At 44.9% G+C, this 134,573-nt stretch overlaps 3 protein-coding genes and 1 long non-coding RNA gene across 4 annotated transcripts; 2 read left to right on the top strand and 2 right to left on the bottom strand.

Moving 5' to 3' along the window:
• The first annotated feature begins 18,832 nt into the window (after window positions 1–18,832).
• On the top strand, window positions 18,833–19,693 carry LOC123361936 (late histone H2A.2.2-like). Its single transcript, XM_045002163.1, has one exon. The coding sequence runs from the start codon at window positions 19,136–19,138 to the stop codon at window positions 19,586–19,588; it is 453 nt and encodes a 150-aa protein (XP_044858098.1). The 5' UTR covers window positions 18,833–19,135; the 3' UTR covers window positions 19,589–19,693.
• Window positions 19,694–24,359: 4,666 nt separating this feature from the next.
• LOC123361967 (late histone H2A.2.2-like) lies at window positions 24,360–25,310 on the top strand. Its single transcript, XM_045002191.1, has one exon. The coding sequence runs from the start codon at window positions 24,759–24,761 to the stop codon at window positions 25,203–25,205; it is 447 nt and encodes a 148-aa protein (XP_044858126.1). The 5' UTR covers window positions 24,360–24,758; the 3' UTR covers window positions 25,206–25,310.
• A 22,990-nt stretch (window positions 25,311–48,300) lies between these two features.
• LOC123378672 (ovostatin-like) lies at window positions 48,301–103,991 on the bottom strand. The gene is made up of 36 exons (XM_045032752.1): window positions 103,904–103,991; window positions 103,071–103,254; window positions 102,542–102,698; window positions 101,512–101,564; window positions 100,529–100,549; window positions 97,966–98,134; window positions 96,308–96,392; window positions 93,754–93,865; window positions 92,427–92,541; window positions 91,940–92,049; window positions 87,959–88,117; window positions 87,059–87,286; window positions 86,627–86,684; window positions 85,749–85,897; window positions 83,869–84,018; window positions 80,549–80,719; window positions 79,132–79,273; window positions 72,258–72,354; window positions 71,567–71,795; window positions 69,929–70,055; window positions 68,761–68,882; window positions 67,633–67,684; window positions 66,236–66,319; window positions 64,207–64,383; window positions 63,628–63,709; window positions 63,059–63,215; window positions 62,363–62,437; window positions 60,873–61,038; window positions 57,742–57,962; window positions 56,668–56,883; window positions 51,405–51,529; window positions 50,927–51,017; window positions 50,293–50,361; window positions 49,306–49,408; window positions 48,865–48,930; window positions 48,301–48,474 (listed from the first exon to the last, which is right to left on the bottom strand). The coding sequence occupies exons 1-35, from the start codon at window positions 103,966–103,968 to the stop codon at window positions 48,875–48,877; spliced, it is 4,377 nt and encodes a 1,458-aa protein (XP_044888687.1). The 5' UTR covers window positions 103,969–103,991; the 3' UTR covers window positions 48,301–48,474; window positions 48,865–48,874.
• A 13,020-nt stretch (window positions 103,992–117,011) lies between these two features.
• On the bottom strand, window positions 117,012–122,911 carry LOC123351706. The gene is made up of 5 exons (XR_006574048.1): window positions 122,830–122,911; window positions 122,087–122,151; window positions 119,447–119,597; window positions 118,888–119,206; window positions 117,012–118,135 (listed from the first exon to the last, which is right to left on the bottom strand). It is a non-coding gene; the product is annotated as an uncharacterized LOC123351706 (long non-coding RNA).
• Window positions 122,912–134,573: the final 11,662 nt, after the last annotated feature.

Genomic DNA, 134,573 nt, shown 5'->3' with positions numbered 1-134,573 from the left:
GATGAGGGGTACATGATGCAGGAGGGGGCTCAGGGCTAAGGAAGAGGGTTGGGCTGTGGGGTGAGGGCTGTGGATGAGGGGTTCATGATGCGAGGGGGCTCAGGGCTAGGGAAGAGGGTTGGGCTGTGGGGTGAGGGCTGTGGATGAGGGGTTCATGATGCGAGGGGGCTCAGGGCTAGGGAAGAGGGTTGGGCTGTGGGGTGAGGGCTGTGGATGAGGGGTTCATGATGCGAGGGGGCTCAGGGCTAGGGAAGAGGGTTGGGCTGTGGGTGAGGGCTGTGGATGAGGGGTTCATGATGCAGGAGGGGGCTCAGGGCTAGGGCAGAGGTTTGGAGTGTGGGGTGAGGGCTGTGGATGAGGGGTTCATGATGTGGGGGCGCTCAGGGCTGGGGCAGAGGATTAGGGTGCGGGGGGATGAGGGGTTCATGATGTGGGGGCGCTCAGGGCTGGGGCAGAGGATTAGGGTGCGGGGGGATGAGGGCTCTGGCTGGGGCTGAGGATTAGGGTGCAGGGGGATGAGGGCTCTGGCTGGGGCTGAGGATTAGGGTGCAGGGGGATGAGGGGTTCATGATGTGGGGGTGCTCAGGGCTGGGGCTGAGGATTAGGGTGCGGGGGGAATGAGGGCTCTGGCTGGGGCTGAGGGTTTGGGGTTGGAGAGGCTCAGTACTGGCGGGGGGCAGGCACTAGGACCCTGCGGCAGCAGACAGCAAATCTGCTGGGAGCCCTCCGGCAGCAGGCAGGGGAGAGGCGCGCTGCGTTCTGTCAGGCAGGGACGCAACACAACGCGGCGGAGGGGGGGGAACACGCGGAGGGGGGGTGGCAGGCGGGGGCTGGGACCTGCTCCAGGCAGGGTCGCGGCGGCGGGGGGAGACCTGCGGTGGCCGGGGCCGATCCAGGCAGGACCGGGGGGGCGGGAAGAGACCCAGCTCCAACTATTGCTGGAGCAGGGCGCCCAGCCCTGAATATTGCTGGGGTCCGGGCCCCACACAAATATATAACCTGCCGCCCATGGTTGGAAGAGAATTCAAGAGTTCATCTAGTCCAACCCCCTGCTCAAAGCAGGACCAACCCCAGTGGAATTATCCCAGCCAGGGCTTTGTCAAGACAGGCCTTAAAAACCTCTAAGGATGGAGATTCCACCAGCTCCCAAGGTAACCCATTCCAGTGCTTCACCACCCTCCTAGTGAAATAATTTTTCCTAATATACAACCGTGACTTCCCCCACTGCAACTTTAGACCATTACTCCTTGTTCTGTCATCTGCCACCACTGAGAACAGCTGAGCTCCATCCTCATTGGAACCTCCCTTCAGGTAGTTGAAGGCTGCTATGAAATCCCCCCTCATTCTTATCTTCTTCAGATTAAATAAAACCAGTTTCCTCAGCCTCTCCTAATAAGTTGTGTGCCCCAGCCCCCAATCATTTTTGTTGCATTCCGTTGGACTCTCTCCAATTTCTCCACATCCTTTCTGTAGTGGGGAAGCCCAAAACTGGATGCAATACTCCAGATGTGGCCTCACCAGTGCCAAATAGAGGGGGGAAATCACTTTCCTCGATCTGCTGGCAATGTTCCTATTAATGCCCCCCAATATGCCATTAGCCTTCTTGGGAACAAGGGCACACTGTTGACTCATATCCCACTTCTCGTCCATTGTAATCCCCAGGTCCTTTTCTGCAGAACTGCCACTTAGCCAGTCGGTCCCCAGCCTGTGGCAGTGCATAGGATTCTTCCATCCTAAGTATGGGACTCTGCTCTTGTCCTTGTTGAACCTCATCAGATTTATTTTGGCCCAATCCTCTAATTTGTCTAGGTCACCAAGTGGTGTTCTCGTCTATCCTCCCTGTGGCAGGAAAAGGCCTGGGTAGAGACCGTCGAATCGTGGAAATCAACGAATGGCTACGCAGATGGTGTCGGAGAGAAGGGTTTGGATTCTTTGACCATGGGATGGTCTTCCAAGAAGAAGGATTGCTAGGCAGAGACGGGCTCCACCTCACGAAGAGAGGGAAGAGCATCTTTGCAAGCAGGCTGGCTAACCTAGTGAGGAGGGCTTTAAACTAGGTTCACCGGGGGAAGGAGACCAAAGCCCCGAGGTAAGTGGGGAAGTGGGATAACGGGAGAAAGCACAAGTAGGTGAGTGCAAGAGGGGAGGGCTCTGGCCCCATACTGGGACACAAGGACGATCAGTGAGTTATCTTACATGTCTATACACAAATGCAAGAAGCCTGGGGAACAAGCAGGGAGAACTAGAAGTCCTGGCACAGTCAAGGAATTATGATGTAAATGGAATAACAGAGACTTGGTGGGATAACTCACATGATTGGAGTACTGTCATGGATGGATATAAACTGTTCAGGAAGGATAGGCAGGGCAGAAAAGGTGGGGGAGTTGCGTTGTATGTAAGGGAGCAGTATGACTGCTCAGAACTCCAGTATGAAACTGCAGAAAAACCTGAGAGTCTCTGGATTAAATTTAGAAGTATGAACAACAAGGGTAATGTCGTGGTGGGAGTCTGCTACAGACCACCAGACCAGGGGGATGAGGTGGACGAGGCTTTCTTCCAGCAACTAACAGAAGTTGCTAGATCACAGGCCCTGGTTCTCATGGGTGACTTTAATCACCCTGATATCTGCTGGGAGGGCAATACAGCAGTGCACAGACAATCCAGGAAGTTTCTGGAAAGTGTAGGGGACAATTTCCTGGTGCAAGTGCTGGAGGAACCAACTAGGGGAAAAGCTCTTCTTGACCTGCTGCTCACAAACAGGGAAGAAATAGTAGAGGAAGCAATAGTGGATGGGAACCTGGGAGGCAGTGACCATGAGATGGTCGAGTTCAGGATCCTGACACAAGGAAGAAAGGAGAGCAGTAGAACAGAGACCCTGGACTTCAGAAAAGCAGACTTCGACTCCCTCAGGGAACTGATGGGCAAAGTCCCCTGGGAGAATAACATGACAGGGAAAGGAGTCGAGGAAAGCTGGCTGTATTTTAAAGAATCCTTATTGAGGTTGCAGGAACAAACCATCCCGATGTGTAGGAAGAAAAGTAAATATGGCAGGCGACTAGCTTGGCTTAACAGTGAAATCCTTGCTCGTCTTAAACACAAAAAAACAGCTTACAAGAAGTGGAAGATTGGACAAATAACCAGGGAAGAGTATAAAAGTATTGCTCAGGCATGCAGGAGTGAAATTAGGAAGGCCAAATCACACTTGGAGTTGCAGCTAGCCGGAGATGTTAGGAGTAACAAGAAGGGTTTCTTCAGGTATTTTAGCAACAAGAAGAAAGTCAAGGAAAGTGTGGGCCCCTTGCTGAATGAGGGAGGGAACCTAGTGACAGAGGATGTGGAGAAAGCTAGTGTACTCAATGCTTTTTTTGCCTCTGTCTTCACAGACAAGGTCAGCTCCCAGACAGCTGCACTCTGCAGCACGGTATGGGGAGGAGGTGACCAGCTCTCTGTGGAGAAAGAAGTAGTTCAGGACTATTTAGAAAAGCTGGATGAGCACACGTCCATGGGGCCGGATGCGCTGCATCCGAGGGTGCTAAAAGAGTTGGCCGATGAAATTGCAGAGCCATTGGCCATTATCTTTGAAAAATCATGGTGATCGGGGGAGGTCCCAGATGACTGGAAAAAAGCTAATGTAGTGCCCATCTTTAAAAAAGGGAAGAAGGAAGATCCAGGGAACCACAGGCCAGTCAGTCTCACCTCAGTCCCTGGAAAAATCATGGAACAGGTCCTCAAGGAATCAATCCTGAACCACTTAAAGGAGGGGAAAGTGATCAGGAACAGCCAGCATGGATTCACCAAGGGCAAGTCATGCCTGACTAACCTAATTGCCTTCTATGATGAGATAACCAGCTCTGTGGATGAGGGGAAAGCAGTGGATGTGCTATTTCTGGACTTTAGCAAAGCTTTTGATAAAGTCTCCCACAGTATTCTTGCCAGCAAGTTAAAGAAGTCTGGGGTGGATGAATGGACGGTAAGGTGGATAGAAAACTGGCTAGATGGTCGGGCTCAACGGGTAGTGATCAATGGTTCCATGTCTAGTTGGCAGCCGGTATCAAGTGGAGTGCCCCAAGGATCGGTGCTGGGGCCGGTTTTGTTCAATATCTTCATTAACGATCTGGAGGATGGTGTGGACTGCACCCTTAGCAAGTTTGCAGATGACACTAAACTGGGAGGAGTGGTTGATACGCTGGAGGGTAGGGATAGGATACAGAAGGACCTAGACAAATTAGAGGATTGGGCCAAAAGAAATATGATGAGGTTCAACAAGGACAAGTGCAGAGTCCTGCACTTAGGACGGAAGAATCCCATGCACTGTTACAGACTAGGGACCGAATGGCTGGGCAGCAGTTCTGCAGAAAAGGACCTAGGGGTTACGGTGGACGAAAAGCTGAATATGAGTCAACAGTGTGCCCTTGTTGCCAGGAAGGCTAATGGCATTTTGGGTTGTATAAGTAGGGGCATTTCCGGCAGATCGAGGGATGTGAGGCCTCATTTGGAGTACTGTGTCCAGTTTTGGGCCCCACACTACAAGAAGGATGTGGATAAGTTGGAGAGAGTCCAGCGGAGGGCAACAAGAATGATTAGGGGGCTGGAGCACATGACTTATGAGGAGAGGCTGAGGGAACTGGGATTGTTTAGTCTGCGGAAGAGAAGAATGAGGGGGGATTTGATAGCTGCTTTCAACTACCTGAAAGGGGGTTCCAAAGAGGATGGAGCTAGACTGTTCTCAGTGGTAGAAAATGACAGAACAAGGAATAATGGTCTCAAGTTGCAGAGGGGGAGGTTTAGGTTGGACATTAGGAAAAACTTTTTCACTAGTAGGGTGGTGAAGAACAGGAATGGGTTATCTAGGGAGGTGGTGGAATCTCCTTCCTTAGAGGTTTTTAAGGTCAGGCTTGACAAAGCCCTGGCTGGGATGATTTAGTTGGGGATTGGTCCTGCTTTAAGCAGGGGGTTGGACTAGATGACCTCCTGAGGTCCCTTCCAACCCTGAGATTCTATGATTCTATGATCTGTCACTAGGTTGCCTCCCATGTTCAGTAAGGGTCCCACACTTTCCCTGACCTTGTTGCTAACATACCTGTAGAAACCCTTCTTGTTACCCTCCACATCCCTTACTAGCTGCAACTCCAATTGTGCTTTGGCCTTCCTGATTACACCCCTGCATGCTCGAGCAATATTTTTATACTCCTCCCTAGTCATCTGTCCAAGTTTCCACTTATTGTAAGCTTCCTTTTTGTGTTTAAGTTCACCGAAGATTGCTGATAAGTCAAACTTGTGGGAGAGGGATAGCTCAGTGGTTTGAGCATTGGCTTGTTAAACCCAGGCTTGTGAGTTCAATCTCTGAGGGGGCCATTTGGGGATTGGTCCTGCTTTGAGCAGGGGGTTGGACTAGATGATCTTCTGAGGTCCCTTCCAACCCTGATAAGCTGGTTGCCAGCCATATTTACTATTCTTTCTGCACATTGGGATGGTCTCTTTCTGCACCTTCAATAAGGTTTCTTCAAAATACTGCCAGCTCTCCTGGACTCCTTTCTCCCTCATATTAGCTTCCCAGGAGAGCCTGTCCATCCATTCCCTGCAGGAGTCAAAATCTGCTTTTCTGAAGTCCAAGGTCCATATTCTGCTGCTCTCCTTTTTTCCTTTTGTGTGGATCCTGAACTCAGCCATGTCATGGTCACTGTTGCCCAGGTTGTCACCCACTTCTATTTCTCCTACTAATTCTTCCCTGTTTGTGAGCAACAGGTCAATAGGAGCTCGGCTCCTAGTTGGTTTCTCCAGCACTTGTACCAGGAAATTCTCCCCAATACTGCCCAAAAAAATTCCTGGACTGTGCATTGCTGTATTGCTCTCTGAGCAGATTTCAGGGTGATTGAAGTCCCTCATGAGTACCACAGCCTGTGATCTGGAAACTTCAGTTAGTTGTCTGAAGAAAGCCTCATTTACCTCATCCTCCTGATGTGGTGGTCTATAGCAGATGCCCACCACAACATCACCCTTGTTGCTCTCGCCTCTAAACTTAACTCAAAGACTTTCAGCAGGCTTTTCTCCAGTTTCATACTGGAGCTCTGAGCAACTTACATACGGTGCAACTCCTCCACCTTTTCTCCTCCAACCTGTCCTTCCTGAACAGTTTATACCCATCCATGACAGTGCTCCGGTCATGTGAGTTACCCCACCAAGTTTCTGTTATTCCAATCACATCATAGTTCCTTGATTGTGGACTTCCAATTCTTCCTGCTTGTTTCCCAGGCTTCTTGCATTCCTGTATATGCACCTATGACAACTAGCTGACTGCCCTACTTTCTCAGTATGAATCAGGAGGCTTCCCGTCTTGTACTCTCCTCCTTGTGTATCCTTCCACTATCCCACTTCCCTACTTATCTCAGGGCTTAGGTCTCCATCCCATGGTAAACCTAATATAAAGCCCTCCTCACTAGATTGATAAGCCTGCCTGCGAAGATGCTCTTCCCTCTCTTTGTTAGGATGATCCCATCTCTTCCTAGCAATCCTTCTTCCTGGAACAACATGTCATGGTCAAAGAATCCAAAACCCTCTCTCTGAAGCCACTCATTTACTTCTACAATTCGATGGTCCCTACCTGGGCCTTTTTCTTCAACAGGGAAGATGAATGAGAACATGACTTGTGCCTCAAACTCCTTTATCCTTCTTCCCAGAGCCATGTAGTCTGCAGTGACCCACTCAAGGTCATTCTTGGCAGTATCACTGGTGCCCAGATGGAGAAGCAGGAAGGGGTAGCCGTCCAAGGGCTTGATCAATCTCAGCAGACATTCCGTCACATCCTGAATTCTAGCTCCAGGCATGTGAGACTTCAGCTTTTATACTATTCCTGGAATCTTGTTTGTATAGTCCTAGGAGGATAGTGTATGGCACAAAGACAAGTTCAGGGAAGGGGACAGGTTTTGTGGCTGCACAAGGTAAAGGGAGGATGCAACATGTGTGCTGGCTTTTGTGTGTCCTCCATAAGGGCAAGGAACCTTTATAGGCCCTGCACTCTTCTCAGTGTGGGGATTGCTCCTTTTTAGAACTCCTTGGGGTTCAAGGCTCTCCTAAATTAAGGGAGAAGGAAGGAAGGAGCTGGCTAGCCTTGGATGGGAGAGGGCATTCTGCCCACTCGAACCATCCAAGAAGAGAGAGCTCAGGTGTGTCACCCTGTTTCCCAGGGAGATCTAGCAGGCATTGTGTTTTTCTGGGCCACAGAGATTCCCACTGCTCCTGCTAGGGCAGTGCAGCTCTGAGCCATAGTTATTAATAGCTGCCATAGTCAGGTCTTACGATATTGAAGCAAAGTTTGTAACAGCCAAAGCAACGGAAATAGTGGAACAGACTCCCCTGGGGAGGTGGCTGAGTACTCAATGAGGGTGGGAGTTTCTAGAGAGTTTGGATTTGATGTGGGAATGCAGAAGGGCATAGTCCTGTGGGATTCCAGGTGACAGGAGGTCAGGCTGGATGACCCAGGAGTCACTTATTTGTTATGATTCTGTGTCACTCTCACACTCTGCTGAGACACAGACAACTTTTCTATGAAGCCCAAAACACACATTGTGAAGGCTGGATGTCTGACATTCAGGTTTCCTGTGTGACTTACACCATTGTGAAATGAAATAAGTGCTGCAACACGTGGATTGCACATGGGTTTTACAATCTGAATCACTAAAGTAATGGGACCAATTCTCATTTACACTGCCAGAGTGGTGTAAACAAGCCTTAGGGTGACTGAGAATCAAGTCTTAATGTATGGTTTGTTTTGTTTTTCTTCTCCAATAAACTGAAAAGCATTATAAACATTAACATTAGTATCAGTGCACAATAGAAACAAACAGCATTTATAGTGGAAACAAGTTAGATCATAAAATACTGAGTAACACAGAGAAGGAAAATTTTATTTAAAATATCCAAATTTTAGCCTCCATCATGTGCCAGCAATCCCCCTCTGCCATGTACATTGGCCAAACCAATGTGATATATGCCATCATGTGCCAGCAATACCCCTCTGCCATGTACATTGGCCAAACTGGACAGTCTCTACGCAAAAGAATAAATGGACACAAATCAGACATCAAGAATTGTAACATTCAAAAACCAGTAGGAGAACACTTCAATCTTCCTGGACACTCAATAACAGATGTAAAAATGGCAATTCTTCAACAAAAATCTTCAAAAACATACTCCAACGAGAAACTGCAGAACTGGAATTACTTTGCAAACTGTAGAAGCAGCAAAGAATCCTGTGGCACCTTATAGACTAACAGATGTTTTGCAGCATGAGCTTTCGTGGGTGAATACCCACTTCTTTGGATGCAAGTCTTACGAAAGCTCATGCTGCAAAACGTCTGTTAGTCTATAAGGTGCCACAGGATTCTTTGCTGCTTCTACAGAACCAGACTAACACGGCTACCCCTCTGATACTTTACAAACTGGATACCATCAAATTAGGCCTGAATAAAGACTGGGAGTGGATGGGTCACTACAAAAAATAATTTTCCCTCTGCTGATACTCACACCTTCTTGTCAACTGTTGGAAATGGGCCACTTTGATTGTATTGGCCTCATTAGCACTACAAAAGTAATTTTCTCTCCCTTCATATTCACCCCGTCTTGTCAACTGTTGAGAATAGCCACTTGCACCTTAATTGAATTGGCTCGTTAGCACTGACCCCCCCCACTTGGTAAGGCAACTCCCATCTTTTCATATGCTAGAATATATATTCAGTAGTTTTCACTCCATGCATCTGATGAAGGGGGTTCTAGCCCATGAAAGCTTATGCCCAAATACATTTGTTAGTCTCTAAGGTGCCACAATGACTCCTCCTTGTTTTTGATGTGCTTAGGTGTTTTCAGGTACAGGTAATTCAGTTGGACAGATCAAAGAAGAAAACACTATCTGGAATTATTATAGTTATTGACCAAAATTAAGAATGCCCCAACCTTTAATTCTTAGTTTAAATTAGCACTAAACGTTTTCTTTTCCAAAGGGAAAATATTTGAAAAACTTTTTTTCCCTGACTGTGCCTTTAAAAAAGTTGTTTCTTTTGGGAACTGTCTTGATAAAAACATTTAATTGTAGATGCCTAAACTTGTATGTCTAAAGATGGGATTTTAAAAAGTGCAAGTCACAGTTCAGGTCAACAGCACCTGTATCTTCCTTCCATAATCCTACTCAAGCTCCTGGCTCCCCAGCTGTCACCTCTCTTGGACAGAGACCCCTGTCTCTATCCCTGCTGACTGGGGTTTTTCCAGAGTGTACAGTTCCTTACCTACACTGTGTTATTCCCAGCTAGCCAGACAGCCTACATGACCAGCGTCTGCACTTTGCTTTTTCTTCAGAGGCCATAAACAGCATCATTTCCCACATTTATATGTTACCACCCAGCCCTTTCTAAGCAAGCACATTTATCCTTAAGATGAAAGCATGACAGAGAAAACATATTAAAAACACTGTGTCTTAATGAGCAGAGAAGCAGCAGTTCCTTTGCTGTTAGCACTACAATAGCCATAAGCTAGATCCTCACCTGGTATAAAATGGCATAGCTTCAACTTCTGTTTAAGCCAGCTTTCTCCCCTCTTTCCACTGCCAGAGAGGCACAAAGAAGCTGGTGAGGTGAAGTAGGGTTCTGGTCCTCAGGGTCTAGCTGTCCATTTGGCAAATTCTTCTTAAGCTTTATTGTCATGCTGTGTCCCAAAAATGGCAAGGTCTCTTGCTTTTTTTGAATGCTCGGAAGATATTCCTGTGTGACTCTGGAAAATCAAATTGTTCCCTTGTCATGTTATAGACATGTACGCTCTGATGCGTGAATCTACAGTTCCTTCTCCTGCAAAGTCTGGATTTATAACAACTTCAATGAATGACATTTAGGTAATTTTAAAATATAATTAAATATGCAATTTGGTGGTTGTGATAGTGAGGACTTAATTGCGCGCTCTAAATGGATTGAGGGGTTACACGTTTCCTCAGAACTGTTATTACATGTAATTGAAGTCTTCCTCATCCTGTTCTAACACTTGTAGGGCGTGAGTAAAATACATCAACAAACCTATGTAGAGTGGCAGGCCTAAACTAGTAGGGATACTGAGAACAGGACTCACAAGCAACATTGGTGGTGGTGGGGAACTTGCATGGACCCCCTCAGCAACTTAATCTGTCTCTATCCAGCACTACCAACAACAACATTCATCTGTTTTTGTCTAAGCCGATCCATCTTAGGAGAAAACTGGAACAACTATACAGTATCATGAGACTGTTTTCATATATTCAGGGCCAGATCCTTAGATAAAATTGGTGTGACTCTTTTGATTTCAATGAGCTATGCAGCTTTACACAAGGTGAAAATATGGCCCTCCTTCATCTCTAGGTCACTGGTTCTTCTATACCTCCAGGTTTTAATTTCCATCTGGAGGCCCCTCAGGGGCCTATCTGAAATAAGTGGATGTATCCCAGTCTTGCTCTGAGAAGGATGGTGTTTACATCACAAAAATCACTACCAGATAAGAATTAATTGACTCCACTCAATTTCTCAGCAGAGGGGTGAAAACTAGAATGAACCATAGCATGGGCCTCTGTCTCCCTTAGAGGTTCTTGAGGTCAAGGATGAGGTTAACATTAGCAGGGGGATGGAACCGCATGCATATGGGTGTTGGGCCTGGGAAGGTAGCTTGTGTTACTGCCCTCTGGGCTGTAGTTATTCTGGAAACAGAGAACATCAGCCTCCAGGGCTATTAGTCCTGCACTTTCCACAAGCACTTTAGAAAATAGCACAGACTCAGCTGCTTGTTATCAGTGGTCAGGAATCATTAGACACTCAGCCACAGATGGAAAACCACAACAGAAAATATGAGAAATATAGCAGACGCTCAGTGCTAGTGTCATTCACACTTGATTGTGAAACCTGCCCTGTCAACTGTATGCAAAGCAGCAGCGATGGTATCTGGGAAGTACATGAAGTGCAACAGCAGGACTGCCCTACCCCTCTAGCTTTTGTGGGTCTTTCCTGCATTACTCAACCCATAGCCAATGGTGTGGTTGCCACCATATCACAGCACCAAGCACTTTTACAGTGTCAATAAGGAGAACTACTTGAAACTGTTTGAAATCTTGATGCAAGAGGTCAAAAGCCTTGAGTGGAATATTTTGTACAAATGTGCTGACTTTTCACCCACGCTCTTGAAGATTTGAATACACACACAGCAAGGTATACCTGAAACTTAAGGAGTGAACTGGGTGTAAATTCTTGTATACTATTCTCTCTAGAATCCTCAGTAGGACTCTGGAACAGCCAGAGAAGAGGCTGTCCCTCTCAGGATTTGAACTGAGCTCAGCGCAGGCTAGGGCAGGTCTGTGGGAGTGAGGTAGCGATTGCACCCTGGATACCTGTACACTGCAGTCATGACTAACAGAACTCACAGTTCATGGATCTTGCTACTGAGTTTCAGTGCCTCGATTTAAGGAGCTTTCAATGATCTGTGACACATTTATTATCTTTCTTTTCTGTCTGTGGTGATGAGGGACAGGAGAGGGAAGCAAATATAACGCTTTTGTGAATATGCTTTATGAGTCCTGAGCTTGTAAATTCTCTTACTGTTCCCTTTTAGTTCACAGTGTGGTCAGGGCTACACAACAAGCTCACAGGTTCTCTGGAGTCACTTAAAAGCACAGTTAAGCACTTGAACAGGTTACCTAGGGAGGCTGTGGAATCTCTGCCATTGGAGGTTATTAAGAACAGGTTCAATAAACACCTGTCAAAAATGATCTAAGTAAACTATATCCTACCTCAGCACAGGGGGCTGGCCTAGTTGATCTGCATTTATATGATTGTATGAGGAACCCTTTTTTTGGCAAGAAAAGCCATGCAAGTCCATCTGTAAATATTACCAGCAATTAACACCAACCATTTTACCCTCTTATAAACATAAGGTGTTACTGTCATTTTCAGCTGCTTTTCAGATGTTATTTGTATATATTGTATAAACATGGTTCAGTTTGAAAGTTTTTGTAGTTTCGATCATTCTTTGTATAAAATTTAAGATTAGTCACTGGCCTGGATGGCTGGGATTGGGGGAATTGAGGGCAGGGGCGGCTCCAGGCCCCAGCATGCCAAGTGCGTGCTTGGGGCGGCATGCCGCAGGGGGTGCTCTGCCGGTCCCCGGGAGGGCGGCAGGTAGGGTGCCTTTGGCAGCATGACTGCAGAGGGTCTGCTGGTCCTGCGGCTCCACCAAAGTCGCGGGACCAGCGGACCCTCCGCAGGCACGCCTGCGGGAGGTCCACCGGAGTGGCAGAGCGCCTCCCGTGGCATGCCGCCGTGCTTGGGGCGGCGAAATATCTAGAGATGCCTCTGATTGAGGGAGTTTGCCTGGGAACCCTCCGAGAGGAGGTAAGGTGAGTGTTGCATTGGGGGGGCTGTGCTGTGAGCTGGTGGGGTGAATATTTGAGTGTCTGTCTGCTGTGACCATTTGCTTGACCATGGGCTTCTTTTTTTGAATAGTTTGTCTGCTCTACCATGTGGGTGTTTGATTGAAAAGTGTGACTTGGGAGTGTTTTGTTCCAGGTGGGCCTTGAGTAGTTGATTGGAGGGAAGGCTTTGAGCCAGGCCACCTGCTTCGAGCTAGCAGTCTTATAAAAAGGCAACCAGTTGCAAACCAAGTGAGCAGCAAGCACAGGACAGGCAAACAGAGGGAGTTTACCCGGGAGTACGCCTGCGGGGAGTTCACGCAGAGTGTGGTTGCCTTCCAGGCTCCTGTGAGCAGTTCATACAACATCTAAGGAGCCTCTTAGAAGGAAGACATGGATAGTGAGCGATTAGCTGTTTTAACCTGCTCAGAATGTGCCATGTTTGTCTTTCTCCAAGAGGAAATATGTGACTTCGTCTGTACGAAGTGCAAGTTGGTCTCCATATTTGAAGAGAAGGTTAGAGGACTAGAGAACCAAGTATCACCCCTGCGTTGCATCAGAGAAAATAAAGATTTTCTGTATAGAAGTCAGTGTTTGGTTGTGGAAGCAAAACGTGCTGAAGAATCAGAGAGTGCAGAGCAGAGCGGGGAAGACTATTGGCAGCATGTGACCTCCAGAGGAAGAAAAAGGAGACTCTATGTACCCCCAATGCAGATAGAGGTGCACAACCATTTTCAGGCTCCCTGCACAAGTTAATACCTGTGGAGAAGGATTTGGAAGAGCTGTCTGAGGGAAGGGATCAGAAGGAGACCCCATCGACCAGAAGGCATGGGATGCATTTTCCTAGGGATAGGGGTTCCACGACCACCACTCCCAAGAGGAGGAGATGGGTGGTGGTAGTCGGGGACTCTCTCCTAAGGGAGACGGAATCATCCATCTTCCGACCAGATCGGGAGACACAAGAAGTGTGCTGCTTGCCTGGAGCTAGAATCCAGGATATGATGGAGTGTTTGCCAAGATTGATCAAGACCTCAGACTATTACCCCTTCCTACTTCTCCACGTGGGCATCAATAATACTGACAAAAATGACCTTGAGTGGATCACTGCAGACTACATGGCTCTGGAAAGAAGGAAAAAGGAGTTTGAGGCACCAGTTTTGTTCTTGTCCATTCTCTCTGTTGAAGGAAAAGGCCCAGATAGGGACCGTTGAATTGTGGAGGTGAATGAGTGGTTATGCAAGTGGTGTCAGAGAGAGGGCTTTGGATTCTTCGACCATGGGATGTTGTTCTGGGAAAAAGGATTGCTAGGAAGAGATGGGTTCCACCTAATGAAGAGAGAGAAGAGCATCTTCTCAGGCAGGCTTGCTAACCTAGTGAGGAGGGCTTTAAACTAGGTTCACCTAAACCCAAAGGTAAGTGTGGGAGTGGGATAACAGGAGGAAACACAAGGAGGAGAGTACAAGATGGAAAGCCTCCTGGTTCATACTGAGAAAGTAGGACAATCAGCTAGATATCTTAGGAGCATATATACGAATGTAAGAAGCCTGGGAAACAAGCAGGAAGAATTGGAAGTCCTGGCACAATCAAGGAACTATGACATGATTGGAATAACAGAAACTTGTTGGAGCAGTTCACATGACTTGAGCACTGGGTATAAACTGTTCAAGAAGGACAGGTACAGGAGGAAAAGTGGAGGAGTTGCATTGTATGTAAGAGAGCGGTATGATTGCTCAGAGTTCCAGTTTGAAACTGGAGAAAAGTCTGTTGAGAGTCTTTGGGATAAGTTTAGAGGCGAGAGCAACAAGGGTGATGTTGATGGGAGTGTGCTATAGACCACCGAATCAGAAGGATGAGGTAGACGAAGCTCCAGATCACAGGCCCTTGTACTAATGGAAGATTTCAATCACCCTGACATCTGGGAGAGCAATACAACGATGCATAAACAATCCAAGAAGTTTTTGCAGAGTGTTGGGGACAACTTCCTGGTACAAGTGCTGGAGCAACCAAATACGGGCTGCACTCTTCTTGACCTGCTGCTTACAAACAGGGAAGAATTGGTAGGGGAAGTAGAAGTGGGTGGCAACCTAGGCAGCAGTGACCATGAGATGGTTGATTTCAGGATCCACACAAAAGAAGGAAAGGCGAGTCGCAAAATATGGAGTCTGGACTTCAGAAAAGCAGACTTTGACTCCCTTAGGGAACTGATGGGCAGGATCCCCTAGAAAGCTGATATGAGGGGGCAAGGAATCAGGGCCGGCTCCAGACCCCAGCGCGCCAAGCGCGCGCTTGGGGCGGCGTGCCGTGGGAGGGCGGCAGGCGGCTCCGGTGGACCTCCCGCAGGCATGCCTGCAGAGGGTCCGCTGGTCCTGCGGCTCCGGTGGACCTCCTGCAGACGTGCCTGCGGAGGGTCCCCTGGTCCCGCGGCTCCGGTGGACCTCCCGCAGACGTGCCTGCGGAGGGTCCCCTGGTCCCGCGGCTCCGGTGGACCTCCCGCAGGCATGCCTGCGCGAGGTCCACCGGAGCCGCGGGACCAGCGGACCCTCCGCAGGCACGTCTGCAGGAGGTCCACCGGAGCCGCGGGACCGGCGACCGCCAGAGCGCCCCCCGTGGCGTGCCACCCTGCTTGGGGCAGCGCAATTCCTAGAGCCGCCCCTGCAAGGAATACAGCAGAGCTGGCTGCATTTTAAAGAAGCCTTATTGAGGGAGCAGGAACAAACCATCCCGAACTGCAGAAAGAATAGCAAATATGGCAGGGGGCCAGTTTGGTTTAACAGTGAAATCTTTTGTGAGCTTAAACTCAAAAAGGAAGTTTACAAGAAGTGGAAATTTGGACAGATGACTAGGGATGGGTATAAAAACATTGCTAGAGCATGCAAGAGTGTAATCAGGAATGCCAAAGCACAATTGCAGTTGCAGCTAGCAAGAGATGTGAAGGGTAACAAGAAGGGTTTCTACAGGTATGTCAGCAAGAAAAAGAAGGTCAGGGAAAGTGTGGGACCCTTACTGAATGTGGGAGGCAATCTAGTGACAGATGATGTGGAAAAAAGCTCAAGTACTCAATGTTTTTTTCCTCAGTCTTCACAGACAAATCAGCTGCCAGACTGCTGCACTGAAAACCACAGTATGGGGAGGAGGTGAGCAGCCCTCAGTGGTTAAAGAACAGGTTAAGGACTATTTAGAAAAACTAGATGTGCACAAGTGCATGGGTCCAGATCTAATGCATTGAAGGATACTGAGGGAGTTGGCTAATGTGATTGCAGAGCCATTGCCCATTATTTCTGAAAATTTGTGGCAATTGGGGGGGGGGGTCCTGGATGATTGGAAAAAGATAAATATAGTGTCTATATTTAAAAAGGGGAAGAAAGAGAACAGCCTCATTTCAGTCCCTGGCAAAATCATGGAGCAGGTCCTCAAGGAATCCATTTTGAAGCACTTGGAGGAGAGGAAAGTGATCAGGAACAATCAGCATGGATTCACCAAGGACAAGTCATGCCTGACCAACCTGATTGCCTTCTATGATGAGATAACTGGCTCTGTGGACATGGGGAAAGTGGTGGATGTGATATATCTTGATTTTAGCAAAGCTTTTGATATGGTCTCCCACAGTATTCTTGACAGCAAGTTAAAAAATTATGGATTGAATGAATGGACTATAAGGTGGATAGAAAGCTGGCTAGTTTGTCAGGCTTAACGAGTAGTGATCAACAAATCAATGTCTAGTTGGCAGCCAGTTTCCAGGGGAGTGCCCCAAGGATTGGTCCTGGGGCCAGTTTTGTTCAACATCTTTATTAATGTACTGGATGATGGGATTAATTGCACCATCTGCAGGTTTGCAGACGACAGTAAACTGACACTAAATGTGCTCTTGTTGCCAAGAAGGCTAACGGCATTTTGGGCCTGTATAAGTTGGGGCATTGCCATCAGATCGAGGGACGTGATCATTCCCCTCTACTTGGCATTGGTGAGGCCTCATCTGGAGTACTGTGTCCAGTTTTGGGTCCCACACTACAGGAAGGAGGGGTTGCTTAGCATTTTGGAAGACAGGATTAGAATTCAAAATGACCTTGACAATTGGAGAATTGGTCTGAAATCAACAAGGTGAAATTCAATATTGACAAGTGTAAAGTAAAAAATTTAGGAAGGAAAAATCAAATGAGCAATTATAAAATGAGAATAACTTTCAAGCCAATAATGTAGATTAAAAGGATCTGCAAGTTATAGTGGATCAGTCAACATCTGACAAAACTTGTAAAGCCATCCAGTAAGAAAGAGAGAGATGGCAACCGGATAGTAAACAATGACTGTGGCTCACAGTGAAGGTTTGGGTGATGGCACGTCAAAGGATTCCTCCTGCCATTCACAAGGTGTTAGATCAGTGGTTCTCAACCTATTTACCCTATGCAGCCTGCAATGTGCTACCTGGCCTGCAGGTGGAGAACCACAGCACCCTCCCGACCCTTCCCCCCGACTCCTATGCCCAGTGCCTCCCACTCAGAGACCCCTCCACAGAGTGGGGCCAGGAGTGAAGTCCCGGGTGCAGGGTCAGACGGCAGGGACCCTGGACCCCACAGGGCAGCTGGGCAGCCAGGTGGTAGCCCTTACCCCGGACCCATCTGTGCAGGACTGGGTGGCAAGGCAGCTGGGCAGCAGCCTCAACCCCACTGTGTAGGGCCAGGTGGCAGCCCCAACCATGCCAGGCCAGACGGCAGGGCAGCCCCGACCCCAAACCCCACCACACCAAACGGCCAGGCAGGCGAGACCCTGGACCCCACCGTGCAGGCTGGGCGGCCCTTAGCACACAGCTGGGCCACAGCTGTGTGCTAATTGGGCCACATGTGGCCCACAGGCCACGGGTTGAAAACCACTGGGTTAGACAGTACGGATCTTCTCTTAGAGAAAGATCGCATCACCAAGTCCAAGGAATAAGAGAAACTGGCCAAAATTTTCAAACATGGGTGTCTGAAGCTAGGCATCTAAACCCATCTTTAGCTACCTAAATTAAAAAAAATGACCAAATTTGCAGAATTTGAGGGGATTTAGAATATCTGAGAAAAAAAGAAACACCTGCACTGCAGGAGACAGCAGACATGGAACCGGATCCTCAGCTGCAGTCATTTATGTGTTTCCGCTTAAGTCAAAGGAGCTAACCTATGTACTATTATTTTTAAAGCAGCAGTATGGAGTTGAAGTTCTGATTGTTTGTGGAGGGAGGTTTTAAGAGCAGAAATCCACACAGAATGCGAGGTCATTCAGAGGTCAGAAGAGCATGAGGCTGATGTCCAGTTCTGGTGCCCGCTATTCAGTAACAATGTTGATAAATTGAAGAGGTCTTAGAGAAGAGCTACAAGAACTATTAAAGATTAGAAAACCTGCCTTATGATGGTAGATTCAAGGAGCTCAATCTATTTAGCTTGATCTATTTAATTCTATTTAACACAGAGAAGGTTAAAGGGTGACTTGATTACAGCTTGTAAGGATCTATATGGGGAACAAATATTTAACGTTGGGCTCTTAAATCTAGCAGGGAAAGGTATAACACAGGGATCGGCAACCTTTGGCACACAGCCCACCAGGATAAGCACAGCTGGTTTGTTTACCTGCCGCGTCCGCAGGTTCTCCCGATCACGGCTCTGACTGGCTGCAGTTTGCCGCTCCAGGCCAATGGGGCTGCAGAAAGCTGTGGCCAGAACATCCCTCGGCCCACACCGCTTCCCACAGCCCCCATTGGCCTGGGACAGTGAACCACGGCCAGTGGGAGCCACGATCAGCCGAACCTGCAGACGCGGCATGTAAACAAACTGGCCCGGCTTGCCAGGGTGCTTACCCTGGTGGGCTGCATTCCAAAGGTTGCTGATCCCTGGTATAACACATTCCAATGGCTGGAAGATGAAAATAGACAAATTCAGACTGGAAATAAGGTGTACTTTTTAACAGTGAGAGTAATTGGAATAATTTGCCAAGTGTAGTGGTAGATTCTCCATCACTGACAATATTTAAATCAAGATTGGATCTTTTTTTCTAAAAGATCTGCTCTAAGAATTATTTTGGGGAAGTTCTATGGCCTGTGTTATACAGAAGGTCAGACTAACTGATCACAGTTGTCCCTTATGGCCTTAGAATCTATAAATCTACTAATCTTTGCTTTTGGGAAGTGAGTTGGTTGGCTGTGAAAAAGTGTTTCTCCCACTTTATTTATGGTCTGTTTAATAATATCAAAGTCTTAAATGACATTAGGAGTTTGGGAAATTAAAAAAGATTACAATTGAACTTGTCTAGGAGTGGATGTGATTGGTTAAAATTACAGTACAAAGGGAGAGTCAATGACAATGCCATCATAAAGGATGACATGTGTCCACTGGCTTGGATAATAAAGAATGCCGCTTCCCATTGGTTCACACCCAACCAATCAGAAAGTACATTTTCTCCCACTGCCAAGGTTATAAAAGGTCCCCAGCTCAGACAAGGTCAGTGGACAAGTCCGGCTGCTTTTCAAGAGGTGGCTTAGCCAACCTACACTTCACCAAGCCAGACCAGAAAGTGAGCAAAGAAGGCAAAACAAAGAGAGAAAGATCAGGTGAACACAGATAAGCAAATAAGGTTACAAAGCCAAGCAAGACAAGGAAGAAAAGATCCAGACAAACCAATTAAGAAAAGAAAGAAAACCAAACAGCCAAACCAAGGAAGGAAAAATTCAGAGAGCAGAAGTCTGGAACAGCAGAAGTCTGCAACATGTCTGAGACTGAGTCTGAGTCTGAGTCTGAGCACTCTGGTGAGACCTCAAACGCAAAGGAGGCTAAGGCCAAAATCACCCGCTCTTCCCGGGCTGGGCTGCTGTTCTCTGTCAGTCGCATAGACAGGCTGCTCCGCAAAGGACAGTTTGCAGACCGTGTTGGAGCTGGAGCCCCAGTATATATGGCCGCGGTGCTTCAATACCTGACTCACGAGATTGTGGATATTGCTGGGGAAGTCGCTGCACGCAGCAAGAAGCGTCGGATTTCCCCACGGCACTTGCAGCTGGCCATTCACAGCGACTCAGAGCTCAAGAAACTGCTGGGAAGTGTGACCATCTCTCAGGGCGGGGTCCTGCCCTTAAATCAGCCTGTGGTTTTACCTTCCAAAAAGAGGAATGGCAGGAGAGCCATCAAGAGAAGGATTGCCCTTGCTCCTGTCCCTGTTAAGTGAGAACAGAACAAAGGGGAGACTGCCACCCCAAATTTGGAAGAAATGACATTAATTTGATTGCAAGGCTCTTTTCAAATGCACCAGTATGGTCTAATAAAAGCAATTAAAATGCCAGGTCTTCTTTTGTCAATTTATTTCCTCTTTTACTATCCTACAATTTTAAGGGCTCATTCAGTTGGTCAAGTAGCTGCATTGATTATATGGTATAAAAGCCTAAAAAGATAGAATTCAATTATTTCATTAAGAAATTTACATCAGAAATTGTCTAAATGGTGTAGATTCTGGGGGGTGATTTCTGTGTTTGTTCAGGCATTTCCCCAATAGACTGAAGATTAGGAACATTTTACCCCTAGTGAAGTTGATGTGTATTGCATATTTTGTGAAAACACAAAAAAGAACAAACTCATGACAGAAAAATGTAATCCACTACACACGAAGGATAAAGCCTATGGGCCTGGTTTTTATTTTTGTTTTGTCCTTTTTTTGTTTGTTTGTTTGTTTGTTTGTTATTTTTTAGTTACCCCATTATAAAACCATTGACTTGTTTAGAGTAATATCAAATTTATACAGTATAAGTGATACTAGAATCAAGCTTTCTGAAATTATTAATTACCTGTGGGGGTTCACATAAACTTTGATCACCTTTTTCAAGGGAAAACTGAGACTGAGTTTCAATTATATATAATAATTATTTGAAATAGTGGAATTTTATCAGTGAAAATGTAGTTAAATTTTCATGGAAAATACATACATTATAAATGGCAATGGCATAAATGTAACAATATACAACTGAAAGGGTAACGTGGTTTTGTTATAAAGTGTAAAAATGATTGATCCCAAATCAATTACTCTTACAGCTCCTCTTCCTCTCCTCCCCCATTCCTCTGCAATATACATACACCAAAATGAATACAGAATATATAATGTGTAAGGGTTTGCGCTAGCCAGAATTTGGCCCTGATTACTTTCTCTGTTGTGCAGCATTAAATGTCTCAGGCCAGTTCCTTATTCATTTATGACCTTGTAAAGCCCAGTTCCTCCACCAGCTGTCTTACAAATTTCCCGATTGAGAGGTACTAAGTAACTCAGCCCACTGCATTGCTACACTGCATCTGGGAACAAGTCCCTGAGCCTAGGCCAACATATTTGTGCGAGCAGGGCTCATGCTAACACAGTAAAAATAGCTGTGTAGATGTTTCAGCTCCCACAGGCTTGAGAGCCTGAGCTCCAGTCCAAGCTGTAAGGTGCATAGTGACTCTTAGCACTCTATCATGACTCCCACCGCCATTCCAGTGTTTCTCAAATGTGGCCACCGTGGCTATATGTGACTACCAGGGGGTTTTCCTGCAGCCACAACAGCCTTCTGGGAAGAGATGGAGGAAGGGGCAAAACAGCAGCAGCCTCTCCCTGTAGTGCCTAGGAGCTCAGCAGGTGGGCTTAAGTTCCCCCCTCTCCCTGCTCCCACTTCAGCCATGGGACTCCTGGTTCAGCCCCACTCCCCTGGTTCAGCCAGAGGCTCAGGCGGCAGGCTTCACCCTCCCGCACCCCGGCTTCAGTCGGTGTCTCCAATGCCAAGCTTGAGCCCCTCCCCCACAGCTTCAGCCACAGGGCTCCAGGGGTGGGCTTAATCCCCCATTTCCCTAGGCTCCAGCTGTAGGGCTTCGGCTCAGGGCTTCAGCCCAGGGTGGTGGAGATTCAGCCGGGCCAGCCTTACCGGGCGCCATGGTCAAGAGGCAAGGAGTGGGGTGGAGCTCAGGGCAATGGGGGGAAGCTGCAGGGCCCAGGGGCTGATGGAGGGCAGTGCGGGCCAGAGGCAATGGCAGGAGGAGGCAGTGGGGGCAGGGGTATCAAAATACAACTGTACATTATTTTTATTATTGAGTCTGAAAAAACCTCTACATAAATAAATTACAATGATTTGGACATGTATATGTGCATATTTATTTGTTTTCCCTAAAGTTAATTAAGTATTGTAGGAAAAATTTGTCACAGCAGCCACCAGCTAGAGCTGGTGACTGCACTCTGAAGCTATCAAAACTTTTGTTGTGAGAACTTCTGCGCTAGTCTGTGGCCCTGGACTGGGCGGCTCACTATGGGATGCAGTGTAGACATACTTGCTCCTTTTCTGCTTAGATTTTACTTCTCAAATCTTCCGAGCAGGTGGCGCTGATAAGCTGCCAAATGATTCTGGGAAAGAAGCCAAATTACAGTGGGCTTGTTCTGGAAGCCTGGTGAAGTGACTCTCACTGGGAGAACCAGCTTCATGCAATGAAATTTATTGCCCGCCCAGTTGTTGTCTTGCCAGTCTCAGTACATGTTCTCCTATATGCCACTGAGGCTGCTCAGAGATCTGTGTAATATGTATATTGGTAAATTGTTTCCTCTGCGATTTTAGATATGTAGCGGAGAAAATGTTGTTTAAGCCCCAGTATGAACCTTGGAAATCATAAAGGGAACAGGAGAGACATCACTGCTTCAGTTACATTCCACTCACTTTTGGAAGGTTCTGTTAGCAACCTATCAAAACGACATCACTGCAGATTTGAGAGAAAAATGCCTGGTAGTTGATCCACTATAAAGCAGCCCAATTCAAACCCTGTGGCTGATGGGAGAACTCAACCCATTTAGACATACTCTGCCATAATGACCACCACAGGCCAGTGCATTCTTCTTCACTGATGTGACATCCTAGCTTACTAGGCACCCAGAGTCAGATTTGATGGTGCTAAATGCTACACAGTTTTGTTGTGTGTAAAACTCCTCCTTTGTTTATATGAGGTCAGTATGAATACCTTGGAGTGGTACATTTGTGGCATAAAGCTATACTGCCAATTGCTCCAACTGTGTAGTGAAATAAAAACCTTTTCTAGAGTGGAGGGAGGACCAATGGATTTGGCCTGATGTGAGGGGTTCTCTCCAGATGCTGTTTTTAAACCGGTCTCAGAAAACAGCTGAAGAACAAGAGAGGCAGCTAATCAAACCTGAGAGTGACAAATGGTGAATCCTTGAGTTTCTGGAATGGCAAAGAACCCTTACCATGGGCTTGGGTGCCATGAGGGTTCTCTGAGAGACAGGAAGCATCACCAAGTTAAGGGCGCCAGAGAAACTGGCCAATATTTTCAAATTTTAGAATGCCTGAATTTCAGCACATAAACCCATTTTTAAGCAGCTAACTAAAAGTAACCTGATTTCCATAGCTGCTGAGCACTCAAAACTCCTAGTGAAATCAACAGGAGCTGTGGGTGCTTACCTCCTCTTCAAATCAGGACACTTATAAGTTATTTAGGTGCCTAATTTAAGGCATCTAATTTTCAAAATGTAACCAAAGCCTATTTCATGCCATTACAGGGTCCGTTCCTAAAAGTCCTTACTCATGTATGTAGCCCTTATTCTCCCATATTGTCCCATGGGAGGCACAAGTGAACATTCTTTCCCTGAGTGATAACTGTAGTGCCAGGACCTCGTTCAGTACTTTCAGATTTTGTTTATACATTCAATCATGTTGAGGAGATAAAAGCAAATTCTAATTTCACTTTTTCGTGGCATTTAAATATATCAGCTCCCCCAAAGAATGGATAAAACTTCAGTGAAGTAAGGGTCTGAGGGCTTGATTCTGCCATCTCCTAACTTAAGCAGTATCTTACTATACAGCTAGTTCCACTGATGGCAACGGAACTCCTTGTGCAATAAAGGCATAACTCAGTGTCAGCAAGGGTGGCAGAACAGCACCCGTGGACTTACAGTTTAAAATCTGTTCCGGCCCATGGAGTTATTCCTAATTAGAGCTGAGTGAATAATTGATTTTTCAATGTGATGGCCAAAGGGAAAAAATAAAAAGTAAAAATGAAATGTTGTTTCTGGTTAAAGGAAAAGGTTGTTCTACCCACAATGAAATATTTTGTTTCATTTTGGGGAGTTTTTTACACTTTGGGGGTGTGGGTGTTTGTTTTTTAATGGGAAATACATTTCTAAACAAAACATCATTTTGAAAAAAGTCAGAAATGACTTTTTCAAGATTTTTTTCACTCTTTTTTTTCCCTGTCAAATTTTGTTCAATAAATTTGCCCTGAATTCATAAACAGCTTTGGTTGGCCCAAAACTGCATTTTTTTCAACAAATAAAACTATTTGCTGAAAAAAAAATTGCCTAGCCTTATTGTTGATTTACACCCATGCATCAAAGAGCAGAATATGATCATATATATATATAAAACAGTACATATATTATAAGATAGTATCTCCGCTACCACTTAACTATACGCCAGTATCTCTGCTACCATTTAACTTCAGAAGGCATTGCAAGGAATTTTTTAGATCTATATGATTTTGGGAGGTTGTATATGTTTGATGAGAGAGGAAACATATTATTTTTAGGGTAGTAGGAAGGATTTGAATTTGTGGCTGTTTGGAGGGAAGTTATGAGAGGAAAAACATAGACCAGACTGCTATGCTTTTGGAGTTCGTAATAAATTGGGCTGCTGTCCTTGGTGTTTCTGCTTAGGAAAGTGCTTTACTTTCTGATGGAAATTGGTAGCTTCCTCTTTGCTTGGGGGCTATTCGATAATTTCAAAGATTAAAAACAAGTTAATAATACAGGAAATTAAAACAGTTTTATACCCTGAGTTTTGCTAATAGCAGATATCACTGACTAAAAATCCAATACAAAGGGAGAATCAATGGGAATGATGTCATAAAAGGATGACCTATCCCCTCTGGCTTGGGTAACAAATGAAGTAGCTGCCCATTGGTTCTCAGACAGCCAATCAGAAAGTAAGTTTTCTCTGTCTGCACTGAGGTTATAAAAGGTTGTAGGCTCAGACAGGGTCAGTACATAACTGTGGTGATTTCAAGAGGTGGCTTAACCAAGCCACACTTTGTCAGGCCAGTCATAATCAGGCCAGGCAAGGAAGAAATCAAAGAAGGCAAAATAAGAGAGAGAAAACCAAGTGAACAGAGCCAGAAATAGAAGGAAAGAGAGTCAGGCGAGCCAAGCAAAGAAAGACACAGGCAAGTGGAGCCAAGCAAGGAAACATCCACTGAAGCCAAGCAAGTAAAGAGAAAAGCTAGGCAGGCCAACTCCTGAGTAAAGACTCAGGTAAACCAAGCAGAGCAAACAAAAGAAAACCAACAAAGTCAAGCCAAGTGTTGCTGGAACAGCAGAAGTCTGCAACATGTCTGAGACTGAGTCTGAGTCTGAGCACTCTGGTGAGACCTCAAACGCAAAGGAGGCTAAGGCCAAAATCACCCGCTCTTCCCGGGCTGGGCTACTGTTCTCTGTCAGTCGCATAGACAGACTGCTCCGCAAAGGACAGTTTGCAGACCGTGTTGGAGCTGGAGCCCCAGTATATATGGCCGCGGTGCTTCAATACCTGACTCACGAGATTGTGGATATTGCTGGGGAAGTCGCTGCACGCAGCAAGAAGCATCGGATTTCCCCACGGCACTTGCAGCTGCCCATCCACAGCGACTCAGAGCTCAAGAAACTGCTGGGAGGTGTCACCATCTCTCAGGGCGGGGTCCTGCCCTTAAATCAGCCTGTGATTTTACCTTCCAAGAAGAGGAATGGCAGGAGAGCCATCAAGAGAAGGATTGCCCCTGCTCCTGTCCCTGTTAAATGAGAACAGAGCAAAAGGAAGATTGCGACCCCAGATTTGGGAGAAATGACATTAACTTGATTGCAAGGCTCTTTTCAAATGCACCAGTATGGTCTAATAAAAGCAGTTAAAATGCCAGGTCTTCTTTTGTGAATTTATTTCCTTGGTTATATTGTTAACATTATAAGGGAAAATTCAATTAGTTAGGAAGTGACACAGAGGCTGTGATATAAAATCCAAAAAGTGTAGCACTCAGGCATTTCATTACAATATATAGACACAGAAGAAATTACATAATATGTCCCTGGGAAATGATTCCAATAGAAGTAGGTTTGTGTTGACAGTTGGGAAAGTTGGGCCTGTTCTTGCAGTCAGTGAAGCTGCTTTGGATCTACTGCAGGTTTTGTTGAAGATCTGGAAGAGAATAAACTTGTCTTGGGATCACTAAAGAAGTACCGAAATAGGGTAATAGGTTTGCCTCTGGTTCTTCTCTCTCTTATTCTGGTGTAAACTCATTGAATTCACTGGAGTTATTCTCTCAGTATGCCACTGTGAGATCAAAATCAGGCCCAATAAAGTTAGCATCTAGGATATTAAAATAAACTTTACTAATTTTATTGGAAATTTGAGACAAACCTTTGAAGGAGGAGAAAAACTAAGTGAAATATTTATTTTTAAAGATGGGACTTTAGAAAGACACTAGACATAATCTTAGAAGATTTTGGGAAGTGATACACAAAGATATATTTTGGGGTAAGCATTTGGGAATATTTAGGGCATTCTTCCAATTAAAGATGCTATTTTGGATCTATTGTGGTTCTTGATGAAAACCTTATAGACCCATACGTATTGTCTGCTGGGTTTGACAGATTGTAAAACCCATGGTGCAGTGCTAGGCACCTTCTGAAACTGGAATGAGCTTCCTGGTGGGGAGCCTGCTGCAGCAGCACAGACGATGTTGGGCTCCATTTTGGACTAGGAGCTAGAACTGAAACCTGCTGCTCCTGTTGGGGTCTGGGCCAAGGGAAAGCTGTGACGGAGCCCTGTTGTTGAGTTGGTTGAAGACACACAACCAGGGATAAGACTACAGTGCAGATGACGAGTTGTTAGTGCTGAGCTCTCGCTCATGGATTCCTTCTCCTCAGCTAGGCATCAAGAGTGGAAGCTGGAGACTGTCATTGGTGTAGCAGTTTTGAATTTGGCTCACAGGCGGTTGAGGAAAGAGTGATTTACCCCTGGGGCTTTGCTCTCTGGTTGAAGATGCAGTGTTAAGATTAAGTGTGGCTGCATGAAGTCTAAGAAAAAATGGGGATTCATTGTATTATAACAATCAGGGGCTATTGCTTTCTGACACAACAACTGTTATTAACAGCTAGTACTGTGCAAACTAAGGTGATCACAACACAAAATTGCCTCACTCCTTTTTGTTTCATCTGGACTGCCTTTGCCACACTTACAGAGTGCGGGCCTGAACTCCTGCTTGCCAGCATGCCAATGCAAGAGAGGACTCAGAACTATAAACTTAAGGAAGAGTGTACAGTCGGGGATGGGTTAGATCTGTGTATGTTGCTAAGAGTGTTGGTTAGATGTATGTTGCAGCTGAAAGCTTCAGCCATTAGTGGAACTATTGCAGTGCCACGTACTAACCTGGTACAGTTTTAACAACTTAATCTATATTAATCTGTTGCATTTTCCATTGTACGTTGCTAGGATAACTTTTAAGTAAAATTGTGTTGTTTCTATTTTAGGTGAATATTGCCCATATAAGATCCATTATTTATATTTTTGTTCCTGAAAGTAACCGAGGTACACCCACAGGCATATACAGTGCCAGTTCAGGTGGAGACACCTTCAACTATAAATATTCAAATGAGCAATAGCACTACTTGCACGGGAGTGTCTAGAGGATTCCAACCTAATTTGCCATCTTAGTTAGGGATCTTCATTATCCTTAATGACTTAAGGCACCCAGGCAACAGGTTCCCTGCTCTAGAGTATCCTCGGAAGGAAAAGGGGGTTACACCTGGATGACAGACAGATCATCATGGAAGCATTAAATCCATTACTGTCACAAGATAAAGCCTGACTATTGTTATATATGTAACCTATTGTTATGCTATGCTTTGCGGGGCAGCACCTAGCACAGATATATCTTCCTTACTCCTACACTACTAAATTCAGCCACAAGAGTACAGATTTCCTGCTCCCAAGGAGACACCAATGAGAAATCTAAGTGGTGAGAGAGGAATAGAGATGTAGCACAGAACAAAAGAAAAGAGATAAAATGAATGAAAATAAATATTTATTCTGTAATTTATTGACATTTTTTTCTCCCTTATGACAGCTTTAGCAAGAACCACATGAAAGTTCCTTAAAGTCCACATCATGTAAGATAATGGCCCAACTAAAAGATTAAAATAATTGTGTTTAACTGTTAAAGGCTAGTTGAAACTTTTTACAATGTGTGTGTGGCCATGTAACTGTGATGATTTTGTCTTCTCTGTACTGCAACCTTAAATTCCTTCAGAATTCTGCCTATAAGCGGAGGTATCAACCATTTCATTCTGAGAGTTGCTGCTGCCTGTTACAGAAAAGACACACACACTCTGCTTTCTCATGGAGACATTATGTTTGTTCTTTTTATTGTTTTCTTTCATTTAAAGTGAACATCACTTTGACCGAAAGTACATATTTCCATTTTCATATGGGACAAAAAAAAAACCTGTCACTGGACTGGATTATAACACAGGTTGCACAGCCAGTGTAGATGAGTCCAAACAGTTACGAATGGATTTAACAATATGTTTTCTGCTGTGTCTTGTGTCTGTCCTGATAGAAGAACATTTTAAACTCAGTTTCAACGTGGGGTTGGTCATTTTCACACAAGCTGACTAAAGTATGTTATAACACAATCAGCCAACCTGATTTAAATGTGAGCCAGATCCTCAGATGGGTTAAATCTGCATAGCTATGCTGGCCTCAGTGGAGCAATCCCAATTTAAACCGGCTGAGGATCAGGCATAGTATTTTCGATAATTTAAGTTAGGCCAAAGTCTAAATGTTGGGTCTCTTCATCTTCCATTTAAAGAATTACAGACAATTCACTCTCTCTTTATATCAAGGACAGATTCTTTCTGAACATAGTGACAATTACTTGTAACTAGACTGAATACCTATTCAGCTTTTATGTAAGTGGCTTAAATTTAGTAGAAGTGACATACTTTTCAGCATTCCATCTACGTCTGTCTGCCCTACTTTTTGACAGTGCTGTCTTATTTCTCCTACCTTGGCAAAGTTATATTTGCTGCTATATTTGTTATAAAGGCCGGGACCTTTCCCATCACAAATAGCTACAGATGACTAGTACATAAGATTTAGAATTTTACTTATTGGAGCCATTATTATTTTGGGGGTTTTGGGTATGTGTGTGTGGATTTATTGCATGTAATGTAACTTTGTTAAATTAGTTCAGTATTCACTGCAACAAGCCATGTTCCAAATCCTGACATATGCTGAGCATTTAGGGCCTGATATATCCAAGTGAGTAGTCCTATTGACTTCCAACATTTGTTTACAGAAGTCCCATTAAGGAAAGACTACTTTGAAGTCAATGGTAACTGCAGGTGCTCAGTACTTCATGACCTGTCCCTTTGCTTGAGTTTATAAATGTACAAATATGAGGAAATTAAAAAAACATGGGCCCCATGGCAACCAAAATAATTGTATAGTATTACAAGGCAGGGCTCTTAACACCTATAGTTAAGGATGCCCTGTTTTCAGGTTGCTTAGAAGTGTGCCAAATTTTAAAACATTCAGTATGAAAATTTCCATGCCAGTTGTCTTCCTGATAAAGCCTCAGCTGGAATATTGTGACCAAATCTGGGCACCACATTTCAGGAACAATGTGGACAAACTGGAGAAAGTTCAGAGAGCAAAAAACATGATTAAAGGTATAGCAAACATGACCAATGAGGAAACATTGAAAAAAAATTGGGTTTGTTTAGTCTGGAGAAGAGAAGACTGAGGGGGGAACATAACAGTTTTCAAGTACATAAAATGTTATTACAAGAAAGAGAGTGAAATCTTGTTCTCATTACTCTCTGAGAATAGGACAAGAAGCATTGGGAGCAAGAGAGGTTTAGGTTGATGTGACAATCTGTACCCCAAAGCAACATCTTGGTACCCCCATATTTACCATGGTGATATACTTATGATCTGTTTTGTAAAAAGTATGTCTGGTGAGGTATCATTTTAAAAGTCTTGATCTGTTGAATATTAATATCTTGTTAGATTGTATTTGCTATCATTGTATGTGAAGTAGTGAAGTTTTGCTATGTGTGTGTTATTGAATGTCCTGTAAGGTTGGGAACACTCACAACCAGCCTTTCAGGTGCAACAATGGAGGATCAAGATGTGTTGATGGTTCATTAAGGGGAATGCACACTCAAAGGACTGCCCCAGGAACTGTATATAATTGCGACTTCTCAGAGAGAGCACATAGACAATGGAGGTCACTTGAGCCACATTATAGCAAAAGATCTTTCCAGCAAGCTGGAAGAACCTATAAAGGCAGGGAAGTGGCATCATCATTTGTCCTCACTCCCCTCACATCTCAACACCTGGAATCACATCTGCAAAACAAAGACTTTGAACAGGGGATGTGGTCCCAGACTGCAAAGAGGAATCCCAGACTGTGTATGAAGGAACTATATCATCAGGGCGAGACACCGCTTGATTCAAATCTTGTCCATTTTATAGAACTCAGATTGTGATTTCACTTTTATTTCTTAAGTAACCAACTTTGACCTTATTACTTCTAATCACTTAAAAATCTATCTTTCTGTAGTTAATAAATCTGCACTGGTTATACTGGCTCCACACCACACATGGATTTCCATATGCAAGAAAAATCTCCCAGTGGTTGTTTGAGACAACTTTTCATCTGCGTTGTTCTACCTAAACAGTGTACAAGCATAGAGAGTTGCTGAGGTTCTGGCCCATAATGTCAATGATTATGAGGTTCCTAAGAGAATAAGACCAATATAATCATGGAAAAGTTACTGAGATACCGGTGCACATTTGCAAAACAAACACAATCCAATGCTCACCTGAGAGACTCAGAGTGACCCGAGCTAATATTAGATCAATACTCCCTAAAATCCCAAATGTGATTTTATAAAAGTGAAGGCATGGAAGAAAATCTGTAAAATTAATCAATCTGTTAATTATCTTAAATAGCTATTATGGGTATTAAAAACCTTTGGTGGCTATTTACTGATAACATTTGATTAAATATTTAATACTGCTCATCTCTATGTTTTAAAGCATCACCAGGGTGAAAAAACTCATTCAACTGTGGAGGAACCAGACATTTTGCTAGCGCATGCACTGTCTTATAAGAGGTCACCAAGATTTGTTTAACTGACTAATAAACCCTGAATGTTTTAGAGAAGAAATGATACGAATATGTTAAGCACCAGCCTTATCAAATAATTGCAGCTGACTTGCAGAAGACATAGAAATTCACAGAAAGGTAATAATTTTATTAATTTTGGTAATTTGAGAAAGCCAGAGAAGACCTATTTGTTTAAGAAAAAAATGCTGAAACAATATAAACACCCACGTATTATGCTATGCCTGCTATTTGTTTTAAAACTAGACATTTTTGCTGCAAGTATATTACAGTAATTAATGTGTGGGTCTGAGAGAAGTAGTCCTGCCATGTGAGGGGCTGACAGCCCAAGCCCCAGCTACCCAGCCTGACAGCCCAAGTGTAAGGATAAGGCCTTTTCCTGACAGGGCCGGAGCAAGGATGTTTCGTGCCCTATGCAAAACTTCCACCTAGTGCCCTCCCCTCCCCGCGCCTCTACCCTCAGGTGCCCCCCCATGGCAGCTCCCCCCCTCCGCCCTGAGGCGCCCCCCCCATGGCAGCTCCCCCCCGCCCTGATTTGCCCCCCCTTGCAGCAGCTCCTCACCCTCCGCCCTGAGGCCCCCCCCCCGCCCCAGCTCACCCCTGCTCCACGCACGAGCACCCTGAGCATGCCGTGGCTGCTTCACTTCTCCCACCTCCGAGGCTTGCGGCTCCTAAGCTGATTGGCACACACGCACCCTTTAGGCTCCACAAGCCTGGGAGGCGGGAGAAGTGAAGCAGCCATGGCGTGCTTGGGGAGGAGGCAGGGCAGGGGTGAGCTGGGGTGGGGAGTTCCCCTGCATGCCGCCCCCACACCTTACTTGCTGCAGGTGGCCCTCCCAGCACTCCCCTGCCCAGCTCCCTCCGCCTAAATGCCGGCGGCGACCGGCAGAAGATCCGGCCGCTGCGGTCGCTGCCAAAGAAAATGGCGCCCCACAAATGCCAGCGCCCTAGGTGATAGCCTAGGTCGCCTAAATGGTTGCACCGGCCCTGTTTCCTGTAACCATATTGTGAGGTCTAAGGCCTTTGTCTCCAGACATATTAGGAGAGCAGCAGCCATTAGCCAAGAAGCAGGAAGTCACATCCTCACATCTCTTCACATCAGCACAGAGGTACTGCTGGGACTGGTGGCTCTCCATTGACCCTGTGCAGGGCTCCATCATTGAAATAAAGTGAAATGATAAAAGCAGTGCTGGGCATTATCAGGGAGTCAGTGTGCTGAAGATAAGAAAACCTGAAGGGCTATAAGAAGTTATAATCAGTCTGAAACAGACAACAAAAATGGAGAACTTCAGACCAAATGGTTAAAGTTTGGCAAAGTTATGGACAACTGACAACAAGGTCTTATAATTGCAAGTATCAAACAACTTTAATAATAGGCTGTGCTACCAGCACCACCTATAATTTACAACATTTGGTCAATTTATATTCAAATACTGGGTCAGTTATAAGCCCAGTAGCCCTTTTTTCTGCTTTTTTGTATTTAGCTCCTCCATGCCCTCAGTTTCTTTTTGAATTTCCTTCCTTGTTTGTTTCTGTGTTTAGGAACAAAATTCCAGTATTTGGAGGGAGAGAGATTGATTATATAACTGAAACAGGGTTTGCAAGAAGAAGAAGAAGAAGAAGAAGAAGAAGAAGAAAAATCTGCTAATAAGTTTATGAAAGAAACTGTGGTGTTTACTGGGTGATACAAAGGGCTAGATCCACAAAAGGAGTTAGGTACCTAACTGTCACATTAGGCTTCTTAGGCCTTATCTAGACTACAAACTTGGGTCAACAGAAGCCACCTGCGTCGACCTAATAATGTATGTGTCTACACTTCCACTGACCTAACTTGCCTGGTACGTAGACTTAATTACTCCACCTCCATGAGAGGCTTAGTGCTTCATTTTATGTTGATGGGTCAACAAAGAGGCAGCGTAGATGAAGCATTGTGTAAGTTGACTGAATTGGCCCCAAAAGGTGTCCCGCAATGCTCCACTGTGACTGCTCTGGTGATAGTTTTCAACTCCACTGCCCAGCAGCCAGGTACACAGAGAACAGCCCCTCCCGCTGTTAAAGCACCAGGATCTTTTGAATTCCCATTTCCTGTTTGATCAGCGTGGAGAGCTCAACAGGCCAGCTGATCTTGGTGACTCAATGCCCCAAACACGCGCCAGTGTGTAGTACACAGGAGGTGGTGGGACTTATTGGTTTGTGGGGAGAAGTGTCTGTGCAGGCACAGCTCTGATCCAGCTGAAGAAACATGGACATCTACAAAAAGACCACGCAAGACATGAGGGACAAGGGCTACACCAGAGAAATGCAGCAGTGCCATGTGAAAATGAAAGAACTTTGACAGGCGAACTAGAAGAGAAGGGAAATGAACAGTCATTCTGGTTTTGCACCACAGACATGCTGCTTCTATAATTTCAGCAGCAACCCCACCACTATCCCCAAATGCAGTATAGATACCTCCCAGAAGTCTGAGTCCTTGGCTACCTCAGGCAACAAAGAGGAGGACACTGTGGAGGAAGAGGAGGAGAATGGGAGACAGGCAAGCAAAGGATCCATTCTCCCTGAGAGCCAGAAGCTATTTTTAACCCTGGAGCAGTCTAGCCAGTCACAAAACAGCATGGTGGCCAAGCACAATACCGGAGGGAAGTCAACTCTGGTAAGTATGCAATGCCAATCAAACTGTAGGGGTAACATGCTCTCATATTTTATGTTTTATCTGAAGAAAAATTGAGGTGCAGTGGGTATCTGCTTCCCAGGGGCTGCTCCAGCTATGCAGAGGGTGGACCTCTGGAAAAGACTGTTTATGTGAACAGGGATGGTGCAGGAATCCTCCATGGAGATCTCTAGGAAACTTTCATGAAGGAACTATGCAACTCTTTGCAGAAGGTCTTCCACCATGGTAGGACAATTTCTGGGTCCCTCAACCAGTTTCCCTAAGATGCCAGTGGATTCTGCAAGTCCAGGGTGACTACTACCAGCACCATTAAGGAAAGTGGTGGGTGGGCTTCCTGTGTTCTCTTGTGGCCCCAAACCCTCTTGCCCATCCTGTAGTTGCCTCGGACAAAGACAGCAATTTGGGAGACTTAATGCTGGTCCCTGGTCTCAAAGCAAGTTCCATGTTGTTAGGCAGAGGGGGTAGTGTCCACCTGCCCACCTGTGCTCCCAATGTGGATTTACTACAAGTTGCAGTACAAAGCCCATTGTCCATGCTGCAGGACCATACTCACCATGACAGGAACAGCAAGCAGGTTCATTGAATAGCTAGGGATTCTGATTATGTTCTGGCTTGCACTTGAGTATAATAAGGGAAGTGTTTTTTTTAAACAGCAACCTTGCACTAGACCCAGGGTATGTGCTGACAATGATTGCCTTGTGCTTTGCATACCTTACAGTGAAAAGCTTGGACTTAAGCACAGCTTCCACACTTTTACAGGTCAGAAGATGGAAAAAGAGGACACAGGATGACATGTTCAGTGACATAATGAACACCTCCTGGGCAGCTGAGATGGGCTAAGAGCCTGGAGGATTTCATTGTCTGAAAAACTGGACATGGACATGGAGAGCAGGAGAATGTTCCAGGAGCATGAGCGTGCCACACAGGATGAGATGCTGCAGATTATGAAGGACTAATCAGACATGTTGAGGCTTCTGGTTGAGCTTCAAGAAAAACAGCTTGAGGCTAGACTCCCTTTGTAGCCCCTGCGGAATGGCCTGCAAACATCACCCTATTCCCATTCCCCCTCTGCAAACCTTTCAGGAAGTGGGGAAGGGGTAAGGTGCAGTATCCATTCCACTCCACACCGGGAGAGGGTACTAAGAACAAAAGGCAGTCATTCGAAGACCTTCGATGGGCAAAACTTCTGTGCTTATCCAGACAAGCTGACTTGGTTTCTCCCCTCCCAATATTATAGCACCATTTGCCCAAGATTCAATTATTTTCCTGGTTTTTCAGTTTCTTTATGTTTGTGCAATAAAGGTCAATATTTTGATAATAAAATACTCTTTATTCCAAGCATGGGGGTTGGGTGCAGGGGCGGGGGTTAATACAGGGAAACTGATGCAATGGAGGGGATGTTATGGGAAGGCACAACACAGATACGTGGCACATATTACTGTGTCTTATTACTGAAATGGGTTTTCAAAGCCTCCCAGAGATGCAGCGCTCCTCACTGGGCTCTTCTTATTGCCATGGTATCTGGCTGCTCAGACTTAGCTGCCAACCTATCTGCCTCCACACCCCACCCCTGCAGAAACTTCTCTCCCTTTGCCTCACAAATATTATGGAGCACACATCAGGCAGTGATAACAATAAGGGTATTACTAGGTATTTGCTAACCAAGTAAGCAAACGATGCCAGTGACCCTTTAAATGTCTAAAGGCATTTTCCACCACCATTCTGCACTTGCTCAGCCTGTTGTGGATATGCTCCTTACTGCTGTTCAGGTGGCCGGTGTATGGCTTCATGAGCCATGGGGGAAAGGGATAGGCTGGGTCTCCCAGAATCACTATTGGCATTTCAACATCATCAATGGTTATTTTGAGATCCGGAAATAAATTCCCCAATTGCAAATTTCTGAACAGACCAGCGCTCTTAAAGATGTGTGGATCATGCACCTTTCCTGACCATCCCACATTGATGTTGGTGAAACGCCCCCTGTAATCCACCAGCACTTGCAACACCATTGAAAAGTGTCCCTTTTGGTTTATGTACTCTTTGGCAAGGTGGTCTGGTGCCAAGATAGGGATATGCATGCCATGGATAGCCCCACCACAGTAAGGGACCTCCATCTTGGCAAAACCATTTGCTATGTCCTGCACATTTCCCAGAATCACTGCACTGCTTATCAGAAGTTGATTAATGGCCCTGAAAACTTGGATAACAACAGCTCCCACAGTGGATTTATCAACTCTGAATTGATTTGCCACTGGCCAATAGCAGTCTGGCATTGCAAGCTTCCATAGAGCAATCACCACTCACTTCTCCAATATCAGAGTGGGTCTCATTTTAGTATTGCTGCACTTCAGGGCTGGGGAAAGCTCTGCACACAGTTTCTGGAAAGTGGCCTTCTGCATTCGAAAGTTCTGCAGCCACTGCTCATCATCCCATAGCCACATAATGATGTGATTCCACCAGTCAATGCTTGTTTCTCGGGACCAGAAACAGCACTCTACCATGTTCAGCTGCAGTGTGATTGCCAGCAGCAACCGGGAATTATTTTGTTCTATGGCTTGCAGAAGGGCTGCTTGAAGGACATTGCAATGTTGCACGCAGCGGCTCCTGTCTCAGCTCTGGAAATACTGCAAGATAAGGCACAAGATGTTTGAAATGCTCACAATAAAAGTGCACAGCTGATAGGGGTCCATGTTTTTCTGACTACACACAGCTAAGCTGAGCTATAAAAAAAAAAAAGCGCAAAAACCACTGAGTTGTTTGTCATTGATATTAGGGTAGGGAGGAAGAGAGGAAACTTCATCATGGGAGTTCGAAGTCAAAACCCCCTGTGGCTAGTTGCACTGTGGGATAGCTACCCACAGTACACTGCTCTCTGCATCGATGCAAGTGCTGCTAGTGAGGATGCACTCCATTGACACAATGAACATGGTGTGGAAATACCTGACCTACTTAATTACTGCGGCAGCTGGATGTCGACTTAAATTAAGTCAACTGAACTTTGTAGTGTAGATATGCCCTAAGTCCAAAATTTAGATCCTCAAAACCCCTGCTCAGCTGTCGCAGTGGCTCCCACACAACTCCCACTTCAGCCATCCCTGTGCACTGTGATATCCCATTGCCATAATAGCTTCTCAGAAACTGTACCATACTGTAGTAGACAATTCATCACCTGGCTGCAGGTGACTTAATATGACTTTTGCATCTCTAACTTTTTTGGATCATTATGCATGACCCCCGACAGAACCCCGACAGATTTATAGAGTATGAGATTATAAAACCAGAAGAGACCTCTGTGATCCTCTTGTCTGATCTTCTGCATAACACAGGCATAGGACTTCCCTGAAGTATATCCTGTTTGAACTAGCACATACTTTTTAGAGTCTTGATTTAAAATTGCCAGTGAAGGAGACTCCTCCATGACCCTGACAATGGACCGGCTCAGTCAGTGAAGGCACCCGGCCAGATTTATTGTCAAATGAAGCACAATAATAGTTCCCCGCACACTCTACAGGACATACTACAAATATGTACCCCATGACAATGGACCGGCTTAGTCAGTGGTGGGACTCTCCACTGCCCCCTAGGTCAGACAAAGACATCCACTCAGGGATGCATTCTTATACACAAGTACAAACAAGTTACAAATCAGTCCTGATGTATTGAGGTGCAACCCCTCTACGTAGCAAGGTACAACCCTTCTACACAGTAAGGTGCTGCCTCTCAACTTGTACATGTTGGTTCTAACAAACAAGTCTATCCATCATATTATCTTTTTGACCCTGTCTTCTAGGATGGGTCAGCCTGTTCCTCATTATCTCTGTGGAATGTGTTCGTACCAGCTATTCTGGTGCCATCCTGGCCCATGTTCATCCTATTAGTACTTGATACCTTTTAGATATGTGTACATGCAATTAGCAGCCTTCTTCTTTCTAACTTCTGTGAGCAGGGCCTGCCTCTGGCTCACAGTTTAACTTTGCTTTATGTTAGCAAAGTCTTGACCATTACTTTAGTTCAGGCCTCAAGCCTCATACCAGGCCTCTGATACCACTGGTTGATGTTTCAGGGCCTCATCTTACTACAGTAAGTTGTATCAGTTTTTAATTATCCTCACTGTTCAAAATGTACACCTTATTTCAATCTGAATTTGTCGAGCTTTGACTTTCAACTTGAGCTCCTTGAATCTACCACTAGAAGGAATGTTTTCAAATATTTAATCATTTTTGTGGCTCTTCTCTGAACCCTTTCCAGCTTATCAACATCATTCTTGAATTGTGGACACCAGAACTGGACAAATGATTTCAGCAGTGGTCACACCAGAGCCTAATACAAAGGTAATATAACCTCCCTACCTGTAACTAGAGTTTCCCCTGTTTATGCATCTAAGGACTGCTTTTTGGCTGCAGCATCTCATTAGAAGCTCATGTTCAGCTGATCCACTCTAGCCTCCAAGTCTTTTCCAGAGTCACTGCTTCCCTGGATCAAGTCCCCCATCCTGTAATTATGACCAATGTTTTTGTTCTTAGATGTATACACATATTTGGCCATATTAAAATGTATATTGTTTGTCTGCATCCAACTTACCAAGCAATGCAGATAGCTGTGTCAGTGAACCATTCTTTATCACTCCACTGATTTGTGTGTCATCTTCAGACTCTGTCAGTGGTGATTTTATATATAGATGGTTTGGACTTTATTTTGTTTGCACATAACAAATGTGATCAAGTCATGATCACAGAATCCCAGGATTAGAAGGGGACTCAGCAGGTCATCTAGTCCAACACCCTACTCAAAGCAGGACTAATCCCTAGACAGATTTTTTTCCCCAGAACTGTAAGTGGACCCCTCAAGGATTGAACTCATAATCCTGGGTTTTAGTAGGCCAATGCTCAAACCATTGAGCTATCCCTCCCCCCATTTATACTTAAGATGATTTTTAGTTCTGTGATCAATTATTTTTTATCTGACAAGATGAGGTCTATCAGAATTCCTCTATGTTGGATCCAACACTTTTTGATTTAGGAAATTGTCATCAATAATATTTAGAAATTCTGAGGCTGATTTAGTACTGTCAGCATGAGATCTCCAGTGTGTGTCACTCAGATTGAAGTCACTATGATTACACCCCTTTTCCCCCCTAGAATGACCAATCATTGAAATAAAACATTGGAGAAAATTCTCATTTGTATGTGAATCACAGGAGCATAGGAATTGACATCCTGCATCAGACCTCAGGTCCATCTACTATAGTATCTTCTCTCTAACAGTGGCCAGCATCAAATGCTTTAGAAGAAGGTGTAAGAATCCTGCAATAGGTAGGTGTGGGATAATCTGTTTCCCACCTAGGTCTCATCCTGATCTCTTACAGTAAGAGATTGACTTAAGCCCTGAAGTATGAAGTTTAAGATCCCTTCCAAATTTTGTCATAATTAGTTATGATAAGTCTGGATATTCTTGTTATCCATTCCCAATCCCTTTTCTAAACTTGCTAATTTTTGGTATCAACCAATTGCTGTGGCAGTGAGTTCCACAGTCTAATTATACATTGTGTGAAAAAGTATTTCCTTTTATCAGTTTTGAATTTGTCCCCTTTTCATTTCATTGACTGTATCTTTGTTCTTGTGTGATACAGAGAACAGAAACACCCAATCTACCTTCTCTAGAGCATTTATTATTTTATATACTTTAGCATATCCCCTATTATTTGTCTCTTTTCTAAAATAGCAATCACAGTCTTTTCATTCTGTCTTCATATGAGTAACTCCATTGACCTCAGTTTAGCTAGGATTCCAGTTTAATGATGCTGATTTGGCTGTAAGAGAATTTTATTCAAAGAGCATCTAAATCAGTGTAATTTACATGGCAAGAAACTGAAAAAATGATGTAACAGGAAAACCAATGAACAGTATGATTTAAGGAGGCAAATGAAATTAATTCAGCACATTGGAGTGGGAGACAAACACATACTCTCTAATTTACTCCTTCTGTACCTTTTTTGTGTAAATTGCACTAGTTTAGACTCTCTTACACAATTTGCCAACCTTTAATTGAAACCAACCTACATAAAATCTCTACATATGGACCAATGTCTCATGCCAGATGCATCCTCTAGTGCTTCTGATTCATATGGCTAATAATAGTGGCTTATGCTATATTATAACATCTAACATTTTCTACTTTTCATCTGCTTTCATTTCCTTTGGTAAGATTTTCCATCAATAGTATGTTTGCACTATACTGAGAATTCTTTAGGTGATTTTTCCTCATATTGAAACTCCTATTGTGGCCCCTCACATTTTTCAAGTAAACAGTTTTCTGCCCAGGACTTTCTGATGGGCTATTTGCATGGCCTTGTTTCTCAGGCTGTAAACCATGGTGTTTAGCATGGGAGTCACCATGATATGGTGTGTATGGGAGAGATAGTCCCTTTTGGTGATTTGAACTGCCGTACTCCTTGTTTCTTTTCCTCTCTGGTCCTCACTGTACACCCACCTCTCACAGCTGTCTCCAAGTAGCTGTAAGTATGTGATAGTGGCCACAACCCAGTAAACCACCTTGGCAGGGGGCTAAACCAGGTGAGGGTAACCGAAGTGTGGAAACTGACAGTGATTTAAGGATTGCCCTCCAAAGCATATGAAGATTGTTCTGGTAGCCAAGGCAGAAGAGACCATATCTTAGTCCAACGGCTTGAAAAGCAGTGCAGCAATGTATTGTGGAAGGCACAAGGCATGTTGGAGCATTACAGAAGTCATGGATATCCACTGCAGTTAAAGAAGCCTCCAGTTGTAACAACCTTTGTGCCACTGGGCCAAGCTTCAGCAGCCAAAGGAATGAGATTGTCCCAGTGCACAACTCTCCCATTTTAATCAACCCCATGCATACATTATTCATGAACATCTCTCTTCAAAAATCCTGTGGCAATGGGGGAGTGGCAAAGTGACTGGTGAAGATGATTACTGGCAGTCCTAGCCACAAGCCTGAATGCCGGTGTCCTGGGACATTGGTCGCCCATCCCTGACCAAAGGGCAGCAGGGAAGCTCAGCAACACCCCAGGTGACAGAGCAGCCCTTTCTAGGCTTGCACTGCTCTCCCTTTGTAAGGGAAGGGACTAGAAAAGGTGCCTCAAACATTGCCTGCCCACATCAAATCCGGCCAGTTTACCCCAGCTGGTGGAACATCCTCAACGCAGTCGAAAACCAAAGATAACTAGAAAAGCACTACAGATTGTAGCTTGGAACATCAGGACTATGATAAACAAAGGTGATACTTCTTTATTCGAAAGAAGAACAGCTCTCCTTTCAAAGGAGCTAGCCTGGTATGACATTGACATTGCAGCACTTAGTGAAACTAGATTGGCAGACAAGGGCATTATTACAGAACCAGCTGGGGGTTACACCTTCTTTTGGAAGAGAAAAGAACCACACAAAGATAGAATCCATGGAGTGGGAATTACCATCAAGACCAAACTCTTGCCATGTCTTGAAGACTATCCAATAGGCATCAACGAAAGGCTCATGAAACTCTGGTTACCACTAAATATGTCACGTTTTGCTACCCTCATTAGTGCATATGCTCCCACCTTAACAAACCCTGATGATGCTAAGGAATGGTTCTGCTCTGATCTTGACTCTCTCATCAAGTCAACACCACAAAGTGACAAACTAATCATCCTAGGAGATTTCAATGCAAAAGTAGGTAAAGATAACAACAACTGGCAAGGTGTCATTGGAAAAAATGACATTGTAAAAATGAACAAAAATGATCTCCTACTCCTAAACAAGTGTGCAGGACATAGCCTGACAATTGCAAATACCTTCTTCGGACAGGCAGACAAATATAAAACTACATGGATGCACCCCAGATCCAAACAATGGCATCTAATAGATTACATCACTGTCCGACAATGTGACATAAGGGATGTCAGGATCACCAGGGCCATGTGTGGAGCAGAATGTTGGACGGATCATAGAATGATTAGGTCAATACTGAATCTACACTTTGTACCCACGCACCTGAAATGCCCAAAAACAATCAAGATGACCCCTGATATTGCTAAACTAAACCATCCATCCTATCGAGACAAGATACAAGTGCACTAGAAACCTACCTTGGTGACAACCCTGTCTCATGGGAGGAATTCAGAGATACAGTATAAAAAACTGCAACTGACATCCTTGGACAGAAGAAAAGGGCTCACTGTGACTGGTTTGAAGAAAATGCTGAGGAAATCACAGTATTCTTAAAAGAAAAAATGAGGCTTTCCAAATCTAGCAAAATAATATTCAGTCCGCCTCAAAGAGAGACAGATTCAAACACCTGCAAAGCAAGGCACAAAGACAACTACACTAAGGCTGTGTCCTTGTCCCTGTATTGTTCAACTTCTTCTTCACCCAAGTTCTCAGCCATGCTACAAATGGACTCCACAGAGGCATATGCATCAAATACAGAAACGACAGCTCAGTCTTCAATCTTATAAGGCTTGAAGCAAAAACAAACGTGACAGCACTACTAATAAGAGAAGAAATCTTTGAAGATGATTGTGCTATCCTGGCACACAAAGAAGGAGATCTCCAGTGCATTGGAGATCACTTCACTGAAGCATCAAAATTGTTTGGCTTTGCAGTCAGCCTAGAGAAAACTGTGGTGTTGTATCAATCATCTTCACCACTCCTCGTCATATCCCCTAGCACAGTGCTTCCCAAAGCCGGTCCACCGCTTGTTCAGGGAAAGCCTCTGGCAGTCCGGGCTGGTTTGTTTACCTGCCGCGTCCTCAGGTTTGGCCAATCGTGGCTCCCACTGGCTGTGGTTCACCATCCCAGGCCAATGGGGGCTGCAGGAAGCGGTGTGGGCTGAGGGATGTGCTGGCCCCCTTTCCCACAGCCCCCATTGGCCTGCAGCAGCAAACCGTGGCCAAAGACCATGATCGGCCAAACCTGCGGACACGGCAGGTAAACAAACCATCCCAGACTGCCAGGGGCTTTCCCTGAACAAGCAGCGGCCCAACTTTGAGAAGCACTGCCCTAGCATATCCATTAGTGGAATGCAACTAAAGTAAGTTAACAATTTTACCTATCTTGGAAGCAATATCTCCAATGATGGATCTCTTGATAAAGAAATCACAAACAGGATACAGAAAGCTTCTCATTCATTGGGAAAGCTACATAACAAAGTCCTAAAATCCCACACCATAACCCTTTCAACAAAAATAAAACATTACAAATCTTTTGTTCTCATGTCTCTCCTCTATGGCTGTGAGACCTGGACACCATATGGATGGCATATCAAACAGTTAGAGGCCTTCCATAAGGGGTCTCTGTGAGCCATTATGGGGCTCCTCTGGCAGAACAAAATTACCAACCTGAAGGGTCTCCAAAAGTCAAATGACATAAGCATCTAGGCCATGCTGATAAAAGCCCAACTACATTGGGTTGGACACATCATTAGGATGTCTGAACATTGACTCCCCAGAAAATTTTTCTATGGAGAATTGGCACAAGGACGCCAGAATCAAGGCCGCTCCAGAAAGTGCTACAAGGACAGCATCAAGAACAGTGTACACTTGGTGCAATAAAACCAGATGATCTTGAGAAGGCTGTGTTAAACAGATCATCAGGGCAGCACACAACACTCCAAGCTTTCCAAGTCTTTGAAGAGGACAGAAATAATTGATTGTTAGCTGCAAGGGATAAGTGTCATACTACTGCTATAGCTACCAAGACACTCGCCAATGACTTTGTCTGCCCGATCTGCTCACAAGCATGCACATCACATTTCGCACTTCAGAGTCACTCCATAAAAAGAGATAGTATGAAAATGTCATCATCGAACCGATGGACTACACACACACCACTCTATACATGACAGAAATCAGAGTGTCCTTGTCCAGGGAGTAAGTGGATTTGGGTCTTAAATAGACAATGGAAGCACATCCAAAGTGCATGACAAGTGCAATGGGGTGGGAAATGCAAATGTAAAAGGCTTTATGCTTCCCCTCGGCAAAGGGGATTTTCAGGATGATGTTAAAAATTAAAATATAAGAGAGCAGGAACAATAGGAATGATAGCAATATAGTCAACATACAAACAATAAAAAATGATAATTTGAACAGTATAATTTCCAATGTAAGCCATTTTAATCACTAGTGTCATATCACAAATAAGGGGCTGGGGGAGTTTAACCTTAACCTTGTTGGATGCTGCAATGAAGACACTAGAAGATCCATGTTCCCATTTTGTCCTCCCAGCTGGGATCCCATTAGGCCACCCTTGGCCAGGGCAAGTGCCATGTGTTGATAAATTGTATAGTCAATTAGTTGACCACACTTTGGTTCATTATAAAATATATTCAAGAGATCAAATAACCTGTGTCATTCAGGTTTATTGCTATAAGTGAATAATAATACAGTACATGAAGAATCATAGAATTTAAGGGCTGGAGGGAACTCAGAAGGTCTTCTAGTCCAACCTCCTGCTCAAGGCAGGACCAATCCCCAATTATTTATTTATTTAGCCCCAGATCCCTAAATGGCCCCCTCAAGGACTGAATTCACAACCTGGGTTTAGCAGGCCAATGCTCAAACCACTGAGCTATCCCTCCCCCCACCCCAAAAAATAAAAAAAAAATAGTAATAGGAGATATACCTATCTCCTAGAACTGGAAGGGACTTTGAAAGGTCATCAAGTCCAGCCCCCTGCCTTCACTAGCAGGACCAAGTACTGATTTTTGCTCTAGACCCCTAAGTGGCCCCCTCAAGGATTGAATTCACAAGCCTGGGTTTAGTAGGCCAATACTCAAATCACTGAGCTATCCCTTCCCCCACAAGTCTCTGATAAGCCATCTTGTGCAGTGATGTTACATTCACCTTACGCAGAAGGTGTGCTCCCAAAATTACACCTCTGCAGCATCTTTTTATACCCAACCTGCTTACAAGTCCAAGGAACAGTGTACATCATCTGAAACTAGATTTCACCGATCAGCTTTCTAACTTGTTCTTCTGGTACCATAGTTTACCTCTCATCTCTTTGTTCCGAACATGTGCATTCCAGGTACCCAAGAATGTGAAGGCATCTCCTAGGTTTGTAGCTGGGTACAACAATTGTATGTTTTGTCCTTTTCCTTTGGGACATTCAAGTACTGGTCTTTGAGTATAGCTCCCTGCCTACTGCTACAGTAAAATTTAGCTAATACAAGGTGTTATGGGATAGTTAGCATAAGAGAACAGGGTATAGGCCAATTTAGGCTACATAGCTGTTATATTATTTATACTTAATGCATATATATATATATATATGCAGCAAAATGGGGAGATTATATCCTAAGTGAGAAACATCCTTAAACCCAGGCACTAATTCAACCACATAATCACAGGAGAGCTGCGGGACTTGTGCTGTAGACCCTGGGTGTCCCCATCTCAGGGCAGGTCATCTGTCCTGGGGGTTGGGGTCATGCACTGGCTGGGGGAGGGTTAAAGGTCACTTCTAGGGTGCAAACTCTCATCCCCTCTCCTGGCCTGAGCCCAATCAAATCCCTGTGTGAGCCCCTCCCAGACAGGAACAAACTTCCCCTCTCCTCACCCTGGGGCAGGGACATGTCACCCCATTTCACAGGAGGAGCTGAGGGAAAGAGTCAGTGGCCTGGCCCAGGTCATCCCAGCCCTGCAGGAGATCTGGGCACCAACTTGCTCCCCCTGTAGTACCATTCCCACCCCATAAGGGCACCCAGGCCTGCCCCCCTTTATCCTCTGCCCCAGGCCCTTCTCCTCCTGGTCTCTGGGAAGGGAGGAAGCTCTGTCCATTTTCCCCTCACTCTGTATTCCAGTGGTGGGACACCGCCCCCCCCTGCCCCAGCCACCTACACAGATGTTACCTTCAGCTGGCCTGGCTTGGGGAGGAGTGGGGCCAGGGGACCTTGTCCCATCACACTGAGCACTGCCTAAGCAGGAGACATGCCCCAAATGGAGGTAAGAGCCATCCCCTCCTGGACGACTTGGGCACTAGGGATGGCGATCTGGGCCCCAGTGCAGACTGGCTAGGATTTCCCCATTCCTGGATCCCAGTCCTGGCACAGAGACGTCTTTCTCATTGAGCCACCCTTGTCTTATTCCCAGGAATAGGCTCCTCTGAGATGCCCTGGACTCCTGAGAGCATTTCTGGCAGGAGGCCCCCATGCTCTCTGAGGGGAAGATACTGTCCCTGGTTCTGCTCAATCATTGAGACCATTTCCATTGCCTGCCCCTCCAGCACGACAGTGGGCCCCTTAGCTCAGCTCAGCACAGGCCTGAAATGAGGAGCACGGAGACCCCACTATGGAGCAGCAGAGGAGAAATGGCCCAGCAGGCCCCTTCCATCAGGCCTTAGTAGGGGGGAAAGAGGTTGAAAGAGCTAGCTCTTGTCTGGGGCCCCACCTAGGGGCCAGGTGAAGCCCCCACAAGCTGCACCTAGGGCAGGAGGGAGGGCAGTCAAGGTTTGTCAACAAGCATCCCAATCCCTACAGGAACTCTGAGGGCTCCCCCATTGGGCCCTGAGCCCCCACCATTCCCCTCTGGGTTAGTGACCCAGGCTTTCTCAGGGACAGAGAGAATTGAGGCTTTTTTTAATTGCTCTCTGAAGGGCCCGTCATGCTTGCCCACCATCCCTATCACCTGGAGAGAGAGACTCCTTGCTCAGGGACTGGTGGCTGAAGGTGAAATGCTGGTGGAGGCAGAGGACAGGCCAGGGAAGGGATCTACTGGCTGAATGATCTGCTGCTGCACCAGAGGTGTAAAGAACCCAGCCAGGCAACAGGACACCTAGAAATAAGCCCCCTCCTCTGAGACTGACCCCAGCCATACAAGGGGGCACCTCCAGCAATGACTCTCCCTGGTGTGTTAGCGCCTTTTGTTCCCTGTAGTGATCTGGTTCCCAACACTATCTCCCTGGCTGACACAAAAGCAACTGAAAGGGAAGCCCCTGGGTCAGGTCACCCCATATAACACTTGATTCTTGTTGGATTTCTACTAGAACTCACCCTAGAGCCCCTTCCCTTCCCTGGTGCCTGAGAAGGGTGAGGGGTTCTTTAGCAGAGGGATAGCTCCATGTTTGCTCTGGAGAGCTGTGCAGTGAGAACCTTCCCCTCATCACTAGCTATCCTAACCCTTCATGTAGGCAGCAATCCGTGGTGGAGCCATGGGATCCAGGAGGGATAACATGGAAGATCATCTCCTGCCTCTCCTGGTGAGTGACATGTCTAAAGCTCTGCCAGTTTGGCTGGCGATTTCTAGTTTAAGTTGGTGAGTAGCTGCTGCCAAGGTAAATTGAGCCTCCTGCGGGCATCCAGACCACCCCTTGATATCTGTTTGTCCCAGTGATATCATAGAGGTGTCACATCGCTGCCTTCTCCTTGTTGTGACTCTTAGTAAGGAATGAAATGACATTTTCCAGCCTATTGAATTTTTCTCCTTGGTTCAATTTTTATTAGTGTCACAACTTCAAAGTCACTAAACACATTTTCATTCTTTTTCCAAATGATCTTGGTCTCCATGAACAGAAGTCAATAACTTGGCAAGTGCCCAGTGAAGTGAAAGGAAGCACACTGAGAATAGCTGTGACATTACTATGGGGGTGACCATCAAAGCATGAGGCTCTGTAGCAGAGCTCCAAGCCCAGGCCCCACTATGAAGTCAGCTGGGATCCTCGACAGAGATGTGTCTTCCAGCACTTCCTAAATCAATCAGTGCTACACCCCCAGCCCCACACTGGCCTGCCCCCATCCCATCAATCAATGAAAGAGCCCCAGGCCCACATCAACTTTGCACCCCCAGCCCCACATCATTCCATTGACTCATTTCACCTAGGATCCTCCTGCAGCTTCAGGGGGTCTTTGCCAGTGCTGCAGGGAGGAGAAGCAGACTGACCCATTGTTTACAGTAAAGGTGAGTAGGATAACCCTGAGCTGATCTTTCTGCTCAGTACTGTCCTCTCCCCTTCAATAAGGATGGTGTCAATTGCTCCCTCCCCCACTTCTACCTGAAGACAGCTCTGGCCCCTGATGGGAGGGGGGACACACTGTCTGACACCTGCAGCAGCCCTGGTTGGCTGCTGTTCCCCAGGAGGTGGGCAAATGGGGAAGGCAGCCAATCAGAAGGATTGCCCCTAGGCAGGGTTTGAAATGCATGAGAGCTGAAATCTTGAGTCATTCCCAGACTGGCTCCAGCTAGGGCTGAAATTGTGTCACTGGCCATGAAATCCCAGGCGCTGGCTGCTGTGCTAGGAGCGCTGCAGTGGTGGAGCAGCAGCCCCTGCTGCAGATCCTAGGATGTTGTGACTGAGGGCAGCAGCACCTACAGGAGGAGCAGGAAACATCTCCCTCCCAGACTGGAGTGATAAGTGATGCGGGTGCAAGGGGTTGGAGGTGGCAGTGCTATTGCATAGGATCCAAGGGAGATGGGGCCCACGGAGGAGAGAAGAGAGACAGACCAATAGCTAAATGTGCTGCATGACAATAGCAACCAACAATTATTAGATGTGGCTGCATTTCCCTTTCTGACATGGTGCCATGGGCAGGAAATGGCTATTGCAGTAAAATGCTGCTGGAACAGAATCTCCTTGCTGTTGGGTGGAGGCCGAGCAGAGGCTCTTGCTGATGTGACCATTCCGGGTGGTCCCTAGAGGTCGGATAGAGCAGAGATCACTGCATCCAAACTCTATCTGCCTTTGGTTTTCCCATCAGTTTCTGCACTATGTGAACTGTCATTAAAAAAATAAAAAAGTTTCTTTCCCCTGTAGCAGTAAAAGAAATCTTCCAAATCTTGCAGTGCTCTCTGCCTAGGTCCATAGAGACAGCTTGAATCAATCACTCTGAGATGGGCCTTCTGAATCTGGTGACTATAGAAATTTCTCCATAGTTAACAATGGCATCTCTGATCATTGCAGCCCATTGGAGTTGTGGGGAAAGTCCTAATTGGTACCAAATTATAAAAAAAGAAGCAAAGCACAGACTGGGTGCACATTTCCTATAATGAGAAGATTTATTGAAGAGAACTAATACATGTTCAGGATATGGACCTGGAGAAAAGCTTCATGGAAGGAAGCAATAGGCCTAAGTTCAGGTAAAAAAAGACACATGTTGCCATGGACCCCTGTGATTGGAAGGGTGAAGTGCAGTGAAATGGCCCTTTCTGTGACTGAACATAGAGGAAAATGGGAAACACGATCACTTGTTCATCATTCACCACAGTCCTGGAGGAAAAAGTAAAGCAGAAACATCAGCGAGAACAAGGCAAACACAGAATTCATAGATTCTAGGAGAGGACGGATTCAGTCTTGAATACTGTGTACAGATGTCGTCTCCACATCTCAATACAAGCATCCCAATCCCTACAGGAACTCTGAGGGCTCCCCCATTGGGCCCTGAGCCCCCACCATTCCCCTCTGGGTTAGTGACCCAGGCTCTCTCAGGGACAGGTGTTATATATAACACCTACAGGAACTTCTATCAACCTCTTTACCCCACCTCGGTGCATCTACTCAGTGCAGCTCCCCACTTACTTCACCTTTCTTCTTGCTCTCCACTCACCACCTTCACCACATTCTCCTTGTATCTGCTCAGTGTCTCCAGCTCTCACTTACCTTTCCCAGGCTATTCAGGGGCAGCCTCATTGCAGAGTGACTTGTATTCTGCAACAGCGTTCTCGTCTGGAAGAGATGGGAACATTCCCATTGCAGTAAGAAGTCACTCCATCTCTGATGCCCATCACACAAACCTCCCCTCCCTGTGGAGTATCCCTGATCCATAGAAGCTCAGAATGGATCTCTTTGAAATCTTCTCAGTTCTAGTTCATCACCTATTCCACAGCAGGCTTGTAATGCACATTCAGCACAGATGGCCTGAGCCAAAGCTCATTGAAGTAAACAGGTGTCTCTCCATTGACTTGAGTAGGTTTGGCTCAAACCCCTATTGAGTTCCAAGGCCCTCATCAGCCTCCCAGTTGTAATGGCCCTCCATCAACTTTAGTAAATGCAGTGACACTTCCTCCCATTTGGTGTATGGTCTAAACAAAACCCTCCTACCTGTTTCATAGTAATCGTAGATCAACACTGAAGCTGGTTTGATGTTGGACACAGGAAGGTCTTGTTCAACTGAGAAAGAGAAACTGATAGTCTTCCATGAGACCTGGGAATGTGAGGGACAGAGGTCGGCATCAGCTTTTGTTCATAGAACACTGACTCTTCTGTAAAGGGTCAACCCCAGGGACTGCTAAGCTGTGGTGGGTTCCCAACACACACACACACCCTGTGTGCATGATGCACTCTAGCCCTGGCATCCATTATTTACCTGCCTGTAGCAGTCATTTTAGAAACACAGTCTTAGAGAGAGGTTTTTTTTTAATGTTATTGGTTCTAATTTTCCTCTCCTTCCTGTATTGCTGTGATCCTGAGTCATCATGAGCCCCAATACACAGGGCTCAGAGGAAGCAAAAACAACATCTAAAAAGGCCCTAAAATAGCCTAAATCCCAAATGGTCATGACATTGAAGTCTAATGTTTTGCAGTCCCTCCAAGCATAGAAGTGAGGGTGTGCATCCCATGGAGAAGCTGGGAATCTCCCCTTTCCAATGGTGTAAACTCTCCCATTGCTAGTCCTGCAGGGCCTCAGGGGAATCAACTTTCAAGATGCAACACTTTTTTCTGACTAGAAAAGCTGCTTCTGGGGCAGGACTGTGTCCTGCTAGCTCCAGTTCTGAGGCAGGTGCAATTTGAATGGAGGGAAGGTGGAAATTCTCTATGTGGCAGGTGTGAGGAGGAGAAGAAACATCAACATTTCCAGACCAGATAAAACTAGTGCTCCATCTAGTGCAGTATCCTGTCTGTGCTAGTGGCAGCTGCTTTAGAGTAGAGTAAACCTCCTAGTGGAGCTATATGCACACTGGGGAGGTTGCTCCCTGGCTCCCAGCAATGAAGTTTATCACACATATGTGGAGTGGTTATGCATGTATCTTCTATGCAAAATTAAAACCTGATAAACCCAAACCAAATAATTGATTTTCCAGAACTCACACTCTCCAGATAGAAGAGGACGTGGTTTTGCTTGGTTTCTACCTGCATCACTTTCTGATCCTCACGAAGCTTTAGACGAGGAAATGTGGGAAATATTAAAATATTAATAATCACTGAAAGCAAGACACCCCAGAATCTGCAGTAAATGACTGAGCCCAAGTGTTATCTAATGGATAGCATGGGTCACTAAAAATAATCACTTGCTAGAGACCCAAGTGTGTAGTGGCTTTGTCAAGAAATGCACATACTTAAACATTTATACAGGAGACAGTCCGTTTGGAATTCCAGTTGGTTAATCTAATTCAGTGATCCTCAACCTTGTACATATTAGGACACCTCCCTCCCCTGAATCTCACTCCCATTTAGCCAGGTTCTATCTGGGAGCTCCGTACAATTTAGCAATCTAGGAAACAGGGTAGTTGTGACACCCTGACCCCTGCTCAGGACTCCTGGAGGGTATCACCCCCAGGCTGAGAATACATAATCTATTCAAGTGCTACAGACACATTAAAATCCCTAGGAAAGTGGTTTTTCAGTGCTAACCAGGCCCCCCTTTTTATCCAGTCCATGTTGTAATATTCTGTAACCCCCTTTTCCCCTGAGGTGGCTTATTCATGTGACTGCCATTCCTTACCTTCTGAAGGGATGAACTGACAGGTACAAAGCCAGAGAGCATCTTGACGTCGATAATGGCCATATTGGAGATATTGCGTTTCCCGGTGTAACTGAAATGAGAGGGACTTGGTCACTCTGGACCATGAATGTGGAGGAAACACAATGACACCTTCGGCTCCAGAGCGCACACAGTCTGCAAAGGCCTTTTCAAATTGCATGTGATTGCTGATCATTTATTAACATGGAAGAGGTGTGGAAATGACCAATGATAGATGTTCAAGAAGGGGACAAGTATCCCCAGGGAGGGACAGTTGTCTGGAAAGAGGTGGTATCCCTGGGGTTTGGGGTAAGTATCTATCAGGCCAAGGCAATTAGTACCCTGAGGCATTTTACACAGACCATCTAATAGCCCTTTAATATTTGTAATCTGTTCCTTCAAAAGCCATCCCGTTTTAACCAGCCAGTTCTTGTCATCCAGGCAACTGAAGGGAGGTTACCTGGTTGAGAGGACGATATCAAACTTTGCCCGGAAACTGTCTGCGCAGGAAGCATTTGCTGTCTGCACTGAGAGAGAGAACCCAGAAGTCTTATTGGGAAGAAGGATGTTGTATCTCAGGGTTGTCTGGAACAGATGAAAAAATGGTAATGAAAATTAGAAATCAGTCTGAGCTATTGACCCACCTGTTGTGGTGCCTGGCAACCCCTTTTTTTGCTCCTTGGACTAGAGAAATCCTGACTGAATGCATCAACTCACCAAGGGTATCATTTAGTGACTGGAGAACTACTTCAGCAAACCACTAAACTGCCAAGCTCTCCATCAGTAACATTAAAAACCTTCCCTTCCCCACAACAGAGGTTCCATCCAGCTGAACAATGTCAGAAATAAGTCTGTCACCAAGTGGACAGCCAGAAGTGTGGGGAAAAAAATGGTAATCCCCATTAGCCTTTTGATCTGCCTAGGGATTTATAGGGTTCTCTTTTAAACTCTGAAGTAGGGAAATGCTATCACTGTAACTGAGTAGGACATGTCTGGATCAGATTTATGAATTCTATTGTACACTATGTGTTGAACACTCATCTGGACTTGTGCAAGGGTAGCCTGTTGCACTGCATTCCAGACAGCTGCCCTAGCTCCTTTCTGAAGGACCATCACTGAGCGTCATCTGGGGCTACTGATTCTGAATGACTGAACTATTGGCCCATCCCCATGTAACAATGCTCTACACTGGACCCACAATGGGAGAGGGCAAGCATAACTGGGGGATCTGGAGCATCTCAGTTCAAGCACATGGCTCAGAGTCATGGCCCTATTTAAGAGCAAGATTCTGCTCTGTGCAAGGGCCCATCCACTGCAACATGTAAGAAGGGCTTGAAAGAGAGAGGGCAGAAGAGAATTTCAGGCTAAGCAGGGTCTGACAAACCAGGGACTTACAGAAGGGATGAGATCGGACTCGGGACAGTGTGTCTCCGGGCTTCTGTTATTTTCAAAGATCTGTAACTCTTGAATGCTTTAAAAGTAAAGCCACGATGGTTAAGAAACACCTTTGCTAAGCCTGTGTTGCTTACTTTCCTGCCAAAGACCCAGTAGAGGCCCAGAGATCCTTAGCCTAGCTGGGACTCTGACGGAGTATGCGTAAGCAACTGGGAGGCTTGAGAGGTTTCAGGATCTAGGGCAGCTGGATGGCAGCACCCCATATACCAGCAGATCTGAGCTTCTGAGTGCTCTGGGGAGTCTCAGATCTGGGTAGAGTCTAGTCATTGTTTCTAGCTCTAATTGGCTTGGACTGGGCCCACTCACAACAATGATTGGGCCCACTCACAACAGACTGATGACTATACGGGGGTACTGCACCAGGTTGTAACAATATCCATTTTACAGATGGGAATTGAGACACATAGAGATTAAGTGACTTGCCCAAAGTCACATAGGCAACTTTGCCAAAGCCAGGAATTCAACCCAGATCCCCCGAGTCCAGTGCATTGATCACATCACTATCCTTCCTCTCATTGATTGTGTTGTCTGGAGATGGCAAAGTAAGGTTCAAAGTTTGTTGTCCTTTAGTCTGACATTTGTCTAGGAGGATCCTTTCCACCATGACTAGCACACTATATGGGTTAAGATTCAAGGTGCAGCCACTCAGCAGGAACAAGGGGGCAGTGCTATTCATAGAATTCAAGATCAGAAGGGACCATTATGATCATCTAGTCTGACCTCCTGCAAGATGCAGGCCACATAAGCCGATCCACCCACTCCTGAAATAATTCTCTCCCTTGACTCTGCTGTTGAATGCTCCAAATCATGATTTAAAGACTTCAAGTAGCAGATAATCCACCAGCAAGCGACCCCTGCCCCATGCTTTGGAGGAAGGCGAAAAAGCTCCAGGGCCACTGCCAATCTACCCTGGAGGAAAATTCCTTCCCGACCCCAAATATGGTGGTCAGCTGAACCCCGAGCATGCGGGCAAGACTCTCCAGCCAGACCCTCTGGAAAAAGGCTAACAATATCCTATCATTGACCCTTTGTACTAATTACCAGTGTGGCATGTAATTGACCTATTGACTAAACCCGTTATCCTATCATACCATCCCCTCCATAAACTTATCTAGCTTAATCTTAAAGTCATGGAGGTCCTTCGCCCCCACTGTTTCCCTCGGTAGGCTGTTCCAGAATTGCACTCCTCTGATGGTTAGAAACCTTTGTGTAATTTCAAGCCTAAATTTCCTGACTGACAATTTATATCCATTTGTCCTCGTGTCCACATTAGCACTGAGCTGAAATAATTCCTCTCCTTCCCTGGTATTTATCCCTCTGATATATTTAAAAAGAGTGCAATCATATCTCCTCTTATCCTTCTTTTGGTTAAGGAAAACAAACCGAGCTCCTCAAGTCTCCTTTCATACGACAGGCTTTCCATTCCTCCGATCATTCTAGTGGCCCTTCTTTGTACCTGTTCCAGTTTGAATTCATCCTTCTTAAACATGGGAGACCAATACTGCACACAATACTCCAAATGAGGTCTCACCAACGCCTTATATAACGGGACTAGCACCTCCTTATCTCTACTAGAAATACCTCGCCTAATGCATCCCAAGACCGCATTAGCTTTTTTAACGGCCACATCACATTGCCTACTCATAGTCATCCTACGATCAACCAGGACTCCTAGGTCCTTCTCCTCCTCCGTTACTTCCAACTGGTACGTCCCCAGCTTATAACTAAAATTCTTGTTAGTCATCCCTAAATGCATAACCTTACACTTCTCACTATTGTATTTCATCCTGTTACTAATACTCCAGTTTACAAGGTCATCCAAATCTCCCTGGAGGATATCCCGATCCTTTTCCGAATTGGCAATACCTCCCAACTTCGTGTCATCCGCAAACTTTATCAGCCCACTCCTACTTTTGGTTCCGAGGTCAGCGATAAATAGATTGAATAAAATCGGACCCAAAACCGAACCTTGAGGAACTCCACTGGTAACCCCCCTCCAACCCGACAGATCACCCTGCAATACGACCCTCTGCAGTCTCCCCTTTAACCAGCTCCTTATCCACCTCTGGATTTTCATTTTGATCCCCATCTTTTCCAATTTAACCAGTAATTCCTCATGCAGTACCGTATCAAACGCCTTACTGAAATCAAGATATATTAGATTCACCGCATTTCCCTTGTCTAAAAAAATCTGTTACTTTCTCAAAGAAGGAGATCAGGTTGGTTTGGCACGATCTACCTTTCGTAAAACCATGCTGTAATTTGTCCCAGTTGCCATTGGCCTCAAGGTCCGTAACCACTCTCTCCTTTAAAATTTTTTCCATGACTTTGCATACTACAGATGTTAAACTAACAGGCCTGTAGTTACCCGGGTCACTTTTTTTCCCCTTCTTGAATATAGGAACTATATTAGCTAATCTCCAGTCAAATGGTACAACCCCCGAGTTTAGAGATTTATTAAAAATCATCGCTAACGGGCTTGCAATTTCACTCGCCAATTCCCTTAATATTCTAGGATGAAGATTATCCGGGCCCCCGATTTACTTCCGTTAAGCTGTTCAAGTTTGGCTTCTACCTCAGATACCGTAATGTCTACCCCCATATCTTCATTCCCATCAGTCCCTCTACCACTATTCCTTAGCCCTTCATTAGCCTCATTAAAGACCGAGGCAAAATATTCGTTCAGATATTGTGCCATGCCAAGATTATCCCTAATCTCCACTCCGTTTAAAGTTTTAAGCGGTCCCACTTCTTCCTTCTTGGTTTTCTTCCTATATATATGGCTAAAAAACCTTTTGCTATTGGTTTTAATCCCCTTCGCTAGGTCCATCTCCACCCGGCTCTTTGCCTTTCTCACTGCTTCCCTACACCCTCTGACCTCCATAAGGTAGGTTTCTTTGCTGATCCCTCCCATTTTCCACTCCTTGTATGCTTTCTGTTTTTTCTTATTCACCCCTCTAAGATGCTTGCTTATCCAGCTCGGTCTAAAACTGCTACCTACGAACCGTTTTCCCTTTCTCGTGATACATGCCTCTGACAGCTCCTGCAACTTCAACCTGAAGTAACCCCAGGCATCTTCCGTATTCCAAATGGCTTCTGTTGTTAACCTCTTGGCAGCTGCTATTTTAATGGATGAAATGTTTCTAAAGAGAGGTGCACAGAGTTTTGGTCTATCAGAGTTAGCCATTGTAAACTATAGCAGCTCTTTGGGTTTTTTGACCTCATAATGCTCGTGTTCCCAGTTCTGGCAGCATCATATGACATTTTCCCCATCCATTCAGTGCTGCACTGCTTCACTACAGCTTTTCCTGTGGACCATCCTTGTTGCAGTGATTTACTCAAGGTCACTCTATGAGTCAGTGGAAGAGACCAGAAGAGGACCCACGATTTCTCCCTCCCATTTCCGTGTTGCAGTCTGAAGACCATAGCTTAAGGACTGAATTCTGATGTGATTTCTGCCAGGGAGATGGGCTCCTCTGGGAGGATGCGAATCAAAAAGCCCAGAGTGAAGCATGTGAGAGCTAGGGACAAGACATGATCAGTAGAAGGGAACTGGCTCTGGGATAGACTGCCAGAGGAGATCAGGTGAATACAGAGCCTGACCATCTTTAGGAAATCCTGCAAAACCTTCCTCTTTGAAAAAAAATCTTTCCACCATTGCAACAGTGAGACTCACGACACTGATGGCGCTCATCTATCAAACATCTACAAAACAAATGCCTGCCCCCCCACAAAAAACAAATTTCTGAAAACATCTAACAAATTTATCTATCCAACCACTCAGACTAAAATATCCCAGGCAGATTTTTACCCCAAATAGGAAGATTGCTATTGATTTGACATGGAAGCAGTTGGATAATACAAAGATGGGAAGTAGTATAAAGTCCTATGACTGACAGATAGGTAAACCATACTCCTTCAACTGGAACTCAAGTTTTACAAATAAATAGGAGGATGTTTGTGTGTGACACATGTCCAGTTACCAGTCATCACCTAAGAAAAAACTAATCACGTGTGATACAGAGAAAAAACACCAAGGGCCAATTCTTTCTTTCTTCCTGAACTGGAGTTAAAGAAGTTGATATATTTGTCCAAAGAGTCTTAAGAAAAGAAATAACAGGGGAGGTAGGAAGGAAGGAAGGAAAAGAGAGAGAGAGAGAGAGAGAGAGAGAGAGAGAGACTCTGGACAGAAGAGAGGGACACAAAAGAAGAAAGGCTGTATTATGTGGTGAAGAAGCCACACGCTGAAGGATAGGGTGAGCACTTACCTGCACAAAGACACATCCATCGCCATTGACTTCCAGGATATAATTCCCTGGGACATCAGGAAGGGAACTCTGCTGCAACAGTAGCCTGTTCTGGCTATTCACCTCAAAGACCTTCTCAAAAGGCTTGCTGGAGCTGATTTTAACTGTGTTTTGGCCATTCTCAGAGTAGGTTGCTGCACCATAATCAGCCAGCGCTTGAAGAGCAATAACTGTGTCCTGAAAAAGTGTAGAATAATTGTCAATTACAGACACACTGTATTGGGACACTACAGGGGGACGGGATAGCTCAGTGGTTTGAGCTGCTAAACCCAGGGTTGTGAGTTCAATCCTCAAGGGGGCCATTTGGGGATTGTTCCTGCTTTGAGCAAGGGGTTGGACTAGATGATCTCCTGGGGTCCCTTCCAACCCTAATGATTCTATGATACTGCATGGGATTATTAAACACATGGTTCCAGTACAGACTACAGTCATTTCACAGCTCACAAGATTTTAGTGAAGATGAGCCCAAACCCATCCCAGTTCATCTTGGAAACTGAGTCCTGTAGAACATTAGGGCACACTTCAGTGCACCAGGTGTGTCTGTTAGCAAATCATACACACATCAGTAATACACTGAGAACCAGGGACTAAAGGAATTCTCTGAGCTCCTACCCATGTGAAGATCTAACTGTACCTGTTACTATTCAATTGCTGCCATGTGACTTTCACCTTGGCACATTTAGGACCAGATTGTCTTCTGGGCAGCAGAACTCAACTCTAATGTTCTGCTCCCCCAGCAGATGACATTTACACACACACCATTCTGCAAAGAGCTTGAGTGCATTGGCACTTTATACGTAGAGGTTGAGGCTAGGGGTGGCAGCTGGCAGGGTGTGGGGAAGCCTGCAATCCCTTCATAGCTGCTACTCCAGCTTCTGGAATAGGGCCTGTACTATATGTGGGAGAAAGCGGCCAATGGATCTCTTTAGTCACAGTCCCATTGGCTCTCTCTCAATCTCTAATGCAGCTGGCCTATGTGAGCAGCTGCCTGCGATTTCCTGGGCGTGATTAGAGGGCAGAAGGTAGTTGCTGTACCTGGGTGGAAGAGAAGCCCCCATAGGAATTCTTCTGTCTGATGATCCACTGCACAATCTGTGAGGCGAATGTTAGGTCCTTTTGAGCCCGTTTGGGTTTGTGGACCACTGCTAGCAGCACATAGCTGGTCATCTCAACCTCAGCAGAGGGGGCACGGGAATAGAAAGAGGGGAATATTTCTGCAGGGGGCTTTACCTCCCGCTCCCAGTGCACTGAGCCGCCTGAGAACACAAAAGAGATTGTGAAGAACCAGAAGAGCAGCTTAATAATTAGTAGTCTGTGCTGCCATGCAGAAGACCCAGTCCCAGTCTTTGGGTATGTCTTCTTTTGGCAGCCTGTAGAGTACATAGATGGATAGCCCCCCTAGCACAAGTATAAATAGCAGTGCAGGTGGAGAGGCACTGCTTAGGTGAGTAGAGTACAGACACGCTTGAAAGCTGTGGGTATGTACCCAAGTACTTACCCTACATGGCTTTCTACTTGCCCAAGCTGTGCCTCTCGCAATGCAGTGTTCCACTGTCTCCGTGCTGCTGGAGCGTCTCCCCACTTCAGGGAAAGACACGGGCAGTGTGGAAAGGTTCTGGCAGAGGCGAGGCAGCAAAGAAAGGCTCTGCCAGCTACCCATTGCCGGTGCTTTTCCTCATCATAGTGCAAGGATCCAGCTGCGGGGAGCCGCTCCCCCCCCCACAACCCCACCACCAGAACCTTTCACTGACATGTAACTACACACTACAGCGTGGATGGAGCCTGCTTTTCACTGTGGTATTCAGCTGCACACACACTACACACCACCAGCCGTGGGGTATAGCATAGACATATCATTTCTTTCTCCAGAAGGATGGGAGGACCGTGGAGAAAAAACTCAGTGCTCTGCACTCCAGTAGGGGACATAAATGTTTAGGTCTCAGCCCTCTGGCCAGATCTTCTTATGTACACTGTTGTAACTTCAGAGAAACTCCACTGAACATAGGAACATAAGAAAGGCCATAGTGGGTCAGACCAATGGTCCATCTAGCCCAGTATCCTGTCTTCTGACAGTGTCCAGTGCCAGATGTGTCAGAGGGAATGAACAGAGCAGAGCAACTGAGTGATCCATCATCCCCTGTCATCCAGTCCCAGCTTCTAGCAGTCAGAGGTTTAGGAACACTCGGAGAATAGGGTTGGGTCCCTGCCCATATTGGTTAATAGCCATCTATGAACCTCTCCTCCTCTTTTTTCATACCCAGTTATACTTTTGCCCTCCATAACATCCCCTTGGCAACGTTCCACATTCTTCTGTTTGTTTTAAACCTGCTGCCTATTCACTTTTTTGGGTAACCCTTGGTTCTTGTGTTATGTGAAGGAGTAAATAACACTTCCTTATTCCACACCACTCATGACTTTATAGCTTTCTATCATAGCTCCCCTCACTGGTCTCTTCTCCAAGCTGAACAGTCCCAAACTTTAATCTCACCTCAAATGGAAGTTATTCCATATCTCTCATATTTTTGTTGCCTTTTCTGTACCTTTGCCAGTTCCAGTAAATCCAGTTACTCCTTATTTACAGAAGTAAAGGAGGGCAAAATCTGATTCTTACCCCTGGCTCTCTCTAGGACTGGGAGAACTGCAAAGGCTAGGTAGGGTGTACCAGGTGTTAAATCCTGCAAGCTCCATTCTTAATCACAGCATCTTCCTTTCCTGAGGTGAGCAGGGAGACAAAAGAGGCTGGATTTGGGACTCTGAGGGAGATTGCTCGGTGCAGTCAAACCTCAACTATCCAAAACAAAGTCTGTTGAAACTTTCCATTATTTGATAGTTGGTTAAGTCTCCTGATGTTTCACTGAAGCTCTGGTCATGGAGAACCGAGAAACTGTTATGCCATACCCGCCCAATGGTCCATCTCGTCCAGTACCCTATCTCTGACCGTGCCCAGAACCAGCCACCTTCAGAGGAAGGTACAAGAAATTTCAAAGTGGGCAGTTATGGAATAATTTACCCATGAAGATGGTTTTTCCATACTTTGGGTATGGGTAGTCTTACACTCTGAAATATAACAACTTAATCCCTTTCAAACTTTGGGTATTTTTTTCCAATCCTACCTAATGTAATTGTGGATATTCTCATTGTCCATATATGCTTCTGATTTTTTATGAATCCTGATAAGTTCTAGGTCTCAATGGGCTCTAGTAGCAATGAGTTCCATGTACTAATTATGTGTTTTATTAATAAGCATTTGCTTTTTTATCAATTTTAAATTTGCTGCCTTTCAGCCTTTCAATGGCATTGAATGTTCCCTTAGTCGGGTATTATGAAAAAGGCAGAACAGGAGCACACAATCTATCTTCTCCATATCATTCTTTTATTTTTCCTCTTTCCGTCTCTGCTTTAAATACTCTTTTTTCCTCCTTCAATTTACCTTCTAATGGAAATCATCCCATTCCTCTAGTCAGTTTCGTCTTCTATCTCTGAACCCCCTGTATTTCTTCTAGATCCTTTTTGAGACTAGGAGGACCAGAACTGAACACAATATTCCAGCAGACTACTCTGCAGTAGGGATTGGAGATTTTGGGATTAGACTGCAATTATATTCATGTGCCACAAGATGTCACCCTTTCTACAGGATAGTCACATAAAAAGATAAGGCAGATAGATTGAGAGAAAAGGCTAGAAATAAAGCGAGAGAGAGACATTGGTCTCTCCTTCCAGCTACCCTTGATTTGCACCAGTGAAAGGGAGGTCTGAATCAGGCCCAGTAAATTCTCATAATTGATAACCAAAAAGTTTGGTGTCAAAGTATTACATAATATTGGACATCTGCATGCACCTATTTGCACAGGAGAAGGGCAGCTTGGGAAGCCTGGTTGAGGTAGGGAGGTGGGCATGACAGTCAAGGGCTCCTTCAGTATATAGAGAGGAGGGTTAATCTGGGTTGTGTGTTAAAAAAAACCCAGATCTGCTCAGCATCTCCATTTCAACTGGCATACCTATGGGCCTGCCTATCTCCCTATGTATTTCTAATGAGTCAAACTCCATGACAGATAAAGTTACCATGGTTTCTAGATTTGAACACAAGAATTAAAGGTGGCAGTATCATCTAGGTAGGCCCATCTGCCATCAGTGCTAATGTCCCAGAAAAACTAGGTGACACTCACCGACTTTCTTAGCTGATTTCTCCAGCTCCTTCAAGAAGAAGTCACATTTCCCCTCATTGCCAACCAGGCAGAAGATATAGGCCAGGAGTGCTTGGATGTAAACTTTGCTGATTTCCTCTCCAGATGCAGCCTCTAAGCAAAACAGGCCATTTCGGACTACGGGGTGCTATAAAGAAATAAATTAGATCTGTGCGCGTGTGTGGGACGTACATCTTCACTCAGCCAAATATTTCTGTTCCAGAACATTCCAGGCTCACTTTATCTGGCCACCATCACTGCAGTGAACATGGACCCTTCGAGGTCCAAAAGGACAGCAGAAGGGGCAGCATGACATCCCTGAAACAAGGATTTTCAGACTAGGGAAACATCATAACACAGGAGTGCCTTTGGTTTCGTTACTGAAGTTAAAATTTGAGTATAAATCAGAGCTCATTCTGTCTCCCTTCCAGCCCACTGCCTCTTCTTAGCTCTACAATAAACTTATTAAACTTCCATTGGTAATATCACATTCTGTAGTCATGGACAAACTCAACATTATGGGCCAGATTCTGCTCTCAGTGCCTCCAGTGTTAATTTACACTGAAGTAAATGACGTTACCCCAAAGTCACTGAGATCACAATTTGACTCCATGTCTTCACTGCTGCAGAATATAGGCCAGGAGGAAGCAAGCTCCTCAGACAGAAACAGAACACTGCTAAGAAAATGTATGGAAAATTCAAGTCAGGAAGTCTGACATTTTAGAGTCTAAGGCCCAGCCTCTGCTCTCCCTTACACCAACCACTGTAAAGCAAGACACAACTTGTCCCTCATTTTAATGGATTTTTACATTTTTAACTGGTTGCAGCATGTGTATCAGTCATCAGAACTTACTCCACCTCTGCACATGGTCAGAGACACATGAGTTAACAGGCCGATTTGGATGTTTCAAGGGTCTGCCCTGAACTGTCTCCTGGTCCTGAGTGACTCATGTTTAAGGCTGAGATACAATACAAGCACAAGTGGAGGGAGGGAGGGATAGCTCAGTGGTTTGAGCGTTGGCCTCCTAAAGCCAGGGTTATGAATTCAGTCCTTCAGGGGGCCACTTAGGGATCTGGGGCAAAATCAGTACTTGGTCCTGCTGGTGAAGGCAGGGGGCTGGACTCAATGACTTTTCAGGGTCCCTTCCAGCTCTATGAGATAGGCTCTTCATAATAAATTGAGATATACCTGACAAGTTTGCAGGCATGTCTAGCATTTCTTTTAATCAGAAATTACACTGAACCATATACTACTGCCCAAGAACCTGTTGACTGTAGTGGAATTTCTGCTTGAAGACTGGGGGTAGTATGTAGCCCCTTTTCTTTATTAAGAACAATGAATGCATACACATTCCATGCAGACATGTCCCTGTGGGTCATCACTGCCGGTACCCAGGCAATTTGTAACAGATTCTGGGGCCAAGCCAACTAACTGAAACCAATTAAGGTCAATTAAGTGAAGGAATCCTTACCGAGCTGGGGTGTCCAGCCTCAAGCAAAGCTGTGGTGATGTAGGCTGTGAGTGAAAGCTCATCGTCGACTCCTCCCTGAATAAAACACACAATAGAACTAGTCATTCCGGGGAGGGGAGGGAACCACCTTCTCCTCCCCCTGGACTGTTTCACTGACGTACTACACCATAGTGTGGTTCCCATATTGTGTTATTACCCTGTTATGCCTGGACAGAGAGTTCAAAGATAGCAGTTCTCAAACTGATCGCCAGTGTTTGCTGGTCACATTGGACTGGCTCTGCTTCTATTGCTGGCCGAGTTCTTTACAATGAAGAGCCTGGCCAGCTGTGGAAGCAGTTCTTAAGGAAGAAGAATGAGCCTAGCAACCTCTCATAGGGGCAGCTGCTTGCCTAAGAGGATGTGGGAGAGGACCCCCTAGATGCAGCAAGCAAAGTACTTCTTCAACTTTGTTCTTCTGTAGTGGCTGAGATAGAGTGTAGGAGCTGGGAGAATGGGGAAAGAAAACAGATTTGTGAGATCAGAGATATGCTTTGGAAAATGAAATCTATTAAACTTTGACATTATTAATTTCTATATCTGAAGAATTATCCCAGTGGAAAGGGAGAATTGGGGATTAAGGATGCTATTTAGAAGAGGTAAGAAAGTGCTTTTCCAGAGGCAGAACAGGAAGTTCAGCAGGGAGCAGAAATGTGTCACCTTCAAGGCATTGTTGAAGAGTTTCCCAACACTTTGGAAACAACCATTTGACTTCTGTTTGCTTGAGAGCCAGATCAGAGTTTGGGACTGGACACTGTCATCAATAAAGATATAGCGCTTGGCTTGTGCATATGACTTGTATACGAAGGCGGTGAGCCTGAAGGAGAACAACACAGAGATGAGCAGTCACTTGGAGTCTAAAGCATCAAAACTCAATGCAGGTCCCTTCCCCTCCTACACACAGGCTAGGAGGGGGAACGAGCGACACACGATGGGATAGAACTATTTCTTTAATCTGTCTGTAAAATGCTGGCTTTGTGTCCATATGTATGATCATGTCACTTCAAGTGGGTGAGTCCACAGAGAAGAAAAAGGGACCTACTGTCAGTAGCAGCTAAGAGAGTTCTCCTTTAGCATCACTAGTAGAGATGTTTGTTCTTAGAGCTTTACAACTAGAGTTCTAGTCCATGCTCTTTACATGTGTGTTTGATTTATTTAGTGTGTGTCTTTCATCTGCAGCTCATGGATTCATTACCAGCCCAGGCCTCAGCCAGTTTCCCAGCTCTCACCATGTGTTTCCTTCCTTATCTCTGGTCCCAAAGATACTGTAGGATCCATCTGGATGTTTGTATGACAGCTGCTTCTGGTACCCTGAAAACACACAAGGAGGAGGAAATGTTTCCTAATTAAAACCAACAAAATCCCATTTTAATTTGTCATCAAATAAATCCAGAACCCCAATTAGATGAATCAAATGGGGATGAGCCTGAGGGACTGAGGGGAGCAGAAGAACATTTACTTGGCATCAAAGCCTGGGGGAAAGGATCAAGGAGAGCGCACTAATGATTGACAACAAAAAACAGCCATTTGGAAGGGGCAGGAAGACAAGACATAAATGGAGTGAACCTCAAACAAGGTGAAAAGGTGGGTGGGGAGGGGATAGAAGAGGCATGATGATGTAAGGAACAATTTCAAGCAGAACTCCCAATTGATTTGCAGGAGCAAGCAAGTCAGCAGTGTGTTACAAGGCGGCTACATGGTTCAGTGTGCTTAGTTAAATGAAAAATGTGGAGCTACCAGGGTAACTTTGTAGGGCATGCTATCAATAGAGGCAGGAGGGTGTCACAAGTTAAGGAGAGGCCCCTCACCACTGACTAAGTATCCGATGGCCTTGGATTTGGTCTCCTCGCTCAGCTGCCCCGTCTTATTCAGATAGTCCAGGACGTAGATGTTGGGGGCAAACAGGACCATGTTCTGCTCCCCACAGCCGAAGGGCATCTGGAGGAGCTGCTGCAGGTTCTGCATGGCTGTGCCCAGGATATCGCCTGGGGATGGAGACACAGGGAGTGAGTTTCATACAGAGCCAACATCAGAATCTGCAAAGCTAATATATACTACAGAATAATAATATCAGAACAATAGTCAGGGACCCTCAAGATCCTGGCAGAGATTCTAGGATTAACCCCTGGTTGCAGAGATTCTACCACTGCTTTTCTCAGTAATCCTTGAGTCCCGAGCACAAGAGGGCAGATTTGTTCTGTTCTAAAGTAGGAGACCGAAAAAAAACCAAACAAGAAACCCACACCTCATGCGCCCTTTGCCCATCACACCTGCACTTTGTCAGCTAATCTGCACCAGAAATATCTTGAACATGGCAAATGCCTGCAAAGCTTTGAGCAGCTGTTTTTTATTTAAGAACAAAAAAAATACCCCACCAGGAAAGGTTTCTTCCTTATCCCAAGAAAGTTACACTTGTCAGTACAGCCTGGACAAAAGAGCCCTGGACAGGTTTAAGAACTCCCAACTCAACAGGGCTAGAAATGGGCACTTCAGAGTGGAAGTTTCCAAACGGTGGTCTCCACAGCCCTTGCTGATTGCCATAAAGAGCTGGCTGGTCACATGTTACCAGCATTTTCTCTTTATTTCCAGTTGCTAAAATTCATTAAGAGAGAGCTGAAATACATCAAATACATTCCAAATGTTACCTCTCCATGTAAGAAATTGCTGTAGTTGACACAGGGATGGCATGAGATGGAGAAGCATATCTGGGTGATCATGAATCAGATGAGGGAAAAACATGTTCAGGAGGCATTCTCTGTACTAAAATATTGTCCCCGCTATGAAAAAAATTGGGAACCCTGCTTCATAACACTTCAGTGGAAGGATTTTTATAGTTTCTCTATGGCAGTGGTTCTCAAAATCAGTCTGCCGCTTGTTCAGGGGAAAGCCCCTGGTGGGCCAGGCCAGTTTGTTTACCTGCTTCGTCCACAAGTTCAGCTGATTGTGGCTTCCACTGGCCGCGGTTCGCTGCTCCAGGCCAATGGGGGCTGTGGGAAGCAGCACGGGCCGAGGGATGTGCTGGCCGCCCTTCCTGCAGCCCTCATTGGCCTGGAGCGGCGAACCGCGGCCAGTGGGAGACACGATCGGCCGAACCTTAGGATGTGGCAGGTAAACAAACTGGCCCCACCCGCCAGGGGCTTTCCCTGAGCAAGTGGCAGACCAGCTTTGAGAACCACTGCTCTACGGGACACCCATCAATTGTTTCTAAGGCTTGGTACATCCCAAGATATCAGGCCTTAGAACTGCAGTGGAATTATTTATTTCAAAATGGTATTTGGGTGAAATATTTAGAAGTTTCTAAAATTGTATTAATTTCTATTTTTTCTCCTTCCAAGGCCTGGATAAGTGAATTCACAGAGGGATACAAAAGTATTTTAATAAAGCTTTTAAAACACCCTTTGCTACAACATTGCTAGAATAGTATTTCTAGAAAGTATGGCACATACAGAGCAAAAGATGGGGTGCGGTGGCATAATGCATTTATTAGCATTATTTTGGGAGGACCAGCATAACTTAGTAAAGGCTTTGTCCCTTGTGAGTTATATAGCTTAATATATAGGATGGTGGGGTGCAAAGGGTTTATTGACATGAGTTTAAGATGGCATGAGTGGCAAACAATTGAATCAACCCAAACAAGTGCCAATAAACCCTTTATACTGAAAGAAAGGAGTATCACCAACATCCAGAACCTGGGTTTCTCCTCTCTGGCAAAGAGAGTGTCTTCTATCACTGCAAAGCTGGATGATTACTTTCAAAGAGAGACAGGAATGCCTTGTTGCTCAGAAGTTTGCCTTTCCTGAGATGCAAGAATCTCAATACCAAACTTAATAGATTTACCAGTGACAGAGCAAGAGGCTCTGGCTGATCCTTCCACCAGGTTTTCAGGCAACTTCAGAGACACTGGTTCTGTGGCTGTAGCATCTGTGGGGAAAATATTAGATTAATTTTGATCATTTATATCAGGTATTTGATTACAGCAACTAAGCACTTCTTGTAAAAATTAAAATGAATGACATCAGAAGACACCAACAATGGAGAACAATATATGGAAGCCATTGCTGTTGCCCCCAAGAACATAACAATAGTCAGGAGTGAAGGAGACAAAGTAAAACTAATACAGTGAAAGTCAGACAAAATGGGGCAAATCCTCAGGGTGTTGTAACCACAGACTGTTACCACAGTCCACAGAAGTCAATGTATATAGGCGAGGCCAGTGCTCACAGGCTGTGATGGCACTTGTGGTGGCCAGGAACCCTGGTTGAAGGAGCGTCTTCAGCAAGACATTTGATGTGGGGGGTTGGTGAGGGTTAGAGTCCTCTTTTTTTCTCCCTCCATTAGCAAGTGGTCTTCCACGGCCTCCACAGCAGCTTGGCTACTGACCACTGTATGTGGCAAATTCATTCTAAGGATCCCCTGTTCTCCTGTCTGTCTTTCTACTCCCAGCCCTATCTTCCATCCTCACTGGGAGAAGAAAACTGAAAAAATAAACTCTGGGGGAAGACAATGAAATATGCCTTCAGGGGGCCCAGGACATGCTTGAAATGGCCCAGTGAACTATGAATCTTAGGTAGTTATATAGCCCCCTGCACTATTAGCAAGTGCTATTATGCCACTAAATGAACTGAGAGACAGAGACGTGTTTACACTGCACACTAAACCCAGGTCTGTGGGACTGTGCTTGAACATCCACTCTGCATTGTGAACCTAAGATTACAATTGGCAGACCCAGGTCTCAGTGCCGTGCTAATGCATTCATCCTGCATACTCTGACCAGAATCTGCAGCTTGGCCTGTGCCACACTGCAAATGACAGGGCTTGGACCCAAGTCACAGCAGGACTCAGGCTCTGACCCACCCCTGAGCAGGATTCTAGGAGCTAGGTTATGAGTGCTTGCTGTACCCAAGTCAGACTGATTTGCATGCAAACAGAAGGCAGGCTTGGGCCCAAACTTGAGTCAGAGCCTGGGCTTAGTACGCAGTGTAGACATACCCTAAGTGACCTGCCCAAGGTCACATAGGAGGTTAGTGGCACAGCAGGGAATTGAACCCTCATCATTCCACTGCCAGACTAGCACTGTAACTCCTGGACCATCCTTCCTCACACATCAGGTGCCGGCTGTCCAGTGCCTCAGTGAAAGGGAGATGGGTCAGGGATTTACAAAATTATTAATTAGTGCTGAAGGAAAGAGCTTTGGTCCCAGTCAACAGGTACAGAATTTGGAGAGATGCTCTTACTTTTTGTGCAGATGAGGGAGCTCTGGGTCACCTCCTTTTCGATGCCTTCAGGCTGATCGGTGGAGGGGAGAGAGGAGACACATACAACACGTCAAAATAAATGTTACAGAAGAAAATGGTCCAATGACAAGCCATCCCCATGTCTGCACTATCAAGTAATCAGGGTATTATACCCAGACTCTAGGGACCAGACATATCCATGATGTGGCTGCTACTTCAGGGGGGCTCTAGACAATTGGTCTGCGGAGTCTTTCCCATTCTCCTTCCCTCTATTACACAAGGGGGTGGGGGAAACTTACTGTATTTCTCTTCCATCTGTTTCAGTCCTCTCCTCTCTTTACTTCCCCCAGCATAACACAGTAAGGGCTTTGTCACTTGTGAGTAATATAGCTTGATATAAAGGATGGTGGGGTACAAAGGTTTTATTGGCAGTCTCTGAATGTCCCAGTTTAAGATGATATACAGGGTGGTAATATTCCTGCCCGCCAGGGGACAGCTGAGGTAGATGCAGGGCTAGTGCTTAAACATGATGCTGGGTGCCCTACAAATACTGTCGCTTGCTAGCTGGATTGAGTCAGATGCAGTTTATGGCTAGGAAATGCTGAGCAGAGCTCTGACAGGCCAGTAGGAGTTTCATTTTAACTCTCCTGATGGATTTACATCCTGTGGACCATTCGTATGCAGGTCCCAGTTTTGGCTCTGCCTAAGTGTAGGACGCAAACACAGTGAATCCATGCACAGGGTATTTTGGTCATGGAGAAGGAGTCCTGTCTTACAAAGTGGCTACATCAGCATGGCCTGTCTGACCCCAGGCTGGCTAACGCAGCAGGCAGGACAAACTCTCCAGCACTGCAGTTAGAAGGAGGGAGGGGGTTCATGGTGGGCTGGCTCACACATTCTGACCTCCATCATATTCACCAAACACTCGTCCTCTCAATAACACTATTGATGGCAGTGACATCACTCCTAAACTGAACACCCAGCCCTATCCCAGCTGGCTGGCACTGGACCCAAGCCTGGTGCGCTTTAGGGCACCTCCAACATTCTGACTTGCTTTCACACATACTTGCTGCACTCTTCACGGAAGGGAGGGATGTTCAGACACAAGGCCAGAGCTTTCCACTGTACCTCAACCAACAGGGTTCTGATCAGGGTGTCCTTCCACCCTATCTCCGGCCTCCCAGATGTTCTGTTCCCACACTTCCCACCATTCTTCTTGGTCTCAGCAGTAACACTGAACATCACGTCACCTGGAATAACACCCAATAAAGAGAAAACATTACTTCCATTGCTCAGCATGATGGCTGATGTTAGCAGATTTCTACATGTGACAAAGCTGAAGTATGGAACTCTGCAGGTCACCTGGTGGACCAAGTGGCCAGGCAGCAGTTCTGCAGGTTACAGTGGATGAGAAGCTGGATATGAGTCAACAGTATGCCCTTGCTGTCAAGAAGGCTAATAGCATTTTGGGTTGTATAAGTAGGAGCATTGCCAGCAGATCGAGGGACACGATCATTCCCCTCTATTCAGCATTGGTGAGGCCTCATTGCAGTACTGTGTCCAGTTTTGGGCCCCACACTACTAGAAGGATGTGGAGAAATTGGAAAGAGTCCAGCGGAGGGCAACAAAAATGATTAGGGGGCTGGAGCACATGACTTATGAGGAGAGGCTGAGAAAATGGGGGTAATTTAGTCTGCAAAAGAGAAGAATGAGGGAGGATTTTGATAGCTGCTTTCAACTATCTGAAAGGGGGTTCCAAAGAGGATGGATCTAGACTGTTCTTAGTGGTGGCAGATGACAGGACAAGGAGTAATGGTCTCAAGTTGCAGTGGGGGAGGTTTAGGTTGGATATTAGGAAAAACATTTTCACTAGGAGGGTGGTGAAGCACTGGAATGGGTTACCTACAGAGCTAGTGGAATCTCCTTCATTAGAGGTTTTTAAGGCCCAGCTTGACAAAGCCCTGGCTGGGATGATTTAGTTGGGATTGGCCCTGCTTTGAACAGGGGGTTGGACTGGATGACCTCCTGAGGTCCCTTCCAACCCTGATATTCTATGATTCTATGAGTGTTTAGTCACCATAGATGAGCAGCCATGGGGTGATGGAGCTCTGAGCGCTGTACATGGAAAGGGCCATGGCAATGCACCTTTCTCTAGAGCATCTCCCAAGCAAGCAAGTTTGGGGCAATGTAGCTCCAAGCTATGGACTCAGAAGATGGACTGATTAGGGGTGGGCTTTTGGTGACACATGAATACACTAGCATCAGTCACAGGACAGAAAGTTGTGCAGAAACTTACCAAGTTTTTTTGATATAATATTCCAGACATAGGTTTTCCTCTCATTGGCACACACACATCCATCGTCTTCCTTTGGGGAAAGGAGCTGAGCCTGGTAATCCTGGGAATTGGCCAGCAAAATACCAACCTGGGAGCAGGAGAGAAATACTGATGTGGTGCAGGCTATGTCTGACACAAACAGGGTCAGCATTACAGGAACTCCCTTCTGCCTGTCTCCAGTGAGTATCAATGCCAACACTATGGGGCAGAATCAGGACAAGGGATGCTGTGGTACTGGATGGGCAACTCTTCAGACGACACCTTAACAGAGCTATCTTCTGCCCTATGAAATATACCATGGAAGTATATAACCTAATATACTGACCAGCACCCATGCTCTCACTCGGTACAAAAGGTGCTAATGCCTTCCAAGAGATCTGCATAGCCCGGGCTCTTTTTTGCTGCTTTATGAGATATATTGAAGGCCACCAAGGGTTGTTACTTTTTCTTCCCAACATTTTTCTTATTTCTAGATGTCTGTGTTTTGTTGCAGGACTACTCAGAAAACTGGAAAGGGATTATGATGTCACAAGAGGTGGAGAGGAAAATGGATTTAAACTGTTTAAAACTATGGTGTCTTTCTGTTTAACTTCTATTTAACATAGACTCTTAACAAATAGTAAGGAGAAAAGTCTTTTTCTGATTATTCAAACACATTTCTTTAATTAAGGGCTAAGAAAGTTCCCACTGTAGTTCTCTAGTTATCCTAGGAGACCTCCACCAAAAAGAGGATAAAATGAGACTTGATGATTTAATATTAAAATCAAGCAGAAAAAAAAAAAGAAAACGGGAGGGGGAGGGATCTACCTTTTTGGATACAATGAAAAAAAGAAAAAGAGGGTACAAATATTTTTCGCAGGTCCCCTTTAAGCTGTGTGTAAGCTATTGAGGAGTATGGGTGCACCCCACTGTTTTTGGGTGTGTTCTGCCTGAGGGTAGTTAGGTAGGCAGAATCCCCCTATGGGTAACTAGAAAGAACACATTCAAACATGGCTCTTACACCTCCTGTCCTGAAGGGCAAAAAGCTCTGCCTCATGCTGCTGACTGATGCACAAGAAGTGCATGCTATTTACTCCAGACTTCAGAAGCTGTATAGAGCCTCTGCCTAGACAAATACTCCCCTGATACAAGCACTGTCATTCCGATGCTCTCTGTACCGTGCACCTGAGGCAGGAGTCAGAATCTGACCAGGCTCAACTCCCCCACCCCACTCACCCCCTGTGCGTACACTTTGGGAGGCCCAGGTCCAGGTTCTGCCTTGACTTACAGCCTCTGTAGCCCCACTAAAGTCAGAGTTGTAAAGAACCCTGAAGCATGAATGATGCTACATACACACCATATTTCTGGTCTTTTCAACACCCTATGGAGGTTTCCTTGTATCCCACTCCCAGGACACAATTCAGTGAGCTCTGTCTCTGCTCTGTAGTGGCCCAGAAGGATTGTCGCAACCAGGCTGATTTGCCATAATACAGATAGGTCTTAACAAATTTACCACATTGCTACTTGTTTTAGCCACACAAGCAGGAGTCCTGGAAAAGATCTGGTATCTTCCAGATTGTGGGGGACACATTTAATCAGAGTGAGAAGAAAAAGACATACCTTGATGCACTTGTCCAGATAGTTGAAAATATTGGCTCTAAGGAGGAAGTCTTCCCCACGGATGATGGAGTAGGGCAGGGTCATGTCAACAAAGAAAGGCTGGAAGGCTGTCAGGGAGGTGGGTGCAGAGATACCAAATCCAGACTCCTTCTCCAAACAGAAAACGCTGGCTTTCCATTCAGTGATGGTGTCAGGTATGGTGAATACAATGTTGGCCTTGCCAGTGGAACTAGAGGGAATGGGGCAGAGTGTGTATGTGGCACTCAGTAGAGACAAATTTTTCAGAGAGTCAGCAGAGTGAGTACTGCCGATGTTCTGCTTAAGGAGAGTTCCCCTTGTTGTATGAGTGATCAGAACTCATCACTCAAATCCTCTTGAGGAGAAGCCCCTAGAAAATTCTCCTGCATGCCACTTGCCTGAGGTAACAGAACAATCAGTGGCAGAGCATGGAATAAGACCCTGAGTTCTTGACTGCACCTCAGCGACAAGACACTTCTTCCTCTTGCTAGCAAGTCTGACATGCTGGATGCATTATTTGGGAACATGTACTGACAGCTTTGAACAATATCACCATGTAGGTATGCGGGGAGGAAGCTGGCTATAGGAAGGGTTCCATGCCCTTCCTGCTGCCTTTCAAGGCAATAGTGGGGCCTTAAAAAGAAGATGAAAAGACAGAATTAGCAGTACTCACCCTACTGAAAAGAGATCCCAAATCCATGTCTCGGGGAAGAATTTCCGAACAGTCTCAGTCATGACTCTGCCTTGAGAATCATCTGCTGAGACAGTCTCTGTTAAGAGAGAAGGGGGAGCTTGGTTAAACCCAGTGCATTTAGCAAGTGTACAATTGCAGAGAGGCCATTTTATATGGATAAAACTGTTGCCGCAGTGTTTATCCCCAACACTGGCAAAGCAGGAGCAATGGCAAGCAAATCACTGTCCCCACCCCCATACCAATGTGCCTCAAACTTATTCAGTAGAGAAAACCTCTAGGGATAAGCAGGGAACTGAATCTTTGTTGTCTATTGAGTTCCAGTTGTGGTGGGGAGTTTTTGAATGTAGCCACTTATGTCATCCAGAACTGGACTGAGACCCACCAGCTCACTTCATACAGGCCACTCAATGGTGAGCTGGGTTAGAGATGAGTGGGAAACAGTTTTCCACATCCCTTGGATATTTTCAAGATATCAACTTTTTAAAAAACTTTTTTATTAAGGGCAAAGTTAGAATAAAATGTTCACATAGTAAATCATACAGTACTTGTCCCTTATTCAGGATCAGGTCAATATTCAAAGGCCAGGACAAAGATTCATCTCAAACTGGGATAAAAAGTTGAAATCTCAAAAATATTTGTGAACTGGAAAAAAATTGGTTCAGGACAAACTGAAATGATTTATTTAAATAATGGCAAAATGTCTTTCAGTTTTGACCTTTTTTTCTTTTTTATCCTTTTTCAGTATACCTATCTTAAATTTTGCAACAGAAAGTAATTTCAAAATGGAAAAACAGCTTATTTTAAATGATGAAATGAAACATTTTGACAATTTCAAAAAACTTTTCATTTCAACGTTTTCAGGTCAAGAGATCTGTTGAATCTGAACCTGTTTCACAAATGGTTTCACTGAAAAATTGCCAACAAGCTTTAAAGATGGGAGTATCTTTGGACAACAGTGGCAAGTCTTTGCATTTATGTAGCCCCTTCAAACTGAGGACTACAGATCTCTGCACATAGAATCATAGAATCTCAGGGTTGGAAGGGACCTCAGGAGGTCATCTAGTCCAACCCCCTGCTCAAAGCAGGACCAAACCCAACTAAATCATCCCAGCCAGGGCTTTGTCAAGCGTGACCTTAAAAACCTCTAAGGAAGGAGATTCCACCACTTCCCTAGGTAACCCATTCCAGTTCTTCACCACCCTACTAATGAAATTTTTTTTTCTAATGTCCAACCTAAACCTCCCCCTCTGCAACTTGAGACCATTACTCCTTGTTCTGTCATCTTCTACCACTGAGAACAGTCTAGATCCATCCTCTTTGGAACCCCCTTTCAGATAGTTGAAAGCAGCTATCAAAATCCTCCCTCATTCTTCTCTTCTGCAGACTAAATTACCCCCGTTTCCTCAGCCTCTCCTCATAAGTCATGTGCTCCAGCCCCCTAATCATTTTTGTTGCCCTCCGCTGGACTCTCTCCAATTTCTCCACATCCTTCTAGTAGTGTGGGGCCCAAAACTGGACACAGTACTGCAATGAGGCCTCACCAATGCTGAATAGAGGGGAATGATCGTGTCCCTCGATCTGCTGGCAATGCTCCTGCTTATACAACCCAAAATGCCATTAGCCTTCTTGGCAACAAGGGCACACTGTTGACTCATATTCAGCTTTTCGTCCACCGTAACCCCTAGGTCCTTTTCTGCAGAACTGCTGCCCAGCCATTCGGTCCCTAGTATGTAGCAGTGCATGGGATTCTTCCGTCCTAAGTGCAGGACTCTGCACTTGTCCTTGTTGAACCTCATCATATTTCACATACATTAACCAGTCCCTACAACACTCCCATGAAGTAGGTATTGCAAACCCAGTTTGACAGACACAAAGGCTGTTTGACTTGCCAATGGTCACCCAGGGAATCAATGGCAGAATTGGAAGTAAAACCCAGGTGTGACCCTAAGTGCCCCTGAATTCACACCCCATACACTACTGCAATGATGCTTATTCAGAATATATCTTGTAAGGTATCACTTGAAAAGTAATAGCACACTGGTCATTTATATCATTGTAAAATGCATGTATTAACCTTATATTTGAAGTTATGAATTGATTCTGTATAATGTTACTAGAGGATGTGTAAGAAAACAGCCTAGTCTAGGTAAAGGTGATAAACAGGTCTGCCCTAGACCAAAGATTATGTGTTTACCTCTATTTAAATATTAGCTATGCACAAAGCTATCAAGCAAACCTGCAGGGGTTCTCTTGAGTTTGAATTTGAGAGACAGAGAATTATCATGGCTCCTACATCCCAGAGAGATACAGGATACTGAACACGCCTTCCTAACTTTGAGACCAGAGACAATTATTTGGGAATATAAGGGACAGAAAGAGACTTCATCTTTATCTTACACCTACGACGACTGGGGAAACCAGTACCTTGTACTTCTATGGAAGATCCTGACTGAGAGACAATCAGCCAAGCTGGACTAAGGACTGGTCTACACTAGGGTGGGGGTCGAACTAAGGTACGCAAGTTCAGCTACGCGAATAGCGTAGCTGAACTCGAACTACCTTAGTTCGAACTACTTACCCGTCCAGACGCCGCAGGATCGAAGTCCGCGGCTCCCCCGTCGACTCCGCCACCGCCGTTCGTGGTGGTGGAGTTCCGGAGTCAACGGGAGCGCGTTCGGAGTTCGATAAATCGCGTCTCATCTAGACGTGATATATCGAACTCCGAGAAGTCGATCGCTACCCGCCAACCCGGGCGGGTAGTATGGACGTACTCTAAGAGTAGTTGGTGAGTGAAATCACCTTAAACAAAGAGTGCTTTGCTAGACAAGATTAGACTTTTAGGTGCATGTTTTCACTTCAATTTGCTTGTAGCCATCTTTACCTTGATTTCTTTTACTTGGCATCACTTAACCTATGTCCAGTTGTTAATAAACTTTTTTTAATCTAAACCAGCCCCATGCCATGTCTGAACTGAAGTAATTATTAGCTCTAGTTAATGCAGCAGACTCCTAATACTAGAACATAAGAACAGCTGTACCAGGTCAGACCAAAGGTCCATCTAGCCCAGTATCTGTCTACCAACAGTGGACAATGCCAGGTGCCCCAGAGGGAGTGAACCTAACAGGCAATGATCAAGTGATCTCTCTCCTGCCATCCATCTCCATCCTCTGACGAACAGAGGCTAGGGACACCATTCTTTACCCATCCTGGCTAATAGCCATTTATAGACTTAGCCACCATGAATTTATCCAGTTCCCTTTTAAACATTGTTATAGTCCTAGCCTTCACAACCTCCTTAGGTAAGGAGTTCCACAAGTTGACTGTGCGCTGCATGAAGATGAACTTCCTTTTATTTGTTTTAAACCTGCTGCCTATTAATTTCATTTGGTGACCCCTAGTTCTTGTATTATGGGAATAAGTAAATAACTTTTCCTTATCCACTTTCTCAACATCACTCATGATTTTATATACCTCTATCATATCCCCACTTAGTCTCCTCTTTTCCAAGCTGAAGAGTCCTAGCCTCTTTAATCTTTCCTCGTATGGGACCCTCTCCAAACCCCTAATCATTTTAGTTGCCCTTTTCTGAACCTTTTCTAGTGCTAGAATATCTTTTTTGAGGTGAGGAGACCACATCTGTACACAGTATTCGAGATGAGGGCGTACCATGGATTTATATAAGGGCAATAATATATTCTCAGTCTTATTCCATATCCCCTTTTTAATGATTCCTAACATCCTGTTTGCTTTTTTGACCGCCTCTGCACACTGCATGGACATCTTCAGAGAACTATCCACGATGACTCCAAGATCTTTTTCCTGACTCGTTGTAGCTAAATTAGCCCCCATTATATTGTATGTATAGTTGGGGTTATTTTTTCCAATGTGCATTACTTTACATTTATCCACATTAAATTTCATTTGCCATTTTGTTGCCCAATCACTTAGTTTTGTGAGATCTTTATGAAGTTCTTCACAATCTGCTTTGGTCTTAACTATCTTGAGTAGTTTAGTATCATCTGCAAACTTTGCCACCTCACTGTTTACCCCTTTCTCCAGATCATTTATGAATAAATTGAATAGGATTGGTTCTAGGACTGACCCTTGGGGAACACCACTAGTTACCCCTCTCCATTCCGAGAATTTACCATTAATTCCTACCCTTTGTTCCCTGTCTTTTAACCAGTTCTCAATCCATGAAAGGACCTTCCCTTTTATCCCATGACAACTTAATTTACGTAACAGCCTTTGGTGAGGGACCTTGTCAAAGGCTTTCTGGAAATCTAAGTACTCTATGTCCACCGGATACCCTTTGTCCACCTGTTTGTTGACCCCTTCAAAGAACTCTGATAGATTAGTAAGACATGATTTCCCTTTACAGAAACCATGTTGACTATTGCTCAATAGTTTATGTTTTTCTATCTGTCTGACAATTTTATTCTTAACTATTGTTTCGACTAATTTGCCCGGTACCGACGTTAGACTTACCGGTCTGTAATTGCCGGGATCACCTCTAGAGCCCTTTTTAAATATTGGCGTTACAGTAGCTAACTTCCAGTCATTGGGTACCGAAGCTGATTTAAAGGACAGGTTACAAAACTTAGTTAATAGTTCCGCAACTTCACATTTGAGTTCTTTCAGAACTCTTGGGTGAATGCCATCTGGTCCCGGTGACTTGATAATGTTGAGTTTATCAATTCATTCCAAAACCTCGTCTAGTGACACTTCAATCTGTGACAGTTCCTCAGATTTGTCACCTTCAAAAGCCAGCTCAGGTTTGGGAATCTCCCTAACATCCTCAGCCGAGAAGACTGAAGCAAAGAATCCATTTAGTTTCTCCGCAATGACTTTATCGTCTTTAAGTGCTCCTATTGTATTTTGATCGTCAAGGGGCCCCACTGGTTGTTTAGCAGGCTTCCTGCTTCTGATGTACTTAAACATTTTGTTATTACCTTTGGAGTTTTTGGCTAGCCGTTCTTCCAACTCCTCTTTGGCTTTTCTTATTACACCCTTGCACTTAAGTTGGCAGTGTTTGTGCTCCTTTCTATTTGCCTCTCTAGGATTTGACTTCCACTTTTTAAAGGAAGTCTTTTTATCTCTCATTGCTTCTTTTACATGGTTGTTAAGCCATGGTGGTTCTTTTTTAGTTCTTTTACTGTGTTCCTTAATTTGGGGTATACATTGAAGTTGGGCCTCTATTATGGTGTCTTTAAAAAGGGCCCATGCAACTTGCAGGGTTTTCACTTTCGTCACTGTACCTTTTAACTTCTGTTTAACTAACCCCCTCATTTTTGTATAGTTCCCCCTTTTGAAATTAAATGCTACAGTGTTGGGCTGTTGAGGTGTTCTTCCCACCACAGGGATGTTGAATGCTATTGTATTATGGTCACTATTTCCAAGCGGTCCTGCTATAGTTACCTCTTGGACCAGCTCCTGCGCTCCACTCAGGATTAAATCTAGAGTTGCCTCTCCCCTTGTGGGTTCCCGTACCAGCTGCTCCATGAAGCAGTCATTTAAAGTATCGAGAAATTGTATCTCTGCATTTCATCCTGAAGTGAAATGTTCCCAGTCAATATGGGGATAATTGAAATCCCCCACTATTATTGGGTTCTTAATTTTGATAGCCTCTCTAATTTCCCTTAGCATTTCATCATCACTATTACCGTCCAGGTCAGGTGGTCGATAATAGATCCTTAATGTTATATTTTTCCATAGAGATTCGTTCCATAGAGATTCTATGGAACATGTGGATTCACTTAAGATTTTTACTTCATTTGAATCTACATTTTCTTTCAAATATAGTGCCACTCCTCCCTCTGCATGACCTATTCTGTCCTTCCGATATATTTTGTACCCCGGAATGATTGTGTCCCATTGATTGCTCTCAGTCCACCAGGTTTCTGTGATAACAATATCCTTCTTTATCACAAGGCATTCTAGTTCACCCATCTTATTATTTAGACTTCTAGCATTTGTGTACAAGCACTTTAAAAACTTGTCCCTGTTTATTTGTCTGCCTTTTTCTGATGTGTCCGATTCTTTTTTATCGGACTGTTTATCATCTGATCCGGCCCTTACATTATCCTCTTCCATTCTCTGCTCCTGACTATAACTATACTGTCTCTTTAAAGGAAGAAGTGAACCTTATTATATCTCTGAATGGTCCAGCAGAGAGCTGGACACTTCAGAGCCTATGGTTTTGAAGAAATTCAGGACTGAGGTTGTGCTGGGGTCACTTGGCTAGTAGTAATCAAGGCTGGTGGATACCAGAGTTTAGCTGTAGTATAACAAGCAGGCTGCTGGAGTCCGAGCTGCTGAGCCAGGTTTGCTCAACACACAGACACTCAGTGCATGCTTGTCTGCTGGCTGGGAGTGTCCAGACAGGGAACCACAGCAGCAAAGCACCTTTAGGCTCCCAGAGGCACAAGGCAGACCAATGTCTCACTGGTGTAGCTTGCATCCCATAATGTGACACCAGATCTCCTGACTCTCCTGTGCTTTAATTCCAGTGCCACGCTGCCTCTCAGTACAAACTGCTCATACTGGAACCAATAGCAGCCAGTCCAAAACATCTGTATTACATTTCCCAAAGTGCCTAGGCTGTCTGCTCTCGGGCTGGATTGGAAGCAGTGGCTTAGAGGTGACAGGCTTCCATTGGCATTACCTGAAACCCTGTATACTTTGGTTCCACAATGGATTGGGATTTCAGATAAAGATGTGTGTATTTGTGAATGCTAACATGCACACAGGCGCATATGTCCACTCCACGCAGTGCCCCTTCTCCGCACAAATGTTCCTAATCTCACAGATCCATGCAGTAAAAACACTTTTTTTTTCTGCCACCCACTATTACCTGACAATTTGGCAGTAGCCATAGGTGTGGACAAACTCCCACCAAAGCCAGGACGGCCAAGGAAATCAGGGCTTGGTCTGACACTTCCACACACCACGGGCTGCCGCAGCCGAGAGTTGGTAAAAACCTTCATGCCCATCTCCTTCAAAATCAAAACAAAAAGTACATCAATCACCTCTGCTTCCTAGTAGAACTTTATTCCACTCTGCCCTCCTTCCCCATCCACAGCCTCCTAGTTACAGGGGAGTGGATAATACCACAAGTGAACAGTGCCCATCTAAACTCCAGGCTCTTCTTAGTGGTACTGTTTCCCCCCCTCCCCCATCCCAGGGCCAGCTTCTCTCTCTTCTCCCCTGGGGGTCTCTGGCATTTTCTGTGACAGTGTCAATGGGAGTTCCATGCATGTTAGAAATGCAGAATATGCCACAGGAATCCATACAAAGTGTGCACTACAAACACACAACACTCAAAGACAGAGGAATTTGGTGCTGAATCTCTAAAGTAGGACAGCAACACCTGTTGTACAGTCAGAAACTACATTAATGGAGCTTTGAAAGGGGCCTCACTTCAGCATCTAGAGATGCAAGAGGCCTATCACGGCCCATCTAGCCCTTTACCTGAGGGTCAGTGCAGGACTCTTCTATACTGTGTATTAGAAGTGCAATTGGGTTTCCATCACTTCCCTTGGGAGACCTGTCCACTGCCTCTCAGATAAAGAATCACAGAGTCTACAGCTAGAAAAGAAATTGAGTCATCTAGTCCCACCCTTCTGGTACTGCAGGACAGCCCTCATGTTGTGAGTCTCAACTGCTGGAGGGGGAGGCTGAATATTTAAGCACTTTGACTAAGTGAAACAGCTACAACAGGAGAAACCCTTCCTCTAAAATGACCATCAGCCTGGTGGTTGGAGCACTCAGTGGGTATACGCAGACATAGGTTCCAGACCCTCCTCTGAATTAGGCAGAACATGGACTTCAAGCTGCATCTTCCACACTCCGGATGACTGCTGTAACCACTGGGCTATTGGCTACTCTGAGGTGAGTCTCTCTTTCTAGTTTTGACCAGAAATTCCATCCTGGACCTGATAAACCTTACCAAACAGTTTTGTCAAAACCAACCCTTTCCACTGAAAACATTCAGTTTTACAAATTTGCATTTTCTAATGAAAAAATGGTTCATCAAAAAATTCTTGACCAACTTTCCCTGCCAATAAGACTAAGTGCAGGTGGACATGTCAGCAGAAGAGGTTATACACCCGACACCAGGTGCCTGCTGCATTTCATGATTTGCAGGGGAGAAAACCAGGGAGGGCACTTAAATTTCACCTTCACCCCCATCCTTCCCTGCTCTCCTCTTCCACTGCTATCCAGGTGACAGTCCATTGTGGGCTAATTTAAAGAAATTCCAGTATGCCTGCCTTGAAATATTGATAGACATCTGGGCCAAAGTCAGAGGACACAGGGATGTAATACAAGCCATTGTGAAAGATGTTGTCAGCTGGGACACATGGCTCTTTGCTGTCATCTTCCAGATTCAGCCCGTTGAAGTAATAACCATATAACTCTTGCAAGGGAAGTAGGTTGTAAACCTGTGAGAGAGGAAACAAAAACAGAACCTGAGTGTGGGGAGAGAGCTGTACAGTCTACGTTGCTCTGTTTTGATGTGTGGTGTCCCGGAAGTAGCACATGCCCTCAGGCAATATTTGGCTGTATTAGGATTGTCACACTGCTGGCTCATGATGCTCCATTGCAGCCCCCAGAAAGATTCTTTGTTAACCCTTAGAGCACTGCCTAATCCTAACATATTACACACCTGGGTGCTTCCTAAAGTTCAGAAGGGGATGATTAATAGTTGTTGTGGCAAGAGGGTTCCTGATGGTGGGGAGGCTGAGACTATTGCCTAGAGCAAGCCTTGATCGGATCTTACTTTCTCCCTGCTACTGGGAACCTCGCTCCTGCTCATAGTGTAGTATTCTTCATTGCAAGGCCTGTGAGCCAGTGGTAGCTCCCATAGACGCTAAATGCAGCTCACTAAGTTCCCTCTAAGCTATGCAGCTGTGCAGAAGGCTATAAATAGCTGCACAAAAGCTCTAAAGGGCCACACAGCAGGGATCTGGAGAGGAGAGAGGTAGGGGGTGAGCGGGAACTGGGGAGGGGAGCAAGTTGGGGCTTGCAAGGCTGCTGTGGGCCTCTTCCCCGGCCCCGGAGCAACCTGCTGCTGAAGGGTTGAGAGGGGTCCCTTCCCCTAGAGCTTGGTGCTACCTGCCTGCAGGGGAGAGAGAGATCCCCTTTCCTAGAGCTCCGTGCTGCCTGCTGGCAGGGAGAGGGGTGGGGGAGTCCTCTGGCCCCATCCCCAGGGCATCCTGCCAGCGCCTCAAACTCCACATCCCCAGCCCCACCCCAGGGCCCTCACCCCTCCTGCCCCCACATCCCAACCCTCTGTCCCAGCCCTGAGCCTCCTCCTATACCCCAAACCCTCATCCCCAGTCCCACCCCAGAGTCACACCCCCAGCCAGAGGGCTGAAAACAGAGGAACAAATTAACCAACAAACATTTGGACTGCCTTACTAGGATTGCGATGACCGATTACAAATACTGCATGAACAAAGTCAAGGAGGAAAAGGCACACTTTCACTCATCCAGTTTTTAAAGTAAGTTTTGCATTATTCTGATCTTAAAAAGTTTACTTGCATAGGTGCCGTTTTAATTTCATATATTTTCCTGGTTATTATTTTATAAAAGGAGTATCATTTTATTGTACAAGCAGACTTTGTTTTAGTTACATGAGTGGCTCTGTAATATTACATCATCAGGGAGTAGCAAGTAATGTGTTAATTTAGTAGTTGATGTGGCTCTCACATTGAAGGGTTTTTGCCAAAGTGGCTCCCACTTCAAAACTAGTGAAGATCGGTGTCATAGTGTGATCTGCCTCCACCTTCTGCTGCTCAGGCCGCAGCTTAGCAGGAGGGAGGTGAAATGCACTGGGAGGGCAGGTCGAGGCAAAGACAATCTGACATAGAATTGTAGAATCATAGAAATGTTGGGCTGGAACCGTCCTCAAGAGGTCATCTAGTCCATTTCCTGTGCTGGGGCAGGACTATGGAAACCTAGACCATCCCTGGTAGGTGTTTGTTCAACTTGTTCTTAAAAATTTCTAGCAATGGGGATTCCACAACCTCCCTTGGAAGCCTGTTCCAGAGCTTAACTACCCCTATGGTTAGAATTTTTTTTCTTAATATCTAATCTAAATCTCCCTTGCTGCATGTTGTGTCCATTACTTCTTGACTTATCTTTATTGGACATGGAGAATAATTGATCCCCATTCTCTTTATAAGAGTCCTTAACATATCAGAAGACTGTTATCAGGTCCCTTCTCAGTCTTCTTTTCTCAACACTAAACATGCAGTTTATTTAACCTTTCCTCATCAGTCAGGTTTTCTAAACCATGTGTCCTTTCTGTGCTCTCCAGAACTGGACACAGTATTCCAGCTGAGGATTCACCATTGCTGAGTAGAGCAAGACATTTACTTCCTGTATCTTACATACAACACTCCTGTTAATACATCCCAGAATGATATTAGCCTTTTTTGCAGCTGCATTAGAGTGTTGACTGATATTCAGTTTGTGATCAACAATAACCCCCAGATTCTTTTCAGCAGTATGACCACCTAGCTGGTTGCTCACCATTTTGTAGTTGTGCGTTTGATATTTCCTTCCTAACTGAAGTGCTTTGTACTTGTCTTTACTGAATTTCATCTTCCTGATTTCAAGCCACTTATTTAATTTGTCAATATTGTTTTGAATTCTAATCCTGTCCTCCAAAATGCTTGCAACCTCTCTCAGTTTGGTGTCATCTGCAAATTTTATAAGATTTAGACACTCCATTATCCAAGTCATTAATGAAAATATTGAATAATACTTGACTCCGGGATAACCTCTGTGGGACCCCTCTGCATACCCCCTCCCAGTTTGACAGCAAATCATTCATAACTACTCCTTTAGATTACTTTCAACCAGTTGTGCCCCAACCTTAGATCACATTTTCCTAGTTTGCTTATGAGAATGTCATGTAGGACTTGTCAAAAGCTTTGGTAAAGGTAAACTATATCACATCTACTGCTTCCCCCCTATCCAATAGGCCATGAACCTTGTCAAAGTAGTAAATTAGGTTGATCTGGCTGCTTTTTTCTTAGCAAATCCATGCTGGCTATTCCTTATAAACCTGTTATCCTCTGGATGTTTACAAACCAATTGTTTAATAATTTCTTCCAGCAACTTTCCAAGTATCAAAGTATAATTTCCCAGATCCTCTGTTCCCCTTTTTAAAGATAAGTACTATATTTGCCCTTCTCCAGTCCTCTGGGTCCTTCCCTGTCCTCTGTGAGTTCTCAAAGATAATTGCTAATGGTTCTAAGATTTCTTCAGTTAGTTCCTTCAATACCTATAACTTACCTACATATTCTTTAATACGTTTCCCAGAGTGGCCAGTGGAGGAGGGTGGGAGCAAGAGGCTCTGCCCATTAGGTAATGATGGGGTCTTTTGCCTCTCATGGAGTGTTTTTATAGGGGAGAGAAGTAAGGAATCAAACCACAGAACTGGGAAAGACCAGGCATGGGGAGGAAGGCAGCAGATCTGCAGGGGATGGGAGAAGAGTGAGGAGAGATAGGAGCCAAATGAATTTGAAAGAAAGCAGCACATTATCCTGGACAGTGCTGGGTAGAGGACTTGAGGGCTTACAGTCTCAGCAGACAGCTCTCGCTCAGGCCTCAGGAGCAGGACGCTCTCATCCACAGCCCGCAGAGCGCAGTGGGAGTTGGCTGACGCTTCAAGGTGGAGGCTGACATTAGAGGCTGGGAGCCCCTGCTTCTTGGAGAACTGCAGCCGGACCTGGAATTGAGCAGAGATGTCAGATGAGTTAAATCCTGCCCCTTAAGGGACTGCTGTGAGTGAGTATAAGTCCTGTGGCAAGATGGATGGGCCTCTACCCATCGCCACAACCTCATTCTTCTTCCTGCAGGATGAAGACGACAGAATCTCCTAGGAGTCCCTGTCCTAGGGCCAGATGTGACCATGAAGGCCCTGTTCTTCTCTCCATATCTGGCAATCCACACAGGGCCTGCCATCCAGTGTATCCCAACTTGTACCTCTTGCCACTTTCTTTTTTTTTAATGTCTTCAGGCCAAGACCACTGCCCCTTCAAGAGCCCTGGAAAGCCAGCTAGAGGAATAAAGTAAACACACCTTTGCCTCCCCTAATGTAAGCACTTACTGTGCTATATTCTCTTCCCATGAGATTTATTTATGTATCTGCAATAAACAGCTTGTGTCTGCTGCAAACAAACCACTTCTTTATTTTTTTCCCTCTAATAGACATACCCAGCTTCAGTTTATGGACTTTGGGTAATGTCATCCAGCAGGAAATTTCTGGTATTAAAATCACACTATAATTAGAATTGCAAACAAAATCTTATTAGCCAAATTGTTCTCTCAGTTACACTGGGATGAATTAAGTGTAACTCACATCAGAGTCAGTGTAAGATAGAACAGAATTTGGCCCTAATGTGCAAATATTACTGCACTACACTGCCTTTCCTTTAAACTGAAATCCTGAAAAAAAGAAATCAGAAGAGCTGTGAAACATCCAACATCCAAACTGATCTATAATTAGAATTATCACAGCCATTTTAAAACATTACTCCCCAATAAATTCCCAGATGACGTAAATATTTAGATCATGAATAAAGTTTCAATGGCTCCTAAGTGATTTAGGAGCATTTGAAAATGTGAACTTTTAGCTCCAAACCTATTTGTGTGTTCATGGAACAGTCAGTGTGATTCTACTCTTACACTCTCAGCAGTACGCAGAGCTGAGGGAAATCACTGATTTTTTGGTTTGGTGGCTGAACGGAACAATAAAAAAAATAGTTTTCAACAGCAGATTTGTTTTTTGTTTTTTTCCTCACTGAAACAAAAAACCAAAAACAACCTGAGGGAGTCAAATGAAATGTTTTAAATGTCAAACTCAAAACATTTCCGAATGAAACCAATTAAAAACATATGTACCATTTTGATGCTTCTGAAATTTTTGTTTTTAGTCAAAACTATTCACCATATTCAACCTGAGTTCACAAATAATGTCAGTGCTCTGAAAAATACATTTTTGGCAAATTTACTATTTGCTGAAAAATATTCACCCAGCTATAACTACATAGAAATATATCATGGCATTAAAATATACTGAGTACCATGGGATTTGGCCAACAGAGTAACACATGTTCCCTACCTTGACGAATTGACTATTGGATAAACAGGACATGGGGTAAGAGTTGAGGACAGAGAGGTGCAGATCAGTTTAGGAAGGATTCCTGGAAGAAGTGGATTTTAAGAGAGAATGGGCACTTGGGGGGCAGGAAATGAGAGCCAGGGGTAAGCAGGGTGGGGCAGTATAGCAAAGGCATGAGACTGAGTGGAAAAGGAGATGAATGGCACAGTAAGAGAAGATCAGAAACAGCACAGGGAATGAGAAGGTAAGACTGGAGCAGAGATGGGGGGGGGGGAATAAAGGTCTCCCATAGGAGAAAAGCTATACAGCCATAGAAACATCTTATATTCACTCACCTTGTTCTTGAAGCACTTCTCAATCTGGAATCTGGCACTGTCGGCTACTAGCTCTCTGGCAGGGTGCACGGTGTAGACCAGCATCCGGGCAGCAGGAGCCAGCTTCTCACTGACAGTGAGTGGGATGGAGAAAGTGCCTTTTAGAGATGCTGAGAGAAAGGGACAAGTCAAAAGAGAATCACAGAGAAACTGTTCGAGAAGCTGCCATCCTAGCTGGGATATGTGTAAAATGGGAAGAGGACTGAGATGGTATAGAGAGGAAATACTGTGGAGATGGACTGATGTGGTCGTGGGTTTGGATTCAGAACCAGATGCCATCGAAGTTAAAATTAGGGTTTGAAGGCGTATCCAAAATCCAGTCAGATTCCAGATCAGACTTCAGCTCCAATGACTGACATGGTTTGAGCATTGGCCTGTTAAACCCAGGGTTGTGAGTTCAACCTTTAAGGGGGTCATTTAGGGATTTGGGGATTGGTCCTGCTTTGAGCAGGGGGTTGGACTAGATGATCTCCTGAGGTCCCTTCCAACCCTAATAATCTATGATTCTAAGATATGTGCTATTTCCTTATCTCTTAGCCACACTCTGCATCTCCTCAGGAAATCCAATTGCTCCAGTTTTCTTCTGGGAGGATCTCCATAGGCCATTACTTCCCCAGGGGTGACATAGGCTGCTTCCCCCCACTGTCTCTGTGGAGAGTTTGATGAGTCGGGCAGCCATCCTTAATTCAACAGGGGTCTTCTAGGTGATAATTATTAGCCTGACTCCACCACACACGTGTGGGGAGAGGTGCTATGCTAGTCCTACCTGCTGCACAGATCCCAGAAGCTCTGCCTCATCCCCTAATTCTCATTATCTTTGCATCAAAAACTATACTTACCACCACTGGTGCTGACATGCTGTTTGCCACTGAGGACAATCTTGCCCTTCGCCATCACCTGTCCACAGAAAGACACACATGAGATGGGAGGTGGGAAACAACCCAGTCTGATAATGGGAAGCATACAGTTAGGATTGTTTTAACTGTTTGGCTCAATATGAAGTCAGGTATAGCATGTCCAGGGGGAGATAGGTTAGATTTTCCACACACAGACACAATCCTGCCAAACCACCCCATTCCTATCCCTGCTTTTGTAGTCCTGTTTGCAAGGTTGTGCAGCAATGTGAATCAAGGAAGAGTTTAGCTTAGAAAGCCTCTCTGCTATGTATAACCCAGTAGATCAATCACTTAAGATATTGGTGCTTGGGGCTTTGCTGGGCAGATCCCAGACCGAGTTCTTTTAGGGACTCACAGAAGCCACCTGACACTTACCACATAGTAGAATTTCACACTGGTGATCTTCCTGTAATCGTATTTGTTCAGGACATAGTGCACTGTGATTGACCTCTGCTGGCCACAGCTAAACTCCTCTGGCTCCAACTTGATCTTCACAAAGCTATTAGTCCGGGAGTAGAAGCGCTGGACAGAGTAATAGGCCTCAGGATAGTAAGGTATCAACCAACCAACTGCATTGCAGTTGTCGTTGGTTTTATATATCGCCTGACAAGAAAAGGGGAAAGGGAGAAAAGAACAAAATGATGTTTCACTGGGGAGGCAGTGGAAACAGGAAGTCACTGCCACAAATAAGAGACTGAAATTCACAAGCCATTGATAAAGCATTTTATCTAAACCTAACTGCCCAGGTAGTGTAAGTGACAGCAGACTATCTCTAGCAACCTGGAGAGAGGTGACAGAAAAAGCAGAAAAGTGCCAAAAGGAGCAGAAGAAAAACCAATCTGTGAAAGTCACAATCACTTTGTAGAAAGATACAAAGAAAAAGGGCAGAAAAAATGGTTAAAAAGGCTAAATCAATCAATTCCCTTTTTTCTTCAAATCCCTACAGTTTGCCTCACTGCTCCTGGCCAGCATGTCCTCTCCTACCAAAGTCAGCTAATGCTTGAGATATTGTAGAGCACACAAAAGCTGCTGTATTTACTTTTATAATCATTGCAATAACTGAGATATTTAGCTCACTACTTTATAAGGTGCTTTGTGATCACTGGGGCATGAAAGGAGCCAGAGAAAACACAGTTCATCACCAGAATACAATCCTCATCCCATCCTCTTTGGACATGGGTTCTAGGCAATGGGTGAAGAGCAGCCCTCCCTCTCCCCAACACAGTACCTCTCACAGGAATACAACCTTTCCCCATTAGCTCTTCAGGTACTCACCCTCAGGGTAAACTGAGGATTGAACATTTCAGAAGTCTCAATTGAAAACTGAATGGTGCCATTCCCATCCGTGGTGTAGTTGCCCACATTCTTGTCATTGAGGAGCAGCTGGACAACTTCATTTGCAATGGGTGAGTCATCCTCATTTACCAGTTTGACCTAAAGGAAAAGGGAATGTGAGGTTCTCAGAGAGGTAGAAGACCAATGTTAAGTTCCTAATCCATTTGAGTATGGACATGTATGTTTTGCCTGTGTTTGTTTTCCATCTAATACAGCCCTACCACCAAAAACAAATATCCAAGAGTTAAAATGGCTGTCACAACATCATGGCAGCCATTTTAGCATGTGTGGAACTTCCTCAGGTGCACTGCTTCACTTACACTACACACAGTTCCCCCCCTCATCCCCTGCCTGCTCACTCCCCACTACTCATTCCTAGTGTAAGGGCACACACTTCTCATCTACCTTCTTTGCGGCTCAAGGACTCCTTCCCACTTGCTAGACACCTTCTTCTTTCATCTCTGGTTTTTGAACCCACTCCAGCTTCCAGCCACGATGTGCCCTGGTTCTAATCCCACATCCTTGCTATTCATATTTTAGACTGTGAGCTGTTTGGGAAATGTAGAGTTACATAACCCCTTATTCCATTAGCTAGACTCGAGAAGCCTAGTAATTGAACTGTGTTTTGAGTCTGTGTGCATGCGTGTATGTATTCAAGAATAATAATAGTGTGGCTCTTTTTCAGGATGTAATGCCATTCGATGGGAGCCAGGAAACTCAGAACTAGATGGTATGGGAAAAAAATGTCATTTCATTATACTCTATTGCCAGGGTGCTGGGATCCAACCTAAATTACTAGCAGGTAACAAGCTAACTCCCTGTTCAGGATCCCTGGAGAGTAAAGTAATGAAGCAGAGCTGGGGACCACAGACCCAATCAGACTTTTGCCTTTACTGGGAAAACGCGTTGCGTTAGAAAACATCAACTGATGATAAACTCATTTTTTTTCCTTACTGTGGACAAAGACAGTTGTGTTTTAAAATGTATTAGCAGTAGAGATGGTCAAAACTTTTTAACAAAAAGGGTTTGCACTGAAAAATTGGATTTTGCCAAACTTTATTTATTTATTTATTTACACAAAAATTAATTTGATGAAACTTTCATTTTTCAAAAATTAGAAAATGAATCAGTTAAAGATATGCCTGTAATTTTGCTACTTTCCCATACTTTTAAAATGATTTTTTTAAAATGCCTGCCTTCTTTCAGTTTGTTTTAGGAATGGGATTGGTGTTTGCTTTGGGGGTGTTTTTCTTTTGTTTCATTTTGTCTGGTTAGTTGCTTTCACTTGGCTGGAGGGTGGGGTGGAGTTCCCTCTCTTTTTTCCCTTTCCCTATTTTTCCATTGGAAAAAGTGTGCAAATGGGGGAGGGGGAGTGCTAAAAAGCAAGAGGGAGTAGTACCTGAACTTCTAAAAGTGAAAGGCAACACCTGCAGAGAAAGTAACACTTTCACTTTTAAAAGTAATACTTTCACACACTCTCTCCCTGAAGGTATTTTTACACAACAATGTAAACCTAGGGTTAGTAGGGCTTAACTCAGCTGACCTATTTCAGGGAATCCTGGGCTTGAGCATCTACACTTCATTTTAACCCTAGTTTAAGAATTTGTTGACTGGTGCTCAAACCTAGGGCTCTGGTGTCCAAACTGCAATTCACAGACCTGTGTGAAAGTAAGCATATTGCAAAGTGCCTAGTTCCCCACCCCCAATGTCAACACTGTAGCCCTAGCAATGGGGTACATTGTGGGAAAACTCGACTGCCCACCCAGTTTCCTAACTATGTTGATACTAGGAATTCAGGTGCCCACAAGGAGCACATGAATACATAAACTGCTCCTTTGGTAACTGTCTCAGTAGAAAGAACAGGAGGACTTGTGGCACCTTAGAGACTAACAAATTTATTTGAGCATAAGCTTTCGGATGCATCCAATGAAGTTGGGCTGTATCAAATTGATTGATTGAGCGAGCCTTTTTTACCTTATGCTCAACTAAATTTGTTAGTCTCTAAAGTGCCACAAGTACTCCTGTTCTTTTTGCAGATACAGACTAACACAGCTGCTACTCTGAAACCTGTCTCAGTAGAATAACTGCACAGTTTGAGAAGGCTTTATATCAGAGGGTCGCAAACTGGGTGGGGGGGTCACAAGGTTATTACATGAGGGGGTCGCGAGCTGTTAGCCTCCACCCCAAACCGCACTTTGCATTCAGAATTTATAATGGTGTTAAATATATAAAAAAGTGTTTTTAATTTATAAAGGGGAGGGGGGTGTCGCACTCAGGGGCTTGCTATATGGAAGGGCTCACCAGTACAAAAGTCTGAGAACTACTGCTTCATACTGTACTACCATCTAATCTGAGAATGGGGATCTCCACCTCTAGCCTGAGTCACAGTGGCAGGACAATGCCCATGTGCACCTGTTCTGAGGATAATTAGGGCATCAGGCTCCAGGGCTGTCAAACTATTAAGATGAAACGGCAGTTCTTAATTTTTGAAATTGGAATTCCAATGAAGGTGTTTTTGTTTGGTTGTTTATTTATTTGTGTCTGTTTGCTTAAAAGTTTGACATAAAATGTAGATTTCAGAGGAAAAAACACCCCCCCCCGGCCTCGCTGCTGCCGGCTATGTTGTGGTGAAATGTATCCCCAGGGCTTTGGGTGCAGTGTGCTCCAGCACCCCCTAGGGATCCCTGCCCCCTGCCCCAGACGCACTCCAAGAAGCAGGGATAAGGGATATATGGGAGGCTGCAAGGGAGTTTTGGGGCTGGTTCCCACATGCCTCCCTGACAACGTACACTGCCTGACTGCCCTTGCACATGCAGAGTGGGCAGGGGTGTCCAGGCTGTGTGCACTGGCAGGGTGGCAAGTGTGAGCCAGCCCCACAACTTCCCCACAGCGAGGAGGTAGCCAGAGCTGCCACCATGGGAGGCCGTGGCCTGGCCAGTGGCGGATTACCATACGGGCTGAAGGGGCCCCAGCTAATTTGAGGGCCACACAGGAGCACTGGCACTGTGGTCCCACCCTGCTGCTTCTTAACAATGAGGACTTCCGGAATCTGACTCAAGTGGGGGCTGCATGCCCACAGGAAAGCAATAGGGCTCAGACCTTAGGTCCCAGCTTAACATGGGCTCAGACCCTCCAGCCCTCAGGTTCCTGTGACCATGGTCAGAGCCCTAGGTTTGCACAGTTGGTGTGGACACAAGAGGGATTTGACTTGAGCCAGGCTCAAGCTCAGGCATACACTGCTCTGTCAACATACACTGAACTTTTGCCAGTGAAAAGAATTAAAAAGAGAAAATAATTCTTTCCAACTTTATCTTACTTTAATTCCCCCCTTCCTTCTTCTAGTTGAAGAAAATAGAATTTTTTAAATGGGGCATTTTCCCCACCATAACAAAATGAAAAATTTTGAGATAAAAAAATTGCTAAGTGAACTTTTTTGGGTCAAAAAATTGCATTTTTTGGTGAATTAAAACAAAAACTGTTGTTTTCCCAACATTAAAAGAACAGCTTTTATTAGCTTCAGTTAACTGGTCATAGCCAAACCTGTGGGGTGGGGGGAAAAACTTAAATCACATTTAACATACAGTTAAAATCATGTTAGTTAACGTTTTTTTTAAACACAAAACATTTCCCCTCATTATAGACAAGACCTCAGAACAAAGGCAGTAAACTCATTGGTAGTCAGAGGTCCCTATCGAATAGCTGAAGAACTGAGTTGTAGCCAAGGATGGATAAATAATTATTTTGTTCTAAACTGTGCAGTCTAAGTAGAAAGAATGAAGCTTTGGGGAAGAAAACCTCCTTTGGTGAAAGACTTTTGGTCACATTGCTGGACCCCAATACACAGCTCCCCTCCCTCGCAGACCCCTTCTATCACCCCGGATACAGTAGTTTGTCCTAGAGGATCCCTTGCTGTTGGCCTACCTGTCCAAAGTAAGGAATTCCCCTTTTGTAGGATTGATCCATGTTCTCAAACCGCACACTGCCCAGCACCTGGGTTATGGAAATGTAGGCAGAGCCTGTAAGCTGCACACCTGTAAGACAGGCCCAGGATGAAGATGAGACATTAATTAGTCTTGAATTTAACATTGTTTAAATAAGTAGAGACAAATTAACCAACTAAGTGTTTTCCTTGGAAATAGTTTGTCTCTGTGTTCATAAAATGGATCTTCTCTGGGAATTAGGGTGACCAGACAGCAAATCGGGATGGGGGTGAGCGGGTGATAGGAGCCTATATAAGAAAAAGACCCCAAAATCGGGACTGTCACTATAAAATTGGGACATCTGGTCACCTTACTGGGAATTGACCCTTGTGCTGGGCAGCCAAAGCTTTGACCCACAGAGCAGTCTCTCTCTCCAACACAGTTTTCCATCACTGTACCCCAGTCTCTGACTGATTGGAAGGTGTTACCTGTTCCTTTCTCTGTCACGATTGCTTTCACATCAAGGTTCATCTGGTACCCAGAGCGATTAAGCTCAAAGATCTTGGAGCTGAAGACCTGGGAGATGCAGCCATCCTTCCCCATCTGAGAAGGGAAGGAAACAGTCAGTGAGCAGGTAAAGAGCCAAGTTCTGTGCAAGGTCAGGAGAACTGGGGATCTTCTTGCCAAAGGGGGCAAAGAGGGTATTGGCTTACTCCCTTGAGCAAAGATAACAGTAGAATATTCATACAAAAGACCATTATGATATACTTGTGCCTGGCTTAGCTGGTAGGTCTCTTGTCTCTGGGTCAGCGGAACCTGGGTACAGATTCCTCACTAAGACTTGGGCTCCTATCCATTGCTGACTCTCTGGGGCTATGCCCAATGTCTGGAAACACTGCACTGTTAGAGTCTGCCCTCTAGACTTTAAACAAGCTCCCTGCCATTCTACTCTGTATTGAGGAAGGCACTGAGTGCTAAAACTGCAGGACAGCAATGCAGGATGGCAGACCATGCTGTTTTAAAGGACCTGTCTTTTGAAGGAGAGGTTGGGAGCAGTTCTCACTCTTCCTGAAGAGAAGGAATCTTCTGGTACTTTTCCAAGAGCTGGAGAGAACCCGGTGTCTTGGTCAACATCCCTTCTCCCCATGAGACAGATTCTAATGTGTTTAACTGGTGCACACAGCCATCCCCAATATTATTTCAATGAAGGATATTTCCTCTCTGATTCTGGAAGTACCTTAACTAGATTGTGGCTAGTTCCTATGGTGCCTGGAGCCCTATAGACACTGGCACTTTAGATTAGATAGATCTTTAGCCAGTGAGTTCCATGTAGCCAAGGACCCCATCAGCCCCAGATATATTAGGGAAATGCTCTGTGATTCTATCCCAAAGCTATCCACCCACCCAAAGGGTTCACACCCCACTCACAATATAGGGGGAGAAGAATCAAAACTAGTTAAAATACAATTTATGTTCAAAGATCAAGAGAGGATTGGGGAGAGGAGGCAAAGATAATAATAATATAAAGCTCTTCTCTAGCACTTTTTCCCCATAGATCTCAAAGCACCTTACAAAGGAGACCAGTATCATTATCCCCACCTTACTGATAGGGAAACTGAGGCACAGAGTGGTGAAGTGACTTGCTTAAGGTTACCCAGCAGGCCAGTGGCAGAGCCAGGATGAGAATCCAGGTCTCCTGAGTCTCAGTCCTGTACTCCCTGCATTAGAAGGGAGGAATGAAGGGGTGAAAGGAGAGAAAAAGAGGAGAGGCAGAAAGGAAAGGAATCTTTTCTAAATAGCTATTATGTATCATACATCTTTGGTAACAGACTGACAAAGTGGATCTCTCTTGCAGTTTCCATACAAACTGAAATCCCTGCACACACTGAGCTGGACTCTCCCCTCGACAGGCTGGCCATAGGTGTACCTAGTGGAGAAGAAAACAACAGTGAATTAGGGGCTCAAGAGACTGACCTGAGCTAACGTGCAGATACAGACCCAGGACCCACACCACGCCTGGGAACCCAGAGATGAGAGTAATTTTGTGTGCTTTCTGGCTAGATTTCTGAATATTGCAGAAAGGTTAATTACCTGTGAGCAGCAATGGTGTGAATTTTCATGCCAACATCTGTACACCTTTCAGTGTCTGAGGACATTGCAGCCAGGGCCGGCTCCAGGCCTCAGCATGCCAAGCGCGTGCTTGGGGTGGCATGCCGCGGGGGGCGCTCCGCCGGTCGGGTGGCAGGCAGCTCCGGTGGACCTCCCACAGGTGTGCCTGCGGATGCTCCACGGGAGCCGCGGGACTAGTGGACCCTCCGCAGGCATGCCTGCGGGAGGTCCACTGGAGCTGCGGGACCGGCGGTTGCCAGAGCGCCCCCCGCGGCATGCCGCCATGCATGGGGCAGCGAAATTGCTATAACCGCCCCTAATTGCAGCTGAGTTTATTCCTTAGCATCTCCATTGCCCCATACTCATTTGTCCTAATAAAACATCCTGTCATTTCCTTAAACAGGGAAATCTGTGCCCCATGAAGGGGCCTCAGCATTGCTCTTAGAGCAGTGATTCCCAACCTTTCTATGATGCAGCCCTTCCCCTCCATGTCTCCATACATCTGCTATCTTCAATCCTTTGTTCTGCTTGTTTTCTGTCTCATTTCTCCTTTTCATCTTGCCTTTTTTCCTTTGCAATGTATTTAACAGTTTCTTTGCTTTCGCTGTTGTTTATTGCCAACTCCCCTCTTTTCTCTGCTGTCCACCAGCAGCTCCTGCCCTTGCTCAGGACCTCACTCACTTGATGCTTCAACTTGATGCCACCTGAGGCTGAGGTGAGTGCTGCACCAGCAGAGCAGAGATGTTGGAGCTGCTGCACTAGCCTGTTGCCACATTCATGTGAGCAGAGCTGAGTGAATAAGGGATTTTTCGGTTTGCTAGCCATTCCAAAAAATCAGGGGGAAAAAAATCTGTAGTGGTAGAATGGACAATGAAAATTTTAAAATTTTCAGGCAATTAAAAAGTCAACAAAAATTGTTTCAATTTCAAGAATTTACTAAGAAAATATTTTAAAAAGGAAATTTCTAAACAAAACATTGTTTTTAATCAAAAATAGAAATGTTTCATTTCCAAAATGTCAAAACAAAATGTTTGAATTTTTTCATATCTTTGAATGAATTTAAACTGACATGAATACACAAAATGTTTTGGTGTCTTTGAATTGGCATGTTTTACTGGGAAAAAGTTCAGGCTGAGGTATTTTGCCAGGCTCTACATAGCCAGGAACACAACAGGAGCAGGAAAGGAAGGTGGTTGGCTGTCAAAGAGCTATTTGTCATTTGACTTGCAGACTCAGCAGCATGTTGCAGAGTGTGGGGGACATGGACTGGGGGTCCAGGACCTCTCTCTGGCCATGCTGATCCAGACCTCTGCCCCGTGGATCCCCCCTAAACTAGTTTAGCATCCCCCACATTAGTAAACGTTGTTTCACAGACACTTGATTCTCTTCTGCAGTGCAGTTCAATTTCCCGCAGATGAACTCTAAAGCTTCCTGTGCAATAATCTATTTCCCTAAAGGTACAGAAAGTGGGTATACTGTTGTCCAGGCCTTTGGGCCATCCGCTCTGGAATACTTTGACAGTTGCATCAGTTTTGCAATAGACCCAGGTTTGAGCCAAACCCAGGATCTGAGCAACTCCCTGAGCTTTGGGGAAGTTTAAATGCAATCTTAAGCCTACCCCTACTTTTTAAACTTCATATTTAAAAAATCACTGCTACCAACATTTGGGGCCCAATTTCTCTCTGGGGTGAGTCCACTGATGCCCTGGGATGAAGCTGACCCTCTGAGGCAGAGGAAGGCAAATCAACTCCCCTTGATGACAGTTGGGCCAGGATTTCACCTTTAGATTTGATGTAATAATCTCCTTGTGTAAGAGTTACTCAGCCCCTTTAAAGGACTGAGCCCAACTGTTCTCAGCTTCTCTGGACAGCGTCAGCTCAGGGACCCATAGCCTGCTTGGATGCTGAATCCGTTGCTGGGCTTTAACTCCATGCTACTGGCTGGCTTATAGAGCCTACTCCTAAAATAACCACTGGGGAAGGGTGAGCCCATCCCAAGGGGCCGGTAAGGAAGCAGATAATGTTGTATACAACCCACCATACACCTGTGCAAACAATAAGATTCCCATCCACCCACAAGCCAGAGGAACACAAATAAGTGTAGGCTGCTATCCCTAAAATCAATATTGATCAGCCTCTTCTGATGGCCTGATTGCTTTGTCCTCCTCACGCTCTGCTGATAAGTCTACCCTCTTGTCTGTCTCTCTGGGAAGGTCTCACCCTGCCCCCAGCCTCTCCGCAACACTGTATCAGATACTTACACACCACAAACTTTCACTGTCAAATCAGGATTCAGGACTGAGACGCTTTTTGGTGCATTGACGGTAACTTCAAACTTTGGTAGCACTAGTGTGGAGGGGAAAAGGCACATTAGCTCCTAGGTGAGAAATGGACCCTCAAAGTTGTTTAGTTACTACTAACACACTGCAAGTGGGAATTAGAGTGCTCTGAATTGAGTTGGTGAAAGGGACCAAGAAAATGATCTAACACTTGGGGATCATGGTGAAAATGCTCCACTAGCTATCGGTAAACCTGACATACAAGTAATGGATTTGCTCTGAGGTGTTACTTAAGGATAAGCCATAAAACAAGCAGTGTTTAGACTCCTCACTATGTGCTGAGAAAGCTAGTGAATGCTGCTAGGATAAAGGTTAGTTCTTAGTGCCAACCTTTAATGTTTGTAACTCAAGTTTCATAACCTGCCTAGGAGGAGTTTTTCACAGCCTGCACCTAGATGAGATGTTTAACTTCTGTTCTTTGGCTTTTTACTATGTTTCTTCTCTCTAGTTCTCAAATGGCACATTTATTAAAGGCAACTAGTGTCAGAATGTCTCTGGGAAGAAAAAGGGGCAAAAAGGGGGGAAAACAGAAGACAAGTGGAGTTCAATGGCTGAAAGGTACCTAGAGACATAAAGCATACTCTGCAGTGCATGTAGATCAAAGCAAGCCTGAGTAGCAATAGCAGTGAAGCCTCAGCAGTGCAGAGGTAGCAGGGGAGTTGCCTGGGTTAACCACACCCACCCAAGACCCTGGGTCCATACTCTAGCAGCTGCAGCCCCTACTGCTAGCTAGCTCAAAGCTAGCTTAGGGATGTCTACACAGGCTGTAGTCACAGTTCCTGATTGCAGTATGAACAGCCCAAAAGAGGGACTTATGCAGGGCTGCAGTCTTGGTCCAAAGAGCTGGCAAACTGGGTTCAGTACCTTTGGCAGGTTGAGTATGGTGCATTGCTGTTAAAATGTCTTTCTTGTGAGAGACATCCCCTTAGCTCCTAATAACTGAGACTTGGGGTTGTTCAAAATGCAAACCCTGGATCTAGATGGATTTCTGGATTCTGAATTCAGCAAACAGACTTTGTCTTTGGAGTGGGCTGAACCAGAAGTCATAACAGAACACCCTGGAATTTGCGGTGTTACTGGACCACAGACTAAGATCTTGTGCAGAAGGGAGTGTGGGCCTGTTCTGATGAGTCATCCCAGGCTCAGGCACTCAAACCTTGTCTGAAAATCCAGGATAATTTCAGGTGGCTCTAATTTGGTTGAGAATGTCCCGCTGGGCCAGAATGAACTAAGACAGCTGCAGTCCTAGAAACAAACCCGAGGAAGGGCCATGCTTCAGGATGAAGTTTAGTCTGAAGTTTGGGTCTGCAAGTAACTCATGAACAAATTTCTCTTGTTCTTGAGTTACTTGCAGACCCAAACTCCAAAGATGAGGTGAGTCTGGACACCAGCTGAGGTCTCTAGACTCTACTGAGGACAGGGTAGAGGCTTGGTCCAGTCACAGTGGGTCAGGAGACCCACAGATAGCAATGCACACTTTTTTGGGGGGGTGGGGGGTTGCAAGTTGGGTCTAACTGACAGATTGGGCCCTACTCCAAGTATTTTTTCCTAGTGCAAATAATAGCAACAGCAGGTGTTACCATATTCCTCCACAGAGAATGAGTGACGAGTGCTAGATCCCGATTTCTTTTCCACGTTGATTTGGTAGTTGCCCAGCATTGGCTCTTTGATTAACTGGAACGTGAGCTGGACGATGGCCATCTGAGATGTCACATTCAGCCACTGGAAGATCCGATTGCCCTGAGGATCCTAGGGGACAGAGGGAGCAGGAAGATAGGCACAGACACAACTAGTTTATTTTTCTTAAAGGAAGCCTGGTGCGTTAATGAGCCTCCATCTAGCTGACATTTCCCAGAATGGGTAGCCTGTCTCCTGCTGACACAGAATTTAATGTTTTGCTATTAGCACATGCAACAGGAATCAAAGACACAAAGTAAGTTGTTGTCATACCTATATGTGACACTAATCAATGCTGTCTATAGTAAATATCAGAGGGCAAGTCTACACTACAATGCTACATCAGCACAGCTGCAGTGCTGCAGATGCACTGCAGTAGCATGCCTGGTGAAGATACTATGTCAACAGGAGAGTGCTCTCCTGGCAGCATAATTACTCCACTTCTGCAAAAGGCACAAGCTATGTCAGTGGGAGAGCATCTCCTGCTTACACAGCACCGGTGTGGACAGCGCTTAGGTCAATATAACCTATGTTGCTCGGTGGGGGGGACGGGGGGTCTTTTTTCACACCACTGAGTGATATAAGTTACATCGACTTAAGTGGTAGTGTAGACCAGCCCTAAGTCTTCTAGCTCTTTCCACCTTACAAATTTGGTGCATGTTGAATTTAGCCTGACTTTCCTCACACTTCCCCCTGTTTCATAGATTTATAGATTTCAAGGCCAGAAAGGACCACTGTGATCATCTAGCCTGACTTCTGAGTAACACAGGCCATAAATTTCCCCCAAAATAATTCCTAGAGATTTTTTTAGACAAACATCCAATCTTGATTTAACAATTGTCACCACGAGACTTCGTAAATTGTTCCAATAATTAATTACACTCATCATTATAAATTTACACCTTATTTCTAGTCTGAATTTGTCTAGCTTCAACTTCCACCTCCTAGATCATGTTATGCCTAGATTGAAGGGCCCATTATTAAATATCTATTTCCCATGTAGATACTTATAGACTGTAATGAAGTCATCCCTTATCCTTCTCTTTGTGAAGCTAAATAGATTGAGCTCTCTGAGGTTATTTTACCTCTGTATTTGGCATTGGTAAGACCATTTCTGGAATACTGTGTCCAGTTCTGGTGCTCACAACTCAAGGAGGATGTTGATAAATTGGGGAAGGTTCAGAGAAGAGCCACAAGAATGACTAAAGGATAGCCTTTAGTCATTCTTGTGGCTCTTCTCTGAACCTTCCCCAATTTATCAACATCCTCCTTGAGTTGTGAGCACCAGAACTGGACACAGTATTCCAGAAATGGTCTTACCAATGCCAAATACAGAGGTAAAATAACCTCTCTACTCCTACTCAAGATTCCCCTGTTTATACATCCTAGGATCTCATTAGCTCTTCGGGGCATAACATTGCATGGAGAGGTCATGTTCAGTTGATTATACACCACAAGTCCTAAATCTTTTTTCAGAATCACTGCTTACCAGGATAGAATCCCCCATTGTGTATGTATGGCCTACAGTCTTTGTTCCTAGATGTATACACTTTCATTAGGTTGTATTGAAATGCATATTGTTTGCTTGCACCATGTTAACCAAGACATCCCTGTGAATTAGGGAAGTATTGCTATCTCGTTTCACCAATATATAAACCCTACATTCTCCCACCCTGCCCGATACTGCAGAAGGTTCCAGCTTTCCATGCTGGTATGAAGAAGGGGTGGGAGAGGGTGAAGAAGGGGAATCTTTCTTCCCTATCTCATCCCACACACAAACCCTTCCCCACATCCTGCCTCTCCATTGTCCCAGTTTTCCCCAACTGGAAGGAGAGAAGAGACAAGATCAGGAGGGCACTCTACAACCCCACTTCCCACATGCTTATTTGGTCTCCCATAGCCTTTTGTTCTCTCTCATTCTACATTGGTTAAAAGAGACTCTTTAGCAATGGCCTTGTGCTTGTTAGTGAACAATGTCAAACTCTGTAATGTTTAAATTTCACTGTATGCAACAATTAATGGCTGGACTTCACAGTACAAGTGAAATCGTGCAGGCATGCATGCTTGGAAGGGAACTGAAACTTTCTCACTTATTAACAAAAGCACAACATGCCATATAATTTCTAAAACACTGCATGTTCCAAAGCATCTAGTAATTGCATCCATTATCTACAGTTGTTCCTTGCTTTTCAGCAGAGGCAAGTTATGCAAACTATAAACCAAAGCAATTGGAACTCTTGATAGGAAGAAGGGGAAATAGAAATACCATATGAACAGGACAGTTTTAACTATTATTGGGCTAAACTGTACTTGTACAGCTCGACTTGCTCCACTGGATTCCATAGAAATACTGTGCATTTGTACCAGTGGATCTGAGAGCAGAATATGGCCAGTTAAGTATCTCTCTCTCACACACTCAAGATTTCAGGTTTATAGGTGACACATTTTAAAAAGCAAGTCTCTTACCTGAATGGTGATCAAGGGATACTGAAAAAAGAGACCAGAGAAAGAGATTGTAAGTGTTTGAGGAAACAATAATAGTTGCTTCAGCATTGAATGAATAACAATTTTAAATGTTATGGGCCCAAATCTATAGTGAGTATTCAAGCAAGATTTTCACTTTAATAAGTTCAGTAGGAATTTTATCTGAGTAAGAACCACAAGGTTTGGCCCTAAATGCTGAAGATAACATACAAAAAGAAGAGGAGATGAGGGCATAAGACACCCTGGAACAGATTCTGCATCTCACTGGTACTGGTGGCAAACCAGGAGCAGTACAGTTACTGTTAAAATGCCGTTCCTAAAATCAGAATCAGGCCTCCTCTGTCTCATCCATCCACACTCTCAGATTATCTAGCACCTTTCAACAGGGCAAAATCCTGTTCTCTCCTGCACAGGTAAAGGACGAGAATAAGGTGGAGGAAGCCTATTCTTCCCAGTCAAGAAGCCAGCCAGGACCCCTCCATGTGTTGCAGTAAGTATCGTATCCCCAAGACAGATAGTCTGTTGGTGGCAGTGCCTAGATTCTCTCACCTTGCAGATGGCTAGTGAGCCTGTTGCCATGGGCAGCACATGCTAAATGGGGACAGTAGGAGTGGGCCAAGTGAAATGGCTTGTTGGAGCAGTAAAGATCACCTGGCATTGCAAGGCACAGACTCTCCTTGAAGCCCCTTGCCCAGCAGTAGCAGGAGGGCTCTTCTGCCAGGTGCACAGCCATCTACATGCTAGTGCTGCTATGTGTGGCTGCTGCATGTAAGGGCAGGACTTTGTACGTGCAGTGTTAAGGTTCCATTCAAATGAATTTCTCCTTCGGTTTCTGCAGAAATTCAGCTCCAATTCTGTCCAATAAGTGCGTATTTAAAGGTTGGACTAGGGCAGATGGGGTGACACCCACCAATTTACCATCCAGGTAGAGCTCCTGGATAATTCTGGTCTCTGGCCACACTCACCATTTCCTGAGCAGGCCTAAAATGGGTATCGAGAGCGACAACTCGAAACAGCACTGAAAAGACATGGGCGAGAGATCAACATAGCTCTCCTCTATCTCTGAGCTCCAGTTTGGTCCATACCCCCACTTCAGCTGGTTTTCCAGCACTCCCCTCTTGAAAAAGGAACAGGTAAATCACAGCTAGGATCTGTGCCTACAGTGAAGAGGGCTTTCCATGGTATAACCTTCCGTGGGACTGAATTCCTTGAGCTGGCCTAACAGTAGAGAATGCTTTTCTCCAGAAGTTTTTCCAGCCCACTGAATTAAAGGGAGTGGGTTCGTAGTCAGATAGCCCGAGTTCAGTTACTGACTCCCTGTGTGGCTTTAGGCAAATCCCCTTTTTTATCTCCATTTCTCCACTATAAAATGTGCCCACCTCTCCCGTAGGGGTATGTCAGCATTAATCTAGTTAATCTCTGTGCAGAGATTTGAGCACATAAAAGTGCAAGTGTTATTAAGAAGCAGCCATCTCTGATTAGAGCAGTTTGCCTGATTCAGAAATGATTCCCCAGTGTCTGCACAGCAGGTAATTCTGTGTGAGGATCTTCCTTCATGGTCTCTCCTATTGGGTACTCGCCATGTCCTTGAAGCTGGAAAGCCCAGCCATGGCCACAGATGTGGAACTATAGCTAGAAAGCCATTGGGCAGTGCTCTAAGCATCTATTAATGACTACGAGTGCCTGGGAGCCATAACGAGGCAGCAGCAGTGAGAGCAGGGGACAAAGGGAGTGACTGTGGAAAGAGAGTGAATAAAGACTGGGGAGTGAGTTGGGATTTTGACAGTCACCGCTCTCTTGTGTCTAAGGGTGGCTTCCTCAGCTCCACTGCAGACATTAGCAATGATTTTACTTTAAGGTGCTCAGTAGTCAGCCCAAACCCACAACATTGTCTGCTCTGACTTGAATTTTGCAGAGCAGTTCTCTCTCTCACTCGAGCTCAGAATATTGGTTCCCAGGGGAAATGACATTAAGTAAAGCAGAATCCACATTCACCTGTCTGTCCCGGCTTGTAGATGGGTTTGTCTGTCTGGACAAAAACAACGCTGTCCACATTCTGAATCGCCACCGTCCTCCTCTCTGCCAGCCTGACTGTGGTGCCTTTGGCAGAGAAAGTGATGAAAGCCAAGGGGGAAAAGGTGGTACGAGGAACCTGGGAGGGATGCAAAATATAAGGGGGAGAATGTTCAGCTTAGACCATTCTCTCCAGGAGCTGTCTACCTGCAGCATAAAGTGTACTACAGAGGCACCCCACACCCCACTGCCAGCTCTGTCTTTCACAGATTTGTACTGCTTCTGTCTTCCCATATCCCTCTCTTCTTTCACAGTGCAGCTCTCCTCTGCCTCCACCCCCGCTCCATTTCTCATTCCTTCCAGCTCTTATTTCTCCCTTAGTCTCCCTCCTCTACTTTACCCTTTCCTTTCCCATCACTAATTCTGTAAGGTCACTTGTTTGATCATACACATTTTCCATTATTACTTTTTTTTTTTCTTTCTTTATTGAAATGTAAATTAAAGTCTGTACCATGAATGTGATGCACTGGAAGAAGTAATTTCCTCTCACAGGCTGCTCAAAAATAGTGGTGTTGGAACCACTGTACTCCAGGACGACACTCACAGACACCGATTCATTGAGGTTGTGGAGCTGCAGGCAGGCCTGATCTGGAGAGCTGCTCTGCAGCACTGATGGCACCATCAGGATGTACTGTCTATGGAAATCAAATAACACAATTTCATTCAAGAGACAAGGGGGCAGATAGGAAGGAACAACCTGTTTGGGCGAGGTCAGACAATGGTTATTGAGAAGTAAAGGACTTTTTTCATTATAGGTTCAGATCTAACGTAGGACCCCAGACAGCTCTGCTAATTGCCAGCAATCCCTCGCAGCCGCTTTGCTATTCCTGAGCTTCTCACACGGCTCTGCTGATGCCCCTCAATCCTGCTCTGCAGCCCCCACATGTTATGAATCCTGGAAGCCCATACCTATCACACCACACCTTGCTATTTCTGTTCCCTTTCCTATGCATATAAGTTCAGACATGTTACATTTTGTGGTAGTTTAGCAAGGTGTAAAAAGTCTGTTTTGTGCTCAAATGAGAAGCAATCAACCCATTTCATAGAATCATAGAAGATTAGGGTTGGAAGACCTCAGGAGGTCATCTAGTCCACCCCCCTGCTCAAAGCAGGACCAATCCCCAACTAAATCATCCCATCTAAGTTAGAATTCAGCCTAGGTCTCCAGATATAAAAGGTGGCAGCAGCAACAGCAATATTTTCTAACTGTGCCACCAAACCCTTCAATAAATTAATGATTCACAGCAAACACATATCATTAGTAAAGAACATGGTATTTCTTACAGTTCAGGAGCATATGCAGCTGTTAGGTGACTGACAAGGGCACTCAGAAAAAACTTCAGCAGCATCTTTGTCCACAGAGACAAGGGAAATGCAGAGATATAATCACCCAAGGGACAGCACGTTGTCTGAGATTTTAATAGCCCTTGGACATTCTTTGCTCAGAGTTGCACAATGAAAGAGCCTGTTCCTCAACTCCTCCCTGACTCCGTTTCTCTCACCTGAGTTGCTGATGGCTTTATAAGCCCAGCAAGGGGGGTGGGGGGGTGGATCCTAGTCCATCCCACTTTTTCCAAGACCCTCCCCAGAACCTATCACAATCCACTCCAGCTCCCTGTCCTCCAAATTGCATCACTTGTTGCAATTTTCTAATCATCCATGCAAAATGTCGCAGTGACTTGGCTTGCTTCTAACACTGATGCTTGGCACAGGGAAGCAGGAAATGACCCAACGCAGAACAAGCCTGTTAAACTAGTTTAAGGCTCGGGGTTTCCCCTCCTTGATTCTGGAGGAATTCACCTACCAGGTTTACAAGCTGTTTGCTGTGGATTAACTTTACATGCATATTTTGATGCTTGATCCTTGTTGAAATTTGTGTGCACATTCCTGGAGTAGAAAGTGAACAGAGTAGAGCACATCTCCCTCGCTTCACCACCATCTTGACTTTTGAATATGATGATGATTTCAACTACCTGAAAGGGGGTTCCAAAGAGGATGGATCTAGACTGTTCTCAATGGTAGAAGATGACAGAACAAGGAGTGATGGTCTCAAGTTGCAGAGGGGGAGGTTTAGGTTGGACATTAGGAAAAACTTTTCACTAGTAGGGTGGTGAAGAACTGGAATGGGTTACCTAGGGAGGTGGTGGAATCTCCTTCCTTGGAGGTTTTTAAGGTCAGGCTTGACAAAGCCCTGGCTGGGATGATTTAGTTGGGTTTGGTCCTGCTTTGAGCAGGGGGTTGGACTAAATGACCTCCTGAGGTCCCTTCCAACCCTGAGATTCTATGATTCTATGATGAGACTGAAGAATAAGGAAACTAGAGCTAGAAACAGATCTAGGTCACTCACACCTAGTCTCCCTGTTGTAGCTAATGCTGAATGTCTGCTGCAATCTATTCTTCAAGGCTTTATCCATTACTCAAACAATGTGCTTCCACCAAGTCCCTAAGTATTTGTTAGCACTCCTGGATCTCAGTTTTTCCCTCGTCAGGATACAAGAAATTTCAATAGAAGTTACTCAGATCCTGCAAAAGGAAAATAGGGTCCCTGCTCTTTAACTGGAATCCCCTCTTTTTGTTTTGAAAGAGGACACAAAGCCCAACTCTCCCCACCTCACTACACAAAAACAAGAGGCAACACTGGAAAATAGTTGTTTGATGTTTGTGATTCCTGTGCTTCAGAGTTATCACAACAATGGGATTAAACATCATCCACTTGGAGCCACATTGGCATGGTTTTATTCCTGACCAGCTCTAGTGCCAATAAATAAAGCTGCGGAAGAGCTGTCTGCCTTCCTGCAGCCAATGCAGGATTGTTCTGTTTCAGAAACAGATCAAGCAGCTCATCCTCAAAATTTCACTTTACACACATTTTTTGGAAAAAGAGTTATTTTCACATTAAAAAAATTACAAAAATACACACTTTTGTGTTTTTAGTGCAAAGTCTTTTTTGAAGTTGAATGGCCTCATTGTTGCATAAAAGCACACCCCATTTCACTGAAAATATTTATGGAAATATTTGTGGAAATTACCCCAGTTGGGAGTTTTTGCTGTTACGTAGTGCAAGGCCAAGAGGCAGCAGCTGACTTTCAGTTCTTTTCCCTGTCAAACTCTGGAAAGGGAATGGCAGGAAGCGTGGAGTTTTTACTGACCCAGAGGCTCAGAATTACTTTGTGGAGTCAGTTTGCAGCAGACACAGAATTTCAACATTCCTGGCAGCAGAGTAACAGGAAGATTCAGTCCACAGTCTGAGCACCTTATATCTCCCTGTTCCATCATGTAATGCTGTATTGTTTCTGATTCCTCTGTTTTCTTGACAGTTTTGTGTTGGTTATTGATGTTTGAGTGTTCACTCTTTGTTAACCTTCATGTAACCCTCTTAGGGTGTGTCTTCAGTGCAGCATTAACCCAGGTGTGAGTGGTCACACTGCAAAGCCCTACAGCATTACTGTGTGCTCAGTGGTGCTTCACGCACGCACCTGCATTACTAGGACTCCCAGGGGCACATCCCAGGGTTCTTTGCACTGCAGTGAGCTGAACCACTCTATGAAGTGGGTATTCACCCACAAAAGCTCATGCTTCAATACGTCTGTTAGTCTATACGGTGCCACTGGACTCTTTGCCACTCTATGATTGTTTTCCAGTGAATTGTGGGAGAACTTGTCTGTCCTTTCTGGGCACACAGAGGGAATTATAGGAAGGCATTGGAGGACTATCAGCACTGGATTGGTTTAACCTGTGTCCTCACTACAGCATAGGTAGGTTACCAGCCTGAGTAATATTAGCCTATAGCCCCAGATAGGTCAGATAGCCTGGATTTAAAGCAACAGTAAACTAGGGTGAGAGGGTTTTGTGTGCAGATGGGGTAGGGGGTGCAACAGCAAACTCAGAGCTCGGGCTAACTCTGCAGTGAAGACATTCCCATAATCACAGAATCATAGGACTGGAAAGGACCTTGAGAGGTTATCTAGTTCAGTCCTCTGCACTCATGGCAGGACTAAGTATTATCTAGACCATCCCCTGACTGGTGTTTGTCTAACCTGCTCTTAAAAATCACCAATGATGGAGATTGTACAACCTGCCTGGGCAATTTATTCCAGTGCTTAACCACCCTGAGAGTTAGGAAGTTTTTCCTAATGTTCAATTTAAACCTCCCTTCTTGCAATTTAAGCCTACTGCTTCTTGTCCTGTCCTCAGAGGTTAAGGAGAAAAAAATGTCTCCCCCCTCCTTGTAACAACCTTTTCTGTACTTGAGAACTGTTCTCATGTCCCCCCTCAGTGTTCTCTTTTCCAAACTAAACAAACCATTTTTTTTCAATCTTCACTCATAGGTCGTGTTTTCTAGACCTTTAATAAGGTCATGCATCCGATGAAGTGGGTATTCACCCATGAAAGCTCATGCTCCAAAACATCTGTTAGTCTATAAGGTGCCACAGGATTCTTTGCTGCTTTTACAGATCCAGACTAACACGGCTACCCCTCTGATACTTAATAATTTTTGTTGCTCTTCTCTGGACTTTCTCCAGCTTGTCCACATAATTCTTGACACCCTGGGGCCAGCGACAGGACAACACCTGTCCCAGTGAGGGGGCCAAGGAAAGGCATTCCCCTTTTGTTTTGGTGCATTGTAGACTTGTTTCTCTTTGTTTGGCAGAGGAGCACTCTTCAGGCCTGCCCCGAGGCCTACCGGGAAGGCTCTGACAAACAAATCCTGACGAGGGAAGACAGACACACTCCACAGTGGGGCCCTGTCCCTGCCAGAGGAGGGAGTGCTAAGTCCAGCAAGGCAGAAAGGGGTGCCTTGCCACATGTGGTGTAAGAAGTGAGATTGCATTGGCACTGAGAACCATCCCAGGGCAAGGTAAATCACCCTCCGCCCCAAAATGGACGACATAGTGATGGCACTGGTGCAGGCCACAGCATAACAACAAGAGGCTACCAGGGTCCAGCTGACCATCTAACAGAAGTCGGTATGACGAATCAGCTGCTACTAAGCAAGGCAGTCCAGGATCAAGCCACCCTGCAGGAGGTCATGAGCCAGCTGAAGGCCATGACCGCTCTGACACATGGTCTTAATGAGACACGACCCCTAAGGGCCAGCAGTTACCTGCAAAAGATGACGGTGGAAGATGATATGGAGGCATACCTTCTCACCTTTGAGAGAACGGCCCTACATGAGGCCTGGCCCTGAGACCAGTGGGCCACCATCCTTTCCCCTTTCCTGTGTGGGGAAGCCCAGAAGGCTTACTATGATATGGCATCAGAAGCAGCCACAGATTACCGCAGTTAAAGGAAGAGATCCTGGCGAGATCCGGAGTGACGATAGCTATAAGGGCCCAGAGGTTCCATGAGTGGAGGTACCAGGACAGCAAAGTGCCGAGGTCACAACTATTTGATCTGATCCATCTAACGCAGAAGTGGCTGCACCCCGAGATCGACAGCACAGAGAAGATTATAAAAATCATAGTGCTGGGCAGGTTCATGAGAGGATTACCACCAGACCTACGAGGATGAGTTAGCCAGAATGACCCCTCCTCTTATGACGATTTAGTTGCCCTCATAGAGAGACAATTAATGGCCAAGGAACTTTCTTAGACTACTGGGGAAGAAATGTGCTGAATCAAGAGATCAGTCCCTGCCCTGAAGGACCAGACTCCCAAAGGGTCAGGCAGAACTTTGTTAGAGAGAAAGAATGCTGAAGAGTGGCCAGAGTCTGCAAAGGTATTTAGGGGATTGGGGAGAGAGGGTCGTGGGGTAAGACCCAATAGCCCAAAGAATAGGGGGATATTCTGAGTGGGATATAGGTGTTATGCTTGCGGAGAACTAGGGCATATCACAGCCCAATAGCCTAACACTGAGGATATCCTAACTGCCCATGCAATCAATCTGGGTGATCATGAAGGCCCATATGGCTTAATCAACCTTGTGGGGGTTGTGATGACCCCCACATAGGTACACATGGCCAGTTAAGATGAATGGCATAAAGACCATTCCATTGGTGGATTCCGGGAATGTTGTCACGCTGATCTCAGGGAAACTAGTGGGACAGGACCAAACACACATGTGTACATGGCTCTGTCAACTACTATCCAACCATCCCTGTACAAATTGAAGTTCAGGGGAGTACCACAAGGGTGACGGAATGGGTGGTCCCTAAATTCCCATATCCGATCCTCATAGGATGAGACTTCCCAGGGTTCAGGAATCTACTTCCACTGGAGGAATCTGAGGAGGGTAGTGACTCCAAGAGTGATACTGTGGCCCCAATAGGTAGCCCTCTCCCATTTTTCTCTGAATTTGCACAGGACGTGTTCTCTGCAGCTGGGAAGGCCCATAAAACTAAGTGATAAAGGAGGGCAGACAAAAAGTTTGGAAAAGGACCTTGGCTAGGAACCAAAAGGTTGCGCTTGTAGGGAGTCTATCTCTTCCAGCTGGCAGGGGGGCAACTCAGGTTGTTGATGAGCCAGAAGCTGGACCCAGTTTTGCTGAGGCCAATCCTGGAGGGGAAACAGAAACAGGACCCCTTGATTTTGAGCATATTGGGCCCTCATTTAGAAATGTTGGGCAAGACCAAGCCAATGATCCACTGTATGACAATATTAGAAGGGAGGTAGTTGAGCTGAATGGGATTCCAGTGGAGGGGAAACACAAAGGCCCAGGGCCATACTTTGTGATAAGAAAGGACCTGTTACATAGAGTACTCCAAAGGCAAGAGCAAGAAGTAGAGCAGCTCCTGGTGCCGTGATAACACCAGAGAGCAGTGTTGGACCTAGCTCATAGCCATTTGTTTGGAGGACATCTAGGGATAGATTAAACCCTCAACTGAATCCTGTGAAGGTTCTTTTGGCCAGGAGTTTATATGGAGGTCTGACAATATCGTGCCCCCTGCCCAGAATGTCAATTACATGGCCCATGACTGCCCTTAAGGGCCCCGCTAGTACCTCTGCCAATTATTGAAGTCCTATTTGAGAGGATAGCCATGGACCTGATAGGCCCACTGGAAAAGTCAGCCCGAGGCCATCAGTGAGTGCTCATTGTTCGGGACTACACCACCCGATACCCAGAAGCCATACCCCTAAGTAACACAACATCCAAGAAAATAGCAAAGGAATTAATTAAAATTTTCTCTAGGGTAGGGATACCAAAAGAGATCTTAACGGATCAAAGAACCCCCTTCATGTCAAAATTGATGAAGGACTTGTGTGCGATGCTCCACATACGGGCCCTATGAATGTCATTCTATCATCCACAGATGGCCGCCCTTGTCGAACACTTTAATAAGATACTGAAGAACATGATAAGGAAAGGGGTGAGCCAGATGGGAAGAATTGGGATACTTTGCTACCTTACCTGATGTTTGACTTAAATAAAAAATAAAAAAATTCTGCTTAAAAAAATCCAAAACTTTTGAATCACCTCAGCTTGTGACCAAAAGCCTGAGCCCATCCAGTCAGGATTTTTTCCAGGTTTCTGATACTTTGCTGGCTTCCTTGACTCATATCTGTCTCCATAACTTTGGGTTCATTTCGGTTAGCACATAAGAACAGCCATACTGGGTCAAACCAAAGGTCCATCCAGCCCAGTATCCTATCAACCGACACTGGCCAATGCCAAGTGCCCCAGAGGGAGTAAACCTAACAGGTGATCTCTCTCCTGCCATCCATCTCCACCCTCTGACAAACAGAGGCTAGGGACACCATTCCTTATCCATCCTGGCTAATAGCCATTAATGGACTTAACCTCCATGCATTTATCTGTTTCCTAGAGACTGGCTCCATGGGGTCCCTCACAAACTGGAGACGGTTACTGTGGGTTTGTCTTTAGTATAGCTTATGTACATACTCCACGAACTGAGCATTTGAGTTTGTTCCAGAATCTGGAATAAGCCTATGTTGTGAAAACTGAAATGCTCAAAATAGCACATGCATGTGAATGGACACAGGGTGCTAAAATTAAATTAACCCAGGGGGTCTCAAACTCGGGGTTAGGACCCCTCAGGGGGTCACGAGGTTATTACTGGGGGTCACGAGCTGTCAGCCTCCACCTCAAACCTCCAGCATTTATAATAGTGTTAAATATATAAAAAAGTGTTTTTAATTTATAAGAGGGAGGGTTGCACTCAGAGGTTTGCTATGTGAAAGGGATCAGCAGTATAAAAGTTTGAGAACCACTGAATTAACCCCTCTGGAGCCTCAGGGAATGCAGGGGAGAGGGGTCTCCCTTGGTAGGGTTAGGAAGGATATTGCTCTTCTCATGTGATCCCTCCTCTAGTGACTAATTTTAAATGAAGCTACTCTCTCCTGACATGAATCTCCCTATGGCACTGAAATTAAATATAGACTATAATTTGGCATTAAGAAGTGAAAGGGATGGTAGCCCTAATGGAAAAGCTAACAGCTTGGCTCTTCTGCAAGCCTCAAACTGCTGAATGAGCTTTAGGGTAGGGAAGGCTGTGCCTCCCAAACAGCCTGGCCCTGCCCGCTATCTGACCCCCACCCACTTCCTGCCCCCCGACTGCCTGCCCCCCTCAGAATCCATGACCCATCCTGCTCCTTGCCCCCTCACTGTCCCCCAGAGACCCCCCACCACCACCCCGGGACCCCACCCCTGCTCCCTGTCTCCTGACTGCCCCGACCCCTATCCACCCCCCCACTGAGTCCTGACAGACCCCCGGAATGCCCACAATCCAACCCCCGCCCATTCCCTGTCCCCTGACCTCCCCCCAAACCTCTGCCCCCTCTCTGTCCCCTGACTGTCCCTGGGACTTCCTGCCCCTTAGCTAACCCCCCAGCCCTGGCCCCTTACTCCCGGCTTCCCCCTCTCCCGGAGCCTCAGCGCGTCCAGGAGCGTCCCTGGACAGCGGTGCAGCATGGCTCCGGCGGGGCCCCTGAGCCCCTCCCTGCTCAGAGCCGCATGGTAAGGGGGCAGGGCTGTGAGCTCCATGCTGAGCGGAGGGAGCTGAGCTCAGCCTGGAGTTTGCAGCCCCACCCCCTTACCATGTTGCTCTGAGCAGGGTGGAGCTCAGGGGCCCCGCCGGAGCCATGCTGCACCGCTGTCCGGGGATGCTCCTGGATGGGCTGAGGCTCCAGGAGAGGGGCGGAGACGGGGTCGGGTCAGGCTGGGGCCGGGGAGGGAGCCTCAGCCATTCTCGTGGGGGCCCCTATGGAACCCGGGTCCTGAGGCAAATTGCCCCACTTGCCCCTCTCCCCCCCCCCCCGGATGGCCCTGGATTTTGTTAGTTGTTTAAAAAAAGCCTCATCCACCTCTTCTTCCTGGTTAGGTGATCTGTAGTAGACCCCCTACCATGACATCACCCTTGTTTTTTTACCCCTTTTATTCTTACCCAGAGACTTTCAACCAGTCTGTCTCCTATTTCCATCTCAACCTCAGTCCAAATGAACTGTGTAATGTATGTCTACACTTCAACTGAGGGTGTAATTCCATTTGAGCAGACATACCAATGCTAGCTCTGATTGAGTTAGTGCACTAAAAATAGCTGCAGTGGCACAAGTGGAGGGAGGGGTTAACCATCAGAGTGCAATTCCGTCCAAGACACTAGGCAAGTACCCAAGTACGGGCCAGCCCTTTCTGCTACTCATAGCTACATTCTATTTTAGGGGTTGTCTCACAGAACTGGAGAATTACATTCCCAGCTTGAAGTGAAAATCTACCCATAGCCAAATTAGGCCAGGCCTACACTACAGACTTCTGCTGGCATAGCTCTGTCAGTCAAGGCTGTGAACAGGAGTAATCTGGCACAGACACTGCTCCACAGGCAGAACTAACCTTTTACCATTGTAGCTCATTTCACTCTGGGGAAGGAAGAGAAGAATGAGCTATACCAGTACAAATACAGCTTTGCCAGTATAAGCTGCATCCAGACTCGAAACGCTGCACTTGTATAGCTGTTAATGGATTTTGGATCTTAAGTGCCTAAATCCCATTTGAAAATGAGACTTAGGCTCTTAAATCAGTTAGGTGTTGCAATGCTGAGCACCACAGCAATGTCTAAAAACCTGTAAAAATGTGGGCCTAGCACCTTTTGGCTAAATGTGATAATTGCTGCATTCCAAGGAGGATTAGTACTTCATCATTAAAGGCATGGAAATTAATTGGAATGCACTGAAGCGATCTGAGACTTTCACTCCTACTGCTTCCTATAAAACCTTGTTTAGGCAGATAAAGAATGTAACAATTTGTTTAGACAATGAGCAGGTCGAAATGCTTGCTTTGACCCAGGTGTCTGCAGAACAATGCTTAACCTTGGCACTTATATGGAAAGTCCTGTTTGGCCGATAGGGTCTTTAATTTACAAGAGTTCTTTAATTGTTCTAAGGCATGTAGAAAAAGCTCTCTAGCAGTTTTGTGAGCAAAGTAGATTGTGAATTCATACAAAAAAAAATCCTGCTCACTATAATAAGAACAGCCACAGCTTAGAGTGGTCTCAAAATAACACCAAGTTTAGTGTTGGTCAGAGATGGAATTTCTTTAGTGCATAACAAAAATTAGGGGCTGCAGCAGCGTGTTTCAATATACAGCTAACATTATTGCTTCTTTGGAAGGGGTGCAGGGCTACATGCAGAGAGGCTTGGGCAATTCTGCTCTGTAAATACAGGACTAGTGGAATCAGGCAGCCTGGGTTCATAGCTGTGCCAATGCCTTACGAGCTGGGGTAGGTCTGTCTGTGCAGACAGAGGCCCGTACAGACTGGTGGTGAGGTTGGAAGAAACATATGTGTAAATCTACTGAGAAACACCACCACTGAAGTCTGTTCAGGTTCCTTTTGAATAAGGGAACTAAAACTGTGGGGCAGGGATGGACCAAAGGCAAAGGGAGTGGTACATTTAAAGGCAAACTGAAAACAGCAAATCCAGGAGAGAAACAAAAGTTACTATTTGCTATTATTATTGTCAGACATGCCACAAAGCCCAGGATTGCACTTTTAAGAAATCAAAGCTTATTGACATGTTATGTAATAATGTATCCCATGAAGACATCTGGTCTCCAACGGAAGGAATCCAAATGTGCTCCATTACACTGAATAGCCAGGTAATAAACGCTGTACTGGATACAGAAAGCTCCCAGAGCCTAGCCTCTAGTCAATAAATTCCTATGAAAGACTTAGATCAAGTGACAATTAGGAAAGTAAGTGGTGTATGTGGAAGATATGACAATTAGCAAATCGAGAGAATTGGTATGTAAGATCCCATGGGAAGAAAGTCTAAGGGGAAAAAAGTGTTAATCAAAATTGGGAGTTTTTTAAAGAGACATTATTAAAGGCACAAGAGCAAACTATCAAAAAGCATAGAAAAGAGATCCCAGAGGACTGAAAAAGGGGTAAATATAGTAGTGAACTATAAAGAGGAGAATAAGGACAACCCAGGGAATTATAGACCAGTCATCTTAACTTCAGTACCCAGAATGATAATGGAGCAAATAATTTATTTGTAAGATCCTAGAAACAAATAAGGTTATAAGTAACAGTCAACATGGTGACAGGTTTCAGAGTGGTAGCCATGTTAGTCTATATCAGAAAAAAAAAAAACGAGGAGTCCTTGTAGCACCTTAGAGACTAACAGATTTATTTAGGCATTAGCTTTCATGGGCTAGAACCCACTTCATCAGATGCACAAAGTGAAAAATACAGGAGCAGGTATAAATACATGAAAGGATGGGGATTTCTTTACCAGGTGTGAAGTCAGTCTAACAAGATAAATCAATTAACAGCAGGATACTAAGGGCGGAAAAATAACTTTTGAAGTGATAAGAGAGTAGCCCATTACAGACAGTTGACAAGAAGGTGTGAGTAACAGTAGGGAGAAATTAGTATTGGGAAAATTAAGTTTAGGTTTTGTAATGACCCAACCACTCCCAGTCAGCATGGATTCGTCAAGAACAAGTCATGTCAAACCAACCTAATATCCTTCTTTGACAGGGTAAGAAGCCTTGTGGATTAGGGGGAAGGAGTAGATGTGATATATCTTGACTTTTGTAAGGCTTTTGATACTGTCTGACAATCTCATAAACAAGCTAGAGAAATATAGCCTAGAACAGGGGGTCTCAAACTGGGGGTCAGGACCCCCAAGTGGATCGTGATCCCATTTTAATGGTGTCGCCAAGGCTGGTGTTAGACTTGCTGGGCCCAGGGCTGAAACCCAAGTCCAGGTCCCAGCAGCCAGGGCTAAATGCACATGCCCCCCACCCAGGGCAGAAGCCCTTGGGCTTCAGCTTCCTCCTGCCCGGGGCAGTGGAGCTCGGGCAGCGGGGCTCAGGCGGGCTCAGTCTTCGATCCCCCTTCCTGGGGGTCATGTAGTAATTTTTATTGTCAGAAGGAGCCACAGTGCAACAAAGTTTGAGAACTGTTGGCCTAGACAAATCATTTAAGGTGGGTGTGCACACCTGGTTGGAAAAAGCATACTCCGAGAGTAGTTATCAAAGGTTCACAATCAGGTTGCAGGGGCATGTCAAGCAGAGTCCTGCAGGGATCTGTCCTGGGTCCAGTTCTATTCAATATCTTCATAAAGGATTTGGAGAGAGACTACATTTTTAAAGTTTGAGGATGATGCTCAGGCTGGGAGGGGATGCAAACATTTTGGAGGACAGGATTAGAATTCAAAATGATCTTGACAAACTGGAGAAATGGCCTGAAGTAAATATGAGGAACTTCAATAAGAACAAGTGCAAAGTACTCCATTTAGGAAGGAATATCAATTGACCAAATACAAAATGGGAAATGACTGCCTAGGAAGGAGTACTGAAAAAAAGGATCTGGGGGTCATAGTGAATCACAAACTAAATAAGAGTCTACAATGTAATACTGTTGAGAAAAAAAATCATTCTGGGATGTATTAGCAGGAGTGTTGTAAGCAAGACAAGACTTAATCCTTCCACTCTATTCAGCAATGATAAGGCCTCAGTTGGATTATTGGGTCCAGTTCTGGGCACTGCTCTCTGGGCAAAATGAGAAATGCCAGAGAGCAACAAAAATGATTAAAAGTCTCAGATAACTTATGATAGGGATCTCAAACTCAATTTACCTTAGGGCCAGTGTCAGCCCTCAACTCCTCCCACTGGGCCAATAATGTCACTGAAGATGGTGTTCAGAAAAGAAAAAGTTTATATTGATTTTATTTTGAATTTCTTAAAAATAATAAAACTGTCATACAACTTTATACAATTCTTCTTCTGCCAGAGAGTTTTTAGTGTTTGCCAGACACCTGGCAGTGTTTCAGTTCTGTCAGTTTCTTGATGTTTGGCCTCAGTGATTGAGCAGTTGAAACCTTCAGTATTGCAGCAAGGTGTGCATCAGATAGTTGTGTTCAGTATTTTGGCTTATTTATATTAATTGTGGAAAACAGTGATGCTGACTCTGCCCAGCAACTAATGATGCTGCCTCCATAGCTGACTCTGCCTGGTGACTAGTGATGGTATTTCTGTCCTTCTCCCCCAGCCAATGGGAGCTGCAGGGGGCGGCACCTGCAGCAGACATTGCCGACAGTGTGGCTGCATGCATCTCTCTTCCGTGGGCCACAGTGGGGCGGTTCTCAGGCCGCAGATGGCGCGCGGGCCGGGTCTTTAAGACTCCTGACTTATGAGGAAAAATTGAAAAGAAAAAAAAGTGTTTTGTTTAGTCTTGAGATGAGAAGATTGAGGGAGGATATCATAGCCGTCTATGAAGAAGAGGATGATAAACTGTTCGCCCTTTCCACTTAGGACAGGACAAGACATGATGGGCTTAAATTGCAGCAAGGAAGATTTAGGTTAGATGTTAAGAAAAACTTCCTAACTGTGAGGGTAGTTAAGCACTGGAAGACATTTCCTAGGGAAGTAGTGGAATCTCTGTCATTGGAGGTTTTTAAGAACAGGTAAGACACCTGTCAGGAATGGACTAGTTATTACTTAATCCTGCCTTAAGTGCATGGAACTGGAGTAGATGACCTACTGAGGTCGCTTCCAGCCCTACACTTCTATTAATAGACTAGCCAGAAGGTTTTACTGGTGTGACATGTATCAACAAGTATACGACTACATCAGAGCCTTAGTGCCACAAAGTAGCTCCATAAAGAAAAAGTGATCAGACACCCCATATTTCACCACCAAAAATAGACCTGTGATGGGTTTGGTCACAGAGATCCCCTTGGGACTGTCACCTAATGTGCTGAAATTATCTCTGAGCATGTTTTCCCTGCCAGCTTGGACAAACACAGACCCAGGGTCTGGGCCACGCCCCAAGAGCTGCAGACTTTAATAAAAACAGCTCAACAGGTTACCTGTCTCCAGCACCCAGCTCCCAATGAGATCCAAACCCCAAATAAATCTATTTTACTCTAAACTGTTAGGCAAAAAGATTCTTTTCCCCAAGAATCAGGCAAGCACAGACAATACTAAAGGGGGTTTATTTACAGTACCAGGAAGACTGACAAGCAGCTTCAAAAATATGGTGCCACCGAGGCCTGTTATATACATTCTCTTACCAATTCCTTTGCATTTATCTGTACATACAGAGACATACATTGTTACAAGTCAAGAGAGAACCCTGAACAAAGATAAAAATAAGAACAGTACGTACATATAGGTCATCCTAATTGCATCAAACATCTATGACTTACGTCAGAAGGTGGTGTGGTGGGGGCGGGGAGTAGCGATGAATGCTTACAGATATCCGGTGGGCTGTGAAGGGAGGGTTTATTCTGTTCTAGGAACTAAGTTACTAGATGGGCATTAACCATATAAGCTTATCAATTGTTTAAAATTGTCAGTGCCTTTTGAGCTACTGAAACATTCCTGCTTGTTCTGCAGTTGTTTTAGCTTTTAGTCTCTGTCAGCACATGATAATTTAGCTATGTCCTTGTTTCTCAGCAGCTTCTCTCTTCTCTGCTGGCTAAATTTTAACTCCTGACAATTCCTTCCTTTTGACCAATTGAACTTTTAAGTGAGATAAAGTCAATACTTTAAATACTTTTATATACAGGATCTGTTTTAGGGTTGCCCGAGGAAGGTGGGAGAGGGGAACGGGTAAAGGTAGGAAACAGATTTTTAAGCATGTGTATGAAGTACCCACACATGACAAGTGAGGTTAGTAACACAAATATAGAAGTGACAGCAGCTGTTATTTGGACAGCTGTCCACCAGGAGATGGGACTGTAAGATGCATTACAAACAGGATCTTTCACTCAGGTGATTGTTTGATTGGAGAGCTGGACTTGAATATGACCTTTGGTGATGTGGTTATGAACGGTGGTAAATGCTGATGCAGCAGCCAGGACCACTTTGAGTAGTAGCTCCTTGGCTAGTTGAACCGGTGCATTGTCTAGGCGTAGATTGTTATACCACCTAGGAGCTGTTGTCATTCCAGTGAACACATGGCCGGGGAGATGCACATCACCTAGGGTAAATGAGTCAGTAATCTGCAGGCACATGGAAGCGTTTGCCTGGCACTGTAATGGTCCGTACATGTAATAAGATGCAGCGGTGATAAAACACCACTGGGTAGTGATACTTGTACAGCAACTTCACCGTCTGCAAGAGGAAGGACAGCCACAACATCAGAAGGTGAGGAGGTCAAAGGGCGAAGGGTAGAACAGGAGCACATGATGTAATTGTCTGTTTCTGTGCAACAGTTAGTCTAAGGTGCCACAAGTACTCCTGTTCTTTTTGCAGATATAGACTAACAACGGCTGCTACTCTGAAACCAGTCTGAGGTTATCATCAGTGTAGCATTGTTAGGGGATGGTGTCAGGTATCCAGATATAGTGTACAAAGTAGGGCTATTATTAGCTACATATTCAATAGACTTGAAACAGAAAGAAGGAAACGCATGAGTAGGAATAACAGAAGGATATACAAGAAAGAAATTGAAGGTGAAGGGTGAATCTGGAGGAAGTAGAGAGGCTATTAGTTGTGTAGAGATGCTTGCAGTGTGGGAAAGGGTGGGGGAGGAAAGGGTATGGGGATGGGGGAAACCCCAGGCATACGTCTAACTTTTTTTTGTGTGTGTGTGTGCGTGCAATGTTAAACAAATTACAAGCCAGCATATCATGAGCACAACCTTTAGCTTGTGACTTGGCCAGGTTGACTATAGCATCTGAGGTTCTCTCAATGATTTTGTAAAAATCCTCTATGGCTACATCAATTGCAGTCAAAGCATAAGATAACCTGGTGTTGGTATGTCTAAGGGCTTGGATGGTTTGACCTTCGACCCAACATTCTGTGATCCTGCATTCCAAAATTGGGAGTCCTATATGTGTGCCCACAACCCCGAAGCTACATACCCAGTTACAATCCAGATCCGGTGAAATGCAGGGAGGGAGCCGAAGGCTGCTGCTGGGCTGTGGAAGTCAGATTAAGAACTTGGAGCCTGGATGTTTTTGGAGGCGAGCTGTAACCACAATAGGTCCCAGGTGGTCTGGTCTGGGGACAAGCTAAGTGTCTGGGTTTTTTATCCATTCACTGCCGCCTCCTGTAGGGAGTTGCACATACTGGCCAGCTTTGAAACAGCTATCTTGTGTAACATGTACCAAGGGCAGATCCCAGGAAGCTGCATCAGGTATGTTTGCCAGGAGGATTAACGTGGGGAGTCACATTTGTTACCTAAAAGGATACAATATAAACAAAATGAATTTATTTATACATTTTAATTCTGGCTTTATGACCCCATGTTGGAATTTCTTGCACTTTCACAGGGGTATTTGTATGGGCCAATACCATGACCTGATTTCCCTCCTGTATGTCTATCTAAGAGGGGGTCTTCTGAAGGGCCTTGGGCTTAAGAGGGTGCACTTCTACAAGGAACCAGTATGCCTTGCTGAAGTAAAGAGTAAATAAATTTACCTACTGCATCCATGGCCTCAGGTCTGAGCGGGTATTGCTTGGTAAGTGGAGGAAATTGATGGTAACCTGGATAGATGGGCAAAGATGAGCAGGCATCGAACTGCAAGACAGCTTATTTTCTGCCCAAACAGAGGGACCCTGGAACATAATTCTTGAAAAAGGGTTAGATGTATCCCAAGTCAGAGCCACAGATTTGGCAGTGCAATAGAAGAGAGAACTGTATCATTGTGGAGGGGGATGGTATGAGTACACGTAAGTTTATCAGTAACTGTACTCTGAGCGAGGTTAAGAATTGCTGTAAGGTCACAGAGGACATCCATACCCAAAATAGTCCCCTGTGCATTTGGAGACAGAGACACATACACACAATCAGGGGTCGGCAACTTTTCAGAAGTGGTGTGCTGAATCTTCATTTATTCACTCTAATTTGAGGTTTTGCATGCCAGTAATACATTTTAACATTTTTAGAAGGTCTCTTTCTATAAGTCTATAATATATAACTAAACTATTATGTAAAATAAATAAGGTTTTTTAAATGTTTAAGAAACTTCATTTAAAATTAAATTAAAATGCAGAGCCCCCCCGGACCGGTGGCCAGGACCCAGGCAGTGAGTGCCACTGAAAATCAGCTTGTGCGCCGCCTTCAGCACGTGTGCCATAGGTTGCCTACCTCTGGATTAGACACTACAAGAACAGGGTAACTTTTGTAAGCCATGAGTTGTGCACCTCCTACCCCTGAAATAGTAATATACTGTTTAGTAGTGGGGAGTGGGAAGTCATTAATGGAAACAGACACTTCTGTTTCCATGAGAATTCTGCATGGCCGGCCCCTTATCCATGCTTATAATTGTTGCCTCAAGGGATTTATATCTGCATCAGCTGTACTGACAGGAAAGAGGGAGCTGCTGGATCCTAGTGGATCATGGAATTTAAAAGCCTGGCCATTTCCTCTTTACTCAAGCGTGAGTAAGGGTTAGCAGTCAGTTGAGACACTGGGTGGGGCTGTTGTTGGTTACCCAGGGTTATTCGGCTTGGACACCTGGCTGCCCAATGTCTGGTCTCTCTGCACACAAAACACTGTGAGGTAGGGTGGGCAGGACCAGGTTGAAAAGGCAGTGAAGTACTGCAGGGATTCAACTGGCCATGATTCTGTCTTTTGGGTTTTGCGCCTGCAGTTCTTTGGGTATGCCGCCCAAGACACCCACAATTATAGCAAGTTACATTATCTTTTGCTGTTACCACAGCAATGCAAGCAGCCTTGCTCCTTATCTCTTTGGCCTGTCTGGCTTCGCATTCAGAGGCCCACATACAGATGGATTCATAATCAGAGCCTGGGTTCACTCCCAAATTAAGGGGTGTTTGCAGGTGAGAGTTAAAACCTTCCTTTAACATCTTTAAAAATGCCTGATCCATTTTCTTTGAGTCTGCAATGCAGGCATTGCTGGAATTCATCTCCCCCTTTCTCTCACAGTACTGAGACACTGGCTCATCTTTGCCTTCTATGCAGCCCACGATCAGTCCCCAATTACCAGCTCCGTTTCCCAAAGCTTCTTGGATGCCTTCCTTAAACTCAATGCAGGCCAGGGTCATATCATTTTCAAGTTCAAATTTAACTGAGGCCCAAATGCCATTTTGGTGCCCTTCTGTAGGGATCTTGGCCCATGATAGATGGGGGCATTTAGCTTTTGTTAAGATATAAAGATCCCTGGGATGTAACGTATAGGTGGTAACCATCTGGCTTATTCTTTTCCAGAATATCAAATTTTGGTCTTTGGGCTTAAATCAGGGAGATATTTCAGTAAGCCCCTTATTTCCTCAGTGCTGAGAGGAGTGTACTTATAAGTATTATGAGCCACTCTGTTTTCACCTGACCCCCGAATGGTGACTTGCGGAGGGGCCAAGGGAGCACTGGCACTTAATTTTGGGTTAAAGGGAGGAGGGAGGAGGTGGAGGGGGCCAAATTATCTTGATATTTCCCCATGAGTGCCAGGTTCCAATTGTGAATTTGTTTCTTAAGGTGTTTCCAGTTAATTTCATTTTGGTCTCTCAGTATCATTGCTTGAGTCAGGGTTAGTAAAATCACCACAACACACTATCCATCATACTCATACCCTCATTCCATCCATCTTTTGCCATTATCTTTTGAACCTTGTCATATTTCCCTTTCATAAAATCAATGAGTCTCCCTTCCATCGAGGGCATCACTCATGTTCCCCGGGGGCCAGTCAATGAGTCTCCCTTCTGTAGAGGGTATCATTGGTGCACCCTGGGGCAGACCAATGAGTCCCCTCACCCCACCCCCCATGGAGGGTATCGTTGACACATTCTGGGGCAATTCATAAGACATTGTATCCCCAGCTTCCTGAAACCCACTTAAGCAGCGCTCCAGGGGAGACTGACTGAGCACACCCTTGTACTCAGGTTACTGCAGCACACACTCCAGTGCTCAGTACCTGGCAGTGCAGCCTTCACCTCCATCGATTCCTGCACCCCAACAACCTTGGCCACAAACACAGTCTCGTTCAGTCCTCTTGCCTGTGAGTCCTATATGTGGTTTGTATTAAAAAAGGGGTATGGAAAGATGCCTCAGAGTTCCAAACCAAGGTGTGTGCTAAAGGTGGTAAGTAAAAAGGTACTCACCTCTATCCTTGGTTGTGAGAAACTCTTCGAGGATTCTCAATCACACCCTGCTCACTGCGCCAAAACTGTTAGGCAAAAAGATTATTTTCCCCCAAGAATCAGGCAAGCACAGACAATACTGAAGGGGGTTTATTTATGGACTGACAAGCAGCTTCAAAAATATGGTGCCGCCATAGCCAGTTATACACATTCTCTTATCTCTGGGGAAGGAGGCAGGGTGGGGGTGGAGGATAGGGATGAATGCTTACAGATATCCAGTGGGCTGTGAAGGAAGGGTTTATTCTGTTGTAAGAACTAAGTTACTGGGCGGTGTGGCAGAGCTCCAACCTTATCCCTGTGGGTCCCATGCTTCCAGGTGGCTTATGCTAGCCTCAAAGGCTCACTGCAACTTTCCATGTAGCCCTTCTCACTCTAGGGCCAAGGTACAATCTACTGAGCCCTTTTCATCATAAGCCAGCAAGGAGGTTGGTGAGAGAACTCCCACAGTCTCTCTTGCCCCTACAGGCTTATTCATGAACAGTTTAGCCTCCTGTCCTGACAGGAGCCTGTCTTCCCTTCCCAAGAGGTGTTTCTGTAGTGGCAGGTTGGGGGGAATCCAGGCCCACCCTCTACTCCGGGTTCCAGCCCAGGCACCCTAATGGCAGTAGCTGTTGGCAGATGACCTTTCACTGCCAAGGTTGCTACATTTCCCTGGGCCACTTCCCCACAGCTCTCCCGCTTCTCTCTCTTAACACCTTCTTCACCTTAGGGCTCCCTTTCTAGTAGTTTGAGGGTTATCTTCATAACCCAGCCTTTCAGCAGCATTTCCTCTAACCTGGCTCTTCTTGGCCTGTCTGGAGTGAGCACTTTTATAGTATCAGAAGGGCCTTAATCAGAGTCAGGTGCTTAACAGCCTCACCTGACTCTTTGCAGGTTAATTGGAGTCAGGTGTTCTCATTAGCCTAACGGCTTCAACTGACTCGTTGCAGGCTAATTGGAGTCATGCGTCCACCCTAGCCCGGAGCAGCTCCTGCTCTGGTCAGTCAGGGAACAGAAAACTGCTTATCCAGTGGCCTGGGTCTATCACAGCAGGTATTAACCATGTAAGTTTATCAGTTATTTACAATTATCAGTGCCTTTTGAGCTACTGAAACATTCCTGCTTGTTCTGCAGTTTTTGTTCTAGATGTTAGCTAAATCATGTATTGACAGAGACTATGTCCTTGCTCCTCAGCAGCTTCTGTCTTTTCTGCTGGCTAAATTTTAACTCCTTTCTGACAGTATAAAGCTTATACAGGGTAAATTCATAAATTGTTAGCCCTCTATATCACTGATAGAGAGAGATGCACAGCTGTTTGCTTCCCCAGGTATTAATCACTTACTCTGGGTTTCTTAATAAACAAAAGCGATTTTATTAATTATAAAAAGTAGGATTTAAGTGGTTTCAAGTAATAACAGCCAGAACAAAGTAGGTCAGAAAGCAAAATAAAACAAAAAATGCAAGTGTAAGACTAGACGCCTTCCTAGTCTGGTGCCAATCCTTTCCCCTGGTACAGTCCTTTTTAGTTCCAGCAGACGTCTCAGATGGTAAGCAGGGGTTTTCTCATGACTGGCAGCCCCCTTTTTCCTGCTCCACCCCCCTTTTATAGCTTTGGCACAAGGTGGGAATTTTTTGTCTCTCTGGGTCCCCACCCCTCCTTCTAAATGGAAAAGTACCAGATTTAAGATGGATTTCATTACCAGGTGACATGGTCACATGTCACTGTAAGACCCCTAATCTCCATTTCCCATGGGCCTGGCCACAAATACACAGGAAGGCTTTCAAATAACTATGGTTGAGACTTTAGACTGCATGCTTATATTTTATTTTATTTTATTTTGGTAACTAACTCTGACTTTTTGCCTATCACTTAATATCACTTAAAATCTAGCTTTATAGCTAATAAATCTGTTTGTTTATTCTACCTGAAGCAGTGCATTTGGTTTGAAGCATGTCAGAGACTCCCCTTGGGATAACATGCCGGGTACATATCTATTTATTTTTTTTAAATTGATGAACTCATATAAGCTTGCAGTGTCCAGTGGGAATAACTGGACACTGCAAGATGGTGGTTCCTACAGTTGTGTCTGAAACCAGAGATATTGGCTAGTGTCATTCGGTTGCACAATCCAAGGAGCAGCTTACATGCTAGAGGCTGTTCAAGAACACCCCAGGAGTGGGGGTTCTCACAGCAGAGCAGGGTAAGGCTGGCTCCCAGAGTCAAGGACTGGAGTGACCTAGCACATCACCGGTCCAGATAAAAAAAAAAATTCCTGTCTCAACTCAGAATTCAAAGTCAAAATCTCAAAAATCAATCCCCTCTGCCCTGAGAAACTTTGGTTTGAATCAGTTGAAATAGTGTGTTTTGCTTTTGACCTCATTTTTTCCCCTTAAGTTTTTTTTAGTCTAGGCTTACTAAAATTACAAAACAAAAAGTCATTTTGCCTCAACAACCCCCCCAAAAAACTTTTTGTTTAGAAAATGTCATAATGGGTTATTCTGACAACTTTTTTCCAGTAATTTTTTGAGTCATGAGATTTGCTGGAACCAACCCTGTTTCATGAATGCTTCAGTTTTCGACATATTGGCATTTTTCAGCTTGTGCACACACCCACACACAGTTCATCAAAAAACTCCCAGTTCTACCCATAATAGGGATCCTAGTGTGGCCACTTCCTGACTGCTAAGTGATGGCATTTCCAAACCCAGAGGTCAAAAAAATCAGATGACATACCCAACCCATGAGATTTGTTTCTAACTCTAATTGCATGTCCAGCCATTTCCAGTGCATACTGTCCCATCCTGGACATGTACATGATATCACCAGTGCTCATGATCAAAGGAGCAGGAAACAAATTTCCCAGGGCGTTGAAAAGCAATGATTGCTGTTCTCCATTTGCCAGTTGAAAAGTGCCATTTCAGATGCAGCTCTATCATCCTGCCCCACCCCCTCTTTGCCAGTGACTAACTCAAAAGATCTACCATTAGAGCTTGGAGGTTGGCAAGGGCTGAGAGCCATTTTTAAATCTGAAAGTGGAGACTGTGATGGTCATTTTATATTAGTTTAGGGGGAAGCTGTATGTAGGTGTTACCTTAGGTGTTTGGATTCTACTGGTTCTGTGTCCCCTGGCACTGCATAACTTGCCTGGCACATTATGTGCTTTATTACATTGATTAGGTGCTGATCCATAGGTCGTGCTTGCCTGTGTGCCTTGGGCTTGTTCCTATGATGCAATTATCTGTAGCAATCTCTCTGGGCTCGTCCACCAAATATAAAGGATGTGACTGTTTGCATCCCAATACTAAGTTTTTCAGTTGTTTATTCAGCTGTATTAAGCACTCCACACAATATACCCAGGCACACCACCTTGATGATCTATTATTTATCTTTGATATTACAGCAGTGCTCAGAGACCTTAGTCAGGCCCCATTTTGGTTGTTTTTGTACAAACACAGACCCTACCACAGAAATCTTACCATCTAAACGAGCTGGAAGGCTGTGAAGCGACATTCCCTCAGTCTGGCAGGAAGACTTAGCAGCTCCTCACTTGTCTGAAGTTTGTCTTTCCTTCCTGCTTGATGACTCTGTTTACTGCTTAAATGCAAATTAAGCACAGCCCACATTTCTTTGTTTAGGACAGACCTGTTTGCCAACTTCCATTTGGGCTGGGCTGTGGGGTTTGGAACATGTTAACACTGTACACGGGGATCTTATAACTTCACAAACAATGTTGTCATACATATTTTACCAGAACAGTAGTGACCAGCAAATTATGAGTTTTCAAATGATACCTTGCAAGACATACTTTGTACAAAGATTATTACAATAATGCATAGGGTATGAATACAAGGGTGTATTCTGTCTCAAGGATTCAAGAAGCTCTGTTGATAACTCCCTCTCCTACAGAATCTGAATTAGGGTCCCAGGTATCCATTGGCCAAAACCTAACAACATTACTGGGGGATGAGGGGATCTCCCCTGTGCAAAGGAAGCAGCTCCTCCAATTGATCGAGGACTTTATAACTGTATTTTCCCCCTCCTCCAGAGGGGAGGGATAGCATTGGTCTGCTAAACCGAGGCTTGTGTGCTCAATCCTTGAAGGGGCCATTTAGGGAACTGGGGTAAAGCTCTGTCTGGGGATTGGTCCTGCTTTAAAAAGGGGGTTGGACTAGATGACCTCCTGAGGTCCCTTCTAACCCTGATATTCTATGATTCTAGTCCAACATCACCTAGTGATTACCTTGGGCCAGCTAGTCAGGGAGAACCCTAGACCATTGCCCCGGAGGATGCAGGACTGTCCAAGAAGTACAAGCAATGCTGGAGATGGGGGTAATTGTGGAGTCCCAAACTGAGCAGAGGATCCCATAGTACTTGTTCCCAAACTGTACTGTTTGACTGGGTTTTTATCAACTTCAGGAAGGTTAATTCCATCTCAAAAAAAGGTTATTGGTAGATCCCTTTATCCCCCTCCTCATATGAGAAAACACTTTTCTACACCCCTTTCAGGAACTTTCAGTTCAAAACTATGTCTTTTGGCCTCCATGGAGCTGCTGCAATTGTCCAATGGCTTATGAATAGGATCCTCAGCCCCCACCATCAATATGCCACAGCCTAGACAACGTGATTGTTTATAGTCCTACCTTGGAAGACCACCTGTAGCACTTAAAGGCAGTGTTAAAAGCCCTCCAGGATGCAAGACTAATGGCCAACCCTGCAAAATATAGATTAGCCCTGGGTGAGGTAACCTATCTGGGGTTCCATGTAGGCAGCAGCATTGTGAAAACAGTGGCTGACATGGTATAGCCCCTACCAGCATGCCCAATACCCCAGACAAAGAGGCAAATGAGGCATTTTCTCAGCCTGGCATGATATTACTGTAGGTTTATCCCCATTTTCAGCTCAGTTGTGGCCCTCCTTATAGACTTCATAAAAGGAAACAACTCCTAAAAGATCCCAGTGGGATGAGAAATGCAAGGAAGCTTTTAGTGAACTGAAAGCATGACTATGCCAGGCACCCGTGCTCCATGGCACCAATTTTCCCCGTAAATTCATACTGCACACAGATGCCACAGACGTTGGACTCAACACCATACTCTCACAAGACTTCAGAAAAGAAGAACACACAATCCTATACCTGAGTAGGAAGCTATTCCTTAAAGAAAAGGGCTATTCAATTATTGAAAAGGAGGCACCAGCTGTTCAATGAGCAGTGGATTCCCTCCAGTATTACCTGTTGAGTAGCCCCTTCTCCCTGATCATGGATCACATTACCCTGCAGTGGATCCAGACAAAAAAGACATAAATCCTCATATAATCCAATGGTACCTTGTGCTACAACGCTATAGTTTCAGAGTATAACATTCGGTGGGAAAAGACCATGATAACACCCATTTCTTTTTGTGGGAAATGGGGATGGAGACAAACAACTCCAGAATGGCCTTTTCAACTTGAGGGGTAGGATGTGAAGGTCCATGCCCTCACTCTGGTGGAGAGGAGACTAACGAGCTTGTCTGGGATCGTTCCAGACTAATGAGGCACACCCGTAAGGCTTGCTATGCCTGGAGGCAGGGAGAGTTTAAAAAGGGAAAACCTGCCACAGGAAGGTGTGGTGAACAGGATGAGGACTGCCACACCTCTAAGACTGCTGACCACAGACAGAGAGCAGAAGGAGACAGTTGCAGGCCTTACCACCCCTGAAATTACCTAGATCATCTGTAAAGCCACAGGCCAAAAGGTGGGGCTAGAGGTAGGCCTTAATCAAAAAAAATAGACCCATTCATAAACCAAGCCCAAAGGGCTGAATTCCAAAAGACTGCCTAAGTGACAGGCCACCTTTGCTTTGTTTTTCTTTTCTTTCATTCAAGTTTTCCTCCCTCGTAAGGGAAGGAGAGAGAGAGGGGAAAAAAACCTTTATTTTGTTTGTTTTGCTTAGAGAACTTCACATATGCTGTGCTCTGGGGAAGGACATTATACACAATTTGAAGCAGAGTCTAATGAGGACTCAGGGGAACTCCTGATTCTCCCCCCCCCCGCCCCCAACAGAGGTCTTTAAGACTATATCACAGTGCCCCACTGTCTCTTAAGCAGCTTGTTCCTGGAGAGACCACACCCTGAAAGGAGAGGAGATTGGCAGAGTGTAAGGGGTGGTTTGTGTATTGTCACCTTCTAGTTGCTAGCTCACAGAGGAGACAAGGGATTTGCTACTGCTATCACCTATGGGAAATCTCTGGGTCAAAATCATTTTGAGAAATAATTGTAAAAGGGTTTCTACTAGGAGAGTGCTAGGGGTCTGCTATAGACCCCCAGGGTCAGACTTGTATATTGATAAAGATGTCTGTAATATTATTATTAGAGAGAGAGATTATTGGGAATTTATCAGAGTTGGTGACTTTAACTTCCTTGATATAGATTGGAGAATAAATGCTACTAATATTGGTAGGACCCAACGATTTCTGGATGATATAGATGTCAGTTTTCTTCATCAAATTGTCATTGAACCAACAAGGGGTGATGCAATTTGAAATATGTTTTTGAAAAGCAGTGAGGACATCACAGAAGAGTTGGTCGTAGGAAATAACATTGGATTGAGTGATCATTAACTGATTCAATTTAAATTAAATCAAAACCAGGTCATCAACTGTGTTTTTTTATTTGTTTGTTTGTTTCAAAAGGGAAGACTTTTGGAAACGAAGGGAATTAATTAAAAAAGACAGACTGAACAGCTCAAGGACCTAAATGAGAAGGAAGCTTGAAATTTCTTCATAACAACTATGCAGAAACTATCTGATATTTGCATCCCAATCAAGGGTAAAAAACATTTAGGGAAAGGCTCAGGCCCAGCTGGATGAATAACCAACTCAAACAGGTACTAGAAATAAACAGAGAGCCTATAGGGGTGGAAAAAGGTGTTAATCATCAAAGAAAACTGCCTCTCAAAGGCTAGAACATGTAGGAATAAAGTGAGAATTGTGAAAAGTTAAACTGAATTAACTCTTGCCAAGAAAATTAAAATAAACAATAAGAGGTTTTTTAGTTATATAAATAAGAAGAGAATAAGGAAGGATGAAGCAGGGCTGCTATGCAGTGTGGCTGGGAAGGAGATTAAAGATAATTAAGTGTGGCCCAAAGACTAAATTAATACTTTGCCTCAGTTTTCAGAAAGGATGATAATATGGAACTTGGGTGTGAAGGCAGGACAGCTGATGGAAATGAGTGTCTAAAAATGGAAAATACCATGTCTGAGTTAGAAGAAAACTTGAAGAGCTTAATGTGCACAAATCAGGGGGACTGGATAATTTCTATTACAGCATACTAAAAACTGGCACATGAGATTGTTACTCTGGTAGCAAGGATTTTTAATAAATCTACCTATTTGGGGGTAATAACATAACTGGCAAATACCTAACATCATACCTATATTTAAGAAAGGGAGGGGGGGCAAATGATCCAGGCAATTACAGACCTCAGTAGTATGCAGGGCTTTAGAACAAATTGTGAAGGCAAGAATAATGAAATTCATAGAGGTAAATAGTAAAGGGATGCAATGCAGCATGGGTGTACCAAAGGTTCTAGGCTCACCTCTCATTGTACATATGAAGTGCCGCACATGGATCCTTTATGTGAACTGTGAGGTGACTAATTGCTAACCAACTTTAGCAGCTCAGCACTTCTAGGGCCTTATCCAACTCCCAATGAAGTCAGTGGAAAGACTTGCATTGACTTCAGTTAAATGCAAAGAATAAAGTCAATGCAAGTTGGTTCAGATCCCTGGTGAGAAACTTGATATAGCAAATACTGAAGCCAATGAGAAATTGTTGAGCAAACCCATCGAGAGCTGACATCCCCTGTGTGACAAGCGTAGTGCTGGAATGAACGCCTCAGGGAATAGCAACTACAATTGCAACACAAATCAAACTGGCAAGTGGTGCAACTTGTACACCTCAAGGGCTGTTCTGGAGTTAGGAACAATTCCTAAGGGTTCATAGGTTAAAGGAGTTTCTCCTGGGTGGTAGGACAGCTTGGACTAAAAAATTTTTAGCCAGCAGCCCTGGTTTACCTGAACTCGAGTAAGCCATCTGGTCCACTAGATCTCCTGGTGAGGTTTATAAACTTCAACCTTTGTTAACTCCTTTAACAAGCTCCTTCCAATCCACAAGAGTGATCAAGGCATCTGTCTCCTCCAGATTAGACAATTGCCACTTACTCTGCCAGAGACTGATCCTAAAACACACACCTGGTGCAGCATGTGGTGACCTGCCATGTAGGCAGAGTTGACTGAACACATCACACCAGAGCTACACCCCCTGCAATGATTGCCAATTGAATTCTGGGCCCACTTTAAGGTCTTCAATCTCACCTGCAGAGCACCAAGTAAGACAGGGACTCAATTGTTTCAGTGACTGCCTGTATTGCTGTGTCCCTGTGACGTTATTGATATAAACTGGGACCATATAGAACATGGTTTGCAACCAAGGTCCTGTAGTGGCACCAAATCTTAGGTAAATGGGGTCATATAAGGTGTCTAAGACCAGGTTATGGGTTGCTGGTTATGATTATGCTGTCTGTATGTCTGTATCATTTTGTAGTTGAAGTTATAAGTACTGGCTCTATACTGTCTGTATTTTGTATTTGTACTCTGCTTCTGGGTGACACCGCAGACAAGTTGGTGTTAGCTCTGCCTAGCCTGGTTGATGGCCCATTAAGGATCATCAGCTACACAATTGACCCATCGAGAGGAGGCAGATACGTCTTGTAACTCAGCAAAGTATGCAGGGACTTGCCCATGTGACTCCAGACTCCATTTTGCTGTAATTTTCCACAGTAAGGACAAAGAGGTTCTTACACCTGGAAAAGCCTATATAAGGCTAATGCCTCATCTCCATCTTGTCTTCAATCCTGCTTCTTACCTCTGGAGGGACTTTGCTACAAACTGAAGCTCTGCACAAAGGACTGATGACCCATCCCAGCAGCGGATGATCTCCAGAGATTTGATCTGAACCTGCAGTTTATTCTGTCACTGCTACAAGCCTGAACTAAGAACTTTGCCATTACTGTATGTAATTGATTCCATTTAACCAATTCTAGCTCTCATCTCTATCTTTTTCCTTTTATGAATAAACCTTTAGATTTTAGATTCTAAAGGATTGGCAACAGTGTGATTTGTGGGTAAGATCTGATGTGTATATTGACCTGGGTCTGGGGCTTGATTCTTTGGGATCGAGAGATCCTTTTTCTTTTATTGGGGTGTTGGTTTTTATAACCATTCATCCCCAGGACGAGTGGGACTGGTGGTGATACTGGGAGACTGGAGTGTCTAAGGAAATCGCTTGTGTGACTTGTGGTTAGCCAGTGGGGTGAGACCGAAGTCATTTTTGTCTGGCTGGTTTGGTTTGCCTTAGAGGTGGAAAAACCTCGGCCTTGGGCTGTGACTGTCCTGTTTGAGCAATTGGTCCTGAATTGGCACTCTCAGTTGGGTCCCGCCAGAACCGCATCTAGACAGACTTATGTGTAGTGCTGGGCAGGAGCAGGTGGTCGTGGTACATGTAGGTACCAATGACATAGGGAAGGGTTGGAGAGATGTCCTGGAAGCCAAATTTAGGCTGCTAGGGAAGAGACTGAAATCCAGGACCTCTATGGTGGCATTCTCAGAAATGCTCCCAGTTCCACACGCAGGGCCAGGTAGGCAGGCAGAGCTTCAGAGTCTCAATGCGTGGATGAGATGATGGTGTAGAGAGGAGGGGTTCACGTTCATTAGGAACTGGGGAAACTTCTGGGATGGGAGGAGCCTATACAGGAGAGATGGGCTCCACCTAAACCAAAGTGGAACCAGACTGCTGGCACTAAACATTAAAAAGGTTGTAGAGCAGTTTTTAAACTAGGAGATGGGGAAAGCCGACTGCTGCAGAGGAGCGTGTGGATCGGACACAGACTTCTCTTAGGGGAGAGTCTGATGATAGAGAATCTCCAGATTATAGTCAGGAGCAGAGGACTGAAGAGTATAATGTAAGGGCCGGATCAGATGATAAACAGTCACATAAAAAAGAATCTGGCACATCAGAAAAAGGCAGGCTAATAAACAGGGACAAGTTTTTAAAGTGCTTGTACACAAGTGCTAGAAGTCTAAATAATAAGATGGGTGAACTAGCGTGCCTTGTGATAAAGGAGGATATAGATATAATAGGCATCAAAGAATCCTGGTGGACTGAGAGCAATCAATGGGACACAATCATTCCGGGGTACAAAATATATCGGAAGGACAGAATAGATAGTGCAGGGAGAGGAGTGGCACTATATGTGAAAGAAAATGTAGATTCAAATGAAGTAAAAATCTTAAGTGAATCCACAGGTTCCATAGAATCTCTATGGATAGAAACTTCATGCTCTAGTAAAAATATAACATTAGGGATCTATTATCGACCACCTGACCAGGACAGTAATAGTGATGATGAAATGCTAAGGGAAATTAGAGAGACTATCAAAATTAAGAACCCAATAATAGTGGGGGATTTCAATTATCCCCATATTGACTGGGAACATTTCACTTCAGGACGAAATGCAGAGATAAAATTTCTCAATACTTTAAATGACTGCTTCATGGAGCAGCTGGTACGGGAACCCACAAGGGGAGAGGCAACTCTAGATTTAATCCTGAGTGGAGCGCAGGAGCTGGTCCAAGAGGTAACTATAGCAGGACCGCTTGGAAATAGTGACCATAATACAATAGCATTCAACATCCCTATGGTGGGAAGAACACCTCAACTGCCCAACACTGTGGCATTTAATTTCAAAAGGGGGACCTATACAAAAATGAGAGGGTTAGACAAAAGTTAAAAGGTACAGTGACTAAAGTGAAATCCCTGCAAGTTGCATGGGCCCTTCTTAAAGACACCATAATAGAGGCCCAACTTCAATGTATACCCCAAATTAAGAAAAACAGTAAAAGAACTAAAAAAGAGCCACCGTGGCTTAACAACCGTGTAAAAGAAGCAGTGAGAGATAAAAAGACTTCCTTTAAAAAGTGGAAGACAAATCCTAGTGAGGCAAATAGAAAGGAGCACAAACACTGTCAACTTAAGTGCAAGAGTGTAATAAGAAAAGCCAAAGAGGAGTTTGAAGAACGGCTAGCCAAAAACTCCAAAGGTAATAACAAAATGTTTTTTAAGTACATCAGAAGCAGGAAGCCTGCTAAACAACCAGTGGGACCCCTTGACGATCGAAATACAAAAGGAGCGCTTAAAGACGATAAAGTCATTGCGGAGAAACTAAATGGATTCTTTGCTTCAGTCTTCACGGCTGAGGATGTTAGGGAGATTCCCAAACCTGAGCTGGCTTTTGTAGGTGACAAATCTGAGGAACTGTCACAGATTGAAGTGTCACTAGAGGAGGTTTTGGAATTAATTGATAAACTCAACATTAACAAGTCACCGGGACCAAATGGCATTCACCCAAGAGTTCTGAAAGAACTCAAATGTGAAGTTGCAGAACTATTAACTAAGGTTTGTAACCTGTCCTTTATATTGGCATCGGTACCCAATGACTGGAAATTAGCTACTGTAACGCCAATATTTAAAAAGGGCTCTAGAGGTGATCCCGGCAATTACAGACCGGTAAGTCTAACGTCGGTACCGGGCAACTTAGTTGAAACAATAGTTAAGAATAAAATTGTCTGACACATAGAAAAACATATACTATTGAGCAATAGTCAACATGGTTTCTGTAAAGGGAAATCGTGTCTTACTAATCTATCAGAGTTCTTTGAAGGGGTCAACAAACATGTGGACAAGGGGGATCCGGTGGACATAGTGTACTTAGATTTCCAAAAAGCCTTTGACAAGGTCCCTCACCAAAGGCTCTTATGTAAATTAAGCTGTCATAGGATAAAAGTGAAGATCCTTTCATGGATTGAGAACTGGTTAAAGGACAGGGAACAAAGGGTAGGAATTAATGGTAAATTCTCAGAATGGAGAGGGGTAACTAGTGGTGTTCCCCAAGGGTCAGTCCTAGGACCAATCCTATTCAATTTATTCATAAATGATCTGGAGAAAGGGGTAAACAGTGAGGTGGCAAAGTTTGCAGATGATACTAAACTGCTCAAGATAGTTAAGACCAAAGCAGATTGTGAAGAACTTCAAAAAAGATCTCACAAAACTAAGTGATTGGGCAACAAAATGGCAAATGAAATTTAATGTGGATAAATGTAAAGTAATGCACATTGGAAAAAATAACCCCAACAATAACCCCATACAACATGATGGGGGCTAATTTAGCTACAACAAGTCAGGAAAAAGATCTTGGAGTCATCGTGGATAGTTCTCTGAAGATGTCCATGCAGTGTGCAGAGGCGGTCAAAAAAGCAAACAGGATGTTAGGAATCATGAAAAAGGGGATAGAGAATAAGACTGAGAATATATTATTGCCCTTATATAAATCCATGGTACGCCCACATCTCGAATACTGTGTACAGATGTG

This window comes from Mauremys mutica, chromosome 1 (genome assembly GCF_020497125.1).
Source record: "Mauremys mutica isolate MM-2020 ecotype Southern chromosome 1, ASM2049712v1, whole genome shotgun sequence".
Lineage (NCBI taxonomy): Eukaryota > Metazoa > Chordata > Testudines > Geoemydidae > Mauremys > Mauremys mutica.
The sequence above is the reverse complement of the archived record's forward strand: the minus strand, read 5'-3'. Positions and strand labels throughout refer to the sequence as shown.

Excerpts from the sequence above, each read along its gene's own strand:
- LOC123361936 (XM_045002163.1), top strand. The coding sequence starts at position 19,136 with ATGTCTGAGACTGAGTCTGAGTCTGAGTCTGAGCACTCTGGTGAGACC.
- LOC123361967 (XM_045002191.1), top strand. The coding sequence starts at position 24,759 with ATGTCTGAGACTGAGTCTGAGTCTGAGCACTCTGGTGAGACCTCAAAC.
- LOC123378672 (XM_045032752.1), bottom strand. The coding sequence starts at position 103,968 with ATGCTGCTGAAGTTTTTTCTGAGTGCCCTTGTCAGTCACCTAACAGCT. Across the intron at positions 56,884-57,741 it reads GGGGCTTCTCTTCCACCCAG|GACACAGTTATTGCTCTTCA; the intron begins GTACAGCAACTA and ends ACACTTTTTCAG. Across the intron at positions 51,018-51,404 it reads GATATCGTCCTCTCAACCAG|TTACACCGGGAAACGCAATA; the intron begins GTAACCTCCCTT and ends CTCTCATTTCAG.